Here is a 133,831-nt window from a genome sequence, read left to right as displayed (position 1 = left end):
GGAATCAAAAAGAGTTGGATACAACGGAGCACTAATGCATGCATGCATTAGGCATATCATCCACTTAAATAAAATAATCGCATGCACATGCATAGATGCATAAGTGTGGATGTGTATATAAAATATTATGAGTGGTTTTCCTACATAAAGAAACCTAGGTGGAAGCATGGGGTATTCTTTATTTTCTTTTCACTCTGTGATTTCAAATTTTTTTTAGAATAAAAATGCACTACTTGTATAAGAAAGCTTGAAAAATTAGCATCAGAGAAAAAAGACTGTCTTCTACATTCATTGGAACGACTAAGAGTGGTGCAGCCTGGATGGTGTTAGAGGTGAACAGGTTAGGATCGTAGGGAACACTGAGGAGAGTGGCACGTAGAGAGGGCCGTGGTGCCGCACAAAACGGAATTTCTTTTCAGTTTGGACTAAAAAACAGGAAAGGACTATTTTTGGTAGAAATGTTTTAAATGCCCCTCCCACTGGGACATCTGGCACAACAAATATTTATCTTGCATAAAGAATGCACATGCTATTTTTCAAGCACACTCAAGTCATTTATGTTCTAGGCTATAAAGCAAGTATCCACAACTTACAAAAAGTTGAGAGTGTATACATCACGACAAAATGAAAACAGAATCAATTAGATAAAGGTAACAAAAAACTCCCTCAAACATTTAAAACATTTTAAAAATACACATTTAATTAATTCAGGGATGACAGAATAAATCATGAGGGAACTCTGACAACAATTCAGTTCAGCTCAGTTGCTCAGTCATGTCTGACTCTTTGAGACCCCATGAATCGAAGCACCCCAGGCCTCCCTGCCGATCACCAACTCCCGGAGTTCACTCAGACTCACGTCCATCGAGTCGGTGATGCCATCCAGCCATCTCATCCTCTCGTTTCCTTTTCCTCCTGCCCCTAATCCCTCCCAACATAAGAGTCTTCTCCAATGAGTCAACTCTTCGCATGATGTGGTCAAAGTACTGGACTTTCAGCTTTAGCATCATTCCTTCCAAAGAAATCCCACAGCTGATCTCCTTTAGAATGGACTGGTTGGATCTCCTTGCAGTTCAAGGGACTCTCAAGAGTCTTCTCCAACACCACAGTTCAAAATCATCAACTCTTCAGTGCTCAGATTTTTTCACAGTCCAACTCTCACATCCACACATGACCACTGGAAAAAACGTAACCTTGACTAGATGGACCGTTGTTGGCAAAGTAATGTCTCTGCTTTTCAATATGCTATCTAGATTGGTCATAACTTTCCTTCCAAAGAGTAAGCATCTTTTAATTTCATGGCTACAATCACCATCTGAAGTGATTTTGGAGCCCCAAAAAATAAAGTCTGACACTGTTTGCACTGTTTCCCCAATCTATTTCCCATGAAGTAATGGGGCCAGATGCCATGATCTTAATTTTCTGAATGTTGAGCTTTAAGCCAACTTCTTCACTCTCCTCTTTCACTTTCACCAAGAGGCTTTTTAGTTTCTCTTCACTTTCTGCTATAAGGATGATGTCATCTGCATATCTGAGTTTATTGATATTTCTCCCAGCAATCTTGATTCCAGCTTGTGCTTCTTCCAGCCAGTGTTTCTCATGATGTACTCTCCATAGAAGTGGCAGGGTGACAATATACAGCCTTGACGTACTCCTTTTCCTATTTGGAACCAGTCTGTTGTTCCATGTCCAGATCCAACTGTTGCTTTCTGACCTGCATATACGTTTCTCAGGAGGCAACACTTAGAACTCAATAATACTGAAAATGTTGCTTCTCACCACCTGTGGGATGCAACCTTTTATTACATGTGCTTCCCTTAGGGAAGCTGTGGGGTGGAACTTCCAGTATGTCCTTCAGTCCAGTTCAGTTCAGTCACTCAGTCATGTCCTATTCTTTGCGACCCCATGGACTGCAGCATGCCAGGCTTCCCTGACCATCACCAACTCCTGGAGTTTACTCAAACTCATGTCCATTGAGTCACTGATGCCATCCAACCATCTCATCCTCTGTCATCCCTGTCTCTTCCTGCCTTCAATCTTTCCCAGCATCAGGGTCTTTTCTAATGAGTCAGTTCTTCACATCAGATGGCCAAAGTATTGGAGCTTCAGCTTCAGCATCAATCCTTCCAATGAATATCCAGGACTGATGTCCTTTAGCATTGACTAGTTGGATCTCCATGCAGTCCGAGGGACTCTCAAGAGTCTTCTTCAACACCACAGTTCATAAGTATCAATTCTGTGGCACTCAGCTTTCTTCATGGGGCTTCCCTGACAGCTCAGTTGGTAAAGAATCCACCTGCAATGCAGGAGACCCCAGTTCGAGTCCTGCATCAGGAAAACCCTCTGGAGAACGGGTAGGCTACCCACTCCAATATTCTTGGGCTTCTCTTGTCATACAGCTGGTAAAGAATCTGTGTGCACTGCAGGAGACCTGGGTTCGATCCCTAGGTTAGGAAGATGCCGTGGAAAAGGGAAAGGCTACCCACTCCAGTATTCTGACCTGAAGAATTCCAAGGACTGTATAGTCTATAGGGTCACAAAGGGTCAGACCCAACTGAGTGACTTTCACTTTCACTTTCTTTATAGTCCAACTCTCACATCCGTACATGACTACTGGAAAAACCATATCCTTGACTAGACAGAACTTTGTTGGCAAAGAAATGTCTCTGCTTTTTAATATGCTGTCTGTGTTGGTCATAGCTTTTCTTCCAAGGAGCAAGTGTCTTTTAATTTCATGGCTGCAGTCACCATCTGCAGTGATTTTGGAGGCCAAGAAAATAAAATCTGACACTATTATTGTTTACCCATTTATTTGCCATGAAGTGATGGGACCAGATGCCATGATCTTTGTTTTCTGAATGGTGAGCTTTAAGCCAACTTTTTCACTCTCCTCTTTCACTTTCTTCAACAGGCTCTTTAGTTCTTCTTCACTTTCTGCCATAAGGGTGGTGTCATCTGCATATCTGAGGTTATTGATGTTTTCCCAGCAATCTTGATTCCAGCTTGTGCTTCATCCAGCCTAGCATTTCTCATGATGTATTCTGCATATAAGTTAAATAAGCAGGGTGACAATATTCAGCCTTGACATACTCCTTTTCCTATTTGGAACCAGTTTGTTGTTTCATGGCCAGTTCTAACTGTTGCTTTCTGACCTGCATATAGGTCTCTCAAGAGGCAGGTCAGGTGGCCTGGTATTCCCATCTGTTAAAGATTTTTCCACAGTTTGTTGTGATCCACACAGTCAAAGGCTTTGGCATAGTCAACAGAGCAGAAATAGATGTTTTTTCTGGAACTCTCTTGCTTTCTTGATGATCCAGAGGATGTTGGCAATTTGATCTCTGGTTCCTCTGCCTTTTCTAAAACCAGCTTGAACATCAGGAAGTTCATGGTTCATGTACAGTTGAAGCCTGGGTTGGAGAATTTTGAGCATTACTTTACTAGCATCTGAGATGAGTGCAATTGTGCAGTAGTTTGAGCATTCTTTGCCATTGCCTTTCTTTGGGATTGGAATGAAAACTGACCTTTTCCAATCCTGTAGCCACTGCTGAGTTTTCCAAATTTGCTGGCATATTGAGTGCAGCACTTTCACAGCATCATCTTTTAGAATTTGAAGTAGCTCTACTGGAATTCCATGACGTCCACTAGCTTTGTTCATAGTGATGCTTTCTAAGGCCCACTTGACTTCACATTCCAGGATGTCTGGCTCAAGGTGAGTGATCACACCATCGTGGTTATCTGGGTCATGAGGATCTTTTTTGTATAGTTCTGTGTATTCTTGCCACCTCTTCTTAATATCTTCTGCTTGCCCATCTTTGTATGAAATGTTCCCTTCATATCTCTAATTTCCTTGAAGAGATCTCTAGTCTTTCCCATTCTATTGTTTTCCTCTATTTCTTTGCACTGACCACTGAAGAGGGCTTTCTTATCTCTCTCCTTGCTATTCTTTGGAACTCTGCATTCAAATGGGTAGCTTCTCTTCTTTTCTTAGCTATTTGTAAGGCCTCTTCAGACAACCGTTTTGCCTTTTCCATTTCTTTTTCTTGGGAATGGTCTTGATTCCTGCTTCCTGTACAAGTCACAAACCTCTGTCCATAGTTCTTCAGGCAATCTGTCTATCAGATCGAGTCCCTTGAATCTATTTGTCACTTTCACTGTATAATAGTAAGGGATTTGATTTAGGTCATACCTGAATGGTCTGGTGGTTTCCCCTACTTTCTTCAATTTAAGTCTGAATTTGGCAAGCATTCAAATTAGGGCACATCAGTTTCATTTTCTACAGTATTTATATTGAGTATGGAGTGGAACCTAAAATCTACTGCTTTGCCAAGTTAAAAAATGAATTTTAGAGATTTCCCTGGTCCAGTGGTTAAGATTCCTATCTTCCACTGCAGGGGCATGGGTTCATTGCTGGTGGGGGAACTCAGATCCCACCAGCTGTGTGGCACGGCCAGAAAAACAAAAATAATATTAATTTAGGGGCCAACTTACAGACGTTAGTTTGATTTCAGTTAGAATTTGTATGACAATTAGGTGACTGCTGAAGTTTTTCATGAGGAGTCAGGGTGGGGGTGTGTATTCCCGTAGGACTCATTGCTAAAGTAGTATAGCAGCCTAGCTGGAGTGAGTGAGCACAACTGTATCTCAGACATCTTTCAGAATTTTTCAACAGGATTCATTGAGACAATCTAGCCCTAAATGGCCAAAGACATCCTTTGTATGTAACGAGTTGATCTCTCTTATGCATGTAGACTAGAGTTAGTTATGTACATCTTTGGGGGAATTAAGAAAATAGTCAAATAATTTTCTGCATCCTGTGATTTGGATGAGGAAGCCAGGCTGTAAAGGGCTGTGTGGCATCACGGTCTTTGTAGACCCGGACCTGGGGATTGGAGTTGATGAGAAGAGGGACGCAGGGGACCCAAGTCTCAAGTGAAACAAGGGTGCTTTATTTGCAGAAATGCGTGTTTCTATATCTTCATACGAGGCAACTTTAGGCAGTAAAAAAACTGAGCAAAAACAAAGCCAAGCAAATAACAATCTTCAAAGGGCCAGAAAGCATTCAATATCCTGCATAAGAGGGGCATAACTGAAAAGGTCACTGAAGGGAGTCACTGAAGGGAGTCACTGAAAGGAATCCAAGCAGGTGCCTTCTCTCATGATCTCAGTCCTGAGAACGGCGTGCAGCTCTGCTCATTCCTGTTTTCCAGGAACTGATAAGGAATAGAGAGTCCTTGAGAAACAGCACACACACACAAAGCATATTGGATCCGTTAAAGTTGAACGTCCCCTGACAGTGTGGCAGTGGAATAAATCCTGCGTTGGCCCTTCTGGGCCCTCATACCTGGGGTCAGCCCAGGGGATCCTCATCCTGGTGAAAAGGCAGGTGACCAGGTAGTCAATGGGAGTTACACCCTGGGCTGATGGAACTCATGCTTGAGCTCATGCTTGAGATATTTCCCTTGTCCTTAAAGCCATCCTGTGTTCTCCTTTAAAATCCCCTCCTTGGCTTTGAAGCCAACTGAAAATAATCCAGTTGCCTTGGATAAAAAAAGAGGACTCTACAGGACACAGGAAAGAATAGTCACTGAACTAAGACTGAAACTGTAGCAAGAAAATAGAAGCTTAGACACAACTGTCAGGGTATGTGTCATTTAAAAAATAAGAATCATTAGGAAATTTCTGATTGTATCACAAATATCAGTTCTAACAACCACCAGCATCACAATCACCTGAGATCCTTATAAAAAACGCAGAGTCCTATGTACCCACTGCTATATTTAAAATGGATAATCAAGAATGACCTACTATATAGCACAGGGAACTCTGCTCAGTGTTATGTGGCAGCCTGGATGGGAGGGGAGTTTGAGGGAGAATGGATACATGTGCATGTATGACGAATCCCTTCACTGTTCACCTGAAACTATCACAGCACTGTTATATTTTGTCTATACCCCAATACAAAATAAAAAGTTTAAAAATACATATATATATATTTCAAAAACTTTATAAAATACAGAGTCCTCGTCTCTATGACATCAGAATTTCTACAGCAGGGCTTGGGAATATGATTAAATATGAAGACTCACTGACTTAAGAAGATTTGTTGGGCACGTAGCAAAAGCCTTTACTCAATGTGGTCAGACAGCCAAGAATCTACCCACAATGTGGGAGACCAGGGTTTGACCCCTGGGTTGGGAAGATCCCCTGGAGAAGGGAATGGTTACCCACTCCAGTACTCTTACCTGGAGAATTCCATGGACAGAGGACCCCGGCGGGCTATAGTCCATGGGGTCACAAAGAGTGGAACACGGCTGACCAACTAACACTTTCACTTTCACTCCATGTAAGATCTTAATTAGGAAAATCCAAAATGGTTTCCTTTGATATTCAGAAGGCCTCTGTTATTTGTGGATTTTGTAGTCACAGTTTAAATGACCAAAGAGAGGTCCTAAGTATCCATGACATGTAGCTGTTAGGAGTTTCCCTGAGGCACAAAGCCTAGATCAAATGGAATGAGGTAAGCAGATGACCCCAAAGACACAGCCTCGCAGCATGAATTTGTGATTCTCTTCACCAGCCTTCATTCTGCAGGATAAATTATTTGCTAAAGTTGAAACTATATTAATAACATTCATCTATATAATATAACCTAAGGTTGATCATCACTTATTTAACAATGTCTCTCATATAATTTAATATGCCAAATAAGCCTAATTAGTGTAACATCTCTCATTTTATAAAGAGAAAGAATTAATCTTTTGAGATGTTCTCACTTGGGTTTTTCTACGTTTGCAGCCAGGACAAACAGTACATATTTCTAGCAGAATTAAACAACTTCATGGACCCAGAGGCATCTTCAAAGAGAGTGAAAAAGTTACTACCTTCTCAAGATCAGAGTCATTCCCAAAGATAGCCAAAAGAAGGAGCCAACAGCCTGCCTGTCCCAGGGAGGCAGAAAGTCAAGCCAAGCTATTACTTTAAAGGTAACTGTTTAATAGTCTTTTCAGTGTAGAAAGGCAATTCAGACAGAGGATTGTTAGAATAAGGACTCAAAGGAGCATTGAGGGGAGCAGTAGGAATTATATCGGTCCTAAGATCTTTTGTTTTAGGTACCTTTTATGTCCTTAGTATTTTCATTCTGGCCTTTTACAATGAATCTTCTAATGAGCTCTTTTGGAATTTTGAGACATGTTGGAGGCTTCTTCCTAGCAATTAAAATATGTATCCCTTGTGTTTAAACACACTTCTTATATAAAATTATCCAACTGGAACATTCCTCATAATGGTCACTACTAAGTTCCCTGAGTGTTGGTAGCAGTTTGGCAGGACACTTACCAAATAAGTTCAACCCACATTTCTGTCCAGCCATATCTGGCCACAGATTCATGCAACCCAGACTTCTGTCTGGCAATATTTTTGAGGCCCTCTAACCTGATAAGTCCTAAAGGAAATCAGCCCTGAATATTCATTGGAAGGACTGATGCTGAAGCTCCAATACTTTGACCACCTAATGTGTAGAGATGACTCACTAGAAAAGACCCTGATGCTGGGAAAGATTAAATACAGGACAAAAAGGGGGCGACAGAGAATGAGATGGTTAGGTGGCATCACCAATTCAATGGAGATGAGTTTGAGCAAACTTCAGGAGATAGTGAAGGACAGGGAAGCCTGGAGTGCTGCAGCCCACAGGGTCCCAAAGAGTTGGACAGACTTAGCGACTGAATAACAATGAACCTGATAGTTACTAAGGCAAGTTCTCAGGACACAACATTTAGATTGCCTTTAGTAAGATTTTGACCACATTTGGTAGATAATTACAGCTTCTAGGACCTTGGCTTTTAAGCAGGTGTGCTGGAAGGTGGCATGCTTAACTCTTTGGATTTTTAAGGATTCCATTATTATTATCATGACTTTGACTTTCACTGCACAGAAGTCTTCTTGAGGTTGTCAGGTAACCAAGTGCTGATTTATCCCCTTTTGTGACCAAATTGTCCTAACACCAGACTCTTGGGTTATTAACAGCTTTTAAATGCGCTTTCCACATCCACCAAACTTGTGACTTTTCTCTTCTGAGATTCCTAGTAGCAATAGTCTTTACGTAAAATCTATCCACTCAAGGCCACACACTTGAACCCAGTTCGGTTTAAATCAGACCTAGTCTGAATCCAGACCAAGTCTGGTTTTTAAAAGTCTGACCCAGTCCGACTCTGGTTAATAACCACCCACAGTTCGATGTGGAATCTGGGAACAAAACCAAGACTGGGGTTTCCAATCAAATAAGTAACTATTAAAAATCTAATTAGATTAGCAGCTTAATGCAAAGAGGGCAGAGCTGAGAACCAAGAAGGGACTTACCCATGGGCCTCAGAAGTAGTGAGAAAGACAGTGAACTCAGGCAGCTCACAGGGTACCACACCTGTGTCTCTTGCTGTCTTCAAAGATGTTGAAAGTCTCCTTCAGTCCTGATGCTGCCACCACACTGTTAAATAACAAAAACTCAATTAAGTAAAGTTACGGATCAAATTTGCTTTCTTAAACAATTAATGAATTGAGCAGTATCCATCCTTGAAAATAGAAGGGACCTCTTCTAGGGTATAAAAAAGAAAAGACCTTTAAAGGCAGAAAGAAGGCAGAAAAGGGAGATTATCAGCAAAGAATGCATTATTTCAGGCAAGATTACCCTCTGAAAGGGAAAGAAAGAGCCTACAGGGCAGATTATCTCAGTGCTGACCAAGTAATTCTGGGTTGACTGGTTGAAGATTCCTTAGGGGTTGGGGCTATAATTAGGATAGATATTTAGTTTCACTTTGGTGTACATGGGCTTAGAACAAGTGACTCCATTTTGGGTCTGTTGTTTCTTTTAAAAAAGCAGAGACATCACTATGATGACAAAGGTCCATCTAGTCAAAGCTATAGTTTTTCCAGTAGTCATGTACAGATGTGAGAGCTGGATCATGAAGAAGGCTGAGAGCTGAAGAATTAATGCTTTTGAATTGTGGTGCTGGAGAAGACTCTTGAGAGTCCCTTTGGACAGCAAGGAGATCAAACCAGTCAATCCTAAAGGAAATCAACCCTGAATGTTCATTGGAAGGACTGATGCTGAAGCTCCAATACTTTGGCCCCTGATGCAGAGAGCTGACTCATAGGAAAAGGCCTTGATACTGGGAAAGATCTCTAGTCTTTCCCATTCTATTCAAATGGGTATATCTTTCCTTTTCTCCTTTGCTTTTTGTATTTCTTTTTTCACAGCTATTTGTAAGGCTTCCTCAGACAGCCATTTGCTTTTTTGCATTTCTTTTTCTTGGGGATGGTCTTGATCCCTGTCTGCTGTACAATGTCATGAACCTCCATCCATAGTTATCAGGCACTGTGTCTATCAGATTTATCCCTACTTCCACTGTATAATCATAAGGGATTTGATTTGGTCATACTTAAATGGTCTAGTGGTTTCCCCCACTTTCTTCAATTTAAGTCTGAATTTGGCAATAAGGAGTTCATGATCCTTACTGATCATGAGTCCATGAGCCACAGTCAGCTCCCGGTCTTGTTTTTGCTGACTGTATAGAGTTTCTCCATCTTTGGCTGCAAAGAATATAATCAATCTGATTTTGGTGTTGGCCATCTGGTGATGTCCATGTGTAGAGTTTTCTCTTGTGTTGTTGGAAGAGGGTGTTGGCTAAGACCAGTGCGTTCTCTTGGCAAAACTCTATTAGCCTTTGCCCTGATTCATTCTGTACTCCAAGGCCAAATTTACCTGTTGCTCCAGGTATCTCTTGACTTCCTACTTTTGCATTCCAGTCCCCTATAATGAAAAGGACATCTTTTCTGGGTGTTAGTTCTAGAAGGTCTTGTAGGTCTTCATAGAATGGTTCAACTTCAGCTTCTTCAGCATTACTGGTCGGGGCATAGACTTGGATTACTGTGATATTGAATGGTTTGCCTTGGAAATGAACAGAGACCATTCTGTCATTTTTGAATAGGAAGGAGAGAATAGAAAGCCTTCCTCAGCAATCAATGCAAAGAAATAGAGGAAAACAGCAGAATGGGAAAGATTAGAGATCTCTTCAAGAAAATTAGAGATACCAAGGGAACATTTCATGCAAAGATGGGCTCAATAAAGGACAGAAGTGTTATAGACTGAACAGAAGCAAAATACATTAAGAAGTGGCAAGACTACACAGAAGAACTGTACAAAAAAGATCTTCACGACCCAGACAATCACTATGGTGTGATCACTCACCTAGAGCCAGACATCCTAGAATGTGAAGTCAAGTGGGCCTTAGAAAGCATCACTACGAACAAAGCTAGTGAAGGTGATGGAATTCCAGTTGAGATATTTCAAATCCTAAAAGATGATGCTGTGAAAGTGTTGCACTCAGTATGTCAGCAAATTTGGAAAACCCAGCAGTGGCCACAAGACTGGAAATAGTCACTTATCATTCCAATTGCAAAGAAAGGCAATGCCAAAGAATGCTCAAGTTCAGTTCAGTTCAGTCACTCAGTCGTGTCCGACTCTTTGCGACCCCATGAATTGCAGCATGACAGGCCTCCCTGTCCATCACCAGCTCCCAGAGTTCACTCAGACTCACGTCCATTGAGTCAGTGATGCCATCCAGCCATCTCATCCTCTGTCATCCCCTTCTCCTCCTGCCCCTAATCCCTCCCAGCATCAGAGTCTTTTCCAATGAGTCAACTCTTCACATGAGGTGGCCAAAGTACTGGAGTTTCAGCTTTAGCATCATTCCTTCCAAAGAAATCCCAGGGCTGATCTCCTTCAGAATGGATTGGTTGGATCTCCTTGCAGTCCAAGGGACTCTCAAGAGTCTTCTCCAACACCACAGTTCAAAAGCATCAATTCTTTGGCACTCAGCCTTCTTCCCTTGGGCTTCCCTTGTGGCTCAGCTGGTAGAGTCTGCCCGCAATGTGGTGGGAGACCTGGGTTTGATCCCTGGGTTGGGAAGATCCCCTGGAGAAGGGAAAGGCTACCCACTCCAGTATTCTGGCCTAGAGAATTCCATAGTCCATGGGGTCACAAAGAGTCAGACATGACTGAGTGACTTTTGCTTTCGCTTTTGCAGCCTTCTTCACAGTCCAACTCTCACATCCATACATGACCACAGGAAAAACCATAGCCTTGACTCAAACTACCACACAATTGCACTCATCCCACACGCTACTAAAGTAATGCTCAAAATTCTCCAAGCCAGGCTTCAGTAATACATGAACCGTGAACTTCCAGATATTCAAGCTGGTTTTAGGAATGGCAGAGGAATCAGAGATCAAACTGCCAACATCTGCTGGATCATCAAAAACACAAGAGAGTTCCAGAAAAAACATCTATTTCTGCTCTGTTGACTATGCCAAAGCCTTTGACTGTGTGGATCACAAGAAACTGTGGAAAATTCTGAAAGCGATGGGAATACTGGACCACCTGACCTGCCTCTTGAGAAACATGTATGCAGGTCAGGAAGCAACAGTTAGAACTGGACATGAAACAACAGACTGGTTCCAAATAGGAAAAGGAGTACATCAAGGCTGTATATTGTCACCCTGCTTATTTAACTTATATGCAGAATACATCATGAGAAGTGCTGGGCTGGATGGAGCACAAGCTGGAATCAAGACTGCCAGGAGAAATATCAATAACCTCAGATATGCAGATGACACTACCCTTATGGCAGAAAGTGAAGAGGAACTAAAAAGCCTCTTGATGAAAGTGAAAGTGGAGAGTGAAAAAGTTGGCTTAAAGCTCAACATTCGGAAAACAAAGATCATGGCATCTGGTCCTATCACTTCATGGGAAATAGATGGGGAAACAGTGGAAACAGTTGCTGACTTTATTATTTGGGCTCCAAAACCACTGCAGATGGTGATTAAAGCCATGAAATTAAAAGACGCTTACTCCTTGGAAGGAAAGTTATGACCAACCTAGACAGCATATTTAAAAGCAGAGACATTGCTTTGTCAACAAAGGTCTGTATAGTCAAGGCTATGGTTTTTCCAGTAGTCATGTATGGATGTGAGAGTTGGACTATAAAGAAAGCTGAGCACTGAAGAATTGATGCTTTTGAACTGTGGTGTTGGAGAAGACTCTTGAGAGTCCCTTGGACTGCAAGGAGATCCAACCAGTCCATTCTAAAGGAGATCAGTCCTGGGTGTTCATTGGAAGGACTGATGTTGAAGCTGAAACTCCAATACTTTGGCCAACTGATGGGAAGAGCTAACTCATTTGAAAAGACCCTGATGCTGGGAAAGATTGAGGGCAGGAGGAGAAGGGGACAACAGAGAGTGAGATGGTTGGATGGCATCACTGACTCAATGGACATGAGTTTGGGTAAACTCAGGGAGTTGGTGAGGAACAGGGAAGCCTGGCGTGCTGCAGTCCATGGTGTCACAAACAGTCAGACATGACTGAACCACAACAATAAGAACAAAACGTAAGTGTTTTCTCAATTTCTGTGAATTGTCCTAGCAAATTATTGATCCTGAGGAGAGGGCCATGGGAACCTCTGGATTGTAGCCATTCGGTCAGATGTATGGGTGGCCTTCTGGGACTTGAGACTCCCTCTGCAGAGGAGGCAGTCTTGTGAGACTGAGCCCTTGACCTGTGAAAAGTGAAAGTGAAGTTGCTTGGTCATGTCCAACCCATTTTGACCCCTATCAGGCTCCTCCATCCATGGAATTTTCCAGGCAAGAGTACTGGAGTGGGTTGCCATTTTCTGATAAACTCCTTACTTTTAAACTAGCTGGAGCCGACTTTCTTGTCTGTAGCTGGGTAAAGGCCTTCTTACTGGGGAAGACAAAGGTCTGTCTAGTCAAAGTTATGGTGTTTCCAGTAGTCATGTCTGGATGTGAAAATTGGACTATAAAGAAAGCTGAGCACCAAAGAACTGATGCTTTTGAACTGTGGTATTGGAGAAGACTCTTGAGAGTCCCTTGGACTGCAAGGAGATCAAACCAGTCAATCGTAAAGGAAATCAGTTCTGAATATTCATTGGACGGACTGATGCTGAAATTGAAGCTCCAATACTTTGGCCACCTGATGCAAAGTGGAAAAGACCCTGATGCTGGGAAAGATTGCAGGCAGGAGGAGAAGGGGATGGCAGAGGATGAGATGGTTGGATGGCATCACTGACTCGATGGACATGAATTTGAGCAAGCTCCAGGAGTTGGTGATGGACAGGGAAGCCTGGCATGCTGCAGTCCATGGGGTTGCAAAGAGTCAGACACGACTGAGCAACTGAACTGAACTGGGGAAGAAGTGTTCAAGCAACAAGGCAGAATCAAGACAGGAAACTGTGCTTTTGGAGGAAACGGAGGACCTAACGGAGGGGACTAGGTGGTGGAACGTGGACTTCTTGTTCCCATGGTAACACTGAGTCCTGTCCCCAACTTGCTGCTCAGGATACATGTTCTCTTCCAAGTGGAACCTGTAAGTTTCTAAGAGCAGCCTTTGTTTTTATCGGTCACCATAGACCTCAGGGAGCGGGGCCAAGAGTCAGGATAAAAGATGGGTCCTGTACAATCTACTCTATGTTTATGCTCAGTCGCTTCAGTTGTGTCCAACTCTTTGTGAACCTATGGACTGTAGCCTGCAAGTCCACTCTATTCATGGGAGTCTCCAGGCAAGAAAACTGAAGTGGATTGCCATGCCTTCTTCCAGGGTATCTTCTTGACCCAGGGAATGAACCTGCATCTCCTGCATTGTCAGGCAGATTCTTTACCCAGTGAGATACTACACTGTATCAATAGACTGTCCACACCTCTTGCTTTATTTAAACAAATGCATCAGTACACAGAATGGTTAAAATTTAAAGTACTCTAAAGATCATCTCCAACTCTGAGTCACATTAAAACTGAGGTCCAGAGAGCTTAAGAAGATAACTAATATGGTTATAGGGGCTTCCCTGGTGGCTCAGATGGTAGAGCGTCTGCCTGCAATTTGTGAGGCTCGGGTTCAATCCCTGGGTTGGGAAGATCCCCTGGAAAAGGAAATGGCAACCCACTCCAGTACTCTTGCCTGGAAAATGGACAGAGGACAGAAGAGCCTGCTAGGCTATAGTCCATGGGGTCGCAAAGAGTTGGACATGACTGAGCGACTTCACTTCACTTCAATATGATTATGGTTCTCTACTCTTTACAAAGCGTTGTGTCTATAAAAACTTTGGTCCTTGTAGCAGCCCTGTGAGGTTAAGTGACTAGTCCAAAGGCTCTTGGATTAGCCTGTGGCAAAGATGAGCCTGAAATCTGCACTTCAGGGGCTCTGCAGGCCAGTCCTGGCTTGCAATGGCAGCTGAACTGTTGCAACAACATCTAAGCATAGACTTCTGTGTTTATAAAAGTACCACTCTGAGATCATGTTAAAATGAAAAAAATAAAATCTTCAATCACAGAATCACAGAGTGAAAAATACTGCTCTATACAATTTTTGTTTCTGTGCAGAAAGGATGACTAAGTAATCTAGGATCTCCTTAGAAGCTGCAGAAGGTTCTTGTGCAATTCCCTCTTACAAAACACCCATCTTATCACAAACCACAAAATCTGATTATTTATTTCAAAAGAAATACAGAACTGGAAGTGATAACTCATGTTTTTTGTAACAAATGTGAACTCTGAGTCATGATCTGTCCAATATTAGAATGCAAACCAGGAGTGTGGCACTGGTTTCTCTGCTGGGAGCTCTATTTCCCTGTGGTCAGATTAATGCATTAAACAATTTGGTGGAATAATCTACACGAGGTTAAATTGCAATTAAAGGTGCTAGATAAGATGTGTTTTAACAGGGGTTGCCTTGTGCAATATATGTATAAACATATGCACAAAGTTTTACATTCTATAAAAATACAGAAAAAAAGATAATGGCATTTTTAGCAAACATGAAAACAGTGTGCTGTTGCTTCAAATACAAAGTGTCCATGAGAATTCTAGGCTAAGTCTTCTATTTCTATAATGGTTAACTTATAACCACTTAATAGAACAAGGTCATTTTCAGAACACATCATCCAACATCTGGTCTACCATCTGCTGGCTGAATAAAAATTCACATGACTCAGGCACAAAAGGAGCAATTTTCTACATCATTTCAGTTCTCATTCTTCTCTCAGTTACAAAAACAAAGGCTATATGATCATTTGAAAGATGCTCTCAGAAAGACACTTGAACTTCATTTTGTGCAAAAGGTAGGTTTCTGAAAAAAAAATTGCATGAATTATTTTTTCCCTGTTTTATTGAACCTCATTTCCTATGCATGGGAAATGTCCAAATTTTAAATAAGTTTTATTCTGAATCTTTTAAAAACATAGGAGTTCAAATTTTTATGGAATACTGTTATTTATGTTTGCATTTTTTAAAATTTATGTTTTGTTGAAATAGTTGGTATATAACATTATATGTCACAGGTGTACAATATAGGGATTTACCATTTTTAAAGGTTACACTCCAATTATAGTTATTATAAAATATTAGTTATATTCCCAAAATATAGTTCACATCTAATAGTTCACATCTCAGTCCTTTGCCCCTATGTTGCCCCATGCTGTTATTTATTTTTTTAAATAATCTAATTGAAGAAAGTGGGGAAAACCACTAGACCATTCAGGTATGACCTAAATTAAATCCGTTATGATTACACAGTGGAAGTGAGAAATACATTTAAGGGACTAGATCTGATAGACAGAGTGCCTGATGAACTATGGGCAGAGGTTTGTGACATTGTACAGGAGACAGGGAGCAGGACCATCCCCAAGAAAAAGAAATGCAAAAAAGCAAAATGACTGTCTAGGGAGGCCTTACAAATAGCTAAGAAAAGAAGAGAGGTGAAAAGCAAAGAACAAAAGGAAAGATATACCTATTTGAATGCAGAGTTCCAAAGAATAGCAAGAAGAGATAAGAAAGCCTTCCTCAGTGATCAATGCAAAGAAATAGAGGAAAACAGTAGAATGGGAAAGATTAGAGGTCTCTTCAAGAAAATTAGAGATACCAAGGGAACATTTCATGCAAAGATGGGCACAATAAAGGACAGAAATGGTATGGACCTAACAGAAGCAGAAGATATTAACAAGAGGTGACAATACACAGAAGAACTGTACAAAAGATCTTCATGACCCAGATAATCACGATGGTGTGATCACTCACGTCGAGCCAGACATCCTGGAATGTGAAGTCAAGTGGGCTTTAGAAAGCATCACTATGAACAAAGCTAGTGGAGGTGATGGAATTCCAGTTGAGCTATTTCAAATCCTAAAAGATGATGCTGTGAAAGTGCTGCACTCACTATGTCAGCAAATTTGGAAAACTCAGCAGTGGCCACAGGACTAGAAAAGGTCAGTTTTCATTCCAATCCCAAAGCTAAAGAATGTTCAAACTACCGCACAATTGCACTCATCTCACATGCTAGTAAAGTAATGCTCAAAATTCTCCAAGCCAGAATTCACCAATACGTGAACCATGAATTTCCAGATATTCAAGCTGATTTTAGAAAAGGCAGAGGAACCAGAGATCAAATTGCCAATATCCTCTGGATCATCAGGAAAGCAAGGGAGTTCCAGAAAAAACATCTATTTCTGCTCTGTTGACTATGCCAAAGCCTTTGACTGTGTGGATCACAATAAACTGTGGAAAATTCTGAAAGAGATGGGAATACCAGACCACCTGACCTGCCTCTTGATAAACGTGTATGCAGGTCAGGAAGCAACAGTTAGAACTGGACATGGAACAACAGACTGGTTCCAAATAGGAAAAGGAGTACATCAAGGCTGTATATTGTCACCCTGCTTATTTAACATCATGAGAAATCCTGGATGGAAGAAGCACAAGCTGGAATCAAGATGCTGGGAGAAACCCCAATAACCTCAGATATGCAGATGACATCACCCTTATGGCAGAAAGTGAAGAAGAACTAAAGAGCCTGTTGAAGAAAGTGAGAGAGGAGAGTGAAAAAGTTGGCTTAAAGCTCAACATTCAGAAAACTAAGATCATGGCATCTGGTCCCATCACTTCAAGGCAAATAGATGGGGAAACACTGGAAAGAGTGTCAGATTTTATTTTTGGGGGCTCCAAAATCACTGCAGATGGTGACTGCAGCCATGAAATTAAAAGACGCTTACTCCTTGGAAGAAAAGTTATGACGTTGAATATCCTAGATAGCATATTCAAAAGCAGAGACATTACTTTGTCAACAAAGGCCCGCCTAGTCAAGGCTATACTTTTGCCAGTAGTCATGTACGGATGTGAGAGTTGGACCATAAAGAAAGCTGAGCACTGAAGAATTGATGCTTTTGAACTGTGGTGTTGGAGAAGTCTCTTGAGAGTCCCTTGGACTGCAAGAAGATCCAACCAGTCCATCATAAAGGAGATCAGTCCTGGGTGTTCATTGGAAGGACTGATGTTGAAGCTGAAACTCCAATATTTTGGCTAACTGATGTGAAGAGCTGCTTATTTGAAAAGACCCTGTTGTTGGGAAAGATTGAAGGCAGGAGGAGAAGGGGACGACAGAGGATGAGATGGTTAGATGGCATCACGGACTCAATGGACATGAGTTTGGGTTAACTCCAGGAGTTAGTAATGGACAGTGAGGCCTGGCATGCTGGGATCACAAAGAGCTGGACACAGCTGAGCGACTGAACTCAACTGAGTGGATATTGCCTGAAAAATTATTAGTCTGGTGTTCCCATAGCCAATTTCTTTTTCCTTCATTTTTTTCCACATTTCTAAATTAGATTATTCTATAAGGAAGTGTTGTCTCATCTCCACTATTTATTCATATATTTAATTACACCTCCTTTTTATGGAATCATGGATAATTTTATTATTTATTGGTAATTTTCTTCCAGCTGAAACCGTTGAGAGTTCTTTCTAGTTGGCTTTTGTGTCATTTTGACATGTTCCCATACATACATATATATATATATATATATATATATATATTTTTTTTTTTTTGCTTGTTTTTGAGTACTTCATTACTTTCTGTGAACACAAGATGCTCCAGATTTATTTTGTATTTTCCCTTCCCTAGTCTTAAAGTCAATCACTTCTGCAGAGTCCTCAGCCCTTTTGACAATGGTATTTAGAAGCCATGATCTGGACACTAGTTCTGCTCATTGCTATTCGGGTGTCATGACTTCTAATTCCTACTAGTGGGTTAGTATAAAGACATGTACATTTATGTCTTTCTATCTATCCTGTTTCAAAGTCCACTTTGATATGAGTATCTGTCCCCAATTTTCTTTTCATTTCCATTTTTATGGAATATATTTTTTTAATCCTCTCAATTTCAGTCTGTATGTATCTTTAGCTCTGAACTGAGTCTCCTGTAGGCAGCATATAGATGGGTCCATTTTTTAAAATCCAATTAGCCACCTTATATCTTTTGATTAGAGCATATAGTCTGTTAACATTTAAAATAATTTTTGATAGGAATGTACTTAGCCATTTTGCTGTTTTCTCATTGTTTTTCAGTTCTCTGTTTTCCTCTTCTTTTAGTTTCTTCCTTTGTGGTTTGTTGATTCTCTTCAGTGTTATGCTTGTGTTCCTGTATCTATTATAGGTTTTTAATTTGTGGTGTCTGTGGTGTTCATATACATTGAACTATCTACTAGTTGTAAAATGGTAGGCATTTAAGTTCAAACACATTTTAATAGTGATACATTTTTAACTTCCTCTGCCCATGTTATGTGTTTTGGGTATCATATTTCACATTTTCATGTTTGTGTGCTAGGTCGCTAAGTCATGTCCCACTCCGTGACCCCATGGACTGCAGTGCTCCAAGCCTTCCCTGTTCATGGGATTTTCCTGGCAAGAATACTGGAGTGTGTTGCCATTTCCTCCTCTAGGATTTTACATTTTCATGTTTACCCCTTATTTCTTGTAGTTATAGTTGATTAAAAAATTTTTTTAACCTTCATACTAGCTTATTTAAGTGGTTGATCCCCAGACTCTATTATATACTTGCCTTTACCAGTGGATTTTTCCTTTTCCATAATTTCTTATTTCTTATTGTAGCTTTTTCCTTTTTCACTTAAAGAAGACCCTTTAATGCTTCTTGTGAGGTTGGTTTAGTACTAATGAACTCTTTCGGTTTTTGCTTTTCAGGGAAATTCCTTCTCTTTCAATTCTGAATGATAACCTCAAGTTGTACATTTTCTCTTTTAAAACTTTAACTATGTCATGCCACTCCCTTCTGGCCTGTGAAGTCTCTGCAGAAAAATCAATTGTTAGCCTTATGGGGCTACCTTACACGTGACTCTTTCTCTTGCTGCCTTTAAAATTCTCTTTAACTTCTGTCGTTTTAATTAAGAGATGTCTCTGTAGGGTCTCTTTGGGCTCATTTTGCTTGGTGACTCTTTTTCCTGTACCTGGAAATCTATGTCCTTCCTCAGGTTCAGAGAGTTTTCAGCCACAATTTTATTAAGTACGCCTTCTATCTCTTGCTCACTCGTCTCTCCTTCTGGGGCCCCTATATTGCTAATGTTGGTAAGATTGATGTTGTCCTAGAAGGACCGAGGCTATTCTTATCTATCCTCTTTTCAAATTTGTTTTTCTTTTTGTATTCTGAGTGGATGATTTCCATTATTCAATCTTCTAGGTCACTTCTGTGTTCTTCTGTATCAACTAATCTGCTGTTAATTCCTTCCGGTATATTTTTCATTTTAGCTATTGTAATCTTCAGCAATGACTGGTTCCTTTTTATATTTTTCAGTTCCTTGTCAAAAACTTCACTCTATATATCTGTTCTTTCCCCAGGTTTCAGTTAGCATTCTTATTACTGATGCTTTAAACTCTTTATCCAGCAACTTATTTATCTCTGCTTCATTTGGTTTTTTTTTTTTTTCCTTGTTCTTTCATTTTAAACAAATTCCTCTGTCTTCTCAATTTGTTTAACTTTCTCTGCCCCATGAAATTAGGTGAAACAGTTACCTTTTATGGTCTTGAAGGCCTGTCTTTGTGTAAAGCATCCTGAGCAGTCTGCAGCGCCCCGTGGTTCTGGTGGGAGAGCTGGATCTGAAGTGAGCATGTCTTCCCCTGGGTGTGCTGGCAGCCCCCACCTCGGTGGGAGGTGAGGCCAGAGCTGGAGCCGCTTAAGCCAGAGCCAGGGACAAACTGGAGCTTCTCCTATGATCAATGGCTGTTATCACCCTGACAGAGGTGGAGATGGGGCCCAAGAGGCTGTGGCAGGAGGCCTGAGGGAGTTGTTTCTCCCTGATACGTGATGGTCATGATGGTGGTTTCTGCCTTGATGTGCATCGCAGCCACGGCCTGAGGGCTTGCTTGGTGCTTCACTTTTGTGCTGGTTTCACCTTTTCCCTGGTATACGTGACGTGGTTAGAGGCTGGATCGGGGTCAGAGGGGCTGTTGCCACACTACTCAGCTGGTTTTGCTCTCATTAGTTGTGGTGGTCTCCACCCCGGAGCTAACTGCCCTCCTCCCAGGTGTGGGCAGGGACGCGCATGCTGACAGTGGCTGCCTCAGTCTCCGTCAGAGGCAGAGGCAGGGACCACGCTGGCTCCGTTCCCCTAAGTGTGTGCATGCTCGTGGCAATGGCAGCCTCCACCCTAGTGCTGGTTAGCTCTAAGACCCTCTCTTCCCACTCTGTCTGATCCTTCTGAGCTTGGAGCTCCCCCAGGACCCATTCTACCCTTTTCCAGCATCCAGCAGTCCTCTTTTACAACTGCTTTGGGCTACTCTTCCCTTGTTTAGTCAGATCCCATTTGTTTTCTTTCATAACTGACTCGTAATTTCTATTTCACTAAGGATATTCTTTCCTGTTTCCCAATTCTTTATATAAAATTTTTCTGTCATTTTGGGGGCATGAGGTGGGAGTGGGCGATTAAAACTCGCACCAAATGTGGCATTATAATCTAGTCTGATTATAATCAGATCAGTATTGATCATTGGAGCTGGGTCTCAGTGTATTATTCTCCACATCTAAATTCTCCTTTAGCAGACTGGCTACATAAATTATCTTGGGAAAGTATAAAACCTGCCTCTAATTATCTTCTGGATCTAACTACCAAATTCCAAGAAATATGGAAACTACAACAAATTAAATAAAACCATGTGCAATCAATCAGCTAAATTCATTGAGGAGTTATGTAGGAAAAATGACTCAATTTCAACAAATCAATGTCATAGGGAAAAAGTGTGTATGGGTGAAGCAGTATAGGTTAAGAGACTAGGGGGGCATTTCAAGCACATGCAAATGTGGACCTTTTTGGATCCAGCTTTGAACAAACTAATTAAAAAAATTTTTTTGAAACAATCAGGGAAATCATTTAATAAACTTAAGCTATTATTAGTTAATATTAAGGAATTATCATTCATTTCATTGGATATAAGGGTATTTTAGTTATGTTTTTAAAAATTCATTAAATAAAAAAAAATTCTTATTTGCTAGAACAAGGGTAAGCAAAAAAAAAAAACAAAACATGTGCTTAGTCACTCAGTCATGTCTGATTCTTTGCAACCCCATGGACTGTAGCCTGCCAGGCTCCTCTGTCCATGGTGATTCTCCAGGCAGGAATACTGGAGTAGGTTACCATACCCTCCTCCAGGGGATCTTCCCAACCAAGGGATTGACACCAGGTCTCCTGCACTGCAGGTGGATTCTTTACTATCTGAGTCACCAGGGAAGCAAACAATAGCCACAAATAAAAATAAACTTTGACTGGAACACATTCTACCCACTGCCATTGACTATGGATGCTTTCCTGATACGACAGCAGAGATGAGTAGCTGCAGTGGAGATAGGGCAGCCTGCACAATGTCAACTATTTACTCTCTGGTCCTTCACAGAAACTGTTTGTCAACTGGCTAGTAGGGGAGAAGAATAAATAAGTAGTTTGAGATAAACCGATGTATACTACTATATACAAAATAGATAAATGACAAGGATCTATGGCACAGGGAACCATATTCAATATCTTGTAGTAACCTATAATGGCAAAGATCTGAAAAAGAATACATATATATACATGATACATAATCACTTTGCTGTATACCTGAAACTAACACCACATTGTAATCAACTATACTTCAACTAAAAAAATCATTGTAACAACTCCTTGAGGTGGATATTATGAAGGCTGATTTATTAATGAAACATTAGAGGCTTGGAGACATTAATTAATTTATAGCTAGGAAAGAGCAGAGAAAGAATTTGCCTGGTACTGTCCTTAGTCACTGTTGTCACTGATATGACATATTCACATTGTTAAGTGGACAAGCCAAGGCCACACATCTGTTTAAAGGTCAAGAAATATTTCACAAGCATGTAGAGTCTATAAAAGAACACAAACATTGGCACCTTCAGCAGAGAAGATTTTCATCAATGCTGTTCCCTGGTGGCTCAGCTGGTAAAGAATCCACCTGGAATGCAGGAGACCTGGGTTTGACCCTGGGTTGGGAAGATTCCCTGGAGAAGGGAACAGCTACCCACTCCAGTATTCTGGCCTGGAGAATTCCTTGGACTGTATAGTCCATGGGGTCGCAAAGAGTCTGGCACGACTGAGCGGCTTTCACTTCATTTCATGAGCCTTAAAAGACAGATTTTCTGGTCGGTGTTAGAGTTGCTAAGTTTGCCTGTTTGTTAAGGTAGATGTTTGGTCTTCACACCCATTTATCACTTTACGTTTCTCTCTCTCCTGTAAGATTCAAGGCTTAGTAGGGACCATATCTATACCATGTACACTAAGCCCAGCTCCTGGAATAAGAAGAGAAGCTCAAATGTGTTTCCCGAATGAATGACCAACAACATCCACATCACAACCTCATCCCTGAGTGTCAAGTCTCCTTGTGGTGGACACAGAGGCACAAACAGATCCTAAAGCTCCAGCACCAAGAAAGGACTCTTGCTGCACATTAAGCGCTCAGCCTGTACACCAGAAGATCATTTATTATTGCTTGATGGTCTGCTTTTCTAGGTGATGGAGATGTAACCTATTTCTTAACCTCTAGAGTGGTTTAAGTGGCAGAGGCCTGGGGAGGCATACTGTGGTTGGAGCAATTGTTTTAGTTGTGAAGGTCAATGCCGGAGTGTTACATGCCCATTCTTGCCTGTACTGATATTAGTCTACTCAACCTGGCTCTGTCCTTTTCCGGAGATTTCAAGCAAATGAATCATGCTTGGCTGCCATTAAAAGGGGAAGGAGATGACTGCTGGATGTGAGGGGGGATATTTGCAGAGTCTGGAGTAAGGTATCTTTACAGATAGACAGGATGTGAATTTAGCACCTGAACAGCCCCTATGGTAGAAAACTAGACACAAAATCCCCCCATGCACACAGGGGATGCTGAACATCAAGGTTTGGACCTCTGAGCAACGATGCTAGCTTTGCCCTTCTTCAGTGCAGGGGTATTAAGTCAGTTTTTCAACCAGCACAAGGCAATGCCTGGTGCATTCCAGGGAAATGGGTGCAACAGAGAGAAACACATCCACAGATCCAGGAAATGATTAACTTTTATTCCTGCCTCATATACAGCATACTGTCTGCCAAAATTAGGAGTTAAATATAATTTAATGGAGATAAAATACTGAAAATATCATTGGGACAATTAAAAAAAAATGTTATCATGAATACAGAAAGAAAAAGAGCCAGTAAACAAAACAAAGCTGAAACAGGTGAAATAAGAACAAAATCTCTTGAACTTTGAGATAGTACATATTCATTTCTCCTCTTTCCCAGGTGGAAGTTCCCTGGAGCAGCTATTGAGATCAGGCTGCAGAGGAGAAGGTAATTATTGCACTGAGAGTGTATGTGATTCACGGAAGCAAGCCTACATCCCAGACAGGGAAGCCGAGGCTATTGGAGATTGCATCTAAGTCTTCTGCTTTACTGAGGTCTCAGAGAAGCAGAAGCTTCAGGACACTTGTGGTCACTGCTCCAGGTGTGGCTGGACTTAGTTTTTCCTGAGTCCTTAGCTCTTACCAAGCTTTAAAAATGGGTGCTCTCACTGTCTGTCGTGTTCAGCTGCAAATATTCCAGGGTGCCCTTCTTGTAGCTGGCCACCCGGGTTGGTTTTCGGTTCCTTATCCCCAAGGCCTGTCTTTTCTGTAAAGAGCTGGCGATCATGTCGGCGAACTCAGCTTGCAAGCGCTGTTGATTCTCCCTGGAGAGACAAGAGTATGGAGGGAAAAGGGAACTTCTCATCCATTCAAACAGACTAGCCCTCAGCTCCAGAACCGCCTGTTTCATTCACTGATTCCTTGTTGAATGCCTACTCTGTGCTGCATGCAGGAAGTCCAGAGAACACAGAACGACCCTTGGCTTCAACCAATGAGCCTAAAGAACTGTCACCCTTGCTCTGTGTAGTTGTAGGGAAAGCAGAATATATTTCAAGCAGGAAATTACATTTCGATTTCAAAGTAAGACAACACAATGTGGAATTCAGAGGTGAGGTTAGGTTTACACATACCACTGGAGCAAGAGGAAGAGAAGCCAAGAGGGTGCTAAGCCCTAGTGTGTGTGCTACGTAGCTTGTTGTGTCCGACTCTTTGCGACCCCATGGACTATAGCCTGCCAGGGTCCTCTGTCCCTGGAATTCTCCAGGCAAGAATACTGGAGTGGATTGCCATTCTCTTCTCCAAGAGAGCTTTCCGACCCAGGGATCAAACCTGGGTCTCCTGCATTGCAGGCAGATTCTTTACCGTCTGAGCCACCAGTCACCACAAAACTCTGAAAACGTGTTGGTCCCACACTTTCCTAGGAATGTGGGTCTTGTCTGGGGAGGGCTCTGAATGAGTGGAGGGTTTTAAGAGATCAGAATGGACCTGGGGTGCTCTTAGTAAGGGGCCAGGTCCCCCCATGCCATACACATGGTCTGCATTGTTTTGGCATCTCTATGGTGTTGCCATCTGTCTGGGTCCTGCATCCAGGCGTCTGCACGACAGGGTTTCTCTACCACAGCAAAAGCTGTTCCAATAGCCACGTGACTCACTGCAGTGGCCCAAATGCAACTGGAAGACCATTTGAGTCACCTTTAGGGAAACTGAAACCGGTTAATTAGACCTGCAGCCTGTTTTCCTCATCTCAGGGAGAACACACACTCCATGTGAAGACCCCAAACCACAGTCCTGGAGCTGGGGAGTTCCTGTTCCATCAGGTGACTCAGCAGAGAGCTGTACGCAGGGGTGGAAATGCACTGGTCTCCTGTCCCTAGTGTGCTCTACTCTTGACCACATGTGCAGGGGGTGAGCCCTAAACTGTCCTCTGGTCTCCTGAGCAAGCCTGAAACACTCCAGCAGCCAGAGAAGGGGGGTTTCCAAGCCTTTTCAATGTGTGTCATCTCTCATCTTGGATTCAATGCCTCATTGCCACTGGCAAAGCACTCGCCAACAGTTCAACTGCCTGCACACAGTACAAGATACAAAGCCAAGACCTCGACTTCCCGGCTCCTCCCCGCCCAGCCAGCAGCTTACGCGGTTGGAGGGGTCGGCAGGTTGTACTCCTGGTCCTTCACCCCGGTCAGCCAGTAGGTGGTCTCAGTTCCTCTCCCCTAGAGAGACAAGAAAGGTGTGGACCATGGAGGCCAACAAGGCAGTCGGCTGTAACCCACCGTTCTGACGAGCATCAGCTTCCAAGAGACATTTCCCCTCTGAGTTTGTCATCACAGCCTATATTTCAATACAGCACCTGTTCCTGGTATGATTTGTGTTATCTCCAGACCAATCTTTATTTCTAAGCACCTTTAAAAAAGTATCTCTCATCCACCAGGCATGTTTTTTTTTTTTTCCAAACTAGAATTTTCTTTTATTCCCCAAAAGACATTTCCAAATATCACCTTAGCAACAGCACAAAAACTCTAAATGAAGAAGGAAGAAAATTCATCTATGATCCTGCTACTCCAATGAATCCAACTGGTTTCTGTCGTCCACATTTGATTCTGGCTGTTTTTGCCACAAAACTTTTGCCACAGTTTCCCCACCTGAAGTGTGTAAATTACAAACACACGTGCCTCATGATAAACACGCACTAACTGACATTTGCTGGGTACATCTGCAGGTTGTAAAGTAAATGGAAGCAACAGGAAATTGTTTTTGGCTGGAGGTTGTGTTTGAAAAGTAGACTGGATAGTTATATTTTAAAAAACCACTCATTCAAAAAAAAAAAACTAGTGATTTGGGGCTGTGTTTGGACTGTAATATTTGAGCTTCCCAAGTGTTGCCAATGGTAAAGAATCTGCTTGCCAGTGCAGGACATGCAAGAAACCTGGGCTCAATCCCCGGAAGCAGGAAACGGCAACCCACTCCAGTATGCTTCCCTAAAAGATCCCACGGACAGAGGAACCTGGCGGGTTACAGTCATGGCGTCGCAGAGTCAGACACCACTGAGCGCATACGCCTAACCACTTGCACTGTAATAATCCACACACCACTTCCATTTTGGGGGGAACACTGCAGAGAACATGTTTACAGAGAATTAAAATAGCCAGTGTGGTGTTCGGACACAACTACCTAAAGGAGGCTCTTCCAAGTTGCCGTCAGTGTAGGGGCCGATGCTGCTACGGCTGGTGGAGGCAGATGTTCGGAGCCGATCACTGGCTTCAGATCAGTTGTGAGTCTGGTCAACCTTCAACAGACAGCCTGTGGGCCACCTGGTGGCTCTGAAAGGCGGTTGCTCTAAATGTGTGGGACAGCAAGGCGTGTCTAGAACAGGGATTCCCACTCTTCTCTATGCCTCACAGTCACTTGATTAAAATACAGATCTCTGATCTATACCCAAAGAGAGTTGGACGCAGCAGGTCTGGTGGGGCGTCCGTGTTTAATTGCTAAGTCATGTCTGACTCTTTGTGATCCCGTGAACTGTAGCCCACCAAGCTCCTCTGTCCATGGGATTCTCCAGGCAAGAATACTGGAGTGGGTTGCCATGCTCTCCTCCAGGGGATCTTCCCAACCCAGGAATTGAACCCACGTGTCTTATGTCCCGTGCATTGGCAGGCAGGTTCTTTACCACTAGCGCCACCCGGTGGCGCTATTAGGTATATATCTCGATGGGTTCCTTACCTTTAAGTAGGTTTCTCCTCTTACTTCATAGAGGAACTGGCACTCTGTCCTCTTCAGGATGGCTATGGTGGAGCCGCTGACATGGATTCTCAAGGCTGGAAATGCAAAATAGATCAATGAAAACCGCGTCCATTTTGAATGCTATCATAGGGCCCCGTTTGTTTCCCGTTGAGCCAGAATATTTACTATGAGTGCTGTTGATGGCTTAGATATTGTCATTAAACAAAAAACAAAACAAAACACTTTAGAATAGCATCAGTGCGATGAGAACTATTATCAGACACGGGGAGAGGGTCTGGTGCTGGTTTTCAGGGTCCTGAGTGAGGAGGCTCTCTAGATTAAGCCCTGGAGCTTCTCATTACAGCACAGAGAGGGGAGCCCCTGGGCCTGGGTTTGGATTTTACTTTGTGGTGCTGAGCTAAAAAGCTGAAATTTGGTTTGGGGTCTCCATGTAAATGGCAACCCACTCCAGTATTCTTGCCTGGAGAATTCCACGGACCGAGGAGCCTGGTGGGCTATAGTCCGTGGGCTTGCAAAGAGTTGGACATGACTAAGCAGCTAACACTTTCTCTTTTACATGGATCTAAGAGTATTACATGGATCTAAGGACTTCCCGGGTGGCTCAGACGGTAAAGCATCTGTCTACAATGCAGGAGACCCAGGTTTGATCCCTGGGTTGGGAAGATCCCTTGGAGAAGGAAATGGCAATCCACTCCAGTACTATTGCCTGGAAAATCCCATGGACAGAGGAGCCTGGTAGGCTACAGTCCATGGGGTCGCAAAGAGTCGGACACGACTGAGCGACTTCACGTTCACGTTCAAAAGTATTCCAGGTACGGCGTGCCTGAATGCACTGCAAATGAACCCAGGCTAATAAGAATAGTCAAACTGAGCCATAAAGGAAGAAAAAAATTATGATTAGTAAGCGGCAATATGTAGCAAGGACTGGACTGACCCAGGCTCACAGTCAGTCACCGTGAAGAGTCATTCTTCACTTCACTGGCCGTATTATGCATTTTCACCCTACAGTTCCCCTTGGTTGGGAGACAGAATCTTTGTCCTCTAAGAAAAGTCCTCTCCGTTCTTACGGAGGCCAGTGGATTCCATCCGAGAGGCTGTGTTGACTGTATCTCCGAACAGGCAATAACGAGGCATCTTGATCCCCACGACTCCAGCGGCACAGGGACCTGTGAGGGAAAGAAGGCAAGCAGGTGGAGGCCACGGAAGTCACAGAGTGGTGTTCAGGTGGGTGAGCCTCTTCTCAAGATCACAACGCTCAATGCCTCATTAGACGGGAGAAGTGGTTTAAGGGGTAAATTGTGAGCTGTGACCTTGGTTCCAAATGAATGCATTGGTTAGGGGATAGCATCATTATCCAAATCACGCTTTCAGGAAGTGTTTTGCTCTAGCATAGAAAAGCACATTTTCGAGAAACAAGAAGACATTTTGAGATCAGCATGCAAAAGTGGAAAATGCTCCTTAGTATATTACACAGAAGGCTCTCAAGAAGGACGGAGACCATCTCACCACCTTCTCGCTGTGCCAGCCACACAGCCCAGAGCTCTGAATCACTGGTGAGGCTCAATGGCCCGTCTGTTTTATTTTTGGGCTTCCTTGGTAGCTCAGCTGATAAAGAATCCGCCTGCAATGCAGGAGACCCCCAGTTCGATTTCTGGGTCGAGAAGAACCCCTGAAGAAGGGATAGGCTACCTTCTCCAGTATTCGTGGGCTTCCCTGGTGGCTCAGACGGTAAAGAATCTGCCTGCAATGTGGGAGACCTGGGTTCAACCCTGGGTTGGGACGATCCCCTGGAGGAAGGTATGGCAACCCCTCCAGTATTCTTGCCTGGAGAATCCCCATGGACAGAGGACTCTGGCAAACCGCAGTCCATGAGGTTGCAAAGAGTCCCACATGACTGAGTGACTAAGCATGGCACGGCACAGCATTTTAGGGATTGGTGGCCTGATGATGGAAGACCCAGATGACAAGGACTTGGAATCTTCCCTGCACTTTTCATGTACCACGTGAATGCAGCAGGAAGGGGGAGCCTACGACACAAGGATACCCCAAAAGGCAGAACAAAAGTCAAGGCCAGATGATGCACAGGGGCATATCAGATAGGCAAGGAGGGCTGCTCAAGCAAGTATTTGTGTGGAAAGACTGAATGCAAGGAGTTAAAATTTGTAGAAGTTAAAGATTAACTCAGAAACTGCAAAACCAGGTTTTGGATAGAGGCAACTATTCATTTTCTGGTTTGTTTATCAGGTTTTGATCTATATGAGTTTCTTTATAGATTTGTCCTTTGAACACTGTGTTTACAGACACTGAAAAAAACAGAACATTAAGTTGTGCATTGCTTATGTACACTTGAAAAAAACATACTAAGCACTGAATCTTCCCTGTTAGACTCAATGCCAAAATACAAAACAAAAACAAACAGTAGCAGCAGCAGCTACTTGATTAGATCTCTGAGGAAGCTAGAATACGACAGATAAACTTATCTATGAAACACATTCACAGACATAGAGAAAAGACTTGTGGTTATCAACAGGCAGGGGAGGGATGGATCAGGAGTTTGAGATTAGCAGATGCAAGCTATATTATATATACGTATAACCAAATCACTTTGCTGTACACCAGAAACTAACACAATATCGTAAGTCAGCTATACTCCAATTTTAAAAAAAAGGTCTCTAAAACTTCTCAATCACATCAGAAAGATAATAAAATCCACTTAAGATACTGTAATATTTTACTGAAAAAAAAATTTACAGAAGTCAGAGATGGGGAGAGGGAGGGAATGCGGAAGAGATAAATAGTAAACGTGCTGTGCTGCGCTTAGTCGGTCATTCGTGTCTAACTCTTTGCTACCACATAGAGTGTAGCCTGCCAGGCTCCTCTGTCCATGGGGATTCTCCAGGCAAGCATACTGGAGTGGGTTGCCATGCCCTCCTCCAGGGGATCTTCCCAACTCAGGGATGGAAGCACTGCACTGCATTGCAGGCGGATTCTTTACCATCTGAGCCACCAGGGAATAGGGTGACTTAAACAGGAGGTCTGGAGCTTGTTATTTTAGTTGGTGGTTGGTGTTTATCATTCCTTGAGTGCTGTCGTGACTGCTGTTTCCTAGAACTCTCCAGACACTTATTATAGGTCTAATTATGTCAGGATATGTAACTGGACCTCGTATTTGGCAGGCAGATTCAGGAGTAAGCCTCATGTGAAAACTGATCTCCTCCGAGGATCCTTCAACCTTTCTAATTTAGTTGGTGTGCAGAGGTACACACGGTTCCCGACCGCTACAGTGCTCAGCTGCCTACCGGAGTGAATTCCGATGCGAATCCATATCGGGAGGCCAGGAAGATGCTCCAGCTCAAAGGTCCCCACGAAGCTGAGGAGGTCCAAGGCCATCTTGGCAATGTCTATGGCATGCCGGTTGCCATTTCTCTTAGGCAAACCACTGGCCACCATGTAGGCATCACCAATGGTTTCCACCTGTGGAAGCAGCTTCTCATCAGTGAATCGGTCCCTTCTAAAGGCACCAGAAAGTAAGCAGAAGCAGTTTATTGCACATCAAATTCAGAAATGTTCGAGACCTCATATGAGCATAGCCCTGTACACTTATTCCGGGACTAGTAGTTCAAGACTAGTATTATGCTAATTTCTTCAGGGTTTTTATAGCTTAGTTAGGATGTGGTGTGTGCATGCTCAGCCATGTCCAACTCTCTGTGGCCCCATGGACTGTAGCCTGCCGGGCTGTGTGGTTGAAATTTTCCATGAAATTTTCCAAGCAAGAATACTGGAGCAGGTTGTCATTTCCTTCTCTAGAGGATCTTCGCGACCCAGGGATCAAACCCGCGTCACCGCGTCTCCTGCATTGGCAGGCAGATTCTTTACCACTTCGCCACCTAGAACGCCATAGCCTACTTAAAAAGTTGATAAAACTATAAAGGATTTTAATTGAATTAAGTACTTTATAATAATGCAAGTCATGCAGATGTGGTGACAGTTCTATAGTGCTGAAACAATCTGAATGGCTTTATGTAATTTTAGGAAACCATCTCTAATTATCAGAAAAGTCATGTTTAGCGCTTTACTTTTCAAAAACTATTTGATAAAAAGATAATTGTAGGTTCCTCTAAGACATAAAAGGGCTTCCCTGGTGGCTCAGGTGGTAAAAAATCTGCCTGCAAGGCCGAAGACCTGGGTTCGACCCCTGGGTTGGGAAGATCTCCTGGAGAAGGGCATGGCAAGCCACTCCAGTATTCTTGCCTGGAGAGTCCCATGGACAGAGGAGCCTGGGAGACTACAGTCCACAGGGTGGCAAAGAGTGGGATACGACTGAGTGACTTTCATTTTCAGTTCACTAAAGACATAATACACATTCTTGTACTGGATGCTTCCGAACACTTTTCTTGTAATAGGAAGTAGACTTCTATTAACATTATTCTTTGATATTCTCCCTTTTAATTTCATTTTCATAATCATATGCATGGTTCATATGTGTTCGTTAGTTAATTTCTTCTTTCTGAATATCTCTAAAATGCATAATCACTATTCAACTGGCACTCCTGTTAGTAAGACTTTCTGATCTACACAGGGTGAGAATTTCAACTTCTGACCACTCTTATTCTTCCACTTCACTTGGAGCTCAGACTCAACCACTAATTTACTAACTCTTAAATGACAAAGGCAAAGACCTGAGTAAAGTCAGCTCTCTGAATCTATAGGTTCCACACTGTGGATTCAATGAATCATGATTCAAAAATATTTAAACAAAACTGTAGAAAGTTCCAAAAAGTAAAACTTGAATTTGCCACAACTCCAGCAACTATTTTACATAGCATTTACACTGTATTAGATATTATAAGTAATCTAGAAATGATTTAAGTTAAGAGTACATGGGTATGTAGGTTGTATGCAAATACTATGTTATTTTACGCCAGGGCCTTGAGCACCTGGGGATTTGGGGATCCGTGACAATCCTGGAAGCATCCTGGGGCAGAGGTGCTAGGGGTAGCAAAGGAAAACTGTAGTAACAAGAACAGCCAATTCTGGCTCTGCTGACCTGGGGCCAAACCATCATTCAGCCTGTTAGGTGGAGCGGTTACCTTGTACACGTCGTGGTGGTCCAGAATGTGGTCAAAGTTCTTATAGATGTCATTGAGCATGTCCACCACTTCCATGGGGGTACTGTACTTGCAGATGGTGGTGAACCCTACAATGTCACTGAAGTAGACTGTGACTTCCTCGTACAGCTCAGGCTCCACGAAGCCTTTCTCCTTCAGAGACTTGACCACCAGCCTAGATGAGGAAGGAAAGAACAGGGCCTTCAATTTCAGTAAATTCCTTCTTCCTCTACGGAAATCTTTGAGACAGTACTAACTGTTCACCAGGAATTCTAGAACTGAGGATTTCCAGTGAGTAGTGTGGTGAGGAACCAAAGACAGTTTGCAAATACCAAGTCTAGGAACATATTATACACACAGAGCACATGTATGTGGCCTCAGACGAATAGGAGGTTCAGTAGTAATTTAATACCTGATTATAACTCTAATAAATGTGAGTCGTGTCCAACTGTATGTGACCTCATGGACTGCAGCCTGCCAGGCTCCTCTGTCCATGGAGTTTTCCAGGCAAGAATACTGGAGTGGGTAGCTATTTCCTCCTCCAGGGGATCTTCCCCACCCAGGGATTGAATCCGGTCTCCCACATTGCAGGTGGATTCTTTACCATCTGAGCTACCAGGGAAGCCTTCCTCCACTAAAGATGGCTCCTATTTTATTTTTAATTAATTTTTACTGGAGCACAGTGGCTTTATTAGTAAATATAATGTGTTAGCTTCTACTGTATAGCAAAATTAATCAGCTGTACATACACATATATCCCCTCCACTCTGGACTTTCTTCCAGTTTAGGCCACCACAGAGCAGTGAGTAGAGCCCCCTGTGCTATTCAGTCGATTCTCATGCGTTACCTGTTTTACGTGTGTGTGTACGTGTTAGTCGTTAAGTTGTGTCTGACTCTTCTGTGACACAGTGGACTGCAGCCCAACAAACTCTTCTGTCCATGGCATTTCCCAGGGAGGAATGCTGGAGTCAGTAGCAATTCCCTTCCCTAGGGCATCTTCCCAATGCAGGGATCAAACCTGGGTCTCCTGCATTGCAGGCAGATTCTTTACCATCTGAATCACCAGGGAAGCCCCAGCATCGATATCACACATAGTATCAACGGTGCGAATCTGCCAATCTCAATCTCCCTATTTCTCCCACCCACCCCTTTCCCGCTCGGTGTCCATACATTTGTTTTCTACATCTTTGTCTCTGTTTCTGCTTTGCAAATAAGCTCATCCATACCATTTCTTGTAATATGGCCTCTACTATGAGGCTGAAAGAAGATGGCAAAGAGATTAATGCTTTAATTATCATTTTTATATGAAGGAGAGACAGTGACTGGCCTAAGGTCTCAGACTCAGTAACAGTGGCCAACAGGTGTTGGAAAATGCTGCTGCTGCTGCTGCTAAGTCGCTTCAGTTGTATCCGACTCTGTGCGACCCCATGGACGGCAGCCCACCAGGCTGCCCCGTCCCTGGGATTCTCCAGGCAAGAACACTGGAGTGGGTTGCCACTTCCTTCTCCAGTGTTGGAACCTAGGTCGCTCTAACTCTGCCATCCATGCTCCTTCCATGGCACTGGAAAACAATCTCTTTCTTTTAGCAATTTAGACAGTGCAAACCGGGACAAAGCTTAGCAAGAACATGCATCTTTAAACACAATGATCTGATGAAGAAAATGCAAGAGGCAACAATCCTATATAAATGTAGAGAAGGGACTTCCCTTGTGGTCCATGACTAAGACTCTGCACTCCCAATGCAGGGGACCCAGGTTTGATTCCTGCTCTGGGAACTAGATGCCACATGCCCTAACTAAAATTTCACATGCTGCCAATAAAGATCCTGTGTGCCGCAACTAAGATCCAGCATAGCCAAACTAATACATAAAAATAAATAGAGTAAGAAAAGTACAGAGAAAACCAACACTAGACAAATATGCTTTGGCTTTCCACCTTAAGGGCTGAGGCACAACTCTGGAGTCCTGTACAGTCACATCCGTGGAAGGACTTCCTTACCTTGGGAGCAACATGAAATTAAGTTGGTCAGCCCTGTCCCTCTCTGCCTTGTACAGCTGTGTCCTTTCCTCCACCAGATGTTCCAGGTTCCGGGAATACAGCTGTAGACGTCGGATCAAGGTATCCATGTAACTTTCATTTTTTTGGTCATGGAAAAGGCTATAGGTAGAGACAGATAAAGAGCTCTCCATATTATTAAGAGAACATAAATAAGCATTAAAGCAATAGGCAGATATTATGAACAGGTAATTAAAGAAAGAATAAAAATGGCCAACAAATATGGCAAAAAATTTAATCTCGGGAAGGATCAAAGAAATAGAAGAGACATTAGAAAAAAAAAGAAAAACAAATGTTAGCACAATGGCAATCAATGTAAGTAAGATGGAGGAAAAATATACATTATAGTTTTCCTAGAGGGAAATACAGTAAAATGTGTCATAAATCTTAAGAATGCTTATGTCAACCAGCCTCTCAATTCTACTTAGAATTATCCGAAGGAAACTATCATGAATGTGCTGAAAGTGAACTATAAAGAAAGTAGCAGTTATTCCTCACTAACAATCATTTAAAAGTTACCCTAAATGTGTAATAAAAAGTAATTAAATTATTATGAAATGACAGATTATCAAATACAAATTAAAATTGCAAAGTACACAGAAAGAAACTTCTTTTACATTACTTAAGTGAAAAAAGCCAGTTTATGTAACAGCAAACATTATCATCTCATTTTTAATTTTTGAAAACTGGTCATTACCTGTTGAAAAATAGGTGATTTTTTTTCTTTCTTGTTTGCTTCATATTTTTAAAAGTTTGAATAAGGAACAACTTTCAATAAAAGGAAATATAAGAAAAGAACCTCATACGGCAGAAAGCATCACAACATTATAGAGCAATTTTCCTTCAATTAAAAAATAAATTTAAAAAAAAGGAAAGAACCAAGTAAAGCAAACCTGAGCCTTATATTACCCCTCAGAATAGAGAGTCAGGGACCTAAAGCGAAAGCCCTAAGTCTATTTTGTTAGATTGAGATGACTTAGATGAGATGCCAGCTCTTCGTGACCCCGTGACCCACCTGGGTGCAGACCCCAGTCGGAAATTATAGCTGTTGTGAGAACTGGAGACAATGTTCATGACACAACCCAAGGGATGAATAAATTCTACTGTTTCATCATCATAACAATAATTAAACTTGTCATTTCTGTGCTCCAAAAGACAGACTATGTTGTAATCCCCTTGGTACGGGGTGGGATGTTTGTTAAAAATTTAATACGTTTCTTACTATGTTAAAAAAAAAAAAAAAGAAAAAAAACCCCAAACAGAAAATTAACATGTGGACTTCACTTGTAGCTCAGTCGGTAAAGAATCAACCTGCAATGCAGGACACCCAAGTTTGATTCCTGGGTCAGGAAGATCCCCTGGAGAAGAAAACGGCAACCCACTCCGGTATTCTTGCCTGGAGAATCCCATGAACCTACAGTCCATGGGGCTGCAGGAACTGGACACAGCTGAGTGACTAAAGCACCACCACCACCACAGTATTATTAACTAATGTATAGATTTTGTTCAAATTTCACAAAATTTTATGCTAGTATCCATTATTTGTTTTTATATCTTATTCAAGATTTCACATTGTATTTAGCTGCACTGAGCAGCTTCAGCTGCATGCAACAAATTCTGGTAAATTCTCTCTTGTTTTTATTCTAAGCATTCTCTAATTTTCCTTGTTATACCTTCTTAGATACACCTATCATTTAAAAGTGGACATTTAATTTCCAAGTACATGTGGTTTTTAAAATATCTTTGATTTTAATTTCTCATTTAAATGCTTTCTTCTCTGCAATCACCATGTTTTTTCATTTTTCTGACTTTATTGAGGCTTTCAAGGGCTAGGTCTCTCTTGGTAAATGCCACATTTGGACTTGAAAATATGTGGGTATCTTCAAGTATCTTTTGATATTGATTTCTAACATAATCTCACAGTGATAAGAAAACATACTTTGTATGATTTCCATACCTTTAAATCATGAAAGGAGAAGGCAATAGCTACCCACTCCAGTACTCTTGCCTGGAGAGTCCCATGGACAGAGGAGCCTGGTAGGCTACAGTCCATGGGGTCTCAAAGAGTTGGTCACGACTGAGCGACTTCACTTTCACTTTTCACTTTCATGCATTGGAGAAGGAAGTGGCAACCCACTCCAGTATTCTTGCCTGGAGAATCCTAGGAACAGAGGAGCCTGGTGGGCTGCCATCTATGGGGTCGCACAGAGTCAGACACGACTGAAGCGACTTAGCAGCAGCAGCAGACCATGCAATGTTTGCACCTTATTTCATGTCCCTGGATATGTTTCAGAGACTCCTAGTTTATAGTTGATGGGAACCTGAATAGAATTTGTATACTACTGTTGTATGAAAATTGTATAAATCTTAATTATATTGAATTGGTTCATGGTGCTTTTCAGGTCTACTATATCCTTCTACTTTTCTCTATATTCATTCTATTAACTTTTGAGAGTTTGACATTGAAACTCCAACTAAAAATCTTAATTTATCTTAAATTATAAGATACTTAAAAATAATTGTACTATAAAATAATTAAAAAATACTTGTACTATAAAGTACTTAAAAAACAATTGTACTATATAGTGGAACTATATGTAACTTTGTTCTGTATTTTCCAAGTCTCCTGTAAATGTGTTATCATACTTTCATAATTTAAAAATTAAAAAAGAAAGAGAAAAAAAATCGTACATTTCTGAATTCTATCACAGATCTGTTACAACTGGAAACTGCTAGGTTTGGGAAGAAGAGAAGTTTTTAACAAGGTCCCCAGGAGATTCTCACCAGAAACCATAAAGAAATCTAGCTGGATAGAAAGAATGAGGGAGCAGGTGGAAAGGATGAAGATGGATAATCTGATTTCATGATGAATTGATTCAATTAAAACAGTTTCCTCAACCTTGGCTGTGTATTTTAATCACCTGAGGAGCTTATTTAAACTCCTGATGATACCCTGCACCCAGATCAATTACATCAGACTCTCTCGGGTAGGACTCCGGCATCAGTAGTTTGCAAATATCCCCAGGTGATTTCAATGTGCAGCCAAGTAGAGAACCACCACATTAAAGGCTAAATACCAGGGGTCTAGTTCTATCTTCATGAGCTCACATTTCATCTGTCACACATACAGTTTCATCTGCTCTTAGTAATAGATCTGGGAAGGAATGAAAAAGGGCAAGATTGAAATCATTTATTATTTCCTGCTCTTTCCCCACATTGGGTGGTTCAGATCAAGCAATCAATGGCCACACTTTCATTGTCTTCACTCTGCCCCAGAGGTCCCCAACATTTTTGGCGCCAGGGACTGGTTTCATGGAAAACAACTTTTCCATGGACTGGGCAGCGGTGGGGGTGGGGGAGGGTATGGTTTCGAAATGATTCAACGACGTTACATTTACTGTGCGCTACGTTTCTATTTTGTGGCAATCTCAGGATACTCTGCCCTGACTTTAGGGTTAGGGTTCACGCTTCTATGAGAATTGAATGCTGCTGCTGATTTGAAAGGAGGCAGAACTTGGGTGGTAACGTGAGCAAGGAGAAACGGCTGTAAATATAGATGAGGCTTTGCTAGCTGCCCCCCAACCCCGCCTCACCTCCTGCTGTGTGGCCCGGTGTATGGGGGGTTTGGGACCACTACTCCATCGCATCTCAGTCTTGGGCTTTATTTAGCTTCACTAAGTGTCTGAGCCTCTGACTTAACGAAACTACATAAAGAGCTAGAAGAAACTGCAGGAATCATCTACAGAAAATTCATTCCAATTTTACGAGCAACAGAATTGGTAACCATAACTAGCTATTATCAGATCCTAGCCTAGAAACTGGATCTCCTAGGGCTATTTTTCTCACTGCATTGTACCTATCTCCAAACACAGGAAATCTAAAATTCAGTCTTACTGGACAACTGTATGTTACTTTTCTCTTCATCCTGAATTATACTCTGATTCAGCCAAAGTTCCTGATCTTACAATTTTTAAAACTCTAAGGAACTTGCTGATGTTAAGAATTATCCAGGGGTTTTAAGATCCTCAGGATTCTACTAGACTTCTAAATCCTAATTACCTGCAGAAGGGTAAGGGAACTCTATTTTTTTAACAGATATAATCATGATCAGTCAGAATCTATTTTCTAATCAGGCTCGTTTTGCCCTTGAACATAGTACTTAGCTTTTCAAGTGATTATTTCTCGAGAAAATGGTCTGTTCATCTCCATATCATTTTAATTTTTTGGAGACAGGTATTACAATCTGTGATATTTCATTAGAAAAGGCATTCTCATACTTAGCTACCACTGAATGTCAACTATTAGAAAAAACTGAAGCTAATGGGGAAAAGTAAAAATGTCCGCCATACCCAAATATCTTGGCCAGGGTATTCTCAATTTTCTTGAAATCTGGCCTTTTTTCTGGATCTTCCTCCCAGCAGTTTTTGACAAGTAGATAGACCTGGAAGAAAGAAGAGGGCGAACTGAAGTAACTCAGAAATAAGACAAATGCCATATGGTATCACTTATATGTGAAGTCTAAAATATGGCACAAATGAACCTCTCTACGGAAGAGAAACAGACTCACAGGCTTAGAGAACACAGCTGTGGTTGTCAGAGGAGCAGGGAGACGGAAGGGCTGGGAGTGTGGGGTTGGTAGATGCAAACTACTACCTTTAAAATAGATAAAAACAAGGTCTTACTATAGATAGCACAGGGAACTATAGCCAATCCCCTTGGGATAAACTATAATGGAAAAGAATATGAAAAAGAATGTATAAATGAGTCACTTTGCTGTACAGCAGAGATTGGCACAAGATTGCAAATCAGCTGTACTTCAAATAAATAAATAAGAGGTGGATTAGCTTAGAGGGTGATATCCTACTCTGTTCCGTGATGTAAGCAACTGAAGCAGGGAATATTTTTAAAACATCTCAATTCTCACAACGAGTATGAAATGGCCCAGTTCCCTGTGGTCATCACTGCCTGCACTACTTTGCCTCACCCTTCCTTTTGATCCTAGGCTAAGGAAAAACGGCAATATTGATTTGGACCAGGTGGGATGGGAGAGACAGAACGCCTTACGGACATTTGCTGGGTTTGTGCTGGGGAGGGGGATAAATAACTGGGCTTGGTGAGTACCAGGCAACTCTAAAATGAGAGTGAAGCTCTATGACATTAGTTTTCAGCTGTGCCTGACCATGGGATTGTCTGGGGAGCATTCACAAAATTTCTTAGGACTTCAGGAGCTTCTGAATTAATTGGTTTGTGAAGGGACCTTGTTAGGGTTCTCAGATATAGCAAATACAAATACAGGACACCCAGTTAAACTTGAATTTCAGATTAAGAAATTAATAATTTCCTTAGCACAAATATGTCCCAGGTATGACATGGGCAGAGGACATTAATGTATGTACGTTTGTAAGTTTCCCAGCTGCAGTGAAGAGAAACGAGGCAGGGGGTGGGGGTGGGGGTGGGGGAGGCGGGGAGGGGAGGTGGGAGGATGGGAGGGATGGGAAGGTGTGTTGGGGGGGTGGGTACAGAGGGAGAGGGAGAGGACAGGAAGCCCATGGAGCCATCATCTCATTTGATTCCGCTTGTTTGCAGCTTTTGTGGGACCAAAAAGCATGCTGAAGACCATCTGCTTTGAATTAAGTTTGCTCTTCACTCTCAACACAAACAGGATCACAAATGGTACTACTTACAGTCCCTGTCTGCATTCGTTTGCTTTAACGAAGAGTCCCTGGGGAGGGAGAGGACCACGGTATAGAACTGTAGTTGCCCGTATTCACCACTAGGTGGTACCCCTGCCCGGGAAAACGATCCGCTGGCTGACTGCCTTAGAGGAAGGGACAGAAGCGTCAAGTGAGCTGATGCAGCGCGCATGCGTGCCCAGTCCGACTCTGCAATCCCATGGACCGTAGCCCACCAGGCTCCTCGGTCAACAGCACATGCTCTTCAGGCCAAGTTTGGGAGTTTCAGACCTGTATTCTATTGGAACCAGCTACTAGAAGACAATTCCTCATTTCCTATTCCAGAACCACCCAGCCGCACAAGTCAGTGGACAAGGAGGCGGCTTTGGTGAAAGCTGTTTTAAACAGGAGGATATACTCAGACTAGAAAGGAGGGTTTGGGAGGAGAGATGCTGATGTGTGAAGAGAAATTCCAGGATCCAGAAAAGCAGCAGGAAGGGAAGGGATGAGGGGAAGGCAAAATAGGAGTGGATGTAGCTCAGAACACCTTAGGGTGCAACCTGCCTTTCCTGTTGAAAAACAGAAAGAAATAAAAAAAGGCCCATTCATGCTCGGTAGAGTCTGACCATAAACCTCATCTAGCAGGTCACTTGCAAACTGAAGCAAAATGTTTTTATCTTTATCCTGCAAGGAACAAAAGTTTAACAAAATTTTCTTCAACAGCCATATTTTTTTTTTTACATTTACTTACCATATGTTGGATTATAGCCACTCAGATAAAATTCTAAAGAAAAAATTAGGATTTTTTTTCTCCACAGTCCTTAAAGGCCTTTGTGAGGGATTATAAAACAATTAAGCAAATACAGAGCGTCTCCATTTTCTTCAGAGGACAGATAGAGTGAATGCACATTTCTTTATTGTTTCTAGATATTGGCATATTGATTTTATAGTCAGGAGGCAGTTTTATAAGCCTAACAACTGTATCACACTGACATCTGCTCTTCTAGCTCCTAAATACTGAGAACGTGATGTGTGCTGGAGCAGCTCTTTTGTGAGTTGGGGGGATGACAGGCTGATAATGGCTCCCAAGGATGTGTCCCAACCCCTGGAACCAGTGAATGCTACCTTACTTGGAAAAAGGGTCTTTGCAGGTGTGATTAAGGAGCTCGCAGTGGGAAGATAATTCTGAATTATCCTTTTTCAAAAAGGTTTTTTAAAAACCCAATTTTATTTTATTTTTTAAAACTTTTTGGCTCCATGGTATGTGGTTATCTTAGTTCCCTGAGAAGGGACTGAACCAGGCCTCCTGCATTGGAAATACGTAGTCTTAAACAGTGAACCACCAGGGAAGTCCCTGGACTGAAACTTCAGTACTTTGGCCACCCGATGTGAAGAGCCAGCTCATCGGAAAAGACCCTGATTCTGGGAAAGAGTGAGGACAAAAGAAGAGCGTGGCAGAGGATGAGATGGTTAGATCGTATCACTGACTCAATGGGCATGAATGAGTTTCAGCAAACTTCAGGAGACAGCAGTGAAGGACAGGGAAGCCTGGCGTTCTGCAGTCCATGGGGTCGCAAAGAACTGGACATGACTCAGCAACTAAGTAACAGCAACAGTCACATGTATCCTCATACAGGAGAGAAATAGGAGATTAGACAGAAATGGAGAATGTGGCCTGGAGGCAGAGATTAGAGTCTTGTGGCCACAAGCCAAGGCATGTCAAAAGCCACCAGAAGCTCCTGGGAGAAGTGAGGAATGGATTCTCCCGTAGAGCCTCTGGAGGAGGCACGGCCTCTGACAACTCATTTCAGACTTCTGGCCTCCAGAACTGTAAGTAAGTGGATACATTTCCTTGGTGTTCATCCACCAAGTCTGTGCTCCTTTGCTGCTGCAACCCCAAGGAAACTCATGTGGGAGACATACTCACTTCCAGCTCTTTTTCCTCTGCTGTTTCCAGGAACAGATCGGGGCGGAAGGGTTTCACTCCGTTGGAATTCTCCACTCTGAAAATCTTCTCTGATGGGATGAGAACCATTCGAATTACAAGAAAGAATGCAGTGTGAAGAAATTTTAGCAGCAGCCTCCAGACTCTGAATGGGTTCCTGGACCTGGATGGGGAGCCGGTGGGAATGTGGCAAAGCCTAGGCTAGCACTCAACAAACAGATGTGAATGAATGGATGGGCCACCAGGGCAAGGGGGCTTAGGCCCTCTTACACCCAGGGAGTACTTCAGTTAAAGCTACAAGCCCTTTAAAACTTAACTCAAAGAGCACTGTCTAAGGGAGATTTCTTCTGACCGAGATGCTAGCCTGTCCTCCCTACACCCTTCAGCTACCTTCATCCTCCATACTGGTAAGAGCTGGTGCACAGGAAGCACTCAGTGAATCGAGAATTGGACGAATGGAATGAAACACTTCCCCCTAACGAGGACCTACTGTAGAGCACAGGGAACTCTGCTCAGTGTTACGTGGCAGCCTGGATGGGAGGGGCGTCTGGGGGAGAATGGACACATGGATATGCATGGCTTAGTCACTTTGCTGTCCACCTAACACTATCACAACGTTGTTAATCGGCTGTACTCCAATACAAAACACAAGGTTTAATAATTAAAAAAAGAATAGTCAAGTTTAATATTCCATGGGGAGTCAGTATAATCTCCAAATCAACTTTCTAGAATTTAATAAACTATGCTACCCCCCCCCAACACACACACACACATACACACATGAGATGGATAGCATCACCGACTCAATGGACATGAACTTGAGCAAACGCCGGGAGACAGTAGAGGATGGGGAAAGCTTGTGCAGCAGTCCACGGGGGGCACAAAGAGTCAGACATGACAGCAACTGAGCGACAGCAACAACCCCCCCTACACACACACATCAAAAGAGGACATGTGACAAAACTACTGCATTCTCTTAGTAAGACTTCAAGGATGCATGTGGTCCTGTTCGTGATCTAGTTCAGGTGTTAAAGACGCATATTTCTTAATGGAATCAGAAGGGAAGCAGGAAATTTCAAGGCACAGCTCTTTAACTCAGTATTGCTGACAGTGGCGGCGGCTGGCAGTAGGGTATTGTCCTGTGCTTTTCAGAGCCCTCTGACATTTCATACTGTCATTGAATCCCTCCACCCACCCTGTGCGGTGTAGAGCACGGGAGTGACACTGCTCTTGGTGACAAGGGGACTGAGATGTGGTCACAGAAACCTTGGGGTCTCGGTCAGCCTAGAATTCCTGCTGGCTCCCAGAGAAGGTCCTCACCTTTCTGGTCCCGACAGCTGAGTGTGTAGAAGGTTTCTCTCCGCTGGATGATCTCCTGGGCAATGATGCCGTAGCTGTACACGTCTCCTTTCTGCGAAACGCTGGCTACGCGTAGATGCTCTGGGGCCGTCCACAAGTCTGTGTGTTCAGCAGTGAGACTTTAACGTTGAGGGGGTGAGTAGCCCAGAGATCCCCGACGCACTATTAAGTCCCTCCACCACACTAATGCTGGCGATGGGGGCAGAATAGACACTTGCCTTCCGAGCTGACTAGGTAATGCCAGGATCTGGGTAGGAAACATGGAATGCCTTCCCTAAAACTGCCTGGGTCATAGTCCTGAAAACCCTCAAGGTCTACCTAGAACAGCGCCTAGGGTACAGGGAGTGCTCAGTAAATATTTGTGGGGTGAATTCAGTAGAATGTAAGAGGCCGAGGATTTAATAGTTTATGGAACATGCAGCATTAACCTATGAAAGCCTTTATAAATATTTTAAAATTATATATTTAATGTAATATAAAACATTGTATGCATGCTCAGTCACTCAGTCATGTCTGACTCTTTGGGACCCCCATGGACTGCTGGCCACCAGGCTCCTCTGTCCATGGGCTCTCCCAGGCAAGGATACCGGCATGGGTTGCCATTTCCTTGTCCAGGGGATCTTCCTGACCCAGAAATCAAACCCAGGTCTCTAGCATTGCAGGCAGATTCTTTATCACTAAGCCACCTGGGAAGCCCATATAAAACACTACATGTATATAAAGATTTAATAAATATATACTTACAAATTTTATGTAATATAAAACACATTTCTTTTAGTAAATATAAATATATTTACTATATATATGTTTGGTGGTGGTGGTTTAGGCCCTAAGTCATGTCTGACCCTTTTGCAATGTAATGGACTGTAGCCCACCAGGCTCCTCTGTCCATGGGATTCTCCAGCCAAGAATACTGGAGTGGGTAGCCATTCCCTTCTCCAGGGGATTGAACCTGAGCCTCCTGCATTCCAGGTGAATTCTTTACTGACTGAGCCACCAGTGAATCGCCATCTATGTATATTTACTAAAAGGAAATAATGGGCTTTCCAGGTAGTTCAGACGGTAATGAATCTGCCTGCAATGCAGGAGACACCGGTTCAATCCCTGGGTAGGAAAGATCCCCTGGAGAAGTGAATGGCAACCCACAACAGTATTTTTACTAAAAGAAAATAAAGACAGCACATTGAAACAGAGAGACAGTCACTGATAGTTTCCAGATGTGATATAGTAGCAGCCATGAGGTGAGCTAATACACAGATGTGCTTTCTTCGGTTCCTGTGGTATTCTTTAAAAAAAAAAAAAGCATACGATTTACTCACATTTTACTAGCGTGCAAGCTATTACTAGTGCTTCCCATCAAGTTCATTTCAAGAGTGAAGCACTCCTGTGTCTGGCTCTTCTAGTCACTTGGGTTTGGGACCCCCACTACATATCTTATTTTTAATAATGGGGGCATACAATTAATTATTCTCCAACATCCCTTGGGAGTTTTTAAGGATCACCTAGCTCCCTGTAGACTTCTTGAGATTTCTACCTTCGGCAGTTTCAATTACATAAATCAACAGATTCGTGTGTTTAGGTATAGTGAGATGCTTATGATAAAGCACACTTTCCCCATTTGGCTTTCCATCCAAGTGTTCACTGCATTTTCAGATTTAGGTCTTGTGAATTTATGTGGCTAGTGATTCATTAAAAATGGATCCTAATGGTTGGGCTTGTAGGAGAGGGAAGTAAATCTACTTATGCTAAGATTTCAGGTAACTGACCCCACAGACAGGCTCATATAACTGCATGTTCGGGAGGGTAGGCTTGGATCTGCAATTAATCTGATTTTGTGTCGTGGTGAGTCATTTCATGAAGGGGCTCTGCTCACTCCACGATGAACCTGGGCACACAGCAGGTTCTCAATAAGCACTAACCGGATTTAGTCCAATGTCTTTGCGTCCTTGACATAGCTAAAGAAGTGGGTGCGGGATTGTAATTTTTCGTCCATTATGGAAAACTAAAAGGAGTGCAAAAATAGAATTAGAGGTAGAATTTAGTTTTTGAGAAATTTAGTGGTATTTTGAGGCATATATGGGTCCTAGCCCTCTGAGGCTGTTTAACCCTGCGTTCTAATAAAGAACTGGCAAACGTTCAACATGAAAAGCCCTTGATACTTTACAAATCACTTTTTTTGACTCCCATCACCACTCCTGAAAGGGATACATAACAATATATTTTACCGATAAGACTTAGGTTTTCTAAGCATCATCATTTCTTATCATTATCACAGATAAACGAATGATGTCTATAATTTGGAAAGGGGTCTTCAGTCTTATACTCTATCTTTTTGGGCAATTCTCTTAGCCTTTCTGAGCTTTAGTTCTGTCTTCTATAAAACAGGAGGGTTCAATAAGGGGATTTCTGAGGTCTCCTACGGCTCTAACTTTCTGTATTTTTTCACACAGTCCTGCCTCCACAAGCCTATAGCTCCTTCGTGATTTCTCCCTTGAATCAAGGGACACACAGATGAAGGAAACCCACAGAGGAGATCTGTTCAACTTGACAAGCACACACTGAACACTGAGAAGGGGGCAATGCTGGGGAGTGAGCCAGCTACTGCCTCTTACGGAAGTGTTTTTTCTGGTCAGTATCACCGTTTCCTGAGCACTTTACATGGACTTGTGCAAAAATTAAAAAAGAAAAGTGTTTAAGTGGGAAACTAGTGAAAATTTCATTCACGACAGACCTTTTCTTGGAGGCAAAATGGAATTGCAGCCAAAATCGGTGATCTTCACCACCATTCTACTGTCCACCACGCAGTTGGTCGATTTTAGACGGCCGTGGACTTCTGTCTTACTGGAGTGCAGATATGACATTCCCTGTAGTTTTTCAGATACAGGAAAACAAAGAGATATGACACTCCTCAGCTGCTCTGCCCTTTGCAGGAAAGAGGTGACTTGGTGAAATCATTTCGGCATGTGGATAGAATCACCGTCGAGTTTTAAATTTAACTCCATTAACTTTATAAAATATTGTTAAAGCCCTAATATTTGCCTAAGTACTGCATCCAGTTTTGAAGGTTATTTAGGTGACACAGTAAAAGGCAACTGTCTAAAGACTGGTTAAGTAGTTGTAGACAATATGAAGCAAAGATTGATCCTATTTTTTAGTGTTTTTGTTTACCACTTATTCAGCCTGTGACCTTGGGTATGTCTTTGGTTCTCTGCTACCTCAATATGAATATGAAAATAATACGAATAATAAGGCTTTGCCTTCCTGAAGGGAGAGGTTAGGCTAGATTATTTCTTAAAATCTAATTGCTTTCGATCTATTTTGAAACAGAATGTTTCATTCGGTTTTGAAAGTTCTTTTTCGGCTGTTGTGTCTCCCCCTGGCGGCCAGAGGTGGTGGTACTGCAGACACTAGTGTTCAGCCTTGGTCCTGGGAGTGAACTGAGGCAAGTAAGATATTGTACTACTTTTTTTTCCCCAACTGATTCCGATGCTATGTGTCTTTCAGGTGATTTAAGACTGTATCAAATAGCTCACTCTTGGGACTGGTTTTTCTTCATTCTTGAATGGGGCCCTAGTTACTGGTATCCACTTCCTTTTCATAGCATGTCTAGGAAATATACATGTCCAAATTTTTTATTGCCTCATGCAAGATGAATGCCTGCCCTTACATTTTCTCTTACATTAAGGTGAAGATTCAGTTATCTTCCCTGAAACTTTGTGTGATTTTTTTCTTTTTTACTTCCAGCAAATCTATGAAAATGTGTGCCTGCAACCCAGTGTAGAAAGAATTTAATAATAAAAATAATAAGTCAATATATATACTGAATACTTGCTTGTCAGGCCTTATACAAAGCCCATGTATTGTTTCGTAAAATCTTCACAAAAATCCTATGACACAGGTAGATACTCTTTCGTTATCGTTTTACAGATGAAGAAACCAATGCGATAGCTGGCTAGGTCTGTTTTCCAGATTTAACTTTCATAAATATCTTTCATGTCTGTGGGTCTCTTACCTTAGCAATGTCATACAAGACAGAGATCTTAAACTCCCAGTCCATGAATGTTCCATCAGGGTAAGAAATTGTGTCATTTAAAACTTCCTGAGCAGGAGAAAAAGAAAAGGAAGATGAGTTGTCTAAAGGATACCACTGTGGAGCGATTCTAACAGGCAAATAATGATCTTTTGTTTTTTATTTTTTAACATGTTGATCACACCCCGAGGCATGTGGGATCTTAGTTGCCCAACCAGGGATTGAACCCACGCCCCCTGTGGTAGAAGCGTGAAGTATTAATATTGGACCACCAGGGAAGTTCCAATAATGAGTGCTTGGGCTCAGGAACAAGCTGGAACTCCACTGTCCAGGTTTTCTTGAACATATGTTTCTTTTCTCTCTAAGAAACACTGGGTGGTTCTTTATCACAAGGAGATGAGCACGAGATGCCCACAGATCCCAAATCCTGGTTTTTCACCAGACAGAGGTAAAGGAATGAGCAGGTACCTGCCAGGAGAGTGGGCTGGTGAGCCTGATTCACAAGTGCCTGGCTTGCAGGCTCTGTATCATCAAAATTACACTAGTGTTTTCCAACAAGGAATTGCTATCAGGAAATCCCTTTAGCTAGGATTTCATTTTTACTTACAAGACCAATTGCATCAATTGGTTTAATAGCTCTAAGGGTTCCGTCCGTTTATTAAGTCCTCTGTCATTAAGACAGAGCTCTTGAATTTTTGCGTTAACTGTATGACCTAGAGTTTTGAACTCACAGTATTAACATGATGATGGTTCTATCAAGATACAGGGTATTTAAACTAAGCTAATTCTTCACAGTAAAACTCTAGGCAGGACCCTAACTGAAAACCTAACAACAATTTCTTCTGGGGAAAAAGCCCAGTTTTAACTTAGGTACTGTACCAGTAATTTCCAACCAAGGGCCCAAAGTCACTGGTTGTTTCAGATGAGGTTGCTGAAGCGGTGGGTAACCAGTCAGTTTAAGGGAGGGGAGTTATGAGCAGACAGACTCTTCCCTTAGCACCTGATATGTGGCTTTTGTTTATTTATTATCTCTTCTCCCTATGAAAATGTCCTCTGTGATAATCTTCACTTACTGGTGTATCTAAATTTTTTGTCACGTTGAAACCAAATGATTCAGATATGGTCTAGCCCTCATATGGAAAGTATTTCTAACTTTGAGAGACTTGAAATTATTATTATTAGGAATGTGTGTTTATTTTATTGTATCAGCAGCAATTTAAATGAACATTTTCAGCACCAATTAAAATGATCTTATATATAGCCTTTCTCCAAAGACCATTTGATATGATGCATTAGAATAATATATTTTCCATTCATAAAACTAACCATATCTAACTGTATTATGCTTTTCATATATGACTTGGCTTAGAGTTACCTGTATTGTGTTTATAATTTTTTCATTTATATTGATAAATGACATTAGTATTTAATCACATTTTAGTATCAACTTTATGTTAGCCTTGTTGAATGTTAAATGAATTTAGAAGATGTTCATGTGTTTCTTTAACTTTAGAGCAGTGTTTATATAGACAATGAGAATTATTCATTGAAGTTTAGAAAAATTAAACTGAATCTGGTTTTCTTTGTAATGAAAATGTTAATGTCTTCTACCATTATTGACTTCCTTAAGTTTTTACTTCTTGAGTCAAGTTTTCATAATTATATTGTTTCTGAAATTTTTCCCTTTTTTAGACTTTATAATTTAATAGTCATGATATATTCTTTCATAATTGAAAGCATCTTTTTCATAGCTTTTTAATTTTCATTTTATTTTTATGCTTGCTTTAAAGATTTAATTAGAAGTATAAGAGGCTTGTGTATTTTACAGTTTTTAAAAAATAAACAACTCAAGAATGCACTTTAAAATTTTATCAGTTTTATAACAATTGAATTGTGGTTTCCTTTCCTTTAGGCCATAGTTATTCTAAACTTTGCATTGAATATTTAGATTATTTTTTAAAAGAGAGAACAGCATTTAGGGCTATGATTTTTTTTTCCTTGAGGATACATTTGAGTTTATGCCATACATACATTTTTAAATCTACATTTTTTTTCTAATAACCATCCAGTTTTCTCTTAATACAGAAACAAATATGCAAATAAAATAAAATGAATGGAGAGGCAATCACTTTTCCACATTTCCGCATTTGTTCTGTTTTTTCTTTTTTTTTTACATACACAGAATTTTATTAAATTTTTTGTGAGAAAAAGAACACTCTGCCAAATTTCGTATAAGTTAGAGAACTTAGTGAATATGGTGAAAAAAAATCAAAAGGGGAAACATGATTTAAATAATCTCACAAAAGAGCAAAAACACATCTTCATATAATAATCATCAAACTATAAAATTAAGAAAGGAAATCTTTTTTATTTCTTTTATAAAAGAATATATTTCAAAGTCTCACCTGTTGGTGATTTCATTCAAAAAAATTTATATTCTAAACATATGAGTAGTCTCACTCTTACCAATGTTTTACCAACATGAATGTTTTAATCCATGGTAGATGGGGGATTTAGACTACTCATTCACAGTAAGATAGAATGTCAGCATTTTTTGAAGTACAGCAGTTTTTTCAAGTCTACACTCCTGAATATTTTTTAGCTAGTTAGCTCAGCTGGTAAAGAATCCGCCTGCAATGCAGGAGACCCCAGTTCAATTCCTGGGTCAAGAAGATGCCCTGGAGAAGGGATAGGCATTCTTGGGCTTCCCTGGTAGTTCAGCTGGTAAAGAATCCGCCTGCAATGTGAGAGTCCTGGGTTCGATCCCTAGGTTGGGAAGATCCCCTGGAGAAGGGAACTGCTACCCATTCCAGTATTCTGGCCTAGAGAATTCCATGGACAGAGGAGCCTGGCAGACTACAGTCCATAGGGTCCCAAAGAGTTGGACACGACTGAGTGACTTTCATTTCACTTATAATGATATAATAGGGATAAATGGACAAAATCTGAGTGATCTAGTTTGATAAGCATATGGGCCCATATATTTTTCCTAATAACTCTCTGCTGTTATTATTTCACTGAGTGAGTATTTAAAATTTCTACTACACGTTTTTTTTTTTTTTTTGGTATATGGTTGGCTGGTTAGGAAATTGGAAATGATTCTGGTTCCTTACCCGGAGGGATCCTCTCTCGCAGTACTCAATCACCCCAAAGATCATGGAATCAAGCTTCACCGTGCCGTAGAACTTGGTTAGGTTGTAATAGTCAATCTGAAGCAACTAAGACATAGCACACTCATTTACAAAGCAGCTCAGGCAGAAAAGAGCACCTGATTAAAAACTAACAATATACTAATAAAACATGCCGTGTCTCAGATCGCTGGGAAGATATACTACTGCTCTTGATACAATGAAGCATCAACGTGTCTCCTGCACTTGGCATTAATCTGACCTCATGGGCTTTCTTTTGTCTGCAAGAGGACCTGAATATAAACCTTTGACTACTCTCCCATCACATCAGGACCACTTTCTAGGACATGCCAGCATGTTCTGTACCATCAAACATCTTTGACAAAGTTTGGGGGGAGAATTTTCAACAAGAAGTATGGTCACCCATTCCTGGTCTGCGGGCTTCTCTGTCAGGACTCCCTAATAACACCTTGCTCCACCAGGGACCTCAGTGCTTGGGGAAAACGGAGTAAAGTTATTTCTCACTTAAAGGTTTTAAGTAAGCATACCTTGTTCAATTCTATCTTCTGTTTCTCAGTGAAGTTGCCATCATTGTGCTTGAGATCTTTTAGAATCACTCGCTGCAAAGATCAGTTGAGTTAAGGAGAGAGTGCAGCATGACCGCCAAATGCATGTTATAATCATCTGCTCACACGACTACCTTCCCACTCTACTGTAAGCTTTTGAAAGCGGTAACTTTCTTTTACTGCTGTTTATATCCTTGGTGCCTAGTGCCTGGGATGTGGTAGGCTCATATGAGAATGTTGCTTTAAAATGATTAAGTGAAAAAAGGAGGAAGGAAGGGAGGAAAGAAAGGAGGGAAGGAGGAAGGAGGGGAGAAAGGAAGGAAGAAGGAAGAAAGGAAGATACAAAACCCTGCTATGGGATTGTCACATCCCCACTGCAGTGATTCAAAATACAATACAGGGTTGCCTGGACTGCTCTGAATCTATTATTTTTCCTTTTCCTTCCTACACTCTCCCCCTCTTAAAAATTTTATTTTTTCTTCAGTAGACCCAGCACTTGTGAATATTGTAAGTGGTGAAGCAGAAGCCCTGCCCAGCCCCGTGAAAGGCTCTAACAGCATCCCTTGGGTCAGCCCCGGAATCCGGGCCATCACACCGCCGACATCAGAGCTGGGGCCACAGTGAGTCAGAAGGCCCAGCACGTATCCCTGATTGAGAGTTCAGAAAAGCAGAGGAGACTAGTCACCTTTTTGTCGTATTTGCACTGTCGCAGTCTCTGGATTGTGTCTCGCCTCTTGTCCTCATCGATCTGGCACAAGAACAAGCTAATTATTCCAGAGGCTCCACGTCTTGGCTCCCCACCTGCCGGTCAAAGGCTGAGAGACTCTGCCTGAGTCTACTGCAGTTGATTCACAGCATGCCAGGCAGGCTCAGAAAAACAGTTATTATTGTCCTGTGTCCCCTCTCATGCTCACCTCCCCCCTCCAATGGTACCTTCTTTCCAAGTATCCACCAGCCACACCCTTAATTCTGGGTTTTCTCCCCGCTTCTTCTTGTAGCCTGTTTCAGCCAGAGACCTCCTTTGCTTCCTTCCCGCCCAGCCCCCCAGACTATTGGGAACCATCGCCTGTAGCTACAGATAGATGTTCTCAGGGAATCATGTTTGGCATCTGAATTGTGAACTCATGCCTCAGGGCCCAAGTAGCAGTGCAAGTGAGGACTCCTTGCTGGGGCTTAAGGAGGCAGCCGCATCAGCTCGGGGTTCAGCCTGGAGTTGCAAGATCAGCTGGTTTGTCAATAGAAGCCAGTAATTTATTTGGCGGTGCTGGGTCTTAGTTGCAGCATGTGGGGTCTAGTTCTAGGTGTGGCCTGTGGGATCTAGCTCTCTGGCCGGGTATTGAACCTGGGCCCCTCGTATTGGGAGCGCGGAGTCTTAGCCCCTGGACCATCAAGGAAATCCCAGTAATTAATTTTAAAAGAAGTTAAATATTGACCAAAACACAAAACACACACACACACACACACACACACACACACACACACCCTTGCAGGCTAGATATGGCTCTTGGTCTGCTACTTGAAAGGCAGAAAAGATTATGAACCACTGCATCTTTCCACTCAATTCTCATAACAACCTGTGATGTATTTTATTTGTTAAAAGTTACCTCATAGGGACGTTTTGACAATGTGAGTGAAATAAGTAATATCCAATTCCATGCATGACGCCTGGCACAGCGCAGATTAATAAACGTCACTTGTCTGCCCTTCTGTTTCTCATTTTATTTGTGGGGTACAAAGGGTTACATGGCACCATGGGTCACCCGAGAACCTACGGAACCTGAGTATGACTTCTCGTCTAGTGTTCTTTTTACCCTCTCAAGCCTTGATTGCGTCATTTAAACCATTTGAACCTTAGTCCCTTATTTGGGCAATCCTAAAAGGAAGACTCTTGAGAGTCCCTTGGACTGCAAGGAGATCCAACCAGTCCATTCTGAAGGAGATCAGCCCTGGGTGTTCTTTGGAAGAAATGATGCTAAAGCTGAAACTCCAGTACTTTGGCCACCTCATGCAAAGAGTTGACTCATTGGAAAAGACTCTGATGCTGGGAGGGATTGGGAACAGGAGCAGAAGAGGACGACCAAGGATGAGATGGCTGGATGGCATCACAGACTCGATGGACGTGAGTCTGAGTGAACTCTGGGAGTTGGTGATGGACAGGGAGGCCTGGCGTGCTGCAATTCATGGGGTCGCAGAGAGTTGGACACGACTGAGTGACTGAACTGAACTGAACTGAACTTACAGGGATACTTAGGGATCAAATGAGACCAAGGTGGTGACACTTTCTTACAAGCAAAGGTGTTTTATCCTCAAATGAATCCTCTTGATCATTATTTTCTGTCTGCTGCCCTCCCCTCGAACTTTGCTGACATCTCTCCCTCTGGCTGCCTTGGTTTGCTGACCCTCTCCATTCTAGCCTCGGATACGCTCTTCATCCTCTCGCCCCTGAGTCTTGCTTCCTTACCCAGAGCTTGAACCACTGCCTGTCCAGTCATGTGGCATTTTCCCCTCTCACTGACGGGTCGATCCCTGTGGGTCTTCTTCTGGTCCTATCTGATTCTCAGCAGGGGAAAACCTCTTCTTACAGCTAATCCCTGGTCGCCTGCTCCCCAGCTGCTCTGTAACTCGGCATAACAGCGACTCCCCATGCTCTGAATCACTTCTAACCTTCCTCCTCATGGCGACTTGTCCCAAAGACCTCCTCCTTAACCAGGTGAGCGGCTAATGATGAATTAACTCATAAAAATTCTGTCATTTACAACAAGTGGTAGATGAGTTATACTTTTAGGAGTATTTACATTTTAACAAAACACACAGCAACATGATGTTTTAGGCTTAACTCAAAAGAACAAAGTGTAGTACAGGGTTCTGAGGCGGTGGGGGAGGCTTGCGAGGGGTGGAGCCGTGGTGGGACCTGGGCAGAAGTGGGTGGGAGCCCAAACTGGAGTCACACCAGAGACGGGGCCCGCTCTCTCCTTCTAGAGGTCTCCTCCTCCCTTCCTAGGGTACTGTCACTAAGTCATTCAGGTCGATAAATTCTCTCTCTGAAAATCCAACGATCTTACAATCGTTTACAATTACAGTCATAGGTTTTGATGAGAATCAAATGGAAAGATGCAATGTGAAATGTAAATGACTGTAAGATTATTGGATTTTCAAAAAGAGTATTCATTGATTTCTTCCTGACACATGCCAGAGATAGATTGATCTTTTCTTAATTTTAAAATTTTTAAAAAATCATTTATTTTTTTGGTCACGCTGCAAAGCATGGGGGAATCTTAGTTTCCTGACCAGGACCCAAACCTGTGCCCACTGCAGTGGAAGTGTGGAGTCCCAGCCGCTGGACTGCTGCGGAAGTTCCTGGTCTTTGTCAATAGCATTTTTATTTCTGTGGCTCAGGATGAAACAGGAGTGTTACTTTGGTGCATGGACCGTTTCTGGAGGAAAGGGAGGCCTAGTCCTCGCTCAGCCATGAGGGGATCTGAGCCACTAGAGTGCCGTGTGCAGGACTTGGGGTGGGATGCCCAGAGAGGTGGTGCAAAGGCTCTAAACACAAACCTGACTCATGTGGCAATTTCATTTTTGCTGATTCTAAGGAGGGAGGTGTCTCAAGTCACACTGCCCTGTCGGCTTGGCCCTATTCCGAGGGACCCCTCTCATTCCTTCATGTGGAGGTTCTGGGACTCCACCTCCCCCTAGTTTGCTTTGGTATAAAACCTCTGGGATTTCCCTGGTGGTCCGGTAGCTGAGAATCTGCCCTGCCAATGCAGGGAACAGGGGTTTGATGCCTGGTCTGGGAGGATCTCACACGCCATGGAGCGACTAAGCCTGGGTGCCCCAACTGCTGAGCCTGTGCCTGAGAGCCTGTGCTCGGTAACAAGAGAAGCCACCGCAGCGAGAAGCCGGAGCACCGCAACTAGAAGGTAGCCCTCACTCGCTGCAATGAATCACGGGCTTTATTGCCTGCGAGCAGCAACGAAGACCCAGGGCGGTCAAAAATAAATTAAAATCCGATAAAAACCCAAAAAACCTCTGATGGTTAAGTGTTAGTGTCACACTTACACAGGGTGGGCTCAGATTGTGGCCCGTTCTTGAAATTCTAGTCCCGTTGCCTCAAAGGGCTCAGAAACAATGAAACAGGTCCAGGCATCGGGCACATGAGAAATGCTCAGAAGAGCTGGCAGGTTACATCTGCAGGAACCTGACTCACTAGTGTGTGTGACCCGGACCCGCTGCTTGACTCTTTGTCCTTCATTTTCCTCATCAGCAAAGTTAGGATGATAAAGTTCATCTCCTGAGGTCCTGGTGAGGAGGAGATAAGGCCACACGGGTCCTGAATTAACCGCGGCCCATGGGAGGCAATATTGCTGGTGGCTGCTGAGCCTTCCTGGCTGAGCGCAAAAGTGTGGGCAAAGGATTCTTTCTTCAGCAGTGAGAAAGTAAGTCCCATGTCCTGAGTGTGAGAGAGTAGTTCCCCCAGGTTTAGGGGAACTCAGATGCCCTACCCATTCCTACATCCCTTCCATGACAAATCCTCCCTCTCTGCACTCCTCTTCTGGGTCACATGCAAAAAATGAGTAACACACCATACCACTGCTGCTGCTGCTGCCGCTAAGTCGCTTCAGTCGTGTCCAACTCTGTGCGACCCCATAGACGGCAGCCCACCAGGCTCCCCCGTCCCTGGGATTCTCCAGGCAAGAACACTGGAGTGGGTTGCCATTTCCTTCTCCAATGCATGAAAGTGAAAAGTGAAAGTGAAGTCGCTCAGTCGTGCCCGACTCTTCGCAACCCCATGGACTGCAGCCCACCAGGCTCCTCCATCCATGGGATTTTCCAGGCAAGAGTACTGGAGTGGGGTGCCATTGCCTTCTCCGTACCACAGCCTCCACCAAAGTGTTCACTGGATCAAGTAGCACCATGAAGAATCAAGGGAAAGGCAGGAAGCTGAGAATTCTAACATCTAGGTCTTGGATTCTGAAATGAATGACCCTGCCTGGCACGTTCCGTACCATGGACCAAAGTCTCCTCAGATCCCTGGGGAGGTGAGCGAGCCCACACATTCTTCCCCAGGTCAGGGACACCTTACCTTTAGGCTAACGTGGTTGGTCTCGTTGGACTCCAGAGGAAAGATATCTTCAGGAGGAATGTGGGACCACTTCTTCTGACGAAGCGCGTGTTCTCTCTTATATTTTCTGTGAAAGGAACACAACCAGCCCACAGGCTTTTATTATGCTCTTTCATTATGCCATTCCATTTCTGACCATTAGTTGACATCTAGAGCTCTGATTGGGGGGGCTTCCCTGATGGCCCAGCAGATAAAGAATCTGCCTGCAATGCAGGAAATATGGGAGACTCAGGTTTGATTCCTGGGTTGGGAAGATCCCCTGGAAGAGAACATGCAACCTACTCCAGTATTCTCGCCTGGAAAGTCCACGGGGTTGCAAAAAGATTCAGTCAGGACTTAACAACAAAGCCTCTTCAGCCTGAAAGTATGTAATACTTAACCAAATACTTAACAACAACAACAATATTTAAATACTTAACAAAGACAACAATACTTAACTAAACAACAAAGCCTCTTCAGCCTGAAAGGATGTAATAGAGCAGCTTTGGAATTTTCCATAATGTATTAATAAAAGAGCAGAAATAGCTATTTCCACCTACAGAATGCCAATTCTATGGTCATTATACAGAGTTTATTTCAATTCCCCACAACAGTTCAGATGAGGATGCTGAAGCCAAGTAACATGTTTAAATTGCTAATAACACAGTTAAGATCACACAACTGGTTAGTCTCAGAGATTTGAGATTATGAGATTTGAGTTCATGTGTCTCAGGAAGACTCCCTGGAGGAGGGCATGGCAACCCACTCCAGTATGCCTGCCTGGAGAAACCCACGGACAGAGGAGCCTGGTGGGCTACAGTCCACAGGCACGCAAAGAGTCAGACACGACTGAAGCAACTTAGCACACACACATGCATGTCTCTGATGGCAAGCTCTAACTCATCCACTCAGTAGTATTCTGCCCTAGATAGACTTTTTGATGCAGAATGCCTTTATAATCTTAGCTCTGTCCAGAGACCTTCCTGTGAATGTATACTACCAACAGGCATCAGATGCCTGAATGTATACTATCAACAGGCATCACCCACCCCTCCACCTGAGAGATGAGCACCGCAGGTGAGCCGGCAGGTACCTGAGCACCAGGAGAGCAATGAGAAGCAGCAGGACCACCGTTCCCGCGAGCGTGAAGACGGCAATCATCAGGATTTGAGGGCCTGTGGCAGAAAAGACAGGGAAAACTATACTAGGAAGGATCCCTGAAAAGAGAACAAATGCATTTCACAAGATTCTAGTTGTATACGATAATTTCAGCAAGTGGAAAAGGAGAGATCTTTTAAGATATCTGTTTCTTAGAGAAAAGCAAATGTCATATGTTAACACTTGTATTTGTAATCTAAAAAAAACCAAAATGATACATGGACTTCCCTAGTGACTCAGTGGTGAAATGGAAGACTTCACCTTCCAATATAGGGGTTGTGGGTTTGATCCCTGGTCGGAGAGCTAAGATCCCATATGCCTCGTGGCCAAAAAACCAAAACATAGAACTGAAGTAATATATTAAAAAATTCAGTAAAGACTTTAAAAATGGTCCACATCAATATGATCTTGAGAAAAAAAATTTTTTAATGATACAAATGAACTTATTTACAAACTAGAAACAGACTCACAGACCTAGAAAGCAAACTTACAGTTACCAAAGGGGAAAGGTGGGAGGGAGGATAAATGAGAATGAACATATACACAATACTACATATAAAATAGACAATCAACAAGGACCTACAGTGTAACACAGGGAACTCTACTCAATGTTCTGTAATAACCTACATGGGTGAAGAATCTGAAGAAGAATGGACATATGTATGCGCAAACTGAATCATCTTACCGTACACCTGAAAATAACACAATATTGCAAGTCAACTATATTCCAGTATAAAATAAAAATTAACTTTAGGGGTGGGTTGGGGTCGGGGGTGAGGAGCAGGTTCAAGAGGGACGGGACATACGTGTGCTTATGGCTGATTCACTTTGTTGTGTGGCAGAAACCAATTCAGCATTGTAAAGAGATTATCATCCAATTAAAAATGAAAAATTTTGAAGAGTAGGAAATACTTCAAAAGTAGGAAGTCAAGACATACCTGGAGTAACAGGCAAATTTGGCCTTGGAGTACAAAATGAAGAAAGTCAAAGGCTAACAGAGTTTTGCCAAGAGAATGCACTGGTCACGGCAAACACCCTCTTTCAACAGCACAAGAGAAGACTCTACACATGGACATCACCAGATGGTCAACACCAAAATCAGGCTGATTCTATTCTTTGCAGCCAAAGATGAAGAAGCTCTATACAGTCAGCAAAAACAAGACCAGGAGTGGACTGTGGCTCTCAGGTCAGGAACTCCTTATTGCCAAATTCAGACTTAAAGAAAGTAGGGAAAACCACTAGACCATTCAGCTATGCAAGCTGCGCACTTAATCACTCAGTTGTGTCTGACTCTTGCGACCCCATAGAAGGTAGCCTGCCAGGCTCCTCTGTCCATGGGATTCTCCAGGCAAGAATACTGGAGTGGGTTGCCATTTCCTTCTCCAGGGGATCTTCCCAACCCAAGGATCGAACCCAGGTCCCCTGCATTGCAGTCAGACTCTTTACCAACTGAGCTATGAGGGAAGCCCCCATTCTGGTATGAACTAAATCAAATCCCTTACAATCATACACTGGAAGTGACAAATAGATTCAAGGGATTAGGTCTGATAGAGTGCCTGAAGAACTGTGGACGGAGGTTTGTGACATTGAGGCAGGGATCAAGACCATCCCCAAGAAAAAGAAATGCAAAAAACAAAATGGTTGCCTGAGGAGCTCTTACAAATAGCTAAGAAAAGAAGAGAAGCTAAAGGCAAAAGAGAAAAGGAAAGATATACCCGTTTGAATGCAGAGTTGCAAAGAATAGCAAGGAGAGATAAGAAAACCTTCTTTAACGATCAACGTAAAGAAATAGAGGAAAACAATAGAATGGGAAAGACTACAGATCTCTTCAAGAAAATTAGAGATATCAAGGGAACATTTTATGCAAACATGGGCTCAATAAAGGACAGAAATGGTATGGACCTAACAGAAGCAGAAGATATTAAGAAGAGGTGGCAAGAATACACAGAAGAACTGTACAAAAAAGATCTTCATGACCCAGATAACCATGATGGTGTGATCACTCACCTAGAGCCAGACATCCTGGAATGTGAAGTCAAGTGGGCCTTAGGAAGCATCACCATGAACAAAGCTAGTGGAGGTGATGGAATTCCAGTTGAGCTATTTCAAATCCTAAAAGATGATGCTGTGAAAGTGCTGCACTCAATATGCCAGCAAATTTGGAAAACTCAGCAGTGGTCACAGGACTGGAAAAGGTCAGTGTTCATTCCAATTCCAAAGAAAGGTAATGCTCAAACTATTGCACAATTGGACTCATCTCACATGCTAGCAAAGTGATGCTCAAAATTCTCCAAGCCAGGCTTCAACAGTACTTGAACTTCCAGGTGTTCAAGTTGGATTTAGAAAAGGCAGAGGAACTGGAGATCACATTGCCAACTTCTGCTGAATCATCAAAAAAGCAAGAGGGTTCCAGAAAAATATCTACTTCTGCTTTATTGACTATGCCAAAGCCTTGACTATGTGGATCACAACAAACTGTGGAAAATTCTGAAAGAGATGGAAATACCAGACCACCTGACCTGCCTCCTGAGAAATCTGTATGCATGTCAAGAAGCAACAATTAGAACTGGACATGGAACAACAGACTGGTTCCACATTGGGAAAGGAGTAGGTCAAGGCTGTATATTGTCACCCTGCTTATTTAACTTATACGCAGAGTACATATGTGAAATGCCAGGCTGAATGAAGTACAAGCTGGAATCAAGATAGAATGGAGAAGTATCAATAACCTCAGAAATGCAGATGACACCACCCTTACGGCAGAAAGTGAAGAAGAACTAAAGAGCCTCTTGATGAAAGTGAAAGAGGAGAGTGAAAAAGCTGGCTTAAAACTCAACATTCAGAAAACTAAGATCATGGCATCCGGTCCCATCACTTCCTGGCAAACAGATGGGGAAACAATGGAAACAGTGGCTGACTTTATTTTCTTGGGCTCCAAAATCGCTGCAGATGGTGATTGCAGCCATAAAATTAAAAGATGCTTGCTCCTTGGAACAAAAGCTATGACCAACCTAACAGCATATTAAAAAGCAGAGACATTACTTTGCAACAAATGTCCGTCTAGTCAAAGCTATGGTTTTTCCAATAGTCATGCATGGATATAAGAGTTGGACTATAAAGAAAGCTGAGCTCCAAAGAATTGATGTTTTTGAACTGTGGTGTTAGAAAAGACTCTTGAAAGTCCCTTGGACTGCAAGGAGATCCAACCAGTCCATACTAAAGGAAATCAGTCCTGACTATTCATTGGAAGGACTGATGCTAAAGCTGAAACTCCAATAATTTGGCCACTTGATGCGAAGAACTAACTCACTTGAAAAGACCCTGATGCTGGGAAAGACTAAAGGTGGGAGGAGAAGGGGACAACAGAGGGTGAGAAGGTTGGATGGCATCACTGACTTGATGGACATGAGTTTGAGTAAGCTCTGGGAGTTGGTCATGGACAGGGAAGCCTGGCATGCTGCAATCCATGGGGTCACAAAGAGTCAGACACAACTGAGCAACTGAACTGAACTGAGTGAAAAATGAAAATTAATTAAAAAAATTAAATTTGGAAAAGATATCCTTCTTTTTTAATCTCTTCATTGGTAATAGAGATGCTGCGTTTTTGTTCTCTGAAGAAAATTGTTTGGAATGTGCCTCCAAAGTGGTATTATTTCAGTTACCCTTATAGTTTATACATCTTTTTTCTTATGGGAGTGCTTCACTGGTGGCTCAGATGGTAAAGAATCTTCCTGCAATGCAGGAGACCAGGGTTTGATCCCTGGGTCAGGAAGAACTACTGGAGATGGGAATGGCAACCCACTCTAGTATTCTTGCCTGGAGAATGCCAGGGACAGAGGAGCCTGGTGGGCTACAGTCCATGGGGTCGCAAAGAGTTGGAACCGCTGAGTGACTGACACTTTCTTATGGGAATCATCGAATGTTAGATCCAGAACAGAATCTGGATGGGAAGACTATCTGATGTCTTTGAAACTGATATCCTTAAGGAGGATTCATAAAGAAGAAACTGACAACTGGTTTTCCATTCAGAGAACAAATCAGAGGTAAAGTAGGTCAGTGTGGAATGCACAGTAAATGATAGTGTTGCCCACTGGTCCTTTCCACACTCAACCTGGTCACTGAGGGAAGTATAAGGTCAATGGGAAGTGTAAGGAATTTGATTTTTCAGTATGTAGGTGAAGCTGTATAGATGGAGGAGTTTGAGAGATTCACAGAAGAGTAAGTAAATTTAGGAAAATGTGGATTGAACCCAACGAAGCATTGAAGCTGAGTTCTGCATGGGCAGAGGACTAGAGTGAGAAGAACAACAATAATGAAACTGTACAAGAAGGTCATTGTTCACACATGCCTCACAGGCTGCCTCTTGAATCCTCTAACTTCCTATTCTATTCAGCAGGTAGAGGGTTCAAGAAGAAGAAATGGGATGGACTCCAAGCAACAGATAGTGTATAAGAAGCTAGACGATAATAGCAATATGGTGAAGAAGACAGTATTTTTCTTACAGCAAAAATACGAGAGAGAGTCAAATTGTAAGGATAAATGTTCAAGGAAGGTGTCTAAAAATAAAACTGTAAAATATTTTGAGAATATGGCATTTAAAAAATCCATGAGAGACATTGGAGCTATACAGAGAAATGTTATTCTGACACGCTATTGGGCCTTATAAAAATAATAATACTGAAAATATTTAATGATTTTCTATTTAAAGAATCAACCTACAGGTAAATGACAGAAGTCTTCTTATGGCTAGCAAATAAATATTATCAGCCCTGACAAATAAAAGAAAAATACAGGAGAATTTGGGAGGTGAGAAGGAGGTAGAAGGAAGCATAGAGACATGAACATCTTCATCTTACACCTGCGGGAAGCAAGAAGCTTTATACATGTTTGATAGAACTCCAGGCTTATGCATATTAATTAAAATTACAAATGTAAAATTATAAACACTAAATGTATTGACAAAAGAACTATATTGAGATGAGCTTAGAGAAAAGTATGCCTAATGAAAATGAACCAAATTTTAATTTATCAATACAAGAAATAGATAACATCTGTATCTCATAAATCAAGAAATACATGCATATAATTCAGAAATATGCAAAAAATTAAGCAGAACGGACAAGACCAAGGATGCACAGAGGCGGGACTAGGTACCCTCACTTTCTGTTATGAATATTTCTATTCTCAGATTTTAAAATCATGTGCATGAATTTTTCTATGATAAAAATAAAATGAAAAAAATCATTTAGTGTTTACACCTTTTTTTTTTGCATCTTTGGACATAAATATTCGTTCAAATTTAAACTTTTTTCCCTAAAAATTGATTCAGTTCAGTTCAGTCGCTCAGTCGTGTCCGACTCTTTGCGACCCTATGAATCACAGCATGCCAGGCTTCCCTGTCCATCACCAATTCCCGGAGTTCACTCAAACTCATGTCCATCGAGTCAGTGATGCCATCCAGCCATCTCATCCTCTGTCGTCCCCTTCTCCTCCTGCCCTCAATCCCTCCCAACATCAGAGTCTTTTCCAATGAGTCAACTCTTCGCATGAGGTGGCCAAAGTACTGGGGTTTCAGCTTTGGCATCAGTCCTTCCAAAGAAATCCCAGGACTGATCTCCTTTAGAATGGACTGGTTGGATTTCCTTGCAGTCCAAGGGACTCTCAAGATGTCTTCTCCAACACCACACTTCAAAAGCATCAATTCTTCGGTGCTCAGCCTTCTTCACAGTCCAACTCTCACATCCATACATGACCACAGGAAAAACCATAGCCTTGACTAGACGGATCTTTGTTAGTAAAGTAATGTCTCTCTTTTCAATATGCTATCTAGGTTGGTCCCAACTTTTCTTCCAAGGAGTAAGCGTCTTTTAATTTCATGGCTGCAGTCACCATCTGCAGTGAGTTTGGAGCCCCCCAAAATAAAGTCTGACACTGTTTCCACTGTTTCCCCATCTATTTCCCATGAAGTGATGGGACCAGATGCCATGATCTTTGTTTTCTGAATGTTGAGCTTTAAGCCAACTTTTTCACTTTCCACTTTCACTTTCATCAAGAGGCTTTTTAGTTTCTCTTCACTTTCTACCATAAGGGTGGTGTCATCTGCATATCTAAGGTTATTGATATTTCTCCCGGTAATCTTGATTCCAGCTTGTGTTTCTTCCAGTCCAGCATTTCTCATGATGTTCTCTGCGTATAAGTTAAATAAGCAGGGTGACAATATTCAGCCTTGATGAACTCCTTTTCCTATTTGGAACCAGTCTGTTGTTCCATGTCCAGTTCTAACTGTTCTAACCTGCATATAGGTTTCTCAAGAGGCAGGTCAGGTTGTCTGGCATTCCCATCTCTTTCAGAATTTTCCACAGTTTATTGTGATCCACACAGTCAAAGGCTTTGGCATAGTCAATAAAGCAGAAATAGATATTTTTCTGGAACTCTCTGGCTTTTTCCATGATCCAGCGGATGTTGACAATTTGATCTCTGGTTCCTCTGTCTTTTCTAAAACCAGCTTGAACATCTGGAAGTTCATGGTTCACATACTGCTGAAGCCTGGCTTGGAGAATTTTGAGCATTACTTTACTAGTGTGTGAGATGAGTGCAATTGTGTGGTAGTTTGAGCATTCTTTGGCATTGCCTTTCTTTGGGACTGGAATGAAAACCGATGTTTTCCCGTCCTGTAGTGATGTGGAATTGCTTACTATTCACTGCGGAAAGCCTTGGCCAAGCCAGCTGAGGGCAGAGCATCCTGAGACCTTGCTGCTCAGGAGACACTTGGCTGGCCTGTCTAGTAACAGTCAGTGTTATACACAGTTGTAGTTCAAGTTGCACGGATGAAGGTCTGGCCGTGTCAGGGCTTTCATGCCATGATGGGACCTCAGCTCAGGTAGGTAGGTAACCATTGTTATGACCCAAGCATGTGTGCTCTAAGGCAAAAGGGGAGAATTTAGAGGTCAAGCTCACTGCCCACCCCTCAGCCTGATGACATCAAGTATTCCTTGCTTGAAACACACTGAATACATTCCTTGAGTTTCCTATAGTAAAATGTAAATGGAATGAGCCTATTGTCTCTGTGTTCATTTTGCCAATTGCCAAACCTAGTTTTCTATAGGAAAAGTTATGTCAAAGGGTGGATAAAACACATATTAAAGATAGGTATAGCTAAATTAGAATGGGATATTTTCAGTGTTTTATCAGAACTGTAGTATCATTCATTGGGCAGAGAAGTAAAGTCCATATTTACAAATCTGGCACATCTTATTCAGACAATAAGTAAAACAAAACAAAACCACAAGCTAATTGCGTAAACCATAGAATGTACTCTCCTCCAAAACAACTTCAGGGAAAGGAAATTCATGAAGGATCTCTTACCCCGGCCTGGAATATCATTAGGAAGTTTGTGGTTCTTCCAGATGAATGTGGGGCTCTTATCCACAGGGCTAGTCTGGTTCACACGGGTGTCATAGGTCAGAAGAACCTTGTACTGTGTCAGGGCATGAAAGAGAAGATGGGTGAACAGAAAAAGACACTTTAGAATGACTTCTGATGAGTCTCACCGTCCTTCCCAATGACATTTGAATTTTTTAAAATTATTTTTTATTGGAGCATAGTTGCTTTACAATGCCGTGTTAGCTTCTACTCTACAGCACAGTGAATCTGCCATATATATTTCTCAGTGAAACAAGGCAAGTGATACACAGCTGGGAACTAGTTAGGATCTACTTGGTGCTCATCATGAACACTATCAGGCCAAATAGTTTTCTGTTTTTAATGACCATACATTATGCCTGCCCAATAAATATTCTCCGCATCTTTAGAGAATTCAAGTCTTTCATTTTACAAATATGAAAACAGAGGCAAGAAAAATTAAATGGCTAGCTCTAAGTCACATGACAAGGGAGGCACAATATTAAATATTAAATATTTCCACAGTATTAAACTGCTATTAAAAATGATGGCTTGAGAAAATACACCATAGTTAAAATTCATTATCTTTATTTATACACGTCAAGGGGCTGCTAGAGAATTCTACATTCCTTAAGTTCTATCAATTACATGATTTTTGAATCTCTTCTATCTCTATGCTCTAATGTGCTTTCTTATAAAAAGTTTCTTTTTGAAGCAATGTGCCAATAGAAATATTAATATATCCTTAAATTACTGCTGCATATATTGAGTCAGTTTTGTAAGAGACTTCTCCAAAATGATCATCCTTCTAAAATTCACCACCGCTCCCTCAAAACATGCTGGACCAAAGTTTTACATTCTCAAAACTATACTCCTAACTTGACAGCAGAATATAAGCTAATATTACATAGTAATATAATAATATGTATTATATTCACACACAATACTATACCATGTGTATATATAGTGTGTGAATATAAAGCATAACATTACAGGGCTATTTTTATGTGCCTGAGGGATCAAACAATTCATGATGCTCATGAGATTGCAGAGGGAGAGAACAGGGAATGTTTCATCGAAATTTTTAGTTTTGGAAATGAATAAACAATTCTTAAAAAAAAAAAAAACAATGACCAAAAAGAAAACCTGTCATTTTCTCATTGGTATCCCATCAATAGTCTGGTCTTCATATCAGTGTTTTCTGGGTGGGTATATTTTATACAGTAAATAGAGTGGATATTCTGAATAAGAAGTTCTATGGAGAAAATGTCTAAGGAATATGGCCCCAAGAGGGGCATAACTGTAAATCTGAAATTAACTTGTGGATTCTAAACATAACTTCTCCTAGTCCTTCTCTATGACTTGCCTTTCAGGATAACCGTCCTCACCCAGTCACCTAATCCCAAGTTCTGGATAAGAACATACTTTGCTGGTGTCCACAGAGGTGTACAGAAGGTACATGGTATTGTCAATATCCCCACAGGCATCCAGAGTCACAGGACCCACATGCCCTAGGGCAAAATCAGAAACAATTAGAGACCATCAGTGACTTCCTGACTGAAAGACCAGTTATATCCTGACACGGGGCATAAAGCAGATTCAGATTGCTCTATTTTACTGAAAAATGGTTGACCTTAATGATGTAATAGAAGGCATTGGTTCTTGGCTCTGAGATCGCTGAAGGATATTTCTACGAGAGACACTATTTAGAGAGAAGGAGAACTCTCTTTCACTGCATGTAGGATGATGACACGAAATGTAATTAGCCAGGAGATTTCTCCTGATGAATCGAGACACATTTTTGCTGAGAGTATTAACTAGTGGCACAGTGTGTTTAAGACTTCCCTGGGGGCTCAGACAGTAAAGCGTCTGTCTACAATGCAGGAGACCCGGGTTCAATCCCTGGGTCGGGAAGATCCCCTGGAGAAGGAAATGGCAATCCACTCCAGTACTATTGCCTGGAAAATCCCATGGACAGAGGAACCTGGTAGGCTACAGTCCATGGGGGTTGCAAAGAGTCAGACATGACTGAGCGACTTCACTTTCACAGTGTGTTTAAGTCATTGCATAACCTAAAGTAGATTGCCAAAAGGTCAAAATCCCTTCACTATCACTTAATAGCTGAACACGCTGAGAAAATTAAGTTCTTGGAGCCTCAGTTTTCTCATCTATGAAATTTTAGCCACATAGCATGAGTCTATGAAATGGCTGGTTAGGTTAAAAAAAATTACCAAGTATCAACAATTTCACATGGTTCAAAATAAGAGCTAGTATTGTTTACTGTATCAGGCTCAGTACTAAGTGCCTTATATGCACTTATCATTTTAATCCTCCTGGAACACCATGACACACAAACTGTTACTATCTCCATTTTACTGATGAGAAATCTGAGGTCAGAGATATTATTTAATTGTTCCAGGTTATAGGTACAGCTAGCAGGTGGCTAAGTACCACTTCTGATCACAGAGGTGCAAGTAAAAAGGTGGGGGCCACTGTCTGCATCTTCTCCCCCTCCGTCAATTGCTGATATGACTTTCCCCCACTGCCAATGTGACTTTCTAGGAATGTAAAGGGTTGGTGCTTCCTTTGTTTCTCTCTTTTCCCCCTTGAGAGCCAGGCTTTGAAGACTACAACATTCAAGCAACTTCATGTATGGGGGAAACTAGAAAGTGACTACACATGCCGAGGGGAAGGCAGAGACTCAGAAAACCTGAGAAGACCTTAAGTTTCCATCTCAGGCTGATCCTTAGCAGAGATGGCCTGCAACAATAAAAACAAAAAGCAAAAGCAAGTAACAGCAAACCCTGAGAAGGAGAAAATTCACCATTCCCCAGATGATTTTCAGGATTACCACATTATTAGATTTGAATGTCCAATTTTCAACCAAAATTATAAGTCATATGAAGAAACAGGAAAATATGATTTATTCAATAGAAAAAAATAAAGAAACCAGTGGAAGCCATCCCTGAGAAAGCGATGGTGGGTCTACTAGACAAAGGCTTTAAAACAACTACCTTAAAGATGCTCAAAGACCTAAAGACACGGGTAAAGTCAAGGCAGTGATGTATGAACAAAATGGAAATATTAGCAAAAAGATAGAAATCATAAAAAAAAATTCTGGAACTGAAAAGCATAGAGGCTAAAACAAAAAATTCAAAGGCATATTTGAGCAGGCAGAATAATTAGTGAACTTGAAGATGAAAAAGAAAGTGAAAGTGTTAGTCACTCAATTGTGTCCGACTCTTTATGACCCCATGGACTATAGCCCAACAGGCTCCTCTGTCCTTGGAATTCTCCAGGTTAAAATACTGGAATGGGTAGCCAGTCCTTTCTCCAGGGATCTTTCCAACCCAGTGACTGAATCCGGGTCTCCCTCATTGGGGGCAGCTTCTTTGCTGTCTGAGCCCCAGGGAAACCGGAACTAGAAGAAAGGACAATGGAAATCACCAAAACTGAGGAAAATAAATTAAAAAGACTGCAGAAAAGTGGACAGACCTTAAAGGACCTGCGGAATACCACTAAGCAGACCAACGCATGCATTGTGGAAGCCCCAGAGGGAGAAGAGAAAGAGAGAGAATATTTGAAGAAACAATGGCTGAAAATGTCCCAAATCTGATGAAAGATATGAATATAAACATCCAAGAAGCTCAACAAATGCCAAGTAGAATGAATTTAAAGACATCCATGCCAAGACACATTATAAGCAAATCGTCCAGAGCCAAAGACATAGAATTTTGAAAGCAGCAGGGACAGAAGTAATTGATCACATATAGAGATATTCAATAAGATTATAAAGCAGATTTCTCACTATATACTCTGAAGGTTAGAAGGCAGTGGGCTGATATATTCAAAATGCTAAAAGAAAAAAATATCAACTAAGGATCTGTTATTCAACAAAGCTGTCTTTCAAAAGTGAGCGTAAAGATATTCTGAAATAAATAAAAGCTGAGAGATTTTTACCAACCAATCTTCCCTGCAAGAAATTCTCAAGGGAGTCTAGGAGGTTAAAATGAAAGAATACTAGACAGTAGCTTGAAGCCATATGAAGAAATAAACATTTCAGTAAAGGTAAATAAGCAAGCAATTACAAAAACTAGCATTAGTATAAAAACAATGTGTTATTCCACTTTTTCTTTTCTACATTACTTAAGAAGTGAATACAGTAAACAAATTAGTCTGAAACTTGTATTACTGTAACTTTGATTTGTAACTCCACCTTTTGTTTTTGACAATTTAGGAGACTAATGCTTAAAAAATAATTAGTTTACTATTTGGACACAAAGTATAAGGATATAGTTCTGCAAAACCAATGTCTGAGAGGGATGGAAATGGAGCTGTTAAAGGAGCAGAGTTTTGTATTTACTGAGGTTAAGCCAGTATAAATTCAAATTAGAGGGTTATAATTTTAGGATCTAATCCCCATGGTAACCACAAAGAAAACAGCTAAAGAATACACATGAAAAAAATTTAAACATTTCAGTGTAAAGAAATAAATACAAAAGAAGACAGTAATGGATAAAATGGGGATGAAAAAGCTATGCAGTATATAAAAAACAAATAGCAAAATAACAGAATAAATCTCTCTTTATCAGCAAGGAGATCCAACCAGTCCATCCTAAAGGAAATCAGTCCTGAATATTCATTGGAAGGACTGATACTGAAGCTGAAACTCCAATACTTTGACCACCTGATACGAAGAGCTGACTCATTGGAAAAGACCCTGATGCTGGGAAAGACTGAAGGTGGGAGGAGAAGGGGACGACAGAAGATGAGATGGTTGGATGCCATCACCCACTCAATGGACATGAGTTTGAGTAAATTCTGGTAGTTGGTGATGGACAGAGAGGCCTGGTGTGCTGCAGTCCATGGGGTCACAAAGAATCAGACTGAGTCACTGAACTAAACTGATCAGTAATTACTTCAAATGTAAATGGATTAAATTCTCCAATCAAAGATAGAAATTGGAAAATCTGATTAAAAAGTGATCCAACTATTTGATGTCTATAAAGAGATTCACTTTTGATCCCAAGACACAAATAGTTTGAAAGCAAAAGGACAGAAAAGGATATTCCGTGCAAGTATTAACCAAGAGAGCAGAGGTTGGATATACTGACATCAGATAAAACTGATCAGACTTTTAATCAAAAAAGTTTATAAGAAACAAAGACTTTAATTATATTAATAAAACACTCAATAGGGCAAAAAGATATAAATAAGTATAAACATTTATGTACCTACTAACAGACCAACAAAATATATGAAGCAAAAATTGGCACAAAATAAACTATTCTACAATAGTGTGCCAGTAGAGAATCTGCCTGTCAATGCAAGAGATGCAAGAGGCCCAGGTTTGATCCCCGGGTCGGGAAGAGCCCTCAGAGTAGGAAATGGCAACCCACTCCAGTATTCTTGCCTAGAAAATACCATGGACAGAGGAACCTGGTGGGCTACAGTCCATGGGAGAGCAAAGAGTTAGACACAACTGACCACACATGCACTCTTTTATACAACAATCGTTGGAGATTTTAACACTCCACTTTCTCCAATGACCAGAATAACAAGATAGAAAATATGTAAAAAAATAGAGGACTTGAACATAACAAGAAACCAACTAGACGTAACAGACAAATATAGAACATTCTACCCAACAACTGAACTTTTGCACATTTGTTGCCTCCAGTTAAGTTAAAGGTATTTAACTGTTGACCCATCTATTGCCACACCCTCTCTTTACTGTCCACAGGGAGCGCATCTGGAGAAACTGTAAGTGTAGTTTGCTCTTAGGCACCTGGTACCTTCAAAAGTGATGTTCCTGAAAGCATGAGCAAATTTAGAGGTGGTAACATCTTCTCCATTTTCAAGAAATATCTTCAGCATATGTCCAAAAAGCAAGACTCCATCCAGGTAGGCAGCAGCAAAATCATTTTTTGCCTAAATTAGAAAGGAAATATCCTAAAATGAGTTCAAAGAAAAAAAACCAAGATTCTGGTCTTGAACCTGGAAAAAACATTGTTGGGGTCAAGCAGGGTAACTTGAAAGGTAAAAGAATATTAATGGAATTGCGGGGATGGGATTAGAGGAAATTTTGGAAAAACTTTCCTTGGACCAGGGCTCTTTCTCACCCCCACATCACAATTCTGTCTTCCCTTGGGATCAATTAACTATGAACACTGCCTTTAGGGAAAGAACTAAAAGCGGCTGTGCTTCCTCCTTCCCATGATGATGAAATATTTTATTTCAACCAGGAAGAACAACATACAGCATTTTCAGTTCTCATAAGGTTTTATACAGAAATAATATTTTCATTTGAAAATAAAAGAGAACAGCAACAAAAACAACCCCACTGCCTTTGAGTAGTGTGATGCGATAGGAAGCATTTTGATTGGATGATACCACTGTATTTGCTTTGGAGAGAATCCTGGTTGGGTGTTAAGGGCAGACACAAATGTCTGCCCTGGCGAACATAAGGGGTCCACTTTCTCCAATGAATAGAATAACAAGATAGAAAATATGTAAATTTTCTCTGCCTCTGTGACAGTTGTGTGGTGGTCTTTACAGGGCTGGATTGAAAGCTCAGTGCCCCTGAGACCAAATGAGCTCAGTCAGCTCAGACAGTTTGGCCCACCCACCTGTAAAGAATCAGACTTTTGCCTGAGCCTAGAAGCTGTGCAAGTGAAATCTGAATATGACACCCAGAAGTATATTTGCTAAAAAACATGAAAAGGGAAAAATGAAAACATCTCTCATTGGCTTCAGTGTCTTTTGCTGAAATCATCTTTTCATGAGATGAAAAGCATCAGTTAAGACCCAGCCCCTGAAGGGGTTAGAGCCCCAAATTTTGGCAGGTTGCAAAACAGAGGGCTTAGAACTGCCAGTCTAGGCAAAATGGTGATTCTCTCAAAGGTCCCCAACTTTCCTTGCTGCTCCTTGGGTCTCGTCATCCTAAAGTTGTTTGGGGGCTTCAGGCCTGACCGCCCCTTACCCCTTCCCTTCTCCAAACCTGCTCTCAACCGTGTGTGAGGCCAGAAAACATCCAGTGACTTTAGCTGGGTTAAGGTGCAGTGACCATCAAAATCCAATGCGGTATTAGAGAATGGGGTTTTGCATTTAATCAAGACATTAATGATTTAATGTCCAATTGGAGGCTCTTCTTCTGGGACAAATGCTAAACCAGGTGGGATGCTGGAATAAAAGGAATAAACCAGGCCTCTCCTGTACAAATTCGGATGATAATCAACCTAATGAAAATAAAGGACTGTGTCTTAACCTGGGAATATGTATCTTTAGAGGAACTCTCATACCAGGGCCAGGGATGTAAGGAGCTTCATCTATTCTACACTGTCTAATATGTAACTCCCCTACGTTAGCAGGGCTTCTTCTGATCATCCTGCAACGTCGCTTCTGTTTGGATGTTATAGCAGCCTGCAGTGTGGTGCTGGACTGCAGCCTAGCACAGTGACATAGAGAACGAGTTTGATATTTTGCAAATTTATTAATTTATTTTCGGCTGTGTTGGGTCTTCACTGCTGCATGTGGGCTTTCTCTAGTTCTGACATGCGGGAGCTACTCTCTGCTGGCTGTGTGTGGGCTTTGCACTGTGATGGCTTCTGAGCACGGGCTCTAGAATTGCCGGCTCAGTAGCTGTGGTGCACCTGCTTAGCTTCCCCCATGGCATGTGGAGCTATCCTGGAGCAGGGGCTGAACCTGTGTCTCCTGCACTGGTGGCCAGATTCTTAACCACTGGACCACCAGGGAAGCCCTGGAGTTTTAATAGCAAGAATCCTGCTATTACACATAATTGGCTCAGTTAACATTTGCCGAGTAAGCTGGAACCAGTGGGGGGAAAATTTGCTCATTTTAGAATCTGGGTCCTAAATGGAAGAATGGTATCTTACCCTTGCCAGAAGAATAAGAGTATATATGTCTATGCAGTTTACCAGTGATAAATTATTGGAGGAGGAACTATTTGAGATGGAGTTTTCCGGAGGCAGGGTCAGAACAAGAACATTTTTCATGTAGTCAGGGGCTGTGACATTGTCCATGAAGTACTCGTCACTGGAATAAAAAGCACAAGTTTCTCATGAAAATCAGATTGCTGCAAAAAATGGAAATGGAACTCCTACCGATTCGTACATCAGCTTTGAGATAGTTTAAAACACTTTTTTTTCCCTCTGCAAAACTTTCTACTTTCCCCAGATAAGTTTATTTTTTTCTAAACCTGCTACCTTGAATAGCAGAACTTAGATGCTGTGGTTAACAAACACAAATGGACACGGAAGATCAGAATACAGATACTTGTTTTTTACTAAAGTTTACATGAATTTTAATATTTTTAAAATAAATATTTTGATAGGTTATTCTGAAATTAAAATAAACATGAAGGATCTAGGATATATTAACAAACAGAGGTCCATTTGTTTCTCTAGCAATTCACTGCAAATAGTTCTTTAAAAAGAAAGATTTTTGGGGAGCCCTGGATATGTAAGCTTGTTTTCAAGGTTTAATGACTCTTGGCTGATATCTGGAAACTTTCTTTTCCTTAAGTGCTCATAATGTTTTAGAGATTTAGGGATAGGATAGAGAGAAAGTTTATGAGTTCCATTTACTCTCCAGATGGTGAAACATAAACATGGAAAAAAATGAAGCATTTTCTCTAACACTGTATATTTCTTAACATTAGCTAACTGGTCCTTGTATTCTCAATTCCTGGGCTTACCAGTTGGCACTAGTGGTAAAGAAGCCACTTGCCAATGCAGGAGACATAAGAGACGTGCTCTTGCAATGTGGGAGACCTGGGTTTGATTCCTGGGTTGTGAAGATCTGCTGAAGAAGGGAAAGGCTACCCACTCCAGTATTCTGGCCTGGAGAATTCCATGGACCGTATAGTCCATGGGGTTGCAAAGAGTTGGACACAACTGAGCGACTTTCACCTTCACTTTCGCTGTTTGGGTCTGGAAGATCCCCTGGAGATCTGGCAGCCCACTCCAGTATTCTTGCCTGGAGAATCTCATGAACAGAGGAGCCTGGCAGGCTCCAGTCTATGGGGTCATAAAGAGTTGGACACGACTGAAGCAATGTAGCAGTACACATCCTCAATTCCTAGACACATTTGGCAGATTGAGGACCCTTGATACTACATCTATTTATTTTTAAGATATTTATTTATTTGGCTGCGTTTGGGTCTTAGTTGAAGCATGACGGATCCTCATTGCATCACATGGGATCTCTTGCTGTGAAGCACTGGTTTAGCTGGTCTGAGGTATGTGGGATCTTAGCTCCCAGATCAGAGATCGAACTCGTCTCCCCAGTATTTCAAGGTGGATTCTTAACCTCTGGACCACCAGGGAAGTACTTGCTAATCATTTTAATGTTTTAATCTGCAAATAATATAACACACTTGAACTGCTGTTAGCCAGGATGACCATCATTTAATATTCAAACAGCAGATGAATATATCTATGTGCTGAGGACTGTGTTGAAGAGTTTGTTTATATTACCATACCTCATCCTAAAAGACCCTTATAGATATTTTTATTCTCACTTAATAAATGAGAAGACTTAATCTCAAGATGCTAAGTAATACCCAGGAGGCAAATGAACTGAAAGTGTCAGAATTATAATTTGAAATCCCAAGTTATGTCTAGTTTCAAATGAATCTCACGATCTTCCCGAAACACAGCCAGGTGTCCTTAGGGAATAGTGATAAAAGGAGGCCAACACTTTGGCAGTAGATGAGGAGTTTCTAAAAATAAAATTACACCAAACTGGTTCCACTGCAGTCACTGAAAGTGGCTATCAATGTGGTTGCAGGAATAAACTGTTGATAATTCTGCCCTCATTCTTGTACTCTGCAGCTAATAAGGCTCAGCTGACTATATTATCTTCAGAAACTAGATATGCCTGCAGTTCCCATGCTTCATTTTTCTCAACACTGGGACAAGTACATTCAAGGTGTCTGAAATGACTAATCAGATATGATACACTGTGGTAACAGCTTCTGCTCTGAATACAGACAGCAAATGATCAATGATCCAGGCAGATAAGTGAAGTCATATGATTCAGCTGATGGAGCAAGAGACATAAGATGTACCAGCAACACCTGTTTAAAGCTTAACCTGACTCAGATATTACCTTGGCATTTTTTTTTTATGGGTTCTCCATTAAACTGTAACTACATTAGAAGATGAGTGGTAAAAAAGCGGGGATGTGATAAAAGATGGTTTCTATTCTCCAGAATTTTCTCCCCTTAGTGCCAGTGAAGTGCAGGGGAAAATTACCACCCAGTGACTACACTGCAGAGGGCAAAGAATAATCGTGTCAATCAAATTCACTTAACGGGAACTTTCCTCTTACCAAAGGTGGCTGAAGGAAAATAATCTAGGACCAAAGGCCACTAGTAATCGAAGGCGCAGATACAGCTCATGTTCTCAGAAATAGGGCTGGGATATTAACTGATTTATTACTGCCTGGGAAAAAGACCTTATGATCAGGCTGGAGACCAGGATCTTTGTTGAATGGGCATGTGGGTTGAATGTTTTTTTCTTTTTAAATAAAACTTTTGTATTTGTTCACTTATTTTTTAGTTTTTAAAATTTTATATTGGAGCATAGTTGATAACAATGTTGCATTAGTTTCAGGTGTATAGCAAAGGGTTTCAGTTATACATATACATGTATCTGTGCTCAGTCCTGTAAGACTCTTTTGTGATCCCAAGACTGCAGCCCACCAGGCTCCTCTGTCCATGGAATTTTTTCAGACAAGAATACTGGAGTGGGCTGCCATTTCCTCCTCCCGGGGATCTTCTCGACCCAGGGATTGAAACAGTCTCTTGTGTCTCCTGCCTTGGCAGGTGGATTCTTTACCACTGCACCACCTGGGAAGCCCATACATGTATCTGTTCTTCTTCAAATTCTTTTCCCATGTAGGTTGTTACGTAATATTGAGCAGTTTCCTGTACCACACAGTAGAAACCTTTCATATGGTCCTTAGACATGATAGTGATATCAAAGGTATACATCGCTGCTAACTATAATGAATTAAATAAGAATGCTAAAGAAGAAATTAAACCCTGGTTACAATATTATCTTTATACTGAATCCCATTTAAGGCTATGAAAAACATGAGAAAAGAGAATATCTTTTGGAAATCCTTATTTTCTTTCTGAAAGGAGAGTTCTTCCAAATATTATACCTACTTGAATAAATCCACGAGAATAATGACGATGTCTTCAGCCACTGCCCGGTCACCCCTGAGGTTGCGGATGGTTTCCGGTCTACCACACATAACAATCACTGCAGGAGAGAGAGCAAGACAGAGAGAAAAATATACAATAATCTGTTCCCAAGCAAGAAGGGAACCACATGATTGAATCAGAACCCAGTAAGTCTATGCATCATTCATGTTTTAAGATTAACACCAATTTCTCAAATGTATTCCCCCTCCACATTCTGTTTTTAACAGAGTCAGAGTAGAGCTGCATGGGATCTTAAAAAGGATCATCTAGCCCAGGCTTCCTTGGTGGTCCAGTGGTGAAGAATCTGTCTGCCAACTCAGGGGACACAGGTTTGATCCCTGCTCTGGGAAGATCCCACATGCTGCAAGGCAACTAAGCCAGAGTGCTACAACCCCTGAGCCAGTGCCCCAGAGGCTGCGAGCCACACTACTGAAGACTAAGTGCCTACAGCCCGCACTCTGCAACAAAAGGAATCACCGCAATGAGAAGCCTGTGCACAGCAACGAGGGAGTAGCTCCTGCTTGCCCCAACTAGAGAAAGCCCATGGACAGCAGTGAAGACCCAAGACAGCCAAACAACAAAATAAACAAATACTAATACATACAGCTTTAAGAAAGAATCATCTAGTCCATTTCCTTAATTTTACTGATTTAAGGAAACTATAGCCAAGGTGCCAATGAGATAAAAAAACTGGTAGACGACAGAAACAGCTCTGATAAGTATTTGCATCGGTTTAGTGCTTACTCCATTACATAAGGCTGGAGTAGTTACAGAAACTATTTTCATTAATAAATGAAATGTACTACCCACATGTAGGGTTTCCCTGGTGGCTCAGAGGTTAAAGTGTCTGCCTCCAATGCGGGAGACCCGGGTTTGATCCCTGGGTCGGGAAGACCCCCTGGAGAAGGGGCAACCCAGTCCAGTATTCTTGCCTGGAGAATCCCATGGATGGAGGAGCCTGGTGAGCTACAGTCCATGGGATCTCAAAGAGTCAGACATGACTGAGCGACTTCACTTTCACCCACATGTAAAGTTGTTGCAAAATATATAACTTAATGTGAGCATTAATAAAATCTTCCTAAGCACCTTTCCTTGGGTTTTGCTTGCAGCCTCTTAACTCAGAACTCAGTGACAGGGTTCCAATCTGACTCTCTAAGCTCTCCAATGCATTGTAACCAGATTTCCGAAATGCACGGCTTGATGAGAAAGATGAGGGAGCTGGGAGACGCTTCATTAGATCTTTTCCTACACTGTGTTGTCCAGTTGAATTGAAAACATTTTAGGGACATGAATCATTTTATATTTCTTTTTTCCCATATCTCGTTCAATGTTTTGCAAATGGTAGGTTCTTAATATGGCAAATGCTTGATAATGAAAAGCAAGTGATGTTTTGAGGGATACCAGGAAATCCTGCCAAGCAAGAACCTTTGCTGGTAGAAAATTTGGCAGTTGATTCCTGATATATCCTTATTTGTAAAAAGAGTCCTTAATACATAAGTATTCTGATATATTCTTATTTGTAAAAAGATTTCTGTGGAGGGTGAAATAAATCACTGAATTACTTGGTGAGAATGATTTTATACCATTCACTTTTCATACTTGGTCTATAAATGAAAGATCACTGAGCAGGTGAAATAAAGAGAGAATAAAGCCAAGTGAAACAGTCTTGGCTTATCTTGTAATTTTGCCTAAGGCTAGATATCAATAAATACGTCCTCTTGGTCACTGGGGAAACAGGATTCAGAAGTATACAGACTCAACAGTATACTAGATTGTGGAGAACTTAAAAAGCAGTTTATTGGGACTTCCCTGGTGGTCCAGTGGCTAAGACTCCATGCTCCCAATGCAGGGGCCCTGGGTTTGATCCCTGCTCAGGGAACTAGATCTCAAATGCCACAACTGAGACTGGGCACGGCAAAATAAATGAATGTATTTTTAAAAAGCAGTCCACTGATTGTGGGGATTGTGATATCATTTTGGTTCATAAAAGCTGGCTTTTAGCCTTATCATTACTTTCATGACGCTGATATACTTTAAAAATTTATTTTATTTATTTATGGCTGCACGGGGTTCTACATGGGCTTTCTCTGGTTGCGGTGCAAGGGCTTCTCATTCTGGCAGCTTCTTTTGTTGCAGAGCCCAGGCTCTAGGAAGCGTAGGCTTCAGCAGCTGTGGTGCTTGGGCTTAGCTGCCCCACAGCATGTGGAATCTTCCTGGACCAGGGATCGAACCCGTGTCTCCTGTTTTAGCAGGCAGAACCAACTACTGGACCGCCAAGGCAGTCCCATGTTAATATACTACTTTGCTAATTTCTTTGAGGGTAAGGTTTGAATCTGCAAAAGGAACCATATAATGGAGTTGCATGCAGCTACAGATCTTCCCAAACACACAAAATAGTCAGTAATGATGACAGCTCTGGGGGTAGATGTGTCCAAATCACTCATAGGGAGGTGATGGTTGTGAGGAAGAACTGGCAAAAAAACGATCTTGCTTCATGTCCTCTTACCATTGCTTTTCCTGTTCTGATCCATTAAGATGTCCTGAAACTCACTATCTCCTCTCAACATCTCCTTGAAGCTTAGTTTCTGAGAAAAATAGGAAACTCCAGCCTCCAGAGCATTGAGGTACCTAGAAAAGAAACGAAGAGAAAGTCTAAGTAATCAGCTTAGTTTCTTCATGGCTTTCCATGTCGTTTGCTTACTGCTTACAGATCTCTTCAAGGGACTTGTTCATCTAAAATCCATGGCCACTGTTAACACAATGGGCAATACACACCACAATCCCAAGGGTTAGGATGAATGTCTAATTTAGGGGGAGTATAGGGACAGTTTCAGGGGATCTTCGTGTATTCATACAAACAGAAGGTATTTCCCAGCTCCCTTCTAAACGCTTCTTGCTATTTGCTGAAGGAAGGCTACTCTGTTCTCATCTCATTATCACACAGAAATTGAAACTTTTGAATCTATAGTACAAAAATTCAGAGCTGATAAGAGTAATTTTTCCTTCTGTATGAAACTGACTTTTGTTCAGCTCAAGGTTTCTAAGATGATGTCTTAGTGTTGATTCTTACAGTTCCCTAGATGTGTGTTCTAAGGGGAACCCTGTTGTAGTCCTCTGCGAGCTTTGGTGGAGAGAGACTTCAGGTTCCTTCAAGTCATTCTTTCTGCCACCTTTGCCGGAGTTGTGTGAGCTCTGTAGTTTCATTTTAGCAACGGTGCCCAATGCTCTGTTCTCTCCAACAGTCTGATTCCTCTGAAAAGCTGTGAGAGAAATGATTTCTAACCTGTTGTGTAGGACAGGCAGAAAGCATGTTCTCTGCTATCATGTCTGATTTCCATGCTCCTTAAACAGAGATCATGGTACTTGTCCTCTTTTCTACAGAGGGTTTACTGTGGGGAATTGACAAAACTAACGTGAAAGTACTTTCAAAACTGCCAAGAGTGTCACACATGCAATGAATGAGGATTATATTGATGACATCACGTTCCTTTCGGCCCCTTTGCTTTTACTTATTTATTCACTTCTAACCACTTTTAGTGGAACCAAAGTTTTCATCAAAGCTATATTTATTGCTACTTCACTTATGCCATTTGGAAAGAATTAGAAAAATAGTCAATGTATTTACCATTACATAGACACTTGGTGTCAATCACACAGAGGCAAGGAAAACAGATCATTGTTAACTAACAGACTCTATAAGAAAAGGTAACTTTTTGAAAATATGTTCAAAAAACATCTTTTCGAGTTCTCAAGACATATAACACGCTCCATATGATTCCTTTTTATTAATACGAAACATTAGCTGTTGCTATTGATTTAGATCATGAAATCAGAGGAAGTGTCATATGCTTCTAAGTGAAATTTCAATTTGACCTGAAGTTAAGGGGTACCTACTTCAGAGAACTGTGTTTAATAGATCTAGTTCAAATAGGTGTAACAAACAGCCTTATCTAAATATATTTACAGCTTAAGAATGAAATCAGTTAAATGTAAACTATGTACCAGTTGCATGTAAGAAAGTGGGTTGGTTTCCATTCCCATGCTGTTACTTCATGGAACGAGCATCTGATAATAACTAGGGGTCTGCTGAGAGTTTATGGTTTGTCTCCATGGTTTATGGCTAAATGTCAGAAGGATATTAACGGTCTTGCTTACCAGAAACAGTCCTCAGTCTCTGTACTATTCTTGAAAACATACGCAGTGTTCCAGGGAAAAGGTTTGAATTGAAAATTGCCCTTCCAAAAGTCAACCAAAAAGTACATCAGCTTCCGAGCTGGAGACATCATTCTGGTTAAAGTTTCTTTGTAGTCACATGACAATCCAAAACTCCCAGCTGAAATCATGGGATAGTTTAAATCTGTGTCAAGGCTGTGCCAAGAGGTGAGAAATAAACCAATATCAGGATTAACTTAAGTAGCACCAGTAAGATCCTTCTTTAATCTGTTTCAGCATGTGGGTGGAAATGACAAGAATGAAATAGGGTCATTCAAGCATGTATTTGACTTACATAGGTCCCTCTCACTCAAGTGAATTTAAAGAATATTTATTGAACATGGCAACCCACTCCAGTACTCTTGCCTGGAAAATCCCATGGACGGAGGAGCCTGGTGGGCTGCAGTCCATGGGGTCGCTGAGGGTCGGACACGACTGAGCGACTTCACTTTCACTTTTCACTTTCATGCATTGGAGAAGGAAATGGCAACCCACTCCAGTGTTCTTGCTTGGAGAATCTCAAGGACAGGGGAGCCTGGTGGGCTGCCATCTATGGGGTCGCACAAAGTCGGACACGACTGAAGCAACTTAGCAGCAGCAGCAGCACTGAACCTATACTACATTCTAAGCATACTCGTGGCTTGGTTTCCAGGTGGTGCTAGTGGTCACCTCCCAATGCAGGAGACAGGAGAGACGTGGGTTCCATCCCTGGTCCCTGGAGGAGGGCATGGCAACCCACTCCAGAATTCTTGCCTAGAGAATCCCATGGACAGAGGAGCCTAGTGGGCTACACTTCATAGGCTTGCAACGAGTCAGACACGACTGAAGCGACTTAGCCTGCACACACGCACTGCCTTCTCTGGGCTTCACTGGTGGCTCAGATGGTAAAGAATCTATCTGCAATGAAGGAGACTAGGTGAGATCCCTGGGTCAGAAGATCTCCTGGAGGGTGTGGTAACCCACTTCAGAATTCTTGCCTGGAGAATCCCATGGACAGAGGAGGCTGGTGGGCTACAGTTCATCGAAATGCACAGTCAGACATGACTGAAGTGACTTAGCACGCACAGGTACACACACACGTGGCTTGGTTACTTTGATTTATTCTAAGATGAGTTTCATCGGGTTGTCCTAACATCTAGGCTAGGACATATGGACTTTGGGGCGTAGGGCTAAGAAAAACAGAAAATGGGCCACCACAGCTATTACAAATGTTGTGAAGCCGAAAAGATGTCCCTGAAATTCCCCTCCATGCACTGCTTTATTTTCAGCTCTTATACCCACTCCAGTATTCCTGCCTGGAAAAATCCCATGCACAGAGGAGCCTGGCGGGCCACAGTCCACCGGGTCCCAAAAAGTTGGACACAGCTTAGCAACTGAGCACACAGGTGCTTCAGACTACCTTTGAGACAGGCATCACCTGAGGACTTTATGGTTTTCCTTCTCCTGTTTGGCACATGGATCTACTCGTGGTTCCTTAAATATCAAGTCAGTTCAGTTCAGTCACTCAGTCATGTCCGATTCCTTGGGACCCCATGGACTGCAGCACACCAGGCCTCCCTGTCCATCACCAACTCCTGGAGTCCACCCAAACTCATCTCCATTGAGTTGGTGATGCCATTCAACCATCTGATCCTAGGTCATCCCCTTTTCCTCCTGCCCTCAATCTTTCCCAGCATCAGGGTCTTTTCAAATGAGTTAGCTCTTCGCATCAGGTGGCCAAAGTATTGGAGTTTCAGCTTCAACATCAGTCCTTCCAGTGAACATTCAGGACTGATCTCCTTTAGGCTGTACTGGTTGGATTTCCTTGGACTCCAAGGGACTCTCAAGAGTCTTCTCCAACACCACAGTTCAAAAGCATCAATTCTTCGGTGCTCAACTTTCTTTATAGCCCAACTCTCACATCCATTTATGACTACTGGAAAAACCATACCCTTGACTAGATGGACCTTTATTGGCAAAATAATGTCTCTGCTTTTTAATATGCTGTCTAGGTTGGTCATAGCTTTTCTTCCAAGGAGCAAGCGTCTTTTAATTTCATGGCTGCAGCCATGCCTTAAACATATCAAGCTTTATTTTCTATCAGGGTCTTTACAAATGCCAGAAATGCTGTGCCCCTGCCTCTTTGTCTGGTTGATTCTTACTGATCCATCAGGTCCTAGATTAAATCTCTTTATCCATCAGGAGAACTTCCTTTGATACCTGACACCAGGTAATCATTTGAGAGAGAATCTGTTTAATCTCTGTCTCCTCCACTAGACTGCAAGCACCATGAAGGTGAGGATCACACCTGGCTTGTTCACCTCAGTATCTCTGGGCTGCCAAGTTCATATGAAGATGTTTAATATGTATTTGAGAAAGGAAATCAACATCCCCTTCCATCTTTGGTGGTCTATTAAAGGTTTTCTCTGTGTAGACAAAGAGTGATCTTGATTCAGGGGGAGATGGAACCTAAAGAAAGGCACGTGGGAGGGATTTCTATTGGGGAAGGGTAATCTGGCAGAACGAAGTATTTTGTGGTAGTGAGAATTACACTGCAAGAGACAAACAAGAGGGATGGGGGCGATTTTCCCAAAGCCAGAGAAGTATTTTCCCTCTAAAACATACTGGAAGATTTCTCCTTCTAAGTTGATATGGGCACTGTGTAAAGTACTTTAGTATGTTATTCATATAATCCTCAAATAGCACTATGAAATAAGAATCCTACCACTGTTCCTATTGTTACAGACCTAAGGATGGAACAGCGCCCTGCCGAGGCCCTAGGGTGCTTTCCTTTGTGTTTGCGTCTGGGAAGACTTCCCTGGTGGCTCAGATGGTAAAGCGTCTGTCTACAATGCGGGAGACCCGGGTTCAATCCCTGGGTTGGGAAAATCCCCTGGAGAAGGAAATGGCAATCCACTCCAGGACTATTGCCTGGAAAATCCCACGGACAGAGGAGCCTCGTAGGCTACAGTCCACGGGGTCGCAAAGAGTCGGACACAGTGCAACAAATGACACTTCATATGTCATTTATTCAATTTTCAAATTATCCAAGTTCACTATCGTCCCTGAATTTTGCCAGGAGTCTAACTTCATTTCTCGTGCTAAGTCAGTTCAGTATGCCTCTTTGCGACCCCATGGACTCTAGGCTCCTCTGCTTGTGGGCTTCTCCAGGCAAGAACACTGGAGCAGGTTGCCATGTCCTTCTCCCGGGGATCTTCCCGACCCAGGGATCAAACCCAGGTCTCCTGCACTGCAGGCAGATTCTTTACAGACTGAGCCACCAGGGACGCTGCAACTTCATCCCTACTCTTCATTTTGCTTCTCATGCTCAGATGTTAGTAACTGAACTGGAACAGGTACTGTCACTCACCCCACACTGAACAAGGGCAGAGTTACCTGGATGAGGGCATGACAGTTATTAGAGAGGCTGCAGAATACAAGGGCCCTGCACTGCTGACTGTATTACCTGAACTAGACTGCTGTTTGATAAATCACTTAAATATTGATGATTTCGTCCTGACTTCAAGTCACAGGGGTGTGAAAACAACAACAAACCAAGCTACTTACTACATTTGGAAGGTAGAATAGGTACACGAGGGCCCCATGAGGACACAGCCCATCTGTTTTTTACTCTGTAGGAGAAAAAACAAACAAACAACTAATCCCTAAAAATAAAACATGAATCAGTGTACAGGAAAGAAGGGGGCAAGGGGGAGGCTCTGAGAAGGTTGGAAAGTGGGCTTTTCTCTCTCATTCTAACATCTCTGAGATGTCTGAGCTGGGAGAGGCTGTGGAAGGAGGGAAGAGAATTCTGCTGAAGCTGTGCTGTCCAAACATGAACCTGGACTCTCTTTATTAAGGGGAAGACGTCCAGTGGCTAAAGAGGCACAGGCAGCTGTAACATCAGCAGTGTCTGTAGGCCATGTGGTGAACAGACTAGATTTGGAGGGGCTGTGGAGAGAGAGGGCAAGTTCCGGTTTTAGGGGAAGCGACAAGCAGGGCTGCAGAGAACAAAATGCAGTGTAACTGCTTCGAAGACTATAGATCTCATAATCCACCCTTTCTCAAGGGGCACCCGACTAGGAATATTCCATCGACGGTGTTGGAGAACCAGGTTACATCTACCTCTGGAGAGGTACAAAGAGGAGACACACCTTCGCAGAACTGCAAAGTGGAGTGTATTCAACTCTTGCTCACTCCGCACCCTCCACGATTTAAAACGGCGACTGTAATGAGCCACGCCTCCTGACATGAGTGTGGCCAATCAAGTTGATTCTATGTTATTGATTAGAGCTTCAGAGCCATGCTCTGTGCCCAGCACTCTGCTTTATGAAGGGCTTTTCCTTAGGTTTCTGTCGTAGAGGGGCATCTCACAGCCTTCTTGCCTCTAGAGAGCTTGGAACACTCTTCAGCTCCGTAAAGGTCTGGTTGGGGTTAGGGCTGGGGTTGGGAGGAGGAAGTAGGCAAGGATCTCTCTCTTCCTATTTCTAGGTTTTGACATTACAGTTGCTACTTTAAAGTTAGGTTTCAGATTCTGCTCTTAAACAATCAATCTGTGACCATGTATACGGTGATGACTTGCAATAGGTCTCTGGTGTAGAGTTTTGGGGGTCTCCCCAGTCGCTCAGCAGTAAAGAATTCGCCTGCAAGGCAGGAGCCGCATGTTCAGTCCCTGGGTTGGGAAGATCCCCTGGAGGAGGGCACGGCAACCCAATCCAGTATTCTTGTCTGGAGAATCCCACGGATAGAGGAGCCTGGCGGGCTACAGTCCACGGGGCCCCAGAGAGTTGGACATGACTGGGGACACATGCACATAGGGCTTTGGAACATATTTCTGTAACAGGGCACCTTGGGTATTTCTTGAGGGGACACAAAGGCAGATCAGTTAATACCAACACTTCAATTTTTTTTAAACTTTTATAAACAATTGAAAACAAAATAATCCCCCTCCATACCACTGACTGTGTACAGACAACATAGCTAAGGTGCTCCCTACCTTCCTGGATTCCTGGAGGGCCCTCTCACTTGGAAAATAGATGGGGAGAGAGTCAGAGCACCCCATCTCCAAATCAGCTGGGTAGCTGGAGGCAACGGGGGAGATGCTGGTGGGCAAGGGAGATGCTGGTGGACAGGTGGGATGCCAGAGGACAGGTGGGATGCCGGCGGACAGGGGAGATGCCGGTGGACAGGGGAGATGCTGTTGGACAGCAGAGAAGCTGGTGGACAGGTGGGATGCTGGAGGACAGGTGGGATGCTGGCGGACGGTCAGAGAGCCCAGCCACCATTCCCCCAGGGCAGGAGGGTGAAAGCTGACCCCGCAGAGGCAGGCACTCACTGAAATAGTCCTGAGGAGGTCGAGGCCTTCACAGGTACTGCTCCGGCAGTCATTGGACTTATAAATCACACCTTCTGAATAGATGAAGGTAGCATTCACGGTCACATTGAGGCCTGTGATGCAGAATGAGGGAAAAGAGAAGACTAGTGTTATTTCTCAGTAAGTTTATACTGGCTGTGAGATTTATCTTTTGCCAACTGATGTGGGGAGGGGGGTGGAATTGTATATCCAGTTTTAAGCCTAGAAATATTTGAGTTCTGAGTTCTTATGTCACTCCCTGTCACTTCTTCCTTATTATTACTTTAATGACTTTAGCATATTGTTTTTATTTTTATTTTGGGGCCACGCTGTGTAGCATGTGGGATCTTAGTACCCTAACCAAGGATCGAACTTACACCCCCTTCAGTGGAAGTGTGGAGTCTTTAACCATGGACCACCGGGGAGGCCTCCAATGAACACTTTTTAGACAATGGGATGGGGACTTCAAATTAAAGCTTAACTTATAAGCAGTTCCTCAGGTGTCATTTCAACCCTATCCTGCTTGCCATCTGCACACCATACCATGAGATCTCAGTGCTGGGAGGGTGAGGGGGATGTTATAGAATACAGGGTGATCCCAAATGCTTTCTCTCCTATGGAGAGCTTTGAGGATGGGACGGGACCAAAGTGTATTTGGATATGGGCTCTGGAGTCTAGGAAAGGGACCCTCTCAGCACGAGAGCATGTGGAGGGTATGGACCAGGTGGGGGGGTATGGACCAGGTGGGGGGTATGGACCAGGTGGAGGGTATGGACCAGGTGAAGGGTATGGACCAGGTGGGGGGTATGGACCAGGTGGAGGGTATGGACCAGGTGGGGGGTATGGACCAGGTGGAGGGTATGGACCAGGTGGAGGGTATGGACCAGGTGGGGGGTATGGACCAGGTGGAGGGTATGGACCAGGTGGAGGGTATGGACCAGGTGGGGGGTATGGACCAGGTGGAGGGTATGGACCAGGTGGGGGGTATGGACCAGGTTGAGGCCATGGCACATACAACCTTGGGAAGTTGATTTCCTAAGATTGAAGGAATCTTGTTTTAAAGTTTTCCACCAAGTCCTGTGTATTCTTCCAAACCCACAAAGCTTTCCAAAGTACTCGGGGAAAATATTGCTCTCTTCCACTTGGACATCACCAACATGTGAACTCTTTCTATTGCTCAAGTTAGCCCTTAAGTATACGGTCTTAAATTTTCCTGAACATCAGCACTTAATAAGCTTAGACCATGAATCCACCTTTCCTTCACAAGCTGCATTTCTTGAGTTTACCATGCATGACCATCCATCTGACAAAACGCATCATCAGATGCAGAAATCTGGGCCTCGGTTTACTCTTTCACCGCCCCCACCTTCTGATCTTCCTCTTACTAAGTCCATGCAAAGGCCTCTCACCATTATTGACTCTATTTTACAAAAGAGATGACTGAACTTACAATCAACAACTCGCTCAGTGTCACTCAACCAGTAAATGATGGAGCAGAGTGCAAATTCGGGTAATGTGAGTTCAGAGGTCAATATCTGAGCAACACACTGCGCTGTTTATTTTATGTGCAGGGTAACCTGTTCTGCTAACAGCAGCAAGAGCGCAGCAACAACATCATTCAACGTCCTTGACAAGAACAACAGTAAGAGTGCCCACAAATTCAGTAAGTGCACAGTACGGATCAGTCGGCGAATTAAGTACTTTACGTGAATCTCCTCATTTAATTCACACCATACTCACCGGAGGAAACTATTTACTATGATTTTATAGGTGAAGGACTTGAAGCTCGGAAAATTTAAGTATAACTTGCTCAAGGTCACAGGTGATAAACGGCTGGATAAAAGGCTGGAACGTGATCGGCCTCTGTCTGACTCCAAACCTCTGCTTCTAACCACAATGTTCCACCACTTTATTTTAATGAGCGAGTTAGTTCATGGTGGGTAAAGCTCTTACAGTGGCGACACGATACACTCTGTGGAATCAGACAGATACAGGTTTGACTCCTACTTCAAAGAGACAACTTGTATGACTTCAGCAAAGTTATTAAGCCTCTGCTGTGAAACAGTGTCAGCAATGCTGATTGCACAGAGCTGTGGTGAGTCAAGAGATGATATATCTTACCTAGCACCCGTGTGTGTGTGCTAAGGTGCTTCAGTCCTGCCTGACTCTTTGAGACCCCATGGACCGTAGCCCGCCAGGCTCCTCTGTCCGTGGAATTCTCCAGGCAAGAATACTGGCGTGCGCTGGATGCCCTCCTCCGGGGATCCTCCCGACCCAGGGATCGAACCCGCATCTCTTACGTCTCCTGCTTTGGCAGGCAGGTTCTTTACCACTAGAGCCACCTGGGAAGCCCCACCAAGCACCTGACAGGTACTCAAAAAACAAGAACACCGAGCTCAGGTAGATCAAGAGAAATAGGTCACAAAGAGAGAAAGCTCTGGAAAACGGACACCAATTTGGGTCCTCGGACTTCAGATCAAATGTTCTTTCTACTACACCACACTGCCCATAGAAGGGGGTTTTATTAAGTGACCTCCTAGTTACGTTACAGCTCTAGATCAGATCCATCCGTTTACATCTGAATCTGGTCTCAGACAGGGTTGAAGAAGTGTATATTGTACAGAAGACAGTTATCACACATCCATGATGTATGACAACTACTGCTGCTATTGACACAGAATTTTAAATAAAGAAAATTGAGACATTCTCTCCTTAGAGGATGTATCCTCATCCATAAATAACTATTAAGTTGTATGAAACAGTCACTGACTCAGTAATCACAATTGTGGCAATCTCCTCTCAAAGCATGGGAGGATGGTGAAACAATGTATGTGAAAATGTTTATTGTTGTGAGTGCTAAGTTGCTTCAGCTGTGTCCAACTCTGTGTGACCTTATGGACTGCAGCCCGCCAGGCTCCTTGGTCTGTGGAATTCTCCAACTGGAGTGCATTGCCCTGTCTTCCTCCAGGGGATCCTCCCGACCCAGAGATTGAACCCGCATCTCTTACATCTCCTGCATTGGCAGGCGGTTTCTTTACCACTGAGCCACCTGGGAAGTTATTGCAGCAGCTTTTAAATGATCACGAGAAACTAAAAAACAAGGGAATATCCCACTGTAGGGAATTACCAGATGATCTGGAAGGGTATCTAAGAGATACAGGACATCCATTCACATGATATATGAAGATTAAGCAACTCCAAGAAAGCCACTTGTAGAATAATGTGAAATGAAGAAGGTCAGAAAAGTGTTGGTGTGCTGTAGTGACTCCAATGGTGTTCTTAACAACAAGAAACTTGGAAGCACATGAAAAGAATCTGGAAATATCCAGGTGACTGGAAATTATCAGGGGTGATAACTTTCACTTTATCATACATGTTTTACCTAATGTTATAATTTATTTTAATAATTAAGAGATATACACAAACTAGTATAGATAGGATGGATTAATAACAAGGTCCTGCTGTATAGCACAAGGAACTATAGTCAATATTCTCTGACAAACCACAATGGAAAAGAATAGGAGAAAAAAAAATATATATAAACAACTGAATCATTCTGCTGTACACCAGAAGTTAATACAACACTGTAAATCAATTATACTTCAATAAAACATAAAAAATAATTTTCGCATCCCCCTAAAACAGGAGTAAAATAAAGGACTGCTACACTGAATTTGGGGCTTCCCTGGTGGCTCAGATAATAAAGAATATGCCTACAATGCAGGATACAGCTTCAGTCCCTGGGTGGGGAAGATCCCCTGGAGAAGGGCATGGAAACCCACTTCAGTATTCTTGCCTGGAGAATCCCCATGGACAGAGGAGCCTGGAAGGCTACAGTCCATGGGGTCACACCAGTCAGACACAACTGAAGGGATTTAGCATGCATACAGTGACTTTGATTGTAAATTTATCACATCAACTGCATCTTATAAGAATCGCCACCAGAGATGCAAAGAGAGAATAGATGGATTAAAAATCTTCATCAAAGACTCAGCATCTGTAGGAATTTTACTTGATTCATCTTCTTGATAGACAACCCTGTGAAATCTCAAGTCCAGACCAAATCCTGTCTCTGAGATGATGCAGAAGGAATCACAAGGCCCTGACACTCAGTAGTAAATCCAGTTTTATTTGGGGGTTATTTCACTGCTGCAAACACATGGGTTGGACCCATTATTAGAGCAGAGTATATCATGAGTGAACTCACTGAGGTAGGGCTCAAATCCTTCTTTCTGAAGATCTACTGCCTTGAGAGAGAAGGGCACTTAGAGGAGGCTGGGTGATCAGGCAAAGAACGCGAGGTCTTCACTTAGCAGCACTCTGGCTCCAGAGGAGGTAACAGGGAGAGTTCTGTTACCGTATTCTTACCGGCTTCAAGCAGACGCTGCCTCACGATTTTCACTCCCTCCTTCACCACCTCTTCCAAGCTGTCCAGGAACTCTGGGAAGGCCGAGTTGTTCATCATCAGGACGCTGATCTCGTAGCTGCCATCCTGGCAGTTCCGACTCACGTGGGAGGTCCAGAACGGCAGCCCCGGCCGGAGGAGCAGTGACCACAAAGCCAAGGCCAACAGTGGCGTCTTCATGACCTCCCTCACCTCAGCACCATGCTCCTCGGGCTCGCTGGCTTCACTCGGGGCTCTCAAGGAGGCAGGAGCTCCAGCCCGACAGCCTGTCGCTGGGTCCCTCAGTCCACTCTTCCCCACGCTTCTCTCTGGTCACCCCACTGGTCACGTGGACCGTAGGAGACAGCCTGCCTGCCGGCAATCAGCAGCTACATTATAGTGGGAGATAAACCAAAGTTCACTCTGTGTGTTTGCTCACAGAAAGGTCAGAGTTATAAACGGGGAGATTACCTGTGCCTCACCCAATTAAAAAACATCAATTGGTGACACATCACGGAGAAAAGGGGAAAAGAGGAAGAAGGCGGTATTGCACACACCAAAAACACTTTGGAAATGGAAAATAAAGGTCAAAGTGTTTAAGGCAAGCACAAATATGAAGGGTTATTAGCTTTTAGCTGCACACTGAAACCAAACTAGGACGATCTGTGTTTCAGTTACCCAAGTCAGCAACTATTATTGAGACCTGACTCTCTGTGAGGCACTGGCAGCCATGAATGATATGGATACATTAATGTCTTCATGGAACATGCATTCTGGTGGGGAAGACAAAGATTAAATAAGTCATTATGAATAACTAAACTCAATAATCAAAAACAGTGCAGAGTGCCACGGGAGCACATGACCAGTTGTTGTTGATGCTGTTCAGTCCCTAAGTCCTGTCTGATTTTTTCCATTCCCATGCCAGGCTTCCCTGTCCTTCACTATATCCTGGAGTTTGCTCAAACTCCTATCCATTGAGTTGGTGATGTCACCCAACCAGCTCATCTTCTGTCACACCCTTCTCCTCCTGACCTCAATCTTTCCCCGCATCGGAGTCTTTTCCAATGAGTCAGCTCTTTGAATCAGGTGGCCAAAGTACTGGAGCTTCAGCTTCAGCATCAGTCCCTCCAATCAATATTCATGGTTGATTTCCTTTAGGATTGCCTGATTGATCTCCTTGCTGTCCAAAGGACTCTCAAGAATCTTCTCCAGCGCTACAGTTTGAAAGCATCAATTCCTTGGTGCTCAGCCTTCTTTATGGTTGAACTCTCACAAGTAGTACAAAACTACTGGAAAAACCATAGCTTTGACTGCACGGACCTTTGTTGGCAAAGTGATATCTCTGCTTTTAATACACTGTCCAGGTTTGTCATAGGTTTCCTTCCAAGGAGCATCTTTTAATTTCATGGCTGTATGACAGATTAACCTAACCTATTCTGGAGAGTCAAGCATGCTTCCCTGAGGAGGTGTCCTTTGAGCTGAGCCTTGAAGGATGAACAGGAGTTAGCTGAATGGAAGAGAAGGAGAGAATGTGGGCAGGGGCAGAGCTTGTGCAAAGACCCAGAAGCAAGATGTGGCATGGATGTTTGAGGAACTGAAAGAGATACAGTACGACTGGAGTGAAGAAAGCTAGTCCCGTGCAATAAAGAATGCCAGAGGAGTAAGCGAGGGTAAGCCAGGGAATTTTCTGTAAACCATTAAGACTTTGGAACTTTAATCAACAAGGGAATGGATAAAAAAGAGGTGGTACATATACACAATGGAATGTTACTCAGCCATAAAAAGAAATGAAATTGTTTCATTTGCAGAAACATGGATGAACCCAGAGTCTGTCATACAGAGTGAAGTAAGTCAGAAAGAGAAACACAAATATCGTATATTAATGCATACATGCGGAATCTAGAAAAATGGTATGTACGCAGTTGTTTCAGCCATGTCCAACGCTTTGTAACCCTATGGATTGTAGCCGCCAGGCTCCTCTGTCCATGGGATTCTCCAGGCAAGAATACTGGAGTGGGTTGCCATTTCCTCCTCCAGGGGATCTTCCTGACCCAGGGCACAAACTCTAATCTCTTGCATTTCCTGCATTGGCAGGCGGGTTCTTTACCAGTAACTCCACCTGGGAAGCTTGAGAAAAACAATACAGATGAACTTATGTGCAAAGGAGAGACAGACCCAGACACAGAAAACAAACTTATGGATACCAAGGAGGGAAGACAGGCAGCAAAGCCAGTCTATAGACAGTGGGTTGTGGTGAAGGGAAATACAGTGTTTGTTACAGGCGCCAGGCAAGAACAACAAGCAGCTAATGCTCAAAGACCAAAACTTCCCGATGGTCTTCAGGGAAAGGATTTTAACGACAGTGTTGGGGTTAGGGTCGCAGGGTGTGTGATTAGTTCATGGACACTTTTCTGACGGGTAGAAGGTTGACATGGTGGCATTTCAAGACTCTCAATCATGCATTTTCCAGCTCCAACCAGGCTAGGATCTACATGTTTAGGGTCAGCAGTTTCCACCTAAGTCGAGGGGTGGTCTGGTTTCTCTAAAAAATAACTTAAGGACGTGTGTCAGACATTGTTATATGTTTTTCTCAAGGAGAACTAGGACTTTATGATCCCATGCTTCAGTTTTACTTCTTGCTCAAGTTGTTATCACCTTCCTCGCTTGACTGATTCTTCTTAGCTCCCGTTTCTCCCCTTCTTCAATGATTAGTTGATTGAGTCTGTTTTCTGAAACAGGCCAGGAAACTAAGGTTTGTTTTTTTTTTCCTAAAGGGAGGAAAGGAGAACACAGAAGGGTCTGCAATGAGGAAGGCGCTGCAGGGCTCTGCTCAGATTCATATATACAAGTATATTTCTAGACTTGTGTCTGGAAGATGAGATTGTTTATGTATGATTGTTTAATAATTCTGAAGGAGGTGACTCATCGGCTGAGAATGAAAGGAGAGCTGGGCTAGTCCGAGGCTTGAGAAGGGAGGGACTTGAAAAGTTACCACGATGAGTGAGAGAAGGGACTGATAAGAGGTGTGTCCTAAGGTTGTTTGGCGGTGGTGAGTAGGGAGACAAGGAGATGAGTGACCGAATCTATGGTGGTCCTACTCAGCCTAGATTTATGATTTTCTCCAGGCATTCTGAGCTGCTCTAGAGCAGGTATAGCAAAGGGAATGGCGGGGCTTAACCTGGAGTTTTTCTAGGGACGTGCAATGAAAGAACAAATGGATTAAAAAAAAAAATGAAGAAAGCCAAAATAGTGGGGAGATGGACTACAAGACGTAAACTGGATTTAAAGACTGAAGAGCATGCAGGAGGGGAGTGAGGGAAAGCCATCAAGAAGAGGCTTGAGGGAATTCCCTGGTGATCCAGTGGTTAGGGCTTTCACCACAGGGAGGGAGCGCTCAATTCTTGGTCAGGGAACTAAGATCCCACATGCCATGCTGCTGCTGCTGCTAAGTCGCTTCAGTCGTGTCCAACTCTGTGCAACCCCATAGACGGCAGCCCACCAGGCTCCTCAGTCCATGGGATTCTCCAGGCAAGAGTACTGGAGTGGGGTGCCAGCGCCTTCTCTGGCATGCCATGAGGCAAAGCCAAAAAAAAAAAACACAACAGAGAGAGAGAGAGAGAAGGGGCTTGAAGGGTAGAGTAGTGAGGCAGAACAGGCGGAGAGGGGACAACTGAAACAAACAAACACCTGGAAGGGTACAGTCTGCCGTTAAAGGGCGGACTTTCTACATTAAACGGTGGGCTTTCTGCATTACTGATTTGAGCAGTTCAAGGTGGCTGAGAGCAGGGAGGGAAAATGTCTCTAAACAGAGGAGCTCAAGGAACTCAGCGTCCAGCCTGTTACACAGTCACCTCCTGGGTATGAAAATCAACCAGATTGATGGCAGGCCCTTACTGGAGAGGAATCCTCTAGGGAGGACAACCAGGCCTTCAGTAACGACAGTGGTTGACAAAAAGGGAGAGTGTGTATTGCGGCTGATGATACAGGCCTCAAGGGAACAGAGGTAGGTTTTTTTTACTTTTTATTTTAAATTATGAGGTATATCATACATGTTAAGGCATATCTGCAATAAACATACACCAACTAAAAGAACAATAAAATGAACACTCACTTATATACATTATAGCCTATAAAACATTACTAGAGTCTTTGTACCACTCTGCACCCCATTCCTAACACATTACCCTCCTTCTCTCAATCTAGCCTGGAAGTGTACAGAAGAGTTTATGAAGCGATAAAGGGTATTGGGGCACTTATTGATTATGGTGTAGCAATATGGGGAAGACAAAATGCTAGGAGGTAGGACATCAGGGCTTTCCTGGTGGTCCAGTGGTTAAGAGTCTGCCTTGCAATGCAAGGGACCCTGCTTCTATTCCTGGTCCTGGAATATCCTGCATCTGAGCCCACGTGCACAAGCACTGAAGCCCGAGTGCTTAGAGCCCGTGCTCTTTAACAAGAGAGGCCACCGCAGTGAGAAGCCCCCGCTTGCTGCAACTAGAGGAAGGCTGCATGCAGCAACGAAGACCCAGTGCAGCCAAAATAACTAAACACATGAAAGTTAAGATGCAACACCAGGTGTCCACGTTTGAGGGGATGACTGATGTGGAATAAGGTGGGTTCAATCCTAGTGTCTCCTGGAGGGAGAATGGCAGATGCTCAGACTTCACAGAGGAGTTAGCTTTGATTCAGAAGGAAGGCACTGGGGTTATTTTACAAGGTGGGTGGAGTAGGTGGTAATGAGTGACTGACAGTGGTCAGGAGTAGGTACCCCTGGGGACTTTCAGTGGACATCAGGAAGAATGGAACAGGAGGCTGCAGAGAGGCACAAGGCCATCACAAGGCTGATTAACCTTTGCTACAGGTAACAATTTTTATGTGTTGCACATTGGGTGGCCAAGCATGGACTCAAACCTGGTTGTCTAACTGTTAATATGTCGCTATTCCCATTTCCTGGGCTAGGAGAAAAAGTAGACTGTTCTTTCCTATTTCATCTGCAAATTGCAAATATGAAAAAAAGCCATGTAAGGGATGGAGGAAGTAGTAACTGTCAGGTGCTTTTAATTCAGATGTGAAGACAAAAGGCAGATGCAGTTCTGGGAATCCTCTGATTAGAGCATGAAACCAGGAAAACATTCTCAAAAGGGAAGGAACAAGATAACATTCCTTCCTGGATCCTTTAAGGTAAAAATCATACATCTTCTTTACATTGCAAAACTGTTGGCATATAGATCATGATTAAAGGGAGGGAGGTTCTGCTGGGAAAGTTTCAAGGGTCAAAAGCAAATATTGAACACTGAGTTGGCAGATTTATGAGGTGCACTTTACAATAGAACACAAAAGCCCTAAAGATAATGAGAAAAAAAAAGGGGAAACTATTTCACGTGGGAAGGGGCAGCTGAGCAGGTCACCCGCATGTGCCACTCTTTCATTTCTGACAACACTTTGGGTCTCTTTTGTATGTTTCCCATTAAGATCCCCTGCTCACTATTGAAACCCTTAGCATCTCTACATTCCGTAGCAGTCCTAGGCTTCCTCTGTCCCTTATTGAAGTGGAGATGCGAAAGTGAGTTGTTCAAAAAGGATTTTATGAACTAATGTAACTGATGAAACTAAAACATGAAAGCTTTTTAAAAATAAGCACAAAGGTAAACATTCTGATTTGAACTTGTTGAGGAAAACTGGCTATAGGAAAATACTTCTCTTTTTTCCAGTGTTACTGAGAAATATTTCACATACATCACTATATAAGTTTAAGGCATACAGCATGATGGTTTGCTTTATGTTTGTTGTGAAATGATTATCATAGGTTCAACTAATACCCATCTTGTCATATACAGACAATGAAAAGAGGGAAAAAATGAAAACATTCTCCTTGTGATGAGAACCCTTAGAATTTACTCTCTTAACAGCCTTCCATCAATACAGCAGTATCAGCCGTGAGTATTTCTGAACCTATGATTTAATAGACTCACCAGATTAGCTGAAATACACCCTGAATGCCTGCAGCCCACTGGACGTGAGTACTTCTGCTTCCTCCAATCAAGTCATTTGTTTACCAAGGGTCTGTTGTGTTTGTGCCCAAATTTGCCAAAGTGATAAAGACTCCACCTGCTAATGAAGGAGACACGGGTTCGATCCCTGGGTCAGGAAGATCTCCTGGAGTAGGAAATGGCAACCCACTCCAGTATTCTTGCCTGGGAAATCCCATGGACAGAGGAGCCTGGCAAGTTACAGTCCATGGGGCTGCAAAACAGCGGGATGTGACCTATCAACAACAACAACAAACCTGATAAAACAATTTAAAAGCTGTTGAAAATTTTAAACAAAGACAAATTACTAAGAAAATAGCTGTGGAAAGACTGCTATAAAACACAGGAAAATAACAAAGAAACCTAACAAACACTTTGTCCTCGGAGAGCTTGTCAATTATCTTAAAACATGTAATACCAAAAGTAGTATTAAGATGCATTTTGCTTAAGAAATCTGATATAGCGGGGAGGGAAAAATTGGGAATTTGAGATTAACAGATACATACTATTATATATGAAATAAAACAACAAGGACCTACTGTATAGAACAGGGAACTATACTCAATATCTTACAATAACGTAATGGAAAAGAATCTGAGAAAGAATATATATATACATATATATATATTCACACACATAACTGAATCACTTTTCTGCAAAGAAACTATACTTTAATTAAAAAAAAGAAGAAAGAAAGCTGATACAGAGGTTCAATCTAAGGACTAAGGTTCAAAGAAAATTACCTGGCCTGATATCAACCAGTAAGAGAATAAACAAACATGAATATGTTTTGAGATTTTAAAAACAACAACTTTTAAGGTATAAATAAAAAATTTTAAATGATTTCTACTTTACTGTCTTTTCCTGCGGAGGAAATACTTACTGGTCCTATTCACACAGGATAACGGATGGGTTCAGGTAACTAAAAGTCTACATGGTTTTGTTGAGCACTCAAGAGTTAAGATAGCTCAGATGGTAAAGGATCTGCCTGCAGTGCAGGAGACCTGGGTTTGATCTCTGGTTTCAGAAGATCCCTTGGAGAAGTGAATGGCAACCCACTCCAGTATTCTTGCCTGGAGAATTCCATGGACAGAGGAGCTTGACAGGCTACAGTTCATGGGGTCGAAAAGAGTCGGACATGATAGAGAGACTAACATTTTCACTTAAGTGTGTTTGGTTATGCAAACCTTCTGAGTTAGGCACAGAGAAACGTAAACGGCTTGATATAACATGAGGAAATGCGAAGTTCCCAGGGCTAACCCAGGAACAAGGGAATGAGGAGAGGTGCAAAGTTAAAATGAAAGAAACGGGAGTTATGTATTGGGTTGGCCAAAAAGTTCGTTTGGGTTTTAAGTAACACTGTACAGAAAAATCTGAACGAAATTTTTGGTCAACCCAATAGAAAGAAATGGCCAACGTGATGGGGACTGAAGACTCTTGAGAATAAGGATATATAAAATACATAAGAGGTTGCAGGTTGCTTGTCTTTTCCTTAAGGAAAAGATGCTTAACTCCATCCATACAATAGATTATTTATTGAGCCCCCTAAACCGTCTCAGCATTGGAGTTACACAAATGAACCCCTTTCTGCCTTCATGATAACTGTATTCTAGCGGGAATTTAAAACTGATAAGCATGAGACAGGGTGCTCAGGGCTGGTGCACTGGGATGACCCTGAGGAATGGGATGGGGAGGGAGGTGGGAAGGGGGTTCAGGATTGGGAACACATGTACAACCATGGCTGATTCATGTCAATGTATGGCAAAAACCACTACAATATTGTAAAGTAATTAGCCTCCAATTAAAACAAATAAAAAATAAAATAAAACTGGTAAAACTGGGTGAAAGTTCCTCAGTTGTGTCCGACTCTTTGGAACCCCACGGGCTGTAGCCTGCCAGGCTTCTCTGTCCATGGGATTTTCCAGGCAAGAATACTGGAGTGGTTTGCCATGCCCTCCTCTAGGGGACTTCCCGACCCAGGGATCGAACTCAGGTCTCCCACACTGTAGGCAGATTCTTTACCATCTGAGCCACCAGGCAAGCCCACTGTGTAACTCTTCCCAAACCTTCAGTCAAATCTGTGGCAGACACCACTTGCCTAACCTCTGGGAATTGTGGACAAGTGCCCACATCTGTGTCTAGATGGATGGGGCAAGAACAGGAATGGGATGGCTAAATGATTCTCAGAAGTAGTAGTCTCAAGTCAGAGATGAACATGGTAGTTTAAGTCTTCAGGGCTTGATGAAATACTGGGGAGTGTTTTTGGACTTTCTACAAGGATGAGATAAGAGTCAAAGTCATCTTATGTAGATTTCCAGGTCAGGTAACCCAACTGACACTCGAATCACTACTGTACACTAGGGCTGAATAGCTAGATTCAGCACCAGCGCCTGGGTGCTTCAGGCTGACAAGTTTGTTTCTTTTCCTGGTTCCCATTCCAAAAGAAACGCTATTTAATCCTTGAGCAATGTTTTCCTCGGGGCTTCCCAGGTGGTGCTAGTGGTAAAGTGCCCACCTGCCAATGCAGGTAGATGTAAGAGATGCTAGTTCCATCCCTGGGTCGGGAAGATCTCCTGGAGGAGGGCATGGCAACCCTCTCCAGTATTCTTGCCTGGAGAATCCCAGGGACAGAGGAGCCTGGTGGGCTACAGTCCACAGGGTCACAAAGAGTCAGACACGACTGAGCGACTTAGCACACAGTCTTCTTTTCCCTCCTTCCTCAGCCCATTTTGTATAGTCTTCTTATGTGCTCAGGAAAGGCTGGAGTAGATGACTGTTATATACTTGCAGTGGCAGCTGGAATTCTGTTCAGTTTCCCAGCGACTCTTGCATTACCTCCTGGGTCCAGGTGGCTATATTTACACCTAAGGGAAATATGCGTTGGAAACAGCAGTAATGCATCTCAATTGTCATAAAGATCCCCGTGCTCTGGAAATAACTTTGTTTGTTTTCTCTTACCTCCAACACACGGAAGGAAACAGACCCTAGGCTGCCAAAGAGTGGATATTGGGTTGACAAGTCAATTCTGAAAAAGGAACTCTGTATTCTCCTGTAGAGAAGTCAGAGGTTACTCTTCCCCACCCCTACCCACCCCCTATTCCCTCCCTTCAAGGGCAGCTGAAGAATTACTTCCTCATAATTATATGGGTTAAAATAATAGCTTGGGAAAGAAGGAAAAAAAAAAAAAAACTGATCAGTTCCTTGAAGTGTAAACTTCTTACAAATAGAGTAATTGCCAGTTTTGTTTACTGATGCTTCTCTAGGAAGTAGGAAATGTCAGGCAAGCATTTAAACAACAGAATTGTGTATCTAGAGGTAAAGAAGAGCTTCTTTGAGTCTCAGGAGGCAGTCTGATATTCTTAAACAAAAAAACCAAACCCACAAAACTTGAAGCTGGATTTGAATCATGTCTCAGACCTTTGTTAAGCATATGAACTTGGGCAGATTACCTACATTTGCTGATCTTCAGTTTTATTATAAGGTAAATTTAATTTCTATTCTAGCCAAGAAGGCTGAGCTGTGACCCTTGGTGGCGTCTGGACGTGGATAGGTGTGCCAGGTGATGGATGGGATTTGTCCAGACAATATTCACTCACCTGGAGTTCAACAGTCACACCATAGGTGATTCATTCTCAGGGAAACAGCCAAACAACAGTTGCCAGATTATTCAGGCCCATCTCCAATCCAGTCCATACATGCAGACCTTAGTTCAGAAGAGAAAAAGACCTGGAATAAAAAACTAAAACCACCTGATACACAGCTCAGTAGAATACTGAGTCACAGATATAACTGCCCAGGGGCTCTCTAACAGGCTCCCTCACACAAAGCAGAGGAATGTTGTTCTTCACTTAATCAAAAGTTGGCAGCCTGTTCCGGAGCTTTGAGAGTCCTCGCCAAATGCCTGGGGCTATGGGAGCTGTTGCTGCACCCACTGGGGGACTTCAGTGCATGAGCAGACTGTAGCCACAAGGGCAGAATCCGCTGCAGACCCTCATGTCCATAGGACAAACAGACTTACTGGACAATATTCAGGACATGCCTGGCAAGTTCCAGAAATACTCACAAGAGCTCCAACAAATGAAAATTAAGTTTCTACTAACTATTCTGTTAAGTTTCTAGTAACTACTGTTATTATGAACTTTTCAGAGTCTTGTATGGGGAAGTTTGGTTTAATTAAAGCAGAAAATGATGTTATGAAGTTCCTGGCACCTCGTTGGCTTCCCTGGTGGCTCAGCTGGTCAGGAATCTGCCTGCAGTGCAGGAGACCCCAGTTCAGTTCCTGGGTTGGGAAGGTTCCCTGGAGAAGGGATAGGCTACCCACTCCAGTATTCTTGAGCCTCCCTGTGACTCAGAGGGTAACCTAGTTAGTGGTTGGTATTCCTGGATGCCATTCTCTAAACGGCAGGATCAATTGCTTCTTCCTTTGTGCTATTTTGTATATAGTAGGTATATCTTCTCTAATTTTAATTGAAATTAATTGAATTGAAAAAGCTAAGTATATGACAACTTCACTTTATTAGAAAAGAGTGGTAGTGGAAAGAAATTTCAGTTGCATTCAAGAAATAACTGTGTAATTGCTGCTGCTGCTGCTGCTAAGTTGCTTCAGTCATGTCTGACTCTGTGCGACCCCATAGACAGGCAGCCCACCACGTTCCCCCATCCCTGGGATTCTCCAGGCAAGAAAACTGGAGTGGGTTGCCATTTCCTTCTCCAATGCATGAAAATGAAAAGTGAAAGGGAAGTCGCTCAGTCATGTCCGACTCTTTGTGACCCCATGGACTGCAGCCTACCAGGCTCCTCCATCCATGGGATTTTCTAGGCAAGAGTACTGGAGTGGGTTGCCATTGCCTTCTCCAACTGTGTAACTAGATGTGATTAAAACATTATCCCCAAAACAAATACTTGGAACCTACCATGGGAACAAAAGTTTAAACTATGTTTATTTAGATGAACTTTTTTATTATTTGAAATATATTTACACTGCATTAGCAGGATATATTTGCGAGAAAGAACAGAAATTCTGAAATGTAGAATGGCAGATATTCCTTTTCATGTTATGTATCAGATTAGGAAAAGCAAATCTGTCGAATGTTTAAAACTTGGCAAAATTATCTGAAGAAGGAGCAAGTGCCTGGTGAATTAGGATTAGATGTAAAGGGATAAGAAAGTCAAAGGGAGAAAACTTATTAATCCTTCAAGATTGAAGAAACTGGTTGCCTAAAGACAGATCATATCAAATGTATCAGACATGTCTACATTTAATACATTCTGTTAAAAAAAAAAGTCTGTAAAAATTGAAAGGAGTCTTACAGTTTTGCTACTGGATTTGAGCAAACTCTGGGAGATAGTGGAGGACAGAGGAGCCTGGCATGTACTGTAGTCCATGGGGTCGCAAAAGGTCAGATAAATTAGCAACTAAACGACAAGTTGGAATAATATACCAGTTTTTTATTTTTTGTGTGTGTGTTTCTTTTTTTTTTTTTGTATTTGGAGCCAAGACTTCTTTCTTTTAGGTCTCAAACACTTTTACAGACTTTTGAGATCTAGACAGTGATAGACTGTCCCTAACAAGTAAGGATGTAAAAACAGACTGTGAGAAAGAAACCAAACCCATTTACAGCTGGCACGCATAACATCCCTGTGAAATAGAAGGAGAGTATTTAAATTAAGGTGTTTGTCAGAGAAATGGAGGCCAAGAGCCAACAAGACAGAGTACAAAACTATAAATTTGTCAGGGAAGAAAATATAGTTATATGAGGATGTGACTGTAGGGAGGAGTAAGAATTTCTGGCATTAAGTTTCAAGAGCAAGCTCCATGAGCAGTCTGAGACACAAACGTGAAATCAGCAGGAATGATAATGGTGCCAGAGGTTTGGATTTTGCTATTGAACCAAACTCGGGTCCATCCACCCCCACATAAGGCCACTGACTGGGCTGTGATGAAGGAAAGTGCAGTTTTTATTACAGGCACCAGACAAAAAGTTTGGGACCGCTAAGGCTCTAAAAACCCAGATTCCCAATGGGTTTCAGGGAGGCATTCTTAAAGACCAAGTGAGGCAGGGGAGTCCCAGGGTATGTGACCAGCTCCTGCAGTCCCCTAATTGGTTGGTGATGAGGTGACAGTGCAGTGTCACAGGGGTTAACACCATCAAGGCTCAGGCTCCCCTATGTCCGACAGCTCACGGTCATCAAATAGTTCATTTCTTCCATTTGGTGGAGATTTTAGCTTCTGTAAAACAACTCAGGAAATGTGCATCAGATACTGTTAGCTAGGTACATCACAGAGGACCTAGAGCAGAGGACCTGGGGAAGGGGTCCGTCCCTGGATGGCTCCATAGGGTCCTGCTATGTTACAACTTTATCATGAAAAAATGGAGGAAGTTGGATCAAGAAAGTCCTGGTATCAGATTTCTTGTGTATGTTGCTACGTATGCTTAGTCACTCAGCCGTGTCCAACCTTTGCGACCCCACAGACTCCTGCCAGGCTCCTCTGTCCATGGGGTTCTCCAGGCAAGAATACTGGAGTGGGTTGCCATTTCCTCCTGCAGTTTATGGTTGCTACTCAGGGTATACCGTGCTACTGATGGAGAATCTCTGCATGACTAAAGAATAACTAGAGGCTTAAAAAAAAAACAAACAACAACGACAAAAAAAACAGGCTATGTGTTTCCTCCTGAAAGATGGATGGTTAAGAGAGATGGTTAGGAATAACAAAACATTTTCACAGCTTGGTTTTAAGTTGAAGAAAGTAGGACAAAGTAGACAAAAATTGAGATAAATTTCAAATTCCCTCTTTCAAGTGGAGGACTTCTAGAAAAGGTATCCTCAGATGAAGAGAAAACAATCCCTAATCAGAACATGCAAGAAGCAAGGAACAATAGACTGGTTCAAAAATGGGAAAGGAGTTGGACAAGGTTGTATATTTTCACCCTGCTTACTACTTAGCTCACATGCAGAGTACATCATGAGAAATGCTGGACTGGATGACTCACAAGCTGGAATCAAGACTGCCAGGAGATGCTGCAGAAAAGTCGGCATGACTCTCCTCTTGGTCCTGAGAGGTCCCTTCCAAATGGGCCAAAGGACTCTACATATTGCCAGCCTATGTTTGGCTTTGACAGTTCATGCACAGTTCCAGCTGAATTCCTCTTACCAGTGTCAAGGTTTGCTTGTTCCAGAGATCAAGCCCTGAGCCTTTGGAGTGGGAGCACTGACTCCAAGACCCTAGACTACCAGAGAACTAACCTCAGGAAGTATCAAATAGTGAGAACTCACAAAAAGGAAACCACATGAATACAAGACCGGGCATCACCCAACCACCAGTAGCACCCTGTGCAGGATGCCTCATCTAAAAAATAAAACAAAAATGCAAACCAAATCATCAGCAGACAGGATTACCACCTCACTCAGCCTTGCCCATCAGAGGGAAAACAAACAAACAAAAAACTCAGCACAAATCTCACCCTATAGGAAACTTATACAAACCACTGGACTAAACTTAGGAGGGCAGAAAGGAAGAAAGGAAGGTAGATTTCAGCCTTGAAGCCTGGGGAAAGGTGACCTCAAACACAATAAGTTAAAAAAAATTTTTTTAAGGCAGAGAAATACTGTACAAATGAAGGAACAAACTAGAAACACAAAAATCAAAATCAATGAACAGGAAATAGTTAAACTACATGAAAAAAAAATCAGAATAATGATAGTAAAGATGATTAAAAACACTGAAAACAAAATGGAGAAAATGCAAGAATAAATTAAAGACTTAGAAGAATTAAAGAATAAACATAAAAACAACACAGTTACTGAAATTAAAAATACTCTAGAAGGAATCAATAGCAGAATATCTGAAACAGAGGAATGAATCAGTGAGCTGGAAGATACAATGGAAGATACAGATAACTTCTGACAATCAGAAAAAAGTAAAAAGAATGAAAAGAGCTGAGGATAGTCTCAGAGACCTCTGGGACAATATCAAATGCACCAACATTCGAATTATAGGGGTCCCAGAAGAGAAAGAGAAAAATAAAGGGTATGAGAAAATTTTTGAAGAGATTACAGTTGAAAATTTCCCCAACATGGAAAAGGAAATAGTCAATCAAGTCCAAGAGGTGCAAAGCATCCCATACAGGATAAACCCAAGAAGAAACACGCCAAGACACATACTATTCAAACTAACAAAGACTAAACACAAAGAAAGAATATTAAAAGCAGCAAGGGAAAAGCAACAAGTAACATACAAGCGAAACCCCATATGCTTAACAGCTGATCTTTCAGCAGAAACTCTGCAGGCCAGAGGGGAGTGGAAGGATATATTTAAAGTACTGAAAGGGAAAAATCTATAACCAAGATTACTGTACCTGATAGGGATCTCATTCAAAATTGATGGAGAAATAAAAAGCATTTCAGACAAGCAAAAGGTAAGAGAATTCAGTACCACCAAACCAGCTTTACAACAGATGGTAAAGGGACTTATATAGTCAAGAAATACAAGAGAAGAAAAAAGATCTACAAAATCAACTCCAAACAATTAAGAAAATAGCAATTAGAACATGTGTATCAATAATTACTTTAAATGTACATGGATTAAATGTTCCACCCAAAAGACACACACTGACTGAATGGATTAAAAAAAAAAAAAGTACCATATATGCTGTCTACAAGAAATCCACTTCAGACCTAAAGACACATAGAGACTGAAAGTGAGAGGATGGAAAAGTATATTCCATGCAAATGGGAAGCAGAAGAAAGCTGGAGCAGCAATCCCCATATCAGACAAAATAGACCTTAAAATAAAGAATATTACAAGAGATAAGGAAGGACACTACATAATGAGCAAGGGATGAGTTCAAGAGGAAGACATAACAATTGTAAATATCTACGCACCCAACATAGGAACACCTCAGTTCATAAGACAAATGCTAACAGACATAAACGGAGAAATGCATAGCAACATAATAACAGTAGGGGACTTTAACAACCCACTCACACCAATGGAAAGATCATCAAAACAGAACTAATAAGGAAACACAAGTCTTAAATGATACACTAGATGAGATAGATCTCCTTGATATCTTCAGGACATTCCATCCAAATGCAGAAGAATACACCTTTTTCTCAAGTAAACATGGAATATTCTCCAGGATAGACCACATCTTGGGTCACAAATCAAACCTTAGTAAATTTAACAAAATTGAAATCGTATCAAGCATCTTCTCTGACCACAATGCTATAAGACTAGATATCAACTACAAGAAAAAAACTGCAAAAAAACACAAACACATGGAGATTAAACAATACATTTCTAAATAACCAACAGGTTACTGAAGAAATCAAAAGGGAAATCAAAAAATTTCTAGAAACAAATGACAATGAAAACACAACAACTCAAAACCTACGCAGTGCAGCAAAAGCAGTTCTTAGAGGTAAGTTTATACCAATACAATCCTACCTCAAGAAACAAAGAAAAACATTGAAGAGACAACCTAACTTTACACCTGAAACAGCTGGAAAAAGAGAACAAAAACCCCCCAAAATTAGTAGAAGGAAAGAAATCATAAACATCAGAGCAGAGATAAATGAAAAAGAAATGAAAGAAACAATAGTAAAGATTAATAAAACTAAAAGCTGGTTCTTTGAGAATATAAACAATATCGACAAGCCTTTAGCCAGACCCATCAAGAAAAAAAGAGAGAAAAATCAAATCAACAAAATTAGAAATAAAAAAGAAGAGATTACAACAGACAGTGCAGAAATACAAAGGATTATAAGATACTATTATGAACTACATGACAATAAAATAGATAACCTGGAAGAATTGGACAGATTCTTAGAAAAGTTCAATCTTCCAAAACGGAATCAGGAAAAAATAGAAATTATGAACAACCCCATTATAAGCACTGAAATTGAAGCTGCAATCAAAAAACTCCCAAAAAACAAAAACCCAGGACCTGAGGGCTTCACAGGAGAATTCTATCAAATATTTAGAGAAGAACTAATGTCTATCCTCCAGCAAAATGTGAACCGTGAAATTCCAGATGTTCAAGATGGTTTTAGAAAAGTCAGAGGAACCAGAGATCAAATTGCCAACATCTGCTGGATCATCGAAAAAGCAAGAGAATTCCAGAAAAACATCTATTTCTGCCTTACTGGCTATGCCAAAGCCTTTGACTGTGTGGATCACAATAAACTGTGGAAAATTCTGAAAGAGATGGGAGTACCAGACCACCAGACCTGCCTCTTTAGTACATCAAGGCTGTATATTGTCACCCTGCTTAGTTAACTTATACGCAGAGTACATCATGAGAACCACTGGGCTGGATGAAGCACAAGCTGGAATCAAGATTACTGGGAGAACTAACAATAACCTCAGATATGCAGAAGACACCACCCTTATGGCAGAAAGTGAAGAAAACTTAAAGAGCCTCTTGATGAAAGTGAAAGAGATGAGAAAGTTGGCTTAAAGCTCAACATTCAGAAAACGAAGATCATGGCATCCACTCCCATCATTTCAAGGCAAATAGATGGGGAAACAATGGAAGACTTTATTTTGGGGGCTCCAAAATCACTGCAGATGGTGATTGCAGCCATGAAATTAAAAGATGCTTACTCCTTGGAAGGAAAGTTATGACCAACCCAGACAGCATATTAAAAAGCAAAGACATTACTTTGCCAACAAAGGTCCATCTAGTCAAAGCTATGGTTTTTCCAGTAGTCATGAATGGATGTGAGAGTTGGACTGTGAAGAAAGCTGAGCACCAAAGAATTGATGCTTTTGAACTGTGGTGTTGGAGAAGACTCTTGAGAGTCCCTTGGACTGCAAGGAGATCCAACCAGTCCATCCTAAAGGAGATCAGTCCTGAGTGTTCATTGGAAGGACTGATGTTGAAGCTGGAACTCCGATACTTTGGCAAAGTATGCAAAGAGCTGACTCATTTGAAAAGACCCTGATGCTGGGAAAGACTGAAGGCAGGAGGAGAAGGAGACAACAGAGGATGAGATGGCTGGATGGCATCACTGACTCAATGGATATGAGTTTGGGTAAACTCTGTGAGCTGGTGATGGACAGGGAGGCCTGGCATGCTGCAGTCCATGGGGTTGCAAAGAGTCGGACACGACTGAGCAAATGAACTGAACTGAACTGAATGTCTGTCCTTCTAAAACTCTTTCAAAAAATTGAACAGGAAGGAACACTTCCAAACTGATTCTATGAGGCCACCATCACCCAGATACCAAAACCAGACAAAGAAAGCACAAAAAAAGAAAACTACATGACAATATCACTGATGAATATAGATGCAAAAATCCTCAACATTCTTCAGCATTGCCCTTCTTTGGGAATGGAATGAAAACAGTCCTGTGACCACTGCTGAGTTTTCCAAATTTGCTGACACACTGAGTGCAGCACTTTCACAGCATCATCTTTTAGGATTTGAAAAAGGTCAGCTGGAACTCCATCACCTCCATTAGCTTTGTAGTGCTGGTTCCTAAGGCCCACTTGACTTCACACTCCAAAATGTCTGGCTTTAGGTGAGTGACCAACCACATCATCGTGGTTTTCCAGGTCATTAAGACCTTTTTTTGTATAGTTCTACTGTTTTCTTGCCACTTCTTTCTTAATCTTTTCTGCTTCTCTTATACACACATAGTCGCTCAGTCATGTCTGACTCTTTGCAATCTCATGGACTGTAGCCTACCACGCTCATCTATCCATGGAATATTCCAGGCAAAAATATTGGAGTGGGTAGCTACTCCCTTTTCCAAGGGATCTTCCCGACCCAGGGATCAAACCAATGTCTCCTGCATTGCAGGCAGATTCTTTACCTTCTGGAGCTTCCCTTGTGGCTCAGCTGGTAAAGAATCTGCCTGCATTGAGGTTGACCTAGGTTCAATCCCTGGGTTGGGAAGATTCCCTGGAGAAGGGAAAAGCTACCCACTCCAGTATTCCGGCCTGGAGAATTCCATGGACTGTATAGTCCACGGGACTGCAAAGAGTCAGACACGACTGAATGACTTTCACTTTTCCACTTTCTTTACCATCTGAGCCACAAGGGATGTCCCTGCTTCTGTTAGGTCCTTACCATTTTGTCCTTTATCATGTCCATCTTTGCATGAAATGTTCCCTTAATATCTCCAATTTTCTTGAAGAGATTTGTAGTCTTTCCCATTCCTCTATTCTTTGTGTTGTTCAAGTAAGAAGGCTGTCTTATCTCTCCTTGCTATTCTCTGGAACTTTGCATTCAGTCAGGTATATTTTTCCCTTTCTCCCTTGACTTTTGCTTCTCTTTTCTCATTTATTTGTAAAGGCAAATATCATGTTGGTATTCTGAAAACAGTTTAACTCTGCTGACCCTTTAAAGTGTCTTGAGGACCTTCACCCGAGGAGTCTACAGACCATGCTTTGAGAACCACTACTTTACATGGTGGTTATCTTATCACGTTGTAGGTCTCCTCACCTATTCTTCTCTGCCTTGCTAAACTGCACTCACTTAAGGATGTTTGCATGAACTGCTCCCTTGGCTGGGAACTCTCTGCCACTGCTATCTTTATTGTTATCAGATTTCAACTCAATGGCACCTCCTAGAGACACCTGTTGTGCTTAACCAGTTTAAAGAACACCTCTCTCCCCTAGTCACTATTATGTTACTTCACATTACTTTCTTTATGAAAGTTATCATTTGATACTATCTTGTTTGTTAATTAATATGCCTCCCCTATTAGAATTTAAGTGTGGTAATTCAAGGAATTGAGTTGTCTTACTCATTTTTGTACCTCCAGCTCCTAGAAGAGTGCAGTCAAAATTCAATAAATATTTTAAAAGACCTTGAGGAATTAAAAGAAAAAGCAGATACTGCAGCAATTTGAAAAGCACAAAGCCTAATAAGGCAGTTTACTACAGTTTTCAGTATTAATCTTCCAAGGACTACTATCTCATGACATTTTTTTCATTGTTTATAATCAACTTTAATATTCTCTCCACACCAGTATAGAACTTGCATTGTTCTATTTTCCATTTCCCATTACTACACTTGGATGGAATGTAAAATACTTTAAGGCACAGACAAAGCTGGAAAGGCACGTAAAATATCCTTCTACTTAAAAAAAAGTAATTTTTTCTAATCTATTTTTAGAGTATAGTGTATGTAAAGGTTAACATTTATGAGCATGATCAATCTGGGATATTTGACATCTTTGGTATTTTGAGTTTTCTTATTCAGGAACATGTTCTGTCCCTTTACTCATGTCTTTATTGATGCATCTAAACGGGGTTTTACTATTTTCTATATAAGTATACTGTGTATTATTTATTAGAATTATTCATAACTACTACATATTATATACTTTTGTTATTGTAAGTCAATTGTAAGTTGTACTTTTAAAATCTTACTGTTTATGTATAGAAATTTAAAACTTTTTGTATTGATCTTGTATCTGGAAATCTTGCTAAGCTCTTTTACTGCATACTAATAATTGGTAAATGAAAGGTTTTTGGTATATAAAAGCACATCATTTACTAAATGATTTTTTTTTTCATTATATTGCTCCAAATAGAAATCAGGAGACTACGCATCTTAATTTGCCTAGATGGGTTGGTAAGATTGTTTTTATATCCTTATTTTCCCTCCTTTCTAACGTACGGCTTTCACCTAACAGTATATATCTTGCTGTATTTCCTATTTTAAAGATAATGATATTTAACATTTCACCATGAAATTCACTGAAGGAATTCAGTTTCTATTTTTTCAGATTATTTTATCATGTTAATGACATTTGCTTCTATTTGTAGGTTCCAAGTTTCTAAACATAAACAATGTTTTAGTTGTATTGTTTTCTCTACCTATTGATATGATCAAATGTTTTTTCTACTTTTATTTTTTCATGAGGAAATGATATCAGTTTATTTGTCATACTGAACTATTGCTGGAATAGTTGCATCCTGAAATAAACTCCACTTGGTCATGATATATACTTATTTTCTTATTTATACATTGCTAGATTTGGTTTGCTATTATTTTATTTGGACTTTTACATCTATGTCTTGAGTGATATTTATCTGTCATGTACATTTATACCATGAGAAAGTACTGCCTATGTCAGGTTTTGGGGTCAAGGTTATGCCAATCTCATAATATATGTTGGGGAGCATTGTTTCTTTTTTCTATTCTTTGGAAGAGTTTGTATAAGATTAGAATAATCTGCTGAATATTCAGGGAGGGTGAGATGTTTTAAGACAACAAGAAAAAGTGAAAATCACAAAGGAATAGCTAGATTTTTTTTCTCCTACATTAGAATTATGAACTTCTATTCATCAAGTGCACTAGAAGGAGTGAAAATACAACTAACAGAAACTTGTAGTATGAACAACACCAAAGGGTTAATATGCACATATTACCGTAAGACATCTACAAGTCAGTAGAAACAATCAAATGTAAACATGATGTATGTAATTTCATTCCAATCACTGTCTCCTGTATCCTGTTCTTCCAATCTTACGTAGGTGACAGATTTTATTAATTTCACTTTAAATCATTCCAGCTTTTTAAAAGTATAGAGGAATATATATTTTCTTACCTTCTTTCTTGCCTACTGACATCATTTAAAGGCAAAAGTCCCTAGAACTATGCTCACATCTGTACAGAGATCTTCATTCTTATTTTTCAAATAGCTGCACAATATTTCATCATGCAGCTGTTTTCTATTGTTTATTTAGGCAGTCTTATTTTATTGAACATGAATTTTTCCCAATCCTTGGCTACAAATATTGCTCCAGTGGGTAATCTGTACATGATTTATACTTGGGATTTAGTGTGGTATGATTTTGAAATTAACCTCCAACTACAACCATAGCTCCATTGATTTTTCCTGGCAACAAACTCTTTGGTTGGTGACGACAACAAATTTTACTAAAAATCCCAGACATACCATACACCAGGAATTAGTGTGGGTCTGAATAAATATGGCTTAACCAGAGACAAGGGCTTTCTGGAAAGATTTAAACAGACTGAAGTTTCTGTACTGGGTTGTGTCTCTCCCACTGGAGATAAAATGGGAAAGTTGCTCAGTCATGTCCAACTCTTTGTGACCCCATGGAGTACACAGTCCATGGAATTCTCCAGGTCAGAATACTGGAGTGGATAGCTGCTGCCTTCTTCAGGGGATCTTTCCAACCCAGGGACTGAACCCAGGTCTCCCGCATTGCAGGCAGATTCTTTACCAGCTGAGCCACAAGGATACTGAATATTAATATGCACTGGTAGACAGAATTAAATGACCAAGAAGAAATTACAATTCCTTGTAAACAGTTTACAGACAATAATAAAAGGGAGATGTTAATGCTTCAGGGGAATTACAATATTAATCTCACTCAAATTATCAACTGCTGTTTCTCAAAATGAATCTTTAAAATAAGTTTAAAAAGTAATATGTGTATGATATCAAATCAAATAGAAAAAAAATCTTATCATGTCCCTACAGATATGTCAGCCTCACTTCACATAGGAAATTTTAAGTCTGACTCCTTGTTTTGTAAGTTTGAATATTATTGCTCCTATCATTGCCTCTATGGTTCCTGCGTATCTTTCACTCCAACAGTGTAAAAGTTTTATCGCCAGATTGCTAACATTTACTTTCTACTCTGCAAAGACAAAGCAAAAACAGCCTGCCTTGTTACTAGCATAAGAATCTAGGTTTGCTCTTCATTTCTCATGAAACCATCTACCTTATGAAAATAATTTTAATTAGCTACATTCTTATAAAGGCTTTCCTGGTAACTCATAGGTAAAGAATCTGCTCGATCCTCTGAGTCAGGAAGATCCCCTGGAGAAGGAATGGCAACCCATTCCAGTATTCTTGCCTGGGAAATCCCATGGAGAGTGGAGCCTAGCAGGCTACAGTCCATGGGGTCGCAAAAGAGTTGGACACAACTTAGCGACTATACAGCAACAACACATTCCTATTAGACTAGACACTGTTACAGAGTCCAAGATACATGAAAAGGTAAATTCTATGGTTGATAAAACTAAATGGAATTGTCAATATATAGCTTACACCTACAGCTGGTATTACATATTTATTTCATAATTTCAGAAAAAGATACATTATTTAATAGCAGGGTATCAACTGCAAGATGATTTTGACTGAACTGATTAATTATTTAAATCAAATTACCAGTACATTTTTTAAATGCCCATGTTAACTTGATTGTTTCACTGCAAAGAGTAGGTTCCATTTTAGCAAATTAAAAGACCAACTTGATAAATATATTAAATGTTCATCTGAGAATAAAAGAAGTATTTTTACATGTCTCAGTTCAGTTCAGTCACTCAGTTGTGTCCGACTCTTTGTGACCCCATGGACTGCAGCACACCAGGCCTCCCTGTCCATTACCAACTCCCAGAGTTTACTCAAAACTCATGTCCATCTACATGTCTAGATGATATAAATATCAAGAAATTGTCTACAGTTAATTATACAACTAAAATGGAGATAGCAATGATCACATTTGGGCATAAAAAAATATAAAAGCTTAATGAGTTATTTAGCAGTTGTTTTTAAAGCTAAAAGTTTCAGTCCTCACCCGATATTTGTCTTGCCACCCTGAGCAGATAAGTACCCAGTCAGAACCACAGCTCCATCTATCTGTGCGTGACAACAGTCTTCTCGGTCGGTTGGTGACATTACAACATCCACAGTCCATGGGTAACCCAGATCCATGATTCACAAGGGGTCATTACCTTTGGGGGGTTGAATACAAAAGTCTTTATCAAAGTCCTTCACTAAAGATCCATTGATATCTCAGTCAGGACATATCAGATCATGGATATTGGATCATGTGATCATGTGGATGCTTTTCTCCTGAACAGTACCTGACCTGAAACACCAAAGTAAACGATGGTCAAAGTGAGCTGGGCAAAAGCAAAGTGCAGAATGGGAAGCTGATTTTTTATGGGCAGTAGTAGAGAAAGTTTTCTCATTCCTTGAAGCGTTTATATAAAAACTACATCTCATATCTACTAAATAGCTAAATACTAAATAGCTAAAATGTACCATTTTACTATTAAGAATTCAAACCACCAATTGTCTGCTGATTCTCTACAAATGGCTTCATGCAAAAGAGTCAATCTGTAATGATTCACATTTAGGTTCCAAGTTTTAAATTAATTCTGTTGTCAGGATATGGTCTGGAATGAATGACAATTTTAATGGTTATTTTCACTGCTTTTGACTATGTCCTATTTATAGCTATAGCATAAGCAAAGGAGAAAAAGAGGATGTTTTGTGTAATCTTTATTGCTGTCATCTTCCTCACATATATTTTTTCTGATCTCTACCACAAAATCAAATATTATTTAATTTAGTGAAAGGAACAAAATTATTATGTTAAAAAGGAAGTTACTTCACTGAGTATTTTTTTTTAATCCTAAAACAATTTTGGATCTCTAGGAATAAGAAATGGAAGAGACAAAAAAAGTCAATTACCAGATGAGAGGTTTGGATCTTGCTAGGAAAAGAAGTGAGACCTTTCATGCAAGTAAGACAAGAATGAGTTAATTAAATTTTTAAACTTTCCATAATTTTAAATTAAAATTATTATAAAAACACAGCATTAATGGATTAAAAAGTAAAAATGACTTTTGTGCATGTTTTACTCCTTTCCTAACACTGCTCTCCCAAAATAATGACTGGCAGTTTAATTCTTTCAGACCTTTTTATATTTATATGTATTTTCCTATTGTCCTTATTTCCCTTTTCTACCTTTAATTTCTTTTCATCTAATTATGCCAAGAAACTTTTTTTCCCAGAAGGAACAATATCATATCTAAAGCCCTGATAGCATATTTACATGGCAAGCAGATGTGTTAGATGGATGCTACCTTTGCATAAAACAAAAAATACTCAAGTTACCTAGCTGTAGTAGTGTCATATACACATAAATGACACGTAGATATAGGTTTCTCTGGTGGCTCAGATGGTAAAAAATCTGACTGCAATGCAGGAGACCTGGGTTCTATCCCTGGATTGGGAAGATGCCCTGGAGAAGGGAATGGAAACCCACTCCAGTATTCTTGTCTGGAAAATCCCATGGATGGAGGAACCTGGTGGACTGCAGTTCATGGGGTCACAAAGAGTCAGACATGACTGAGTGACTGATACATAAACACAATAAACGAAGACGGTATTTTAGATCATTTTGAAGTGTCCTAGTAAATTAACTGGCTTGCCAAACTAATGGATCTGTGTTAAAAACAAGTTCATAATTTAAAAAAGGTAACAATGATAATGACTCAAAAAATGTTTCAAGGAAAGCCAAATAGTTAACAATAAGCAAAATATACTTTTGCTTTTTAAGACATAGTTTAAGCAAAACATCATTATCAATTATATTAGGTTTTATAATAACATTGATTTATAGTCTTCTGGTGGCTCAGAGGTTAAAGTGCCTGCCTCCAATGCGGGAGACCCAGGTTCGATCCCTGGGTCAGGAAGATCCCCTGGAGAAGGAAATGGTAACCCACTCCAGTATTCTTGCCTGGAAAATCCCATGGATGGAGAAGCCTGGCAGGCTACAGTCCATGGGGTCGCAAAGAGTCGGACACGACTGAGCAACTTCACTTCACTTCAAGTAATTTATACAGTCTGCTTTCACAGTATTTTTAATATGAACTGTAAGCATAAAGAGTAAGCACCTGCTGTACTTTGACGTTTAAGTAACATAAAAATCAAAATGTCTTAAACTAATACAAGAAGTCTGTAAGACAGTTTTCCCTTCACTCAAATTTGAGAAAGGGCTTCCTCAGTGGTTCACTGGTAAAGAATCTGACTGCAATGCAGGAGACGATCCTTGGGTGGGGAAGATCCCCTGGTGGAGAACACCGTAGCCCACTTCAGTATTTTTGCCTGGAGAATCCCATGGAGAGAGGATCCTGGTGGGCTACAGTTCGTGGGGTTGCAAAGAGTCAGGCACAACTGAGCAACTAACACATAGAACAGGCTGGTATAATTTTTAACAAAAATAAAAAGACAAGTGAATGATCAGAAACAAGAAGGAAAAGCTTGAATGAAGATCATGGCAATATGCTTACATTAAAAGAAAAGCAATATTTCAAGTCAACAAACTAACTTGAAAGCTCAAGAACCTGGAAAAAGAAACTAGGTCGCTGGTGTATTAAGAATTGCAGGTGACAAAACAGCACATCAGATGAGGCAAAATAATAATAAATAAATGGAATTCAAGTTAATGGATACCCAAAGGCCAAAAAAATAAAATTAAACCAAAAGAGTTACTCAGAGTGATAAAAGGTAACAACCTATAAAGAAGGTAGGGCAGTCATGAAGTTTAAATACCAAATCAGAAAAAAGAATTCTGTAAAATAAATACTATTCAAAATATGAGGATAAACTGACAGAAACAGAAACATAGGTAACAAGAAGATACTATCAGGAGCAATATGTATTGAGTAGATAAAAACAGCGATAGAGTCTATTTTGAAAATACAGTAATTAGCAGTATTGAATAAATAGATATAAATTGGGTTGTCATATTTTAAACCACGTTATGCCTCCTTATCCAAGATCCAGAAGACATTTTCAAAACTGGTCATATATGAAATTTCAATAATTTCCAAAAAGAAGAAATTATAGAGCTCACAAATTTCTAGCCCAAATTAATAACTAGAAATTAATATTGATAACTAAAACAAGAAAACATTACAACTATGGGTAAAATTTTAACCTCTTTAATAATTAGGTTAGGATGAGATGAAATAAAAATAAAACTTTATTATTATGACAAATAATAAAATACACTATAACATTTCAAAAGTTTGATATTTGTCCAAAGCTGTAACAGAAATAAATCCAAAGTCATAACTTACATACACCTTTATTTTAAAAATAAAAAATCTAAAATGCACTGGGGATAACAGGTTTTGGAGAAGTGGTAAAAAATGATATTAAGGAAATTATAAGATAAAACATAATATAAGTAAAAGTCATTTAAAGTTTTTAAAAAGATAAATTATTTTTGAAGATAACAATAAACAGATTTCTGAAAAATATCAGAAAAAAGATAACACAAAGTCAATGTGTTGATTCTAACATGAATGTGTTGACTTTAAAATGAAGTGGTCTCCCTGCCTATTCCTCCATTATTTTGGGAAGACACATGTAACTTAAGGTCCACTTCAGAGCTAGTTACAACAGCTAGGACATGGAAGAAACCTAGATGGCCATTGACCGATGAATGGATAAGGAAGTTGTGGTACCTATACACAATGGAATATTACTCAGCAACAAAAACAAACACATTTGAGTCAGTTCTAATGAGGTCAATGGCCCTAGAGCTTATTATACAGATAAGTCAGAAAGAGAAAGACAAATATCATATATTAATGCATATATATGGAATCTAGAAAGATGGTACTGACAACCTTACGTACAGGGCAGCAAAGGAGACATAATAGACTTTTGGTCTCAGTGGGAGGAAAGTATTCTTGCCTTGAGAACCCCATGAACAGTATGAAAAGGCAAAAAGATATCACACTGAAAGATGAACTCCCCAGGTTGGTAGGTGCCCAATATGCTACTGTGAAAGAGTAGAGAAATAACTCCAGAAAGACTGAAGAGATGGAGCCAAAGCAAAAACAACACCCAGTTGTAGATATGACAGTGATGGAAGTAAAGTCTGATGCTGTAAAGAGCAGTATTGCATAGGAACCTGGAATGTTAGGTCCACAAATCAAGGCAAATTGGGAGGTCAAACAGGAGATGGCAAGAGTGAACGCTGACATTTTAGGAATCAGTGAACTAAAATGGACTGGAATGGGTGAATTTAACTCAGATGACTATTATATCTACTACTGTGGGCAGGAATCCCTTAGAAGAAGTGAAGTAGCCATCACAGTCAACAAAAGAGCCTGAAATGCAGTACTTGGATGCAAGCTCAAAAACGACAGAATGATCTCTGTTCATTTCCAAGGCAAACCATTCAATATCACAGTAATCCAAGTCTATGTCACGACCAGTAATGCTGAAGAAGCTAAAATTGAACGCCTCTATGAAGACCTACAAGACCTTCTAGAACTAATGCCAAAAAAAGATGTCCTCTTCATTATAGGAGACTGGAATCCAAAAGCAGGAAATCAAGAGATACCTGGAGTAACAGGGAAATTTGGCCTCGGAATACAAAATGAAGCAGGTCAAAGACTAATAGAGTTTTGCTTAGAGAAAGCACTCGTCATAGCAAACACCCTCTTCCAACAACACAAGAGAAGACTCTACACATGGACATCACCAGATGGTCAACACCAAAATCAGATTGATTATATTCTTTGCAGCCAAAGATGGAGAAGCTCTATACAGTCAGCAAAAACAAGACCGGGAGCTGACTGTGGCTCAGATCATGAACTCCTTATTGCCAAATTCAGACTTAAATTGAAGAAAGTAGGGAAAACCACTAGATCATTCATATATGACCTAAGTCAAATCCCTTACAATTATACAGTGGAAGTGATAAATAGATTCAAGGGATTAGATCTGATAAAGTGCCTGAAAATCTATGGAGAGAGGTTCATGACATTATACAGGAGGCAGTGATCAAGATCATCCCCAAGGAAAACAAATGCGAAAAGGCAAAATGATTATCTGAGGAGCCCTTACAAATAGCTGGGGCTTCCCTGGTGGCTCAGGGGTTAAAGTGTCTACTTGCAATGCAAAAGACCTGGGTTCAATCCCTGGGTCGGGAAGATCCCCTGGAAAAGGAAATGGCAACCCACTCCAGTATTCGAGCCTGGAGAATCCCATGGACGGAGGAGCCTGGTGGGCTATAGTCCATGAGGTTGCAAAGAGTCGGACACGACTGAGCGACTTCACTTTCACTCTTTCACTTTACAAATAGCTGAGAAAAGAAGAGAAGCTAAAGGCAAAAGAGAAAAGGAAAGATATACCCATTTGAATGCACAGTTCCAAAGAATAACAAGGAGAAATTAGAAAGCTTTCCTCAGTGATCAGTGCAAAGAAACAGAGGAAAATAATAGACTGGGAAAGACAAGAGATCTCAAGAAATTGAGATACCAAGGAAACATTTCATGCAAAGATGGGCACAATTAAGGACAGAAAGGTATCGACCTAAAAGCAGCAGAAGATGTTAAGAAGAGGTGGCAAGAATACACAGAAGAACTATACAAAAAAGATCTTCCCAACCCAGATAATCATGATGGTATGATCACTCACCTAGAGCCAGACATCCTGGAATATGAAATCAAGTGGGCCTTACGAAGCATCACTATGAACAAAGCTAGTGGAGGTGATCGAGTTCCAGTTAAGCTATTTCAAATCCTCAAAGATGATGCTGTGAAAGTGCTGCACTCAATATGCCAGCAAATTTGGAAAACTCAGCAGTGGCCTCAGGACTGGAAAAGGTCAGTTTTCATTCCAATCCCAAAGAAAGGCAATGCCAAAGAATGCTCAAACTACCGCACAATTGCACTCATCTCACACGCTAGTAAAGTAATGCTCAAAATTCTCCAACCCAGGCTTCAGCAATACGTGAACCATGAACTTCCAGATGTTCAAGCTGGTTTTAGAAAAGACAGAGGAACCAGAGATCAAATTGCCAACATCCGCTGGATCATGGAAAAAGCAAGAGAGTTACAGAAAAACATCTATTTCTGCTTTGCTGACTATGCCAAAGCCTTTGACTGTATGGATCACAACATACTGTGGAAACTTCTTCAAGAGATGGGAATACCAGACCACCTGACATGTCTCTTGAGAAATCTGTATGCAGGTCAAGAAGCAACAGCTGGAACTGGACCTGGAACAACAGACTGGTTCCAAATAAGGAAAGGAATACAACAAGGCTGTATATTGTTACCCTGTTTGTTTAACTTATATGAAGAGTACAACATGGGAAATGCTGAGCTGGAGGAAGCACAAGCTGGAATCAAGATTACTGGGAGAAGTATCAATAACCTCAGATATGCAGATGACACCATCCTTATGGTAGAAAGTGAAGCACTAAAGAGCCTCTTGATGAAAGTGAAAGAGGAGAGCGAAAAAGTTGGCTTAAAGCTCAACATTCAAAAAACTAATATCATGGTATCCGGTCCCATCACTTCATGGGAAATAGATGAGGAAACAGTGGAAACAGTGGCTGACTTTATTTTTTTGGGCTCCAAAATCACTGCAGATGGTGACTGCAGCCATGAAATTAAAAGAGGCTTACTCCTAGGAAGGAAAGTTATGACCAAACTAGACAGTATATTAAAAAGCAGAGACACTACTTTGCCAACAAAGGTCCGTCTCATCAAGGCTATGGTTTTTTCAGTAGTCATGTATGGATGTGAGAGTTGGACTATAAAGAAAGCTGAGCACCGAAGAATTGATGCTTTTGAACTGTGGTGTTGGAGAAGACTCTTGAGAGTCCCTTGGACTGCAAAGAGATCCAACCAGTACATCCTAAAAGAAAACAGTCCTGAATATTCATCGGAAGGTCTGATGTTGAAACTGAAACTCCAATACTTTGGCCACCTGATGCGAAGAACTGACTCATTTGAAAAGACCTTGATGCTGGGAAAGACTGAAAGAGGGAGAAGGGGACAACAGAGGATGAGATGGTTGGATGGCATCACCGCCTGACATGAATTTCAGTAAATTCCGGGAGTTGGTGATGGACAGGGAGGCCTGGCATGCTGCAGTCCATGGGGTTGCAAAGAGTCAGACATAACTGAGCAACTGAAGTCAACTGATGGCTTATTTATCTCTGAATCTTCAAAAGTTAACAGATCTTGGGATAAAAGAGGTAAATGTTCAAACTAGAAGAGATCTAGTTTGCTACAGGATCTAACTTCAACAGGACTTCATTCCACATTGCAAGAAAAGCATTTTGGAAGCGCTTTAAATTCTTTATTTAACAAATGTGTAATAATGCATTCTACATTTTCTAAAGTTAACTCCCGAAAATCTCAGTTGTAATTTCAGATAACTTGTGTTCTCAAATTATGTGACACCCTTTTGGTTTGGAAAATCATTTCTTCAGGACCGGATACTACCATGGGACTCAAACAGAAACAGACTTCTCATGTTTGAATAATTTGGTATTATTTTATAAAGTACATAAAACATGAACAACAGTATGCTGTGCAACAAGGGAAAATTAAGTTCTATTCAGTTCAGTTCAGTCACTCGGTCATGTCCGACTCTTTGCGACCCCATGAATCGCAGCAGTCAGGCCTCCCTGTCCATCACCATCTCCCGGAGTTCACTCAAACTCACGTCCATCGAGTCAGTGGTGCCATCCAGCCATCTCATCCTCTGTCGTCCCCTTCTGCTCCTGCCCCCAATTCCTCCCAGCATCAGGGTCTTTTCCAATGAGTCAACTCTTCGCATGAGGTGGCCAAAGTACTGGAGCTTCAGCTTTAGCATCATTCCTTCCAAAGAACACCCAGGACTGATCTCCTTTAGAATGGACTGGTTGGATCTCCTTGCAGTCCAACGGACTCTCAAGGGCCTTCTCCAACACCACAGTTCAAAAGTTCTACTAGACAGGTTCAAAAAATACTGAGGCTACCATCAAAATTATAAACAAAAAATAATCCCAAGTAACTTAAATACTTAAGAAATAGATATTTTAAATTATCATATGAATACTTATTTTCATGCTCCACTGCAGTCCCACCTTCATCCTCAATAACCTGATTCACACTAAATTGGGGCTTTAATAGGTACATTAACTATCTACTTAAATTCACTCATTCACTCGCTCAACAAATATAAACATACTCAAGTGTGCCATACCCGGATGCTTCTTTTTAAGTAACTTAGGGGTTTTCTTCACTTGAAGTAAAGAAAGTTGAGGTTCTGGAACCGTCTCACTGCCTAGAAATTTAACACATAACCAACACCACAGATACGTTTGAGTATGGAGAAGAAAGTACTAAGAAGTGAAATGTCAGCAAATGGGGGCTGGGGGCTCCATGGAAGCGGCAGTGGCACAAAAGGGTTAAGAACCCGGCTGGCAAATCCTGATTCCAGTACTTTCCCCCTGTATCCGTTATCTCGTCTGTAAAACGGTAATTAATAATAAATAATTCATAGATTTGCTGGAGAATCGAAAGCAAAAATGGAATACAATGTGTTCCAAAGTGGCTGATATTCATTAACGGTATGATGCCAGCCTCTGCTGCGGGAACAAGGGAAATGTTTTCCTGGCTAGAGTACATCTAGGATATATATGGCTTAAAATGAAATGTACATATATCACTGTCAAGGCTGGGAAACTACCCCACAGCCAATACAGACAACCAATCCAGGAAGCTAAGTGATTTCACGATGTCCAGACAAGCCAGAGCTAGGGGAGATTAGTCAAGGTGCATGAGATCACACTGCATTTTAGGGTTCTAAGCCCCTTCCCAATTTCCAACACACAGACAAGTTGGTGAGGAAGGACACAGCCAGAAGTCGAGCAAAGCCCTTAAAGGACTTCAGTTCCAGCCTCGTCCTTGCCGGCAGCACGCAGGTGGAGCCCGGTCTTCAGTCCCGCCTTTGACCCCAGGAAGCGCCCGCAAACCGGCCCTCCTTACTCGGTCTCCCGGGCAGGACAAATGGGTAGGACTCCACGACTATACAGCTATCTCGCTACATCATTTTCACCGAACTCTTTAGACTACAACCCGCCGCCCCACTCCTTCCCGCAGCCCCGGGCCGGACGGTTCTGAACAGGACCGTCACTTAGAAAGCCAGGGTTTATCTCCTAGGTGAGACCGGGTCACAAGACCCTCTCTCTCCCGGGCAACAGTACTGCCTGCGCCCCGGGAGCGCTGCCGGCTAACTCCTGGATTCTCACGCCCCGGGGCTTGAGCACCGCCGCTGGGCAGTCGGGGGTTGGGATGCTCACCTGCTCGGCGCGACCACCTTTGTGCAGCTGACCCACGGGTAGCGCAGGGGCCGACGGTTTAGGCCCGGCCTTGCACTTCGCCCACAAGCGGCCGCCCTGCATTCAGCCTCGGAGTTGGATTACCTCTCACTCAAACAGTCCGTCAATATATAAAATATTAATGTTTGGCAGGACCCCTGGGCGCAATTCTAGGCCTGCACCTCGCGCTTTCCTATTGGACACTACAATAGGTCTCAGAGGTGGGGCCGGCCCCATCGGCGAGAACCACTCCCTCTGATACCTCCTGTCCAATCGCAGGCAGAGAGCCGCACTTGCCTTATTTGCATACAAGTTACTCTACATAAGCTCAGATCCCGAGGCATTCGTTCCCAAAACACCTATTTCTAAGTTGACGATACCTGTTTGCCAAACGGAGTCCAAACTCAGCACTTCAGCGTCTGAAACAAAGGGGAAGATCACTTACTGCCCTGCGATGCATTTCCGAGGCTATGTCCCTAGCGCGGCCCCGGGCTCCCCACTTCGAGCTTTACTGCTCACACCTCCCCCAGCCTCAAGCCTAACCCCGAAACATCCGACCGAACAACTACAATCGTAAAGCTTCTGAAGCACCTATTAGCACAGTCGCTAGGGAACATAAGCATTATCAACCCTTTTTTTGAGGTTTTGGTGGCCCTAAAAAGGGCCTTTTGGAATCTGATAAGCCGCAAGCACAGCTCAGCCACCGAAGCCGTAGAGGGTGCGGCCCTGGCGTTTCAGAGCATACACCACATCCATGGCCGTGACCGTCTTGCGCTTGGCGTGTTCCGTGTACGTCACTGCATCGCGGATCACGTTTTCCAAGAACACTTTGAGCACTCCACGGGTCTCCTCGTAGATGAGCCCTGAGATGCGCTTGACACCACCACGGCGGGCAAGACGGCGAATTGCGGGCTTCGTAATGCCCTGGATGTTGTCCCGTAAGACCTTCCGGTGACGCTTCGCACCTCCTTTACCCAGCCCTTTCCCCCCTTTGCCCCTGCCAGACATTTTCCACACAAAACCAGCAACAATCGCATAAAACAAGCTCGCAACAGTTCTGAGAACGAAGAACCTGGGCTAATATATCCTTATAGCGGACCTAGTTGAAAACCTCAAGATAGTGGGCGGAGCTAAGTCTCCCAAGAGGTTTTTGTTTCGTTTTGTTTTTTTTTTTAAATCCCTTCTCTACAAAATTTTTCGGTTGCTTAGTTGGGAAAAGTTTTTGTTATTTTTGCCATGAAATTGAGGAAAGAGTCGACAGGAATTATATTGCCGTTTCTCCATACTTAAAAAACGGTAGGCCAGATCCAGTGAGCGCTGGGTTTCCCTTGTCTCTTTCCTCCACCTCGTATGCCCCCGCCTCTCTCTAGCGCGCGGGAATTCTAATTTTATAGTTTTCAAACGAAACGCACACTTTTATAATACTATTCTTAGACTAATTTGAAACTCAGTAGAAACTGAGAATGCTTTGAGTGAGTGAATTCGCTCTGTTGTGTCCGACTCTTTGCTACCCCATGGACTGTAGCCTACCAGGCTCTTCCATCCATGGGATTTTCCAGGCAAGAATACTGGAGTGGGTTGCCATTTCCTTCTCCAGGGGATCTTCCCAACCCAGGGATTGAACCCAGGTCACCGGCATTGTGGGCAGATGCTTCACCGTCTGAGCCACTACCCAAAGCAGTTGCTTTACACCTGTGGGTCTTTTAAAGTCATCAGTTGGGGTAGAGGAAATCTTTCAATCGTTTTCTCTTTTGTGGCCCCCCTGCAGAAAAAATTAAAATCTTTTCCGAAGAAGTCTAACCTTACCCTTTCCTCCCCACCCCCACCGCCGACTTTTCTCTTGCAGCTGCTTCTGCACAATTTGCAGCTTTTACTGCTTCCTCCGTTCCCCACCCCCAGCCCAAGCACGAGGTTTTGCTTCTCAGTCAAATGACAATTTCTGTGATTAGCTAAAATAATGTAACGCTCTTATTTCATTAAAACTCGACGTTCTTGCGAAATAGTGGATGCCATGATCATGGCTTTAAATCAGGAGGTTCTCATTTCTTAAGAAATCCCTTGAGAAAAACTTTGAGTAGTGTCACCACTCTAGGAGACAGGACTGTTTTCCCAAAAGGTTCATACTGTGAAAAAAGGCAGCAGTATTTAAGTATGATTCATAACTCTTTCCAAGACTTAACACCATGAGAAATGAATATTTTGGTAAATTGTGCTCCCTGTACCTAGTCCTGACGAATAAGCCTTTCCAGTAGGAAAGCTTTATGGCAAATATTTGCTTATTATGTACCTATCCTCACCGATCTCTGTAGCACAAAAAATATAGTGTTATTGTTGTTAAAGCAGAAATAAAAGAACCCTCAGAACACAGGATGGCTGTGGTGGGGGTGGGGGTGGGGTGGGGTGGGGAGTCCTAAATAGTCAAATTGAACCGCATGATTTTAATGCTTGATTCAAAAGAAGGAAAAGTTTGGCAGAGTCAGGATTCTTGTAATGGCAACATAGGGTTTTTGTTGTTGTTGTTTGTTTTGTTTTTAGTATTTACTAAAAAATCAAGCTTAGAACATTTTCAAGTTAGAGATCTCTTTTGCTTACAAGGATTTTTTTTTAAGTGTCAATAATAATAAAGGTAATGTGTCAAAAATTTCGGGCATACTCAGCCCGAACTGCTAGAGGCATTTCTTGCTTGAGTGCTTAGTATTTGTTGACTAAGTTAACTAAGGAGTAACTCTCCTTCCTGATTTTTCTGTTTCTTACCACGGTTCCTTAATTTTTAAGACATTCTTTTCCTGAGAGCGACGGAGGAGGTTGAAACCTCAGAACCCGCTGAATTCAGCCGAACTCAATAAATTCAGTGAAACCCCAACCGCAGAGCAAGCGGACCTAGGTATTTATATCAGCGGTTATGTAAATGAGGACTGAGCAGTTTGCTCTTTTGATTGGAGAAAGGTGGAGAAGGTGGTCCTTCTGCCTGCGTCCTAATTGGGGGCAGAGCCTGCCTGTCATTGGTCACCGGAGCCAAGGAAGCTGCTGAGCCCAATGGGAAGGCGCTGCCTAGTGTCAGCAAAGTGTTGGTAGAGGCAGTTCCGGTGTGGTACGTTGCATTCTTGTACTAGGAACCGGATCGCTGGGTTTTTTCCTCTCGCTGGAGTTTTAGGCGAGAGACAAATATGTCTGGTCGCGGAAAGCAGGGTGGCAAAGTGCGGGCAAAGGCCAAGTCCAGGTCCTCTCGCGCGGGCCTGCAGTTCCCAGTGGGCCGAGTGCACAGACTCCTGCGCAAGGGTAATTACGCGGAGCGAGTGGGCGCCGGGGCGCCGGTGTACCTGGCTGCGGTGTTGGAATACCTGACGGCGGAGATCCTGGAGTTGGCTGGCAACGCCGCGCGGGACAACAAGAAGACCAGGATAATCCCTCGCCACCTGCAGCTCGCCATCCGCAACGACGAAGAGCTAAACAAGCTTCTGGGGAAAGTGACCATCGCTCAGGGCGGCGTCCTGCCCAACATCCAGGCCGTGCTGCTGCCCAAGAAGACGGAGAGTCAGAAGACGAAGAGCAAGTGACCCTGATGCCGCCACAGGGGAGCCGGCTTCCCAGCAAGGGCTCTCTCCAGAGTCGCCCCGCCCGCAGTGTTTTTGAATATGCTTGATGTTATGGAGAGCCGGAGCCATCTAGTGGGGAGGTGGGCGGCGAGACCAACTGGGTCGGGGGCCCAATAAAGTCGGTGAAAATCGTCTGGTCGAGAGAGCTGTGTAGTCGCGGGGCCCTGTCGGGAGACCCAGGGGCGACCGGGAGACCTTTGGAAGAGGTACTGGTGGGTCGGCTTGAGCCACTTTCTGGGCAGCTTTGTTCCGCAGCCACCCTCGAGGCGCTACGGGCGGATCAAGGGAGACCAGAAGGGACCCACTGGCGTGGAGGTGGGCAGAGTCGGGGGCTTTCCCTGCTCGCCCGGAGGCAGAGGCGACGCCGAGTAGGTGCAGATGAGGCTGGGCCAGTCGTTTTTACATCCGCCTCCCAGGGCCTGTGCTCCCTGTTAGGGCAGTTCCGGAACCAGTTCTAGGAAAGAGAGAGTGATGAAGATGTGGTCTTGGGCAGGAGGTTGTCTGTCCGGCCACACTTTTCAGAAGGGAGAATCACTTTGGATCTTGGAAGAGTAGCTTTGACGACACGGTGTCAATTTAACAGATTTTTCTTGGCCTGACAGATGTTGTGTTTTCTTGTTTGGGGTGTCAGATATTTTTGTGTGCACGCTTATGTTCACATTTCTTTAAAATGAAGGAACCATCCAGTAATATGTGTAGTGCAGAAGCCTGAGTCATGAAGTTGGAAATTTGTTACCCTGACACTCCTGTTGTGTAATAGTGCAGCGCCTTAAGTCATGAGTTACCTATACTTGCGGAGCTTTTTAAGTGACTTTCTCAAGTTTCTAGCTTCATAGTGGTCTTATCTCCACAATATCATATCCCTTTGGAAAGGTAATTGATTCGATTTTGCTTTATAACAACAAATCCCCCTCTTAAGGTCCCTTATGTTCTACCACTGGGCCTGAGGTAATGACCTCATTCCAACAACACCTATTGTGTTTGTGTTGCTTAATGGCACAGTAAGGCTTTCATAAATATGTGAAATGTGAGAAAAGGCAAGGACAGATGGTATGGAGAGAAACAATTCTGCTCAGGAATTTACATTTAAAAGTTACACAGTAACAACCCTGGTCTGTCCTAGATTGACCCTTCCATTTCCCCCTTTTCTACAAGCTTCTTCTTGGCCTACAAAAAAGATCATTTATTTAGATTTCACATATTTGGATTCATCTTTTCCTTAAGTCAGAGTTGATGTCGTTCTGGGGAAAAGAAAAGGATATGTCTTCCACCGTCAATGGTAGTAGTTGGCCTGTTTTCTCGGCATGGACTTTTATTTCTTCCCCAGTATTTACTGAGAACCTCTCTGCGCTATGCACAGTACTGCGTAATGGGTTGCTGCGGCCAGCACAGCAAGTAGGGATCGAAAGTGGTCAACTGCACAGTTTGGGAAAAAGAAACCAGAGACAGAATTAAAGTTTTAAAAATGGGACCGGGGGACTCAAGACTTCTTAGGTCAAGAGCCCTGTTCCTGAGAGCCACATCACTTTTATTTAGTGTCTTGGCAAGCAGAAAGTATCTGTTGTGCTATGATGAAGTCAGCCTCCTGTGTCCCCAGTCATGTCTCCCATTTTATTGATTACTTTAAACTATCTTTGTTATTTTCTTGTACAAGGGCTGTCACCTAGCTGGAGGTCATAGACCCGCGTATGCCTTGGGAAAACATCTTAGTGTGTGCACAAGCAGCGTTCTGAACTTGCGCTGACCCAGTGTTCCAAGGTCCACACTATGTTTTTCCTTAGCTTAGCAGGGCATGACAACCCCAGCTGATCAACCCCATGTACCTTTATTTAGGTTATGCTGCATTGCTATATTTTGCTTTTATTCTTTTCCCATGGTGATTTTCTCATGGCTTAGCCAGAGCAGTAGGTGGCTATTAACCCCTGCAGCAGGTGATGAGGATACCCTGGTCTAAGAGACCAACTAAATTTCCACTCCTGAAGCTCACTTTTTTTTTCTGGGTAACTGAGGACTGGACAATAAACAAATAAGTGACCATCAAAGAAAGGATTCCCTTTCAGCTTCTGCTACTACTTGTGTCTCTCTATTGCTTGTGGAATGGATGTTGGGATTACTTCTCCCATGTGATCAAGTTTGAAGTATATACAAAGGTCAGGCCACACGTACCCCTTTTAGGAGGCAGATTATTGCCCCCTATGTCCTAAAGAGAATAGACCCCAAGGGTACATACCTTGGGCGGTTTCCAAGAAGTCCAACTGTTCATTCCACTTCCCGCCTCTTCAGACTTCCTTGTGTAAAATAGTCACAATAGCTATTTTGATGACCGAGATTGTTCCTTTATTCCATGCCAGCTATTGTTCAGTTCAGTCGGTCAGTCGTGTCCGACTCTTTGCGACCCCCATGAACCACAGCACACCAGGCCTCCCTGTCCATCACCCACTCCCGGAGTCCATCCAAACCCATGTCCATTGAGTCGGTGATGCCATCCAAACATCTCATCCTCTGTCGTCCCCTTCTCCTCCTGCCCTTAATCTTTCCCAGCATCAGGGTCTTTTCCAATGAGTCAGCTCTTCGCATCAGGTGGCCAAACTATTGGAGTTTCAGCTTCAACATCAGTCCTTCCAATGAACACCCAGGACTGATCTCCTTTAGAATGGACTGGTTGGATCTCCTTGCAGTCCAAGGGACTCTCAAGAGTCTTCTCCAACACCACACTTCAAAAGAATCAATTCTTCTGTGCTCAGCTTTCTTTATAATCCAACTCTCACATCCATACATGACCACTGGAAAAACCATAGCCTTAACTAGATAGATCTTTGTTGGCAAAGTAATGTCTCTGCTTTTGAATATGCTGTCTAGGTTGGTCATAACTTTCCTTCCAAGAAGTAAGCGTCTTAATTTCATGGCTGCAGTCACCATCTGCAGTGATTTTGGAGCCCAGAAGAATAAAGTCAGCCACTGTTTCCACTGTTTCTATTTGCCATGAAGTGATGGGACCAGATGCCATGATCTTAGATTCCTGAATGTTGAGCTTTAAGCCAACTTTTACACTCTCCTGTTTCACTTTCATCAAGAGGGTCTTTAGTTCTTCACTTTCTGCCATAATGGTGGTGTCATCTGCATATCTGAGGTTATTAATATTTCTCCCAGCAATCTTGATTCCAGCTTGTGCTTCCTCCAGCCCAGCATTTCTCATGATGTACTCTGCATATAAGTTAAATAAGCAGACTGACAGTATACAGCCTTGACAAACTGCTTTACCTATTTGGAACCAGTGTGTTGTTCACTGTACCGTTCTAACTGTTGCTTCCTGACCTGCATACAGGTTTCTCAAGAGGCAGGCCAAGTGGTCTGGTATTCCCATCTCTTTCAGAGTTTTCCATAGTTTATTGTGATCCACACAGTCAAAGGCTTTGGAATAGTCAATAAATCAGAAATAGATGTTTTTCTGGAACTCTCTTGCTTTTTCGATGCCAGCTATTGTATGCTCAATAAATAGAAGTACCAGTATCTACAGGGATATGGGCTTACCTTTATAGGTTAAAGTAGAGGTAACTAATGAATATTTTGTTATTTTTAATGTCCAGTTGTTGGGAATTGTTCTCGTTATTACTGCCTTGTGGCATGATGAGCAGTGGAGAATAAAAAAGAGTATGGGTTGCTGGTTTTGACATTTACGTCTTAATTTCCTAAAAAATTTGAGGCATCTCGAAAATTAAAACCAAATGGTAAAGAAATAAGGGTATGACATTTATAAAAAAAACAAAAGCTTTTCTCTCTAAAGTTTCGCAGGAGTCTAACCCTGTTACCTGAAGATAAAAACAGGCAAGATTCACAGATGTCAGTACACTGACGACCCCATTCTCACCCTATCTCAACCACCACTGTCCCAGAGATTTATAAGCTCCCCTCAGATACTTCCCTTGTGGCAAGATTCAGTTAGTCCATTTTAATCTCACCATTTCTGTTTTTGAGAGCTTTTTAAACCTGAATACTTTATTAGCTGTTAAAAATGCATTTGTTGTTGTTATTCAGTTGCCCAGTCATGTCTGGCTCTTTTGGACCCATGGACTGACGTGCGCCAGGCCTCCCTGTCCCTCACCATCTCCTGGAGCTTGGCCAGGTTCATGTCCATTTCATTAGTGATGCCATCCAGCCATCTCATCCTCTGAGGAGGATACCCATTGCCAAATCAATTCAGCTTGTGAATCTTCTATGCACCAACAGTTCTTGCCAGTGTGTGATTATTAACTTAAAAGGCCCATGTTTTTTTCAAGCATGAGACCCAGTGGAAAAAGATTTAGGATAGAAACTGGTGAGATCTGAATTCTGGTCTTTAGTAGTTTTCTAATCCATAGCCGTGTATGTAGACGCACATTTGCTTTCCCATGGAGATAAGCCATTCAGTGTGGCACGTTGTGACTTGGCTAGGATTTGTTCCTTCTTTGTTTTTCCTGCAGGACCAGTCTTGTCTTTGTGTCTCTGAGAACTGGTCTGCTTAGTTTTATCTGCCTGGAATCAAAAGGTTTAGTCTGGCCCCATAATTGGTGATGAGTATATGCAAACTCTTCACAAATTTCTTTCCAATGGTTGAAAGATCATATACAACAACATTTAAGAACTTACTCTCTGGGAATGAGACTTAGCTTCAAATCCACTCATCTCCTCAGTAGCTGAGTGATTTTGGAAATGCTACTCAATTTTTTAAAATGTCAGTTTCATCTATTAACTGGGCATAATAGTAGAGTTACATCGGTGAGTTTGGAGGAAGATTAGAGCTAATGTGAACGAAGGCACTGAATTTGTCATATAGAAATGCACTCAACGAATAGTAAGTAACAGTATGTGAAACTGGATTTAGAGCAAGTGGCAGTTGTGATGGAACCTATTGAAGTTAGTAAACATCTGGTATTCTAGTAATTCTGTGATTTTTCAGATATCTCACCATAAAAACTAGCTTAGTTCAGTTCAGTCACTCAATTGTGTCCGACTCTTTGCGACCCCATGATTCACAGCACGCCAGGCCTCCCTGTCCATCACCAACTCCCAGGGTTCACTCAAACTCACATCCATTGAGTCGGTGATGCCATCCAGCCATCTCATCCTCTGTTGTCCCCTGCTCCTCCTGCCCCCAATCCCTCCCAGGGTCTTTTCCAATGAGTCAACTCTTCGCATGAGGTGGCCAAAGTATTGGGAGTTTCAGCTTTAGCATCATTCCTTCCAAAGAACACCCAGGACTGATCTCCTTTAGGATGGACTGGTTGGATCTCCTTGCAGTCCAAGGGACTCTCAAGAGTCTTCTCCTACACCACAGTTCAAAAGCATCAATTCTTTGGCGCTCAGCTTTCTTCACAGTCTCTCACATCCATACATGACCACTGGAAAAAACATGGCCTTGACTAGACAGAGCTTGGTTGGCAAAGTAATGTCTGTTTTTGAATATGCTATCTAGGTTGGTCATAACTTTCCTTCCAAGGAGTAAGCGTCTTTTAATTTCATGGCTGCAATCACCATCTGCAGTGATTTTGGAGCCCCCAAAATTAAAGTCTGACACTGTTTCCACTGTTTCCCCATCTATTTGCCATGAAGTGATGGGACCAGATGCCATGATCTTAGTTTTCTGAATGTTGAGCTGTAAGCCAAATTTTTCAACTAGCTTAGTGGCTGTTTACTAATTATAGAACATCTACAACTCAGTCTAGAACAGAAAAGAGTCATAAATAGCAAAATTAACTTTGTGAACCTGAATTTGTATCTCCCACTCCAAAGACAACCTAGTTTGGAATTAATAGGTTAAGTGTATCCACTCAGATTAAAAATGGAACCCATTTGTTCAACAATTTATTGAGTGTATATTACATGTTATACCCATGATTGATAATGCACTGTCAAGAAAAATGATGACAATGTAATCAGAAAGATGATCATGATCTAGCAGACCACATGTTAAGAAAAGGAGATGCTCAGGGTGTTACAGGTACAGGGAAGAGGCACCTGTGTCCCTCAGCCTGGTCAGGGAGGGTGGCGCCTGAGATGGGTCCAGTGCAAGAGTGTGTCTGACATGACAGGGTGTGCTAGGAAGACAGCCTGCATGGAAGTACAGGAGTCAACAGACAGTACCTGTGGCCAGATGTAAGCATAACCAGAGGAAAAGTCTGGCCTGGAGATAAGAATTTGGGAATCATGATTAACAAGGTCTGTGTGGGTAAAACCATCCAGAGGGAATATAGATCTAGAGAGTACATGTAGAGAGATGTATCAGTAAATCTCTAGGAAACAGCAGGCAGGGCAAGTGGGGATGGGCGAGGTCTAATCCACTGTCAAGAAAGAGGAGCCATTCAGAGATGAGAGGATGTGGCCTGGAGAAAGCATCAAGGGATAGAGATTTTTCACAGTTTGGCTCTATCACTGTGCTCCCTGACTCTACCTAAGTTGCCTTTACTTTTACATAGAACTGTGTAAGGTCCGTCTAGTCAAGGCTATGGTTTTTCCAGGGGTCATGTATGGATGTGAGAGTTGGACTGTGAAGAAGGCTGAGCACCGAAGAAGTGATGCTTTTAAACTGTGGTGTTGGAGAAGACTCTTGAGAGTCCCTTGGACTGCAAGGAGATCCAACCAGTCCATTCTGAAGGGGATCAGCCCTGGGATTTCTTTGGAAGGAATGATGCTAAAGCTGAAACTCCAGTACTTTGGCCACCTGATGCGAAGAGTTGACTCATTGGAAAAGACTGATGCTGGGAGGGATCGGGGGCAGGAGGAGAAAGGGACGACAGAGGATGAGATGGCTGGATGGCATCACTGACTCGACGGACGTGGGTCTGAGTGAACTCCGGGAGTTGGTGATGGACAGGGAGGCCTGGCGTGCTGCGATTCATGGGGTCGCAAAGAGTTGGACACGACTGAACAACTGAACTGAACTGAACTGGGATATGTTCTATAAAAGTTATTACATTTTCCTGCCCAGGAGCTTCCCTGGTGACTCAGCAATAAAGAATCCTCCTGCCAATACAAGAGATGTGGGTTTGATTCCTGGGTCAGGGAGATACCCTGGAGGAAGAAATGGCAACCTGCTCCCCTATTCTTGTCTGGGAAATTCCATGGATTGAGGAGCCTTGGCGGGCTACAGTCCATGAGGTCACAAAAGAGTCGGACATGACTTAAAGACTAAATAGTAATTACCCAGTGAATGCTGGCCAGTTGGCTCACTTTACCAGTGGCCCTGGAATAATGGCAATGTACTTTTCCCTTTTGCATTTTCACACTGCACACACAGAAATTAAAGGTATATATCTGTAGTGACACAAAACCATTTTTTAAAAAAAGCCCAGAAGAATATTGGCAAAGAACCATTACAAAATACATCTTTGTTATCATCCCATTTATTTAAATAGCTTTTCACATATTTTAACTTTAATCAGTGTTTTAATTGTTTTAATCTTAACGAAGTTATAGAAACAGTGGCAACTTACTTTTTTATTGATGTATAGTTGATTTACAGTATTAGGTTAGAGCAACTTATTAATTCATAAAGCCAGTGTAGGTATTTTAGAATGATTAAAGCATGAGAAATTTGACCCTGACAAACTTAATTAGTTGATGTTTAAATGTTTAGTTTGCCATGAGAGGGAAATGGGGAGTAAGAGAAAAAAAACAAAACTTAAAAAAAGGAAACGAGCTGGCTTCAGGAAGATATGAAATTATCACTGTAAGGCTTTATTTTGTTTTCTGTACAAGGAGAGGAAAAAGAGAGTTTATAGGTGTTGAAAAACACATTTTAAGATATGTGTGCATGTTGGTTGCTCAGTAATGCCCAATTCTTTGCAACCCCATGGACTGTAGCCTGCCAGTCTCCTCTGTCCATGGAGATTCTCCAGCAAGAATGCTGGAGGAGGTTAGGAAGTTAGGGGATCTTCGTAACCCAGGGATCAAATCCCGGTCTCCTGCATTGCAGGCTGATTCTTTACCATCTGAACCACCAGGGAAGTGCCATTTTAACATATGTGTGTGTGTGTGTGTGTATATGTAAATACATGTGTATATATTTTATGTATATATATTATATATTTATATTTATATATTTTCCCTTTATATATATATAATATATATTTTTTTCCCTTTAATTTTCCCTCTATTTTTCCCTTTATATATATATAAAGAGGAATATAATGGTTTGTAAATATGTGTAACTTCTGATCCCCAGAACCTGGCCAATGGCCTGGTATTCCCATCTCTTTAAGAATTTAAAATTCTTAAAGAGATGGGAATAACAAACCACCTTACCTATCTTCTGAAAAACCTGTATGCAGGATAAGAAGCAACAGTAGTAACTGGGGTCTTTGATAATTTTATCAAGCCATGCAATTAAAAAGTCAGCACTACTTAGCTCCAAATTATAGAAACAAAGGAGGGATAAGCCCTACGTTAAACAAAATTATCTTTCTTTTAGGCAAACCAGACAAGCAGTCTGCTTATGAAGGTTTATTTGCTTTCTGTCTTGAAGTATTAATGCATCTCAAATGAGCTGTCTTCATGTCAAAAGCACAAGTGGTCACTGCTACTCTAAAATATTCCTGATGAAACTGAGTTTATTAGAGAGG

The 133,831-nt window shown here is 42.0% G+C and overlaps 3 protein-coding genes across 3 annotated transcripts; 1 reads left to right on the top strand and 2 right to left on the bottom strand.

Moving 5' to 3' along the window:
• Positions 1-23,927: 23,927 nt before the first annotated feature.
• GUCY2C (guanylate cyclase 2C) lies at positions 23,928-89,901 on the bottom strand. Its single transcript, XM_052640866.1, has 27 exons — positions 89,685-89,901; positions 85,299-85,411; positions 83,531-83,595; positions 79,928-80,140; positions 78,279-78,400; positions 75,734-75,830; positions 72,477-72,594; positions 70,335-70,470; positions 65,965-66,050; positions 64,504-64,615; positions 57,074-57,155; positions 55,963-56,068; positions 51,565-51,627; positions 50,862-50,933; positions 50,299-50,403; positions 47,168-47,254; positions 45,887-46,019; positions 43,117-43,254; positions 41,779-41,867; positions 38,529-38,620; positions 34,123-34,281; positions 32,107-32,299; positions 30,316-30,490; positions 28,084-28,182; positions 26,996-27,090; positions 25,412-25,488; positions 23,928-24,102 (listed from the first exon to the last, which is right to left on the bottom strand). The coding sequence occupies exons 1-27, from the start codon at positions 89,899-89,901 to the stop codon at positions 23,928-23,930; spliced, it is 3,219 nt and encodes a 1,072-aa protein (XP_052496826.1).
• A 32,433-nt stretch (positions 89,902-122,334) lies between these two features.
• On the bottom strand, positions 122,335-122,646 carry LOC128047918 (histone H4). The gene has a single exon (XM_052640322.1). The coding sequence runs from the start codon at positions 122,644-122,646 to the stop codon at positions 122,335-122,337; it is 312 nt and encodes a 103-aa protein (XP_052496282.1).
• A 2,052-nt stretch (positions 122,647-124,698) lies between these two features.
• On the top strand, positions 124,699-125,361 carry LOC128047902 (histone H2A.J). Its single transcript, XM_052640303.1, has one exon. It carries the CDS (start codon positions 124,806-124,808, stop codon positions 125,193-125,195), a length of 390 nt encoding a protein of 129 aa, XP_052496263.1. The 5' UTR covers positions 124,699-124,805; the 3' UTR covers positions 125,196-125,361.
• Positions 125,362-133,831: the final 8,470 nt, after the last annotated feature.

This window comes from Budorcas taxicolor, chromosome 5 (genome assembly GCF_023091745.1).
Source record: "Budorcas taxicolor isolate Tak-1 chromosome 5, Takin1.1, whole genome shotgun sequence".
Classification (NCBI taxonomy): domain Eukaryota; kingdom Metazoa; phylum Chordata; class Mammalia; order Artiodactyla; family Bovidae; genus Budorcas; species Budorcas taxicolor.
This window is presented reverse-complemented; position numbering and strand designations above follow the sequence as displayed.

What these genes read in the sequence shown, in the direction of transcription:
- LOC128047918 (XM_052640322.1), bottom strand. Translation starts at nt 122,646, where the DNA reads ATGTCTGGCAGGGGCAAAGGGGGGAAAGGGCTGGGTAAAGGAGGTGCG.
- LOC128047902 (XM_052640303.1), top strand. Translation starts at nt 124,806, where the DNA reads ATGTCTGGTCGCGGAAAGCAGGGTGGCAAAGTGCGGGCAAAGGCCAAG.
- GUCY2C (XM_052640866.1), bottom strand. Translation starts at nt 89,901, where the DNA reads ATGAAGACGCCACTGTTGGCCTTGGCTTTGTGGTCACTGCTCCTCCGG. An exon ending in CAGGAACATCACTTTTGAAG is followed by an intron (nt 66,051 to 70,334) that starts GTACCAGGTGCC and finishes ATTTTGCCCTAG; the next exon opens with GGCATGTGGGTCCTGTGACT. An exon ending in CTGCCGACCCCTCCAACCGC is followed by an intron (nt 24,103 to 25,411) that starts GTAAGCTGCTGG and finishes TTGTCTCTCCAG; the next exon opens with GGAGAATCAACAGCGCTTGC.